The sequence below is a fragment of the Oryctolagus cuniculus genome, chromosome 3 (assembly GCF_964237555.1).
Source record: "Oryctolagus cuniculus chromosome 3, mOryCun1.1, whole genome shotgun sequence".
In the NCBI taxonomy this organism is placed as follows: Eukaryota; Metazoa; Chordata; class Mammalia; order Lagomorpha; family Leporidae; genus Oryctolagus; species Oryctolagus cuniculus.
The window spans coordinates 79,297,771-79,424,896 of record NC_091434.1 but is presented as its reverse complement, the minus strand read 5'-3'; the positions used below and the strand labels follow the sequence as shown (position 1 = coordinate 79,424,896).

The window sequence follows — 127,126 nt, the reverse complement described above, 5'->3', positions numbered from 1 at the left end:
GCCAGGCTCTCTAGTATATGATGCGGTATTCCAAGCAGCATCTTAGCTGCTGCACTAAGCATCCACTCCAGCTTCAAAGTATTTTTTCAAATTTCTTTGGCTTCTTCAGTGCCCCGCCCCCTTCATTCAGGAGCATCTTGGCCAGTCTCCATGTATTTGTATAATATCTAAAGTTTCTTTTGTTGTTACTTTCTACTTTTATTCTGTTGTGGTCATAAAAGATGTATGATATTGTTTCCTCTATTTTTTTGGCTTTCTTGAGACACATTTTGTGGCCTAGTATATTGTCTATCCTTGAGAATGCTCCATGTACTGATGAAAAATGTATTTATTCTCAAGTTGTTGGATGGTGCCTTCTATAACTATTAGGTCTATTTATTCTTATAATGGAGCTTAATTCTAATGTTTCTTAGTTGATTATTTTTTATCTGAATGATCTGTTCATTCATGAAATTGGGCTATAAAATTCCACCTATGTTATCCTCCTGGAACTCACCTCTCTTTTAAGTGTAAATATTTAATAACGTTTGTTTTATAAAACCACTTGCTCTGACACTAAGAGTACATACATTTCTAATTACATCATGTTGAATTGATCCCTTGATCACTGTGCGGTCACTTTTGCACCTTCTTTGTCACCTTTTGCAGTTTTTTTTTGTCTCAAAGTTTATTTAGTTTGATATAAAAGTAGCTACGTCTGCTTGCTTTTGGTTTCTATTTGTATAGAATACCTTTTCCCATTCTTTGACTCTCAGTCTTTGTGTGTCTTTACTGGTTAAGTGACTTTCTTGCAGGCAGCATATGATTGGGTCTTCTTTTTGTAAATCCATTCAACCAGTATGTGTCTCCCACATGACTGCAGGGGCCCAAGGACTTAGGTCGTTTTCTGCTGCTTTCCCAGGCCATAGCAGAGAGCTGGATTGGAAGAGGAGCAGCCGAGACTGGAACTGGTGCCCATATAGGAAGTCGACACTTCATGTCAGGGCTTTAACCTGCTGTGCCACAGTGCTGGCCCTAGTATGTGTCTTTTAATTGGGCAATTTAGTTCATTTACATTCAAAATCATTACAAATAAGTAATGGCTTAATGCTGTCTTTTTTTCCTTAATATTTTTTCTGTTCATTTTTAATATCATTTGCTCATTTTCTGTTGGGTTTTATATATTCAAATATTTTCATGATGGAATTTAAGCATGTTTTGTAAGGCTGCTCTGGTGGTAAAGAATTTTCAGTTTTTAATTGTCTTGGAAATTCTTTATTTCACCTTTATTTATGACTAACAGTTCTTAGAGAATTTGTAATACATTATTCCATTGTCTCCTGGCCTATAATGCTTCTGGTAGAATATCTGTTGTCAACCTAATAAGGCTACCCTTAAAAGCAACTTGATGTTTTTCTCTTAAAAATTCAAGAATTCTTTCTGTATTGTACTTTTGAGAATTTGATTATAATGTGCTGTGGTGAGGATTATTTCTGGTCATGTCTATTTGTGGTCCTATGGGACTCCTATACTTAGATATCCATCTTTATTCACTTTGGGAACGTTTTTGATGATTATTTCATGTTTCTTGCATCCTTACATTGATACTTGCGCATCTAGCAGAGCAATTCATCATCTTTTAATTTTTATTTTTAAAAATTTATTTATTTATTTGAAAGGCAGAGTTACAGAAAAAGAGAGAGGGAGAGACAGAGAAAGAGATATTCCATCAGCTGGCTCACTCCCCAAGATGGCCACAATGTCCAGAACCGGGCAATTCTGAAGCCAGGAGCCAGGAACTTCTTCTGGGTCTTCCACATGAGTGCAGGGTCCCATGTATTTGGGCCATCCTCCACTACTTTCCCAGGCACATTAGTGGGGAGCTGGATCAGAAATGGAGCAGCAGGGACTCAAAATGGAGCCCATAAGGGATGCCAGTGCTGCAGACAGCAGCTTTATCTGCTACACAACCACACCAACCCCATGTTTATATCACTTTTTAAAGGGTGACTTTCGTGGATTGAAGACCTTTGCCTAAAGATGTGTCTTTGGGGATAGATATTTGGTCTAGCAGTTAAGATACTAGTTAAGAGGCCCACATCCCACAAATGAGTGCCTGTACTCAATTCTGATTTTTGAGTCCCAATTCCAGTTTCCTACCAATGCAGACCTTGGAGCAATTCTACTCAAGTGGCTGAGTGCCTGCTAACCATCTGGGCACTTGGATTGATTTCTCAGCTTCTGGCTTTGGCCTGGCCCAGTCCTAGCTATTGTGACCATTTGAGGTATGAACCAGTGGAAGGAAGTTCCATCTGTCTAAATCTTTGTGTCTCTCTCCTTTTCTCCCCACCCCCTTCTTCCTTCTTAATAATAATTAAAAAAAAAAAAGATGTGTCTTCTAGTGTTGGTTTTACATATCACTTTTACCTTAATTTCTGTTAGATGCTGGAGTGTAGTCTCCCTATATTTTGCTGCAATGGAAAGTGGCAGCAGCAGGGATCCAGGATTTTTCCAGAGCCCAGTGGAGTTGCTCAAACCCTTGGCATGTACTTCCTCAGAAGCTGTCTAGGTAAGGAGCAGAATACACAGGACTGGCACTGGTGTTGCTACAGACAAGCATGCAGACTCCTTGGCCACTGTGTCTGCAAGGCCTGCAACCTTGGGACTAGCTGAGGTAAGTGGAGCACACTGTCTGTGTGAGGTCTTGAAGCAGCACTGCTGGTGCCAGGATGAGTGTAGAGCATGCAAAGTCTGGACTGCTGCCCAAATGAGACCCCAAGCTGCAAGAATAGCACTGGCTCATGTACAGTACCAAATATAGTACCAAGAGCCTGCACAGTCCAGAGCGGCTGTCGGCAGAGCAGGTAGCAGTCACATGTGTTTGATTACTACCAGTAGTGAGCGATGCTGTGGGTGGCAGGAGGAGGGCAGAGAGTTGGAGGAGGTGGGCTTGAGTCTGAAAAGACAGGTGCCCATAAATCTAGAGTCCTTGCTGTTCTGCACACCTCATCTTTTGTAGTACTGAGCACTGTGTAGACTAGGGTGCTAGGGTTGCCACTGTTCGGACAGGTCCAGATGGAACTGTAAGGCTTCAGGAATTTTTTGCTAGTACTGTGGAATGTCCGTGGAGCCCCAGGGATGGTATATGCAGAGGTCTTTGTCCTTTAGGGCAGTGTGAATTCTGATAGTTACTCCTTTCTTAACAGGGTGCCATGCTGCCACAGCTTGTGCTCTTGGGGTTATGTATGATATATTGCTGAGTTCCTTCTCTGAGCTAAAGCAACTGACCATGAGATCTCCAGGCAGATCTCCTTTCTGTGCTGTTGGTTTGTTCTGTTGTGCCTGTGGACTCCTGCTGTAGCTATGATTGCCTGCTAAAATGATCATGCATATTGGTTTTGTTGAGGCTATCCTACCTCCTTGCATTAGGGACTACCCTGGCCTAAGGCCAGGGTCTTAGTTATTGCTTGGCTCTGCTCCCTTCTCTGTGCTGCCATCTTGGGTCTCTGCATCCTACCAGATTGCTGTTATTCCTCACTGAATCCCTGTGTTTTTCCCTGGGCATGCACCTCGAGATGCAGTTGTTTATTTGTGTTTTGGTCTTTCCTTATGGAGGAAGAGGTGAACACTGGGCATCTCTATTCAGGCAGCTTGAACATCTTTATAGTTATTCTCTGAATGAAATACACTTACTATAGTTCAAGTTTTTAAGTACCATCATGTACTAAATTTTCTTTTATTTGAAACACATATTTTAAAACTTTAAAGTAGAAATGACACTTTTTATTGAAAAACGTTAATGGAAAACATAGTAGAAAAAACCTGATATTTGTTGATACCTCAAAATTAGTCTACATATGTTACAGTAGTACATTTAGCTATTTTATGCATTTGGTTTCTTGCATACTTTCCAAAACATTCTAGAAGGCAGTAATACTTTAAATGAAGTCATCTGGAGTTTTTAAAAGATTTTTTTTAAAAGAAACAATCTTCTGTTGTTCCCTTCCATTCCCTAGAGTTCTGATTGGTTAACATTCCTTAGGTCTCATCAAAAGAAAATTCAGCACTACTGTAATACTGAATGTAATTAATAGATGGATGCTACAGAAGAGTTTTCTTGGGGCTGGATTTGTGGCACAATGGGTTAAGCCACAGCCTGCTAGAACAGCATTCCATATCGGAGTGCCAGTTCGAGTTTTAGCTGCTCTGTTTCCAAACCAGTTCCCTGATAACGTGCCTGGGGAAGCAGCATAAGATGATTCACATGCTTATGTCCCTGCCATCCACGTAGGAGATCCGAATGGAGTTCCTGGCACCTGGCTTCAGCCTGGCCCAGTCCCTTCTGTGGTGGTCACTTGGGGAGTGAAACAGCAGATGAGAGACCACTTTCTATACCCCCCCCCCAATTCAGCCTTTCAAATAAATAAATGTATTTTTTTTTTACTTAAAGGAAAATTTTCTTTTCACTTTCTCCAGCACTTTGTTGCTCCTTAGTCACAGGAAGTAAATGTTTCCATTCAGGAAGCCATCTGTGAGACTTGGTAAGTGTTGGTAGGAATGGTCAGTTATGGTTTCTGTCTCAATCTTGTGGCTCCTTCATGCCAAAAGAGGCTGCTTATCTATGGAGGAGAATGGTCTGTAGTACAGACTTCTGGCCCTGTGTCCACGTCCAGATGATAGTACTTCATTCAGAAACACCGAAAATGCAGCATCCACAGAGAGGTCACTCTTCCACCTGAAGTGAGGAGGGGCAGAGGCAGCATATTCCCTTTACTTTCTAACAACACCCAGCATCTGCTGCCTGCTGCACAGATACATAGATGCTGCTGACCCGTGGACTGGAAGGTGAGCCATTTCCTCCATGGGCATAGGCAATCTCCTCAACATGAACAGTCTGAATTTAGCCCCCCTCGACCCCCACCCCGCCACTGCTGTATCTAGTTTTCCATCACAGAAGGCTGAGCAAGTAAGCCTTACCTGACTCAGTGCTGCTTATTAACATTACATCTTTCAAAGTGCTTCACATTTTTCTAAGTGCATCACTTATTCACAAATGTGGGTGAAGTGATGTGCGAGGTAGTATTGCAAGATGGTCACCAAGCTTTCTGCCCTCTGGTGTGATGTCCTGAGCAGTCTCCTTGCCTCAAGTGTGGGCAAGGACTATGGCTATATTGGTCTACAGGCACCTATGCTTGTAGAGTGACATGGAGATTCTTCTGCTGGCCTTGAAGAAGCTCATGTCTGTTGGAGGAAAGGGCCTTGAGAAGACTGTGTGCAAAGGACTGAGAGTGAGTCCCCATGGAAAGCCAGCAAGAAAATAGGAATCCCAGTCACAGCTGCAAAGAAATGAATTTTGGCTGCAATCAAAATGAACTTGGAAACGTATTCATTCCCATGTGCCTCCAGATGAGAACATAATTTGGCTGACACCATGATTTCGGCCCTGTTGCCACTCTGAGCAGAGCTCCCTGCCTAGACTTTTGATCTACACATGTTATAACAGGGTTTAGTTTAAAAACCATTAAATTTGTGGCAACATGTGCAGAAATGAACAATTAACAAAAGATAAAGTAGATAACATGACTTTTTCACCACAAGAAGGCTGGTTCATTTTTTTTTTCCCCTGAAAATTAGTGACAGAAGTGAGACTGGCACCTTGGATTCTTATTTATACTCCAACACTCTTTCCACCATACTAAGTGCTCCCTACTAATGAGTGCTATCGGTAGATTTTCTTTATCCTTGCTAACAAATAAGATGGAACATGGTACATTATGTTCTTTTAAAAAGCTCAATATAGAGTAAAGCAATAATTTTATTAATACTCACATCAGTTCTATAGTATAATGAAAACATTGATCCAAATCATATTGCATGTTAACGTGATAATAATTTAAGAGAATCTTCAATCAAATGCTAATCTTCATCACTTAAGAGACAGTATTCTGAGTAGTCAAGATCAGGAAATGTGATAGGTAATTCAACCCACTTTTTGTATTGTTTCTTTGCTGAATTAGTTTTGAAAACTACTACAAAATTCCTTATTTTGAGACAAGGCAAATCTAAGCCTTTGTGTACCATCATCGTGCCCCAGTCCTGAAAAACAAGAGTGGGAAGTGGAGGAAGGGGAGAGAGAGAAAGAGAATTAAAAACACATCCAGTTAACATTCCGTTTGGCCAAAGTAAAACTGAGCCCATAGCAGTTTACTCACTTGGCCACATTTGCAGATAATCTCTCCATTTGTTTTATAGTCAGCAAAGTTCTTCTTTTGTGCTTTGCTTTCTCTCACAATGTAGAGTTTCCTAAAATTATCAAGGAGAAGGAATCATCACCGAGAGCTGGCAAACCATTAAATATGTAGCTCAGGGGTCCCTTCACAGGACCTAGAAACTACCCAGATGTCTGCATTATCACATGCCTCATTCCTACTCCTCCCCACTGAGGCAAGTGTTGCCTTCTGCAAGTTCTTTCAAGTTTGTTGGTTATTTGACTTCAGTTGTTCACAAATTTGAGAACAAATAAATATAAGTATGCACGAATTTTGTACCCTGGATTAAAGTGGTTTAGATTTTTAACACTTCTCCCTTCCTGTTGCAGTGCGGAGCAGATTATTTTAAAATGGACATTTGAAATGGGGAATATAAATGAGGGAGAAAAGGAGTGGAAGTATTGGAGGGAGAAAATCTGGTTTTCACTATTTTGGAAGAACACTTATAAAACATTGTGCTTCACTCTTAGCGAAGACACTTAAACACGGTCTTGAAGACTCACTTGAATTCTTGTGTCATGTTGACATGATGCATCTTCTCAATCACATGGATATCTGCCCCAGAGCAGGCTGGCACACTGCAGTTTTTGCAGAGGAAAGTTATTAACGATGGATTTTCCTTGTAATGCTTTGCGATACTTCTCTTTATTTTCATTTTCATTTCCATTATACTTTGCATCTGTAATTCCAAAATCTGCAAAGGAAAGATTGCTTTTCTAGGAATGTTTTTTAATAAATAATTTTATTCCAAGAATCTAGAGATCTTAGTTATGAAAAAGCATAACTAAATAAACGTAATAATGTGGCAAAAGTTGCTGGGTCAATGCCAGGGAAAATGTTTACCATCCTCAACTTGCCTCTTGAAGCCTGAGTGGAATTTAAGAAGACTATTGTTATGTATAAATTCTGCATATGACATAGAAAACATATTTTACCTTATGTGTCAACTCTTGCCACTTATTAGTGATAGCCTGAATGATGTTTTGAGAAAGATTCTGAAATCAGAAGCAAGGAGATGTTCTCTGAGTAGCTGTGAACTGGTGACAGTGTTTACTAGGGACTTTGGACAGACTAGTGGTGGCATGCACCTCCCCTCATTGCCATTCCTGTGCTAATTCCATCTACTTGAAGTAGAGTGTTGGGAGGACAGGTCTCGTCTCCAAAGAAGACCCCAAAACACAATCTGCTCAGAAGTCCTCAAAGGAACTGTGTCTTATTCTAAAGTAACTGAAAAGTTTGACCCATTAACTCCAGAGATTGTCTTAGGTTGTATCTCAAGAATAGTTTTAAAACATCACCCTTCGTAAATAGCTGCCTGGTTCATTTTCTTAGGAAAGTAAACGTGAGGCAGTAACTTTCTAGTGGCATCATTTGGTGACAAAAGTTTGATTTGATACTCCAAAATGTTTGGTTTGCCTTCTATTTAAAAGGGTTTTAAAATACAAGTTTGTGTAGAAACCTGGCCAGGAAACCTTGGAGTTGGTTACAGCTTTGCACACCAATTTGAAAGCATCCCTTTTGTGAAACTCTATTTAGGGTAGAGCCAATTCCAATGTTAAGAAACTAACATTCACACCCATATGCAAGGGTGTGAATTTTCTTCTAAATGGATTGTTTGCTATTATAGTAGTTACAGTTTTTTAATTCAGTGGTATGGGGGATTTCCTGAAATATTGTAGAGATACATTCTTCCTTCACCACATTCCTTCACACGACTCCAATAACTCTGTGTTAGTAAACTGAGATGCAGCTAGAAGACATGTTACATATTTTCTTATTATTTAGATTCAGCTTCAGTGTCACTCCCACAATGTTACCTTCTTCAACCACTCGATCCGAAATACTCAGGTAGTGACTGATTTCATATTCTCTTAATATAATTCCTTAGCATTTTTCTCTACATGATGTATATCTAGTGTTTAAATTTTTGTCCATTGTTTTTCCTTGTCAAATCTCGCCAAGCTCATACTAGAATGCAAGCTTCATGCAGCAGCGTTCTTCTCTGTGTGGTTTGCCACCATGTTTGTTGTTCCTAAAACATTGCCTGACACATAGTAGGCACTGTATAAATATTGCTGGGATAAAAATGTGTGCTTATACAAAAGGTTTGGATCAAACTCAAATGACCAGATTGGGTTGAATGGGTGAGTTGTGCTAGTTTTCTGGATTAAAGGCAGCCTAAATTTATATCATCAAAGTTCATTGTTGGTTTGACTGGAATGAGCTCCCTGACAGCTTCCTGCCCACCATGGATCTTGGTAACTTTTGTTTGTGAATCTGAGCTACGGACAACGCATCAAACAGGAACTTATAATTCAGCACAATTTCTGTCTGGAGACTAAGCCACAGGGATATCAATGGCAACCACATACATCCATTTTTTTTTAAATGAAAACTAAATCCAGAGGTATCCAAAAACAATACCTTATGCTCATACTCCTCTGGTTTCATATTTTGAACACGATGTATAGCTGTATACATCATCTTCTCTCGAAAATCATTCACTGTCTCACGTTCAACAACTCCTGAGCCACTGCAGCCAACCAGGATGTAGGTGCTCTCATCAGCTCTGGCTCGACCACGGGCCTGAGAAAATAAACAAATCAAGTAAATGAAAGGTTATGTGTTGTACAAACTCTACTGGTTTTATGCTGAGAATGATATTCATTGCTCAGCATTCCAGCCTTCAAGTGATCTCACTAGTCTTAGTATAGTTATTATCCCTTCCTGGTAGGTCAAGCCTTTGAATCTTAAAATGTGCTTTAACCCAGAAGCAGTGTTCTGGAGTGATGATGGTTGGGCCCCTATACCAGCCTTCAGATGCCCTCCTGTCCAGCTTTTCTGTTCTCATAGCTCCTCTCTCAAAACATGGGAACTGTGATCAGTGACTTGAACTGGGATTCCCCTGTCTGGCAAGAAGGATCCATGGTGAAAAGGGAGCATTTCTAACATGACATCAGGACGCTGAGAGAGGTCTGTTCCTGGCATTCCACATTGGAATTTGAACATATTTTCTCATGAAAATAAGCTCCACTTCATGACAAATTCCTATAGACATCTCCACAAAGATGTAAAGGTACATTACAAATAAAAGAAGTCTTTGTGCTCTGGCCCAGGAGCCTAGCTATTAACTATAATATTATCATCAAGGAAAACTACATTCTGAGGGAAAAAAAAAAAAAAACTACTCACAAATCAACTCTGGAAATAAAATTACTTCCATATCTGTTAGTCTTCTATGATTTACCTTACATTCAAGGATGCAACTTGGTATTAAAAAATAACACTTGGTATGGGTTGGAATGCTAGCATCACGTACAGGTGTGCCTGGGTTCAAGTCCTGGCTCTGCTCTGGATTCAAGTTTCCTGCTAATGTGCACCCTGAGAAGCTGCAGGCGATGGCTCACATAGTTGTGCCCCTGCTTTCTACAAGGGAGACCTGGATGGAGTTCTCAGCTCCTGGCTTTTCTTGGCCCAGCTCTAGCATTTGTGGGATTAAATTTGGGAAGTAAATCAGTTAGACAGGTGTTCTCTGTCTCTATCGTTCTACCTCTCTGCCTCTCAAATGAGTAACTTTTAAACAATCCCTTAGTTCAATCTATGGGAAGAATATTATATCAATTAGCATGACTTCTGTTATCCTCAACAAAAGGTAATGGAAATATTGTTAATACATAAATAAATTGAACATTCAAAGGAAACTGTATCATCTTACTCTTATTGATTTATTTACATTTGCATTTATAAGTCCATCCTCACCAACAGATTATCATGAAAATTTTTAAAGTTGTAGAAAAATTGAAAGAATAAGGAATTAGAACACAGGAAGGGCACGCTCCCTAGAGCTTGGACACATTATTTTGTAAGACATTCATCTCACAAATGTGTGCTTCCTATTTTTGGTCCAGTGGGGGACTTGCTGACATCTTAGGAATAAGGAGGTCTCTTTGGACTCCTAGATGTGGGGCTAGTGTAATGGTCTTGGAAAGTCTTGAGACAGAAATATCAACCAAGCAAGAGTTGTTTAAAAGGGCAACAGATATCTGGTCACCATATGAGTCAAACAGCAATAGCAAAAAAGGCAGTACTGCACAGTTCTTTAAGATTGCTCTTTTAGAATGGGACTGGGGATGGGAGAGGGAGGAGGAGAAGAAGTGGGAGAGTAGATAGGAAGGTGGTATGGTAGGAAGAATCACTATATTCCTAAAGTTGTACTTATAAAATGCATCAAGTTTGTATTCCTTAAATAAAATGTTTCTTTGGGAGGGGGAAATGAAGTGCATCTTGGGAGACAGCAGGTGATGGTTCAAGTAGTTAGGTCCCTGCTACCTGCACAGGGAACCTGAACTGAGTTCCTGGCTCCGGGATCCTGGCTTCACACCTCTCCCCCACCTCCTTGTGGACAATTTGATTATCTATCTTTATCTCTGCCTCTCAAATAAAAATATTAAATATAAAAAATGCTCTTTTAGCAGGAAAAAAAGGATATATTTTTAAAACACAAGAGAGGTTTTGTGCTGTTTTCCTAGAAGAAAGCAATTAAAATAGGAACACAGAAATAAAAATTAACATATCAGAAACAGGTATTTGAATGTACCTGGACCATGGCAATTTCATTAGTGACGAGACCGTAACGAATAATGACATTACATTCTTTGATATCCAGACCTTCTTCTGCCACTGTGGTAGCTATAAGCAGATTTATTTTTCCAGTGCGAAATTTACTAATGACTTCTTTTTGTTCATTCTGTAGAAACATTTTAATAAATTAAATTTTGTGATGCTAAACACATTAAAATCTTCTAATTAGGAGATGGAATAATAAATTGCAACTCGTCAGTGTAAATCAAAGGATTAGATCATACATGAATTTGCTGCCATCTGTTTTTGGCATTGAACAAAGACATGATGGGGAGACAACATTTGATTTCCAATCTGGGATTATCACACAATAACAAAAATATTTCCATTCTCCAGTCTGGAGGTGGGAAGTCCGTAATTTATGCCAAGGAAATAAATGATGGGCTCCTTGGTATGAAGAAAGGAGGAGATGCTGTTGATTGAGAAGGGGACATGGCCATAAGAGAAGCTAAAATGGGCTTTTCTTCTCACTACATTAACTCCAGAATCTTTAATATTCAGAGAATAAGTTGCAGTGACACTTTTATAGCTTGTTGACTTTTAAGATACAGAGCAAACGCACACACCGTGTAATTCACTTGGTCATTTTAAGAATCATTCAAGCAGGAAACATATGGAATATTCCGGAAAGGACACATGAGAAACTGAAAACATTGGCTGCCTCCAGGGAGGGGAGCTGGAAGGCTGGAGACCAGTGGTATGCCTTTCATCTTATTAATTCTGAATGAGATAAATTTAATATCTATTCAAAGGAATGATATGAATAGAAAAGAAAAGTAAGATACTAAAATATATTTAAACCAACCATTTTAAATGACAAATATATTAATTTTGAAAGGTCATATAAACAATTAAAATACGCCATTGGGCTTTGGCATGGGAAGAATGGGTGAACAGAAACCTAACCTGACATGCTCAGTGTACTTTTATTTTCCACAACAACTCAAATCAAAGCTGTTGGTTCAGCTGACATTTGGTACACATCCATGCTATCATCTTTTTTTCCTCCATGTATTAAATAAAAATAAACCTATCAGACCAACAGCATGTGGTCTCATCTCCTTCTCTCTCTTCTCAGAGGCAGCATGAATCCTTATTTGACTTTTAATTGCTGGAGAACACAGTGTGAAAAGACCCACCAAGATTGTCCTCTCATCATTTCTCCCTCCTACCCTCATATCCACTGACAAAAACTTATATGCACTTGGATTTTAGCAGGTGTCCGTATCTTAATTCAAATGAGTATTTATACTAATGAAATTTCATACACAGTGTCAAGTACTCATATCATATCGTGTCTAACTCCTCTTCTAATGAGTGTGTCCACCCGAATTTACAAGATGAGGATGCAGGGAGTGAGGATGGAGCAAGCACAGAGATAAGAAACAAAAAGTAGCTTGGAAGCAGACTTTTAATTTCCAGCCTACCACTTTTCAAAGAGTTGCTGAGGTCACTTTTAGAAAAAGTCACAGCACTAAAGCTAACATAATAGAAGCTGAATAACGGTACTAAAAGTGAAAGAATGTGGATGTATTACATATAAAGATCCACACAGAAGCTTGAGACTGAGTTTTGTCTGGGAGCTTCCTGGAAGGTAGGGTAAAAAGGAAAATACATCAAGTAATCTAGCTATTGTCCAAAACGATGCAACAAATTCAGTACACGAGGAAATCATTGCTTTCTCTAGCACTAAATTTTATAAACAACTTTTTGAGGAGTGCCATTAGAGAGCATATCAAGAGTTACAGGGGACAATTTCAAGTTTCTGTTGCAATACACACCAAAACAGGGTTATTTTGATCTATTGGCCTGAATTTGATGATCATGATAGAACTGATGAAGTCCCTTGTCCTGCAAGATTCAGGGTCATTACGACTTTAAGCTTTAGGAAAAACAGTTATTCTAACAAGACATCACTGTTTTACCTATGCTTGTAATGTCTGTAAATCCATTTTTATCTTCTGACTGTTGATGTTGGTTTTTTTTGTTTTGTTCTTGCTTGTTTGTTTTTTACTGTGCACACAATAAGTGGTATAATGAAATGAAATGTAAACAAAATAAAAAACCTTAAAAATGGACAGAAACCTCTCATAATTTCTAACACATCAGATATTTTAATTTTGCCAAATTCTCTTATAGGCTTCATTCTATGTAAACATTTTTGCACAGCTCCAATCATTAATGCACAGTTTTTTTGTGAAGATTTTATTTTTCCACTTAATTGTATGGTGTAACCATTTCTTCACTTTAATATTAAATTTACTTATTTTTGAAAAAAAAACTAAATTTAGAAAGTTCTTCCAATTATGTGGAAAAAAAATGACTCCTAAGACAACATGTAGCTTATCAAACACCACAGATTGGATTGCTATTAAAATCAAGTATGAGAAGAGGAATAACCGCATTGGAAAACAAGGCTAAAAGAGTGTTTATACCTGTGTCATGGGCTTGAACTCACTGCTGTGACCAGCTCCAATAAGATGGTGGGCTTTAACGCCTACTTCTGCAAATTTTTCATTTTCAGTAATCCACTGGGAAAGGGCATAAGCACTCTGCCGTGTTTTTGTGAAAATTATTCCTCGTGCTGATTCCTCAGTTCTCGTGTATTGTTCCATTATGGTGTTTCTTAATTTGATCAGCTTTTCATTTTCATGTTCTGGGTTGTCAGCTAGTTTTTTCAACATGTTTTTGTTTTCTGAAAGAAGTAATCATAATGAATATGTTAACTAGCTTGATTTAGCCAATGCACAACACACACATATATTAAAACAGCATGTTGTCCATCATAATTATATACATATAAACATATAAATTGTATAATTAATTAATTAAAACTATTCAATCGGAATGATTAGTATGAATTAATAAAAGGCACAAAGAGCTGCACTGGAAGACTTTAGGTAATTGAGCCACGGATGTGGCTCATTGATGGTTAACATTGTGCTATATAAAGATATTTCAAAAAGTTTATGGAAAATAGAATTGAGATAAATTTTTAGTGTACAAATTTTTGAAATTCATGCTTTTTGATGAACTTCTTGAAGACCCACTGTATGGGTGACTATCTAAAGTTTTGGTATCAAAATAAGCTTAACTTTTGTTTTCACTTTCCACAAATGTTTTGACATACTCTCAGGTTAATAGTCAGGTGAATTATTTAATAAATAACTTGCAATCATCTTAACAATAAAACTAGATGATTGAATGATTGATTATAATCCTACAACCCATGAGTAATCTGGTCACATCCATAGAGTCACAATCTGAAGTGGCTTTCTTCCCTGAAAATAATATTTTAAAGGGATATTTTGGAGAGATTTTGAGAAACAACAGATTCTTATGTAAAAGTTGTAAATTCTCCAAAACATTCAATACATGCTACTTTGATTCTTACCAAAAAATAATGCCATAAGAAATCTATCTGTCCCATCCTGTTCCAATGGTTTGTTAAAATTATCTTCATTGCCACCACAATCATCATTATCACTCTCATCACTAGCATCTTCTTGGACTGCGAGTTTCTTTTCTCTCTCATTATTATAGAAAGTTTCAAGGTGATTATATGCATCAATCATCCGAATTGTGTCATTAATTTGCAGGGCCTCATTGTACTTCCTCAAGTGTTCCGCACACACACGGTCTTTGCGATTTCCTTCTTTTGCAGCTAGGAAAGAATGTATTATGTAAGTGAAATCATGAGCACATAAATCACCTGCAAGCATGCTGTGAACTTGAATACATTTATGCCTGTAACTTTGATTTTGAAACAGGCGCATTAAGGCTCGAAATGCGCCATGAGTGGGAAATTTTCCAGGTTCTAGACCTTCTGCTTTAGCTCTGCATCAACAGGAATACGCTAAGAATAGTTGAAAAGGTTCATGGAAAAGGGAATTAAGAGACTAGTTTATCTTGGTGTCAAAAAATGTTTGAAATTCTTGCATAGTTTTTCATGATATGGATTTTCCGTTGGCTATCTGAAGACTACTGCTCAGAGATATGACATGAGAAATATATTAGTGCAATTCATGTTTAGTGACACTGTCAATATTATCAATATTTTAAATATACAATAAATGAAAGAGAAATCCAGATGAATTAGAAACTCTTTTGTTAGACAAGTAGAAAGAACATGTTTATTCCTGTCTTACCCAGAACACAGAAATTGGCTTTGATAATGTATTTGCTTCAGTTTGCTTGTGACTATGTGAAATAATCATGTGTATCTGTGTTGTAAACATTCAATAAACTTAAATCGAAATTCAAGTTACCTTTTTTTTCCATTTGAATGGCCCATTGTTCATAATGTTGAGTTCCAAAATCTGACATTGGACTCATCTGGCAATAAGTTTGAATCCTTGTCATTATTTCTAGAAGCTTCTCTTTAAATGGATCCTAAAAGTAATTGACACACACTTATTCTTACTTATTTATATTGTTAAAGTAATAATGACAACATGGTTAGGACAGATTATCTTTGTCATAATAAGTTGGATTCAAAAATCTTTGTCTAAATAAAGTAACAGGTGAATCGTGAATGACCTCTATGTATCATATTTGTTTCTCTTTCTCTTTCACACCTGCCACAGAGCCACATCCACACTCACATCAGCCACCACTGCTGGATTTCCCAATTTCAAAGATTTACAAAAGTGAAATTCAATAGTTTTTTAAAAAATTTGAATGATAAAGGTAATTTAAAATCAAATTGTATTAATGTCATGATTAGTTAGATGTCCTATAATCTAAGAAAGCTTCCTCTTTGAAGAATTGGTTTCAGTATGCTTTTCTTTCTTTTTTTTTAAAGATTTATTTATTTATTTGAAAGGCAGAGTTACAGAGAGGCAAAGACAGAGAGAGAGAGAGAGAGAGAGAGAGAGAGAGAGAGAGGAGAGAGGTCTTCCATCCACTGGTTCACTTCCCAGATGTCTGCAATGGCCAGTGCTACATCGATCTGAAGCCAGGAGCTAGGAGATTCCTCTGGGTCTCCCACAGAGGGGCAGGGGCTTAAGGACGTGGGCCATCCTCTAACTGCTTTTCCAGGCCAGAGCAGAGAGCTGGATTGGAAGTGGAGCAGCCAGGACCCAAATCGGTGCCCACATGGGATGCCAGCACTGCAGGCATCAGCTTTATCCACTAAGCCGTAATGCTATCCCCCAATCCCCCCTTTTTAAATCAGACACAAAAGAGTGCATGTTTTATGATTCTTTTTATACGAAGTTCAAAATTAGTCCAAATGCATCTTTGGTTTTAGAGATTAGTATTTTAGTCCTCCTTGGAGCATGGTGACCTCAGGAAGGAATGAAGGGCTTTAGGGGTAGGCAACGTTCTGTTTCCGATCCAGATTTTGGTTACCCAGATGTGTTCAGTTTATGGAAAATCATCAGTCACTGCAGTTATGGATTTGTCCCTTTCTGTATGTTTGTTGCACTTCAATAAATACTATACTAAGGTGTTAAGTAACTTAAAAGGATTGTAAAGTATTTTAAAGAAATATCCTGAGAAATTCTTTTTGATGATTATGGGAGAACCACCCATTTAAATTGATCAAGTAAAACTGAGAAAATAACCAAAAAGTGAAAAATGAATAAAATATATTCAAATATGGGGGTGCAACTTGAATAGATAGAACTCTTTTTCAGAATTAAAAAAAAAGTAATCTATGGGTGGGTTGGGCATTATGGTACAATAGGATAAGTTGCCCCTTGGGATACCCACATCCCACACTGGAGTGCTAGCTAGTTCAAGTCCTGGCTGTTCCACATCTGACCCAACTTCCTGAAAATGTGATCCTGGGTGGGCCAGTCACACTGGTGAGAGACCTTGATGGGGTTCTGGGCTCCTGGTTTCAGCCTGGCCTAGCCCTGGCTGTTGTAGGCATTTGGGGTTGTGAATCAGCAGATAGAAGATTCTTTCTCTCTCTGTCTCTGTCTCTCTGCTATTGGTTGCTAGAGGTTGGTTACTAGCACTGGTTTAATGCCTATTACATTTCAAGCACAGTATTATCTACCATGCATATCTCATATTACTTAATCTCAATATCCTTATGAGGTAGATTTTCAATGGAATTATACTTTTGACCAAGTATATTTAGCCAAAATTTATTATGCTTTTTAAATTTTACCCAAAAAAGTGACATAATCTTCTGGTTATAATGTACTAACTGACTCTGAGTTGATTTTATTAGTTTTTATTTGATTATTTTCATTTTATTTGAAAGGCACAGGAAGAGAGAAAGAGAGAAAGAGAAAGAAAGGCAGATAGGACTACCCTCTGTTTGTTCAGTCCACAAATTCTAGTAACAACCAGGGCTGGGCCAGGTTGAAGTCAGGAACCTGGAATTCAACCCATGTCTTCCATGCGGATGGCAGAGACTCAAGCACTTGAGTCATCCTCTGCTCCCTCCTATGGTATATATTCACTAGAAACTGGAATCTGAAGCAGGAACTGTGGGTTGTGCCCAGATATTTTGATATGAGATGTAGGTGTCCCAAGGTGGGACTTAACCACTGTACCAAATCCCAATTCCATCAATGAAAATATTCATCAGAAAAACATTATTAAATATTTCACTTCTCCATTAATGCAGAATTTTCCTAAGAATTAAATATGCAAAATAGAAAGGATATTCATTATTATTGCAGACTGTAATATGGTAAAAAACAAAATGGCTCTGGAGTATGCAAGAAACTCAGTCCTGGAGTTCACAAAGAAAGTACAAAAGGATAAAATGAGCTGCTGCATCTCCGCCAGCTCAGTTATACAAACCTTCCCACCCACACCACTTTACCCCTCTGTGGCTCATACACAGCCTAACAATTACTGAGCTACTATTCATAGACATTGGAAAACCAAAAGAAAGGTTGAGGAGAAATTCACAACAGGGCTTTTGTACTAATATTACAACTCAAAAAACTGCAAGACTGTAACTTGTTTGTGTAAATTTTCAAGTAACATTATTCAGATTGTTAGTGTAAAATAGCATTTGCCTTCTTGTAACTGCACATCACATTGTCAATCAAATAAACATAAACACATACCTCTCGGGTGTCATCTGCAATTGCAAACTTCTTGCATGGCTCCTTCATTTGGTCTTTGAGCTGATCAAGATTTTCTTTCACGGTTTTAATGGTAAATGCATCAAGATTGGCACATATCTGGAAGAGACATTTTTTCAATAGTCAGATAGTTATTTTTCCCTTACAATTGACTTAATGTAAAATACTTTTTGGTTTAAGAAATAGTGGATAACTCATAATTTATAGCATAAATATATAGGATAAAATCCCATGTAATTTGTTACATTACTTGCTTGATACAATATTTTAGTACTGTTTAACTGTGGATCTGGATAACCAATAATCAACAACATTTGTCCTGACAGAGTGAACAGGAGCATCTAAATAAGCCAAGTTGGAGGATAATTCCAGAAATTGTTTATTAAATTCTTAATAAATTTGTAATATTTTCATTTTATTTTTCTTCCTTGAATTCCATTTTTCAGAAAGAAGAACTGACATAGTATTGAGAGAAACCTATTGTAGGAAGCATGTCTAAAGTCATCTTGACATACTGTATCTTGTTACTAACCTCTACTACACAGAAAATGAGTAGTGCAACACTAGGAACAGCATTAGCCCATGTACCAAGATTATAAATTGGCATCAATCCCTAATCTCAGTAGTAAATTTTATCTTGGAGCCAACAATTATGCCTCTGAACTCTGTGTCAACTCCACATGTTTGTTACTGAATTCAACTAAAATGGACTTAAAATTCCAATGCAATTTCCTTGGTGCCAATATACTGCCTGGGCTACTCAGATTCATTTAACACTTGAGATTAAGAAATACCACTTAATGTGATTTTACTATTGTGGGGCTGCTGATTAGTTCTTTTTAAATTCATAATCCTAATACCAATATTTTCTACTTACTTTGATTACCCAGATTCCTAGGATCATATATAATAGAAAATAACTGTAAAGTCTATAGTTCTGCATACATTCCTATGGATTTACTTCTAAGAGTACAGTTTAAAATCTTGCCATAGGGCCCCCCAAATCCCCTTAAGTTGGGTGGTACAAATGCCATTGTAAGTGTTAAAGTAATTATATTAAGTGTTAAAGTGGTCATATAGATAGGATTCAGTGTTAAAGAGATCATATAAATAAGATCAAGTGTCTAGCAATAATAATAGAATTAAAAAGGAGAGAATGTTTCAACACAGGAAGCACTCCACACAGCAGACTCATAGAATGACAGTTTTTTTTAATAGCACTCTGACCTCAGAATTAGCCCTTAAGGCTTCCTGCTTTGGCTGAAAAACCCATAAGAGCATTTCAGGCATGGAAAGTTAAGACACTGTGGCAAAAATTGTCCTACATGAAGGATCTCTGTGAGTGAGACCCCAGTGGAGAGAAGTGGCCATCAAAGAGGGATGTACTTTTCTCTGAAGGAAGGAGAGAACTTTCATTTTGCTTTTGGCCTTGTCTAAATACTGACAGAAACTATGAATTCCAAAGGCTTCCATAGCCTTGGTAGCTTATGTTAAGAGCCTCAGGTGATCACTGATCACATATATAAGAGTGTTAATTGGTAAGTTAACAACAGGAGTCACTGTGCACTTACTCCCCATGCAGGACCTCTGTCTTCAAAGAGTTGTATTATGAGAATTAACTGTAAAATTGGTTCTCAAATAGGATGTGTGTGTATGTGTATGTGCAAATTGTTGAAATATTTACTTAGTATAGAGTTGGTTTTCTGTATATAAAGTTAATTGAAAATGATAGAGGGAGGAGAAGGTGGGATGGTAGTGGGGGTGGGAAGGTGGCTATGATGGAAGAATCACTACATTCCTAAACTTGTACTTATGAAATTTGTACTCCTTAAATAAAAGGTTTCTTTAGGGAAAAATACAGTTTTGAAACTCATGGAATAATACCTTATCATGTGTGAATTCTAGAAATTCACATATTTTTATATCTGATGGATTATTAACTATAGTAGAGATGTTGAAAGAAGGCATTCTATTTGTCTCAAGGTCCTATTAATTATATCTGCTTTCCCTGATTTTATAGCATTGTTCTGTAACATAGCAATTTATTAAGACTTGTCATGGTTTTGTGGGAGACTGAGTGTTTTTTCCGTAGCTAAAGCAAATAGATGTCATGGAAGTTGAGCTCAATCTTAAAATCCCCAAGGAACACAGGCATCTGTCTCTGTGTTGGTTTTGTTGGTAAACTAATTACTTACTTTAAGAATGTGTTCTTCGGCTTTGGCTTGCTTGTTGGCTCCTCCAACACCAGGTGAAGCTGTTAGTCCCAGAATCTGAGGTAGGGCAATCACTGGCTTGTTTTCTTTCTTGAGTCTATTATTTTTCAACTTCTGTTTCAAATAACGCCTCATAATGTTATTGTAGACTGCTTCTTTGTTGGTATGATGACATTCATCAATGATAAGGAGGGAAAAGTCTTAAAAGAAAATTCAAATGATTCATTTGTTCATGCCAGCAAACAACAATGAGGTAAGTACCTTGGAGCTAATGAACTGAGCTGCCATGTGGGTGTCTTGTGTAGTATTGCAACACTCTTACACTTGGTAGGAGGGAAATATAACTGTACATGGTACTTGTACACATGTGAGCTCATGTATACATATGAAACTATACCTGTTAGATAGTATCCCGATTTAATAAAATGAGACTCAGAAAGTTTATAAAGCTCAAAAGTTTTGGGGGTAAAATTCACACCCTTGCTTCTTCCAAGAAAACTCCTAGGATTGCAGTTTTGTTCTTCAATAAAATATTTAATTTTAAGTTGGTTAACTTTGCTTTTATTCTAAATCAAATCCACATCATTTAAGGAGGAATAATTTTGCTTACTTTAAAATTCAGATATCATACTTTTTTTCCTTCTTTGTTTCCTACCTTCTCAACCCACCTCCCCCAAAACAGAAAGAACAGTATTTGTATTCCATGGTGAAGAAGGAGGTTCTAAGGAGATCCACTAGCAAATAAAAACAACTTGCTAGAAGTAAAGGAAACTCCACTGAGTGTTTGACTTAATACTGAAATTCTTATGCAGAGCAAAGTGGCCTAGTTAAAACCATTATTTTTTTTTTGTTTCCCCTGGGAAATGAAAGGTTTTAATGAAATTTAGGAAGTGAAAGATAATCTAAACCAGGCTAATTTTTATTGATATTTTGATTATATAACCAATACACTCTCTCCTGCTATTATTAATATTACTAAATGTTCTTGATTTAAAAATAAATACTTTAACCAACCTGACAATTGGACACCAGCATCTTCTCCATTTTCAAAATTCAAAAGGGAGTTTTCAAGAATTTGGGCTGTACTGATAATAACATCATGAGATTTGACAACTTCTGGAAATGATATTTTCAGTTGGGTATCACCACTTAATCCAATAACACGATACCATTTCTTCAAAAACGGTTTGAATTCTTTGCGAAAGAGCTGTTCAACTAATGGTACCTTAAAACATGACAATTTAAAAAAAGAGAGAGGGAGAAAGCCTAGTCAAAGCAAAGGAAATTGACCAACAGTTGTGTCAGGCATTACCAGAAATATTTATATTATCAAGTAATTAGACATAGCAAACTATTCATCTTTCCTCTCACTATTCTGTTGACTTGCATAGACATTTTGCCTAGTACACAATGTTTAAGATATATGCTTGATGACTTTGAGGATCTCAGTCTAGCTAAGCATACAGAGCAAGCCTAACCAAAACAAATGATTACAACACTATGTAATAATTCTCCCACAGAACCACATGCAAAGTGACAGCAAAGAGGAAGAAGCAACCGACCAGACCAAAGAAAGGTTTAGAAGGAATTTGAATCTAATCTCACAAGCCCTGGGTCAGTAAAGAGATAGTTGATATTAAGATTGGATAAAAATTATATTTTCATTTGTAGAACAGAACCAGACTGTGAAAATCAATTGGAATATTTTTAATTCAATGTAAGAGTTCAAAGGATGCTAATGAGTTGTACTGTTGCTTATTTTGGGATCAAACCAGAGGCAATGCACACAAAGGATGGGGTGGAATAGGGAACCAAGAAAGAGGAATTCTGGCATTGACTAGGAGAATGGATGGGGACTGAGGGAATGAACTGCTGGAACGGTTTTGGTGCCTGAGCAAGAACAAAACAGTAAATAGGTTTGGTGACAGAAGTGAAACTTTCTGTCCCTTTCAGCTGACTGCTCGTATGTTGTAATGTCTGTTAAGGGTGACTTGGTTGACACCTCAGGGCTGCACATTACTTGTATCCAGAACACTGCCTGAATGAGGGGGTGGAAGAACCTGTTCATCTCCTAAAGGAGTTAATCAATGGAAGTCTAGGGGTGAATAGTGGGGCCACAGGGAATTGGTGGGTGGAGTTTCAAGGGCAAACCTCAAGGAGCCTGCAATGTATCCCTTATAATGTGATCATCTGATAATGAATCTATGGTTACTTTCCTAGTCTGTAGGATACTTGTTCATTTCTTTACTCAATGTGAGTTCTACTTAGGTACTCAGTAAGGGTTGGCTGATCTCTTGGGCTGAGATCAGTGTATAAAGAACATTTTTTTCATTATTATTTAGTAGAAATGATGGAGTAGTTTCTAAGAATGAATGTCTTGTTGGAGGGGGAGGGAAAGGGAACCCATGAATTTCAGGAAGCAAAGGGGAATTCAAATTGATAGTCAAGGTGGATGAGTAAAAGAAGGTACCACAGATGGAAAGGGTAGGAAGTGAAAGTGTCAGTTCTTTTTTTTTTTTTAAACAAAGTATCTCTGATGTACCTGCACAAAATCACCTCAGAGATTTAGCAATTGTGGATTCTCGAGTCCCACTCCAGAACTACCAAATCCAGGGAGCAACTTTGGGGGCAGAGCCTTTACCTTCACTTTAAGGAAGCCTCCCTCCACATGACATCAGAGACTAAAACGTGAGTGCCACAGCTCTTCCCTCTCTACCACAAGACCCGTCCTTGATGCAATTTTCCAGAAATGTTCTTTCCAGTTCCTCATATGCAATACAGACAGAATAATCTGAGTAAGAAATCAGAAAGATTGTAAAGAAGAGAACAGAAACTACATGTTGTGGGAAGACATAGAATGAACTAGAAAGAAGGAAGTAAGCCCTGAAAACATCTACCCTAGCAACTGGTGTTATGTGGCCTTGTTTGTGAGGCAAAGATGAATGATCTCAATTGTCTTAATTTCCACATTAATAAAATGAGGCTGTTAACCTGTTGTAATGTTGTGAAAATTAAATGAAATGGAGTGTGAACATATTTCTAGTACTCAGACAATTTTTTTGATATATACCCTATCATTTTCTTCTATAAGTGTGGAGAATACAGAAGCTCCAATTGACTTCATGGTATAAGGGTTCAAGTCTTCTGTCTGCTGATATTGGCTGGATGACCCTTCACAGGCCAATAAGTGTCTTGGAGCTTTCATTTTCTGATGTATAAAATGTGGATAATAATGACTGCCTCATAAAATAGCTGCATGGATTCAATACAATAGTACATCTGAGAGTGCTTTAGGAAATGCAATAAAATATTGATTATTATATAATCAACAGACATTTTATCTATTTGCTAGACTGTGGATTCCCTGAGAGCAAGATCTATGTTTGATTCACTTTTAAATAAAGACATGAATAATGACTGATAACTAAGAATTTCTGTATCACAGAGTGATACAGCAGCAAGAGGATCCATCCACAAAAGGTGAGTCAAAACTTTCCAAGAAGCAGCATCCTCTGATCTACAGAACAAAAAGAAGTTGTCACAGGAGATAGCAAGTGTTGAAAATCCCCTTGCTCGAGGCTCGCTCTGGGTGGCATTGACTTCCTACTGAAGGACACAGAGGAAGGCAGGTGCGAGTCTGACATAGTTAATTGGGAGATGTGTGGTCCTCTTGGAGCCTTTTCCTGAGAAGTGACAGAGTGCCTGCCAAGACTAATCAAATCCAACTGCTACCCACTTCTGCTGAATCATATGGGCTGTATTATAGCATCTGAAGGAACCTGGGATTTATCTCTCACGATGTTGAAGTCCTAGATAGGAAGTAGAAAGTCTGGGAGCACAGGTGGTGTTTTCATTTCTTCCTGCATCTGAAGGCTATAACTTTGGAAAGGACAGAGGATAGGAAAAGAAAGTAAATGATGTTAGGGAACAGGATTTCTTTTTTCCTGATCAAGGGTTAGAAGACCTTGCTATTGGGCCAAATTGGGAATGCACAGGTTATGTTGACTTACTGGGCCCGATATGTCCTGATTCAATTAAAAGGTAAAGTAAAAATTTCTTTCAAATTAAAAGAAATGGCATAGTGAAGTATGACATTGATGGAATAATTAGTACAGGAATGTCTAGTAATTCTGAGGAGAAAAACAACAAGGGAATAAAATTATGTTCTCAAATGTCTGTACATCAGTAACGTGACTATGAAGAGTTAGTAAGGATTGAAACATGGCCATAAATGTGCATTCATAAGAATAACCTAGATCTGATTGGATAACATTTTTGATTAGAATATAACATTGGCAGCATAAAACATTACAGAAAGGAAGATGCAGAAATACATGAGGCCTGAAATGGTCAAGAAATATAAAAGACATCAAGAAATAAATGTAAATATTTCCAAACAAATATAAATACTTTATATTCAAAATTAACTTCATAGCAATAAGTTAAGAGATGGCTGGTTTAACAGATTTTTAAATGAAAAGGAACTAAGGATTTGAGTTTATGGTAAGGTTCAGATGAATGTGTGAATGTTGAAGACAAACAGTCGCTAGTAGAATGAGTGTCACATGGCATTTCTCCTGCACTCCACACCAGTAAGACCAGATTGATAGTATCTTACTTAGGTCTGGATGCTGTGTTTTAAGAGAGTCCTAGATAAAAGACAGGAAGAATATGAACACTCTGAATAATGAAAGGGCTGGAGACCATGTTAAATGAAGAATGATTAAAGCAACTGTGGACAAAAAGGAAAATAAGATAGGAACCACATGATGCTGCCTTCTATCTGTCATATGGCAGGAAAATCAAGACTTACTGTGTATAATCAAAGAATAAAGAGATCTAGCCATTGAGTGTGGATTCCAAGAAAACAGATTTGAATGAATACAAGTAGGACTTCCCAACAGTGTCTGTGGTTCAAAGAACGCTTAGGGCTATTGAGTGAGCAGAGGAACCTCCTGGATGTTACAAGTTACCCAGCACAAGTGAGAGAACCACTCTGTAAAAGTAAGGAGAGGAAGAAGGAATGAGAAAAAAGATATAATATTTACTGAGTCTTTCCTAGGATCTCTCTTTCTCCCTTTCAATATATATGTAATACAATTTAAATTTGAAAGCAGTGTTCCTATCATTTTGCTCATTTTACAAATGCAAAAGCTAAAATTAGAGAAGTCATTTACTGGTCTAAGGTCAAACTATTGGTAGGTAGAAATAGGATTTAAGCTGTTTTTACCCTAAAATATAATATGCTTTATAAAAAAATAAATGGAAGGCTATGGACAAATACATTTTAACATATCACCATTACCAGAAAAAGATATTAAAGTATTCTCATTGTGGGTGTACATCTATGAAGGGGAGATTTTTAGATACAAAACAAAACACATTTGTAACAACATGATGAAAATTATGCAAATCATGAATTTTGGGTGTTTTCCTTCAGTACTGAAAAATAAATAACAAAGTTTTGCATAATAAACATCCAAAAACTATAGCAAGTTTTAGAATCTGTTGCTGAGGTTTTTGTAAAGGAGTAGATGAGAATGTAAATGATCAAAGAAAAGCTTCAGTTGCATTTAATGGAATAAATATTTAATATAAATAATCACAGAATACTGTTAATTTAATATGGATAAACCAGTTACTTGATTATCTCTTTGTATTCAAACCACATTATACATATATTTATTTTGAATCAAAAAAAATTTCCACCTTTAACTAAGGGTCAATGATTAAGAAACTCTAACGAATCATTTGTGATTATAGATGTTTTAGGCTCATTCATGCTCACAGTAATAAATTAGCAATCATTAACATCAAAATATGTCTAGGTAAATATAACCTTTATGCATATATACATAGGGTTAATGTTTTGGTTCTATGGAAAATTTCATTTTAAGGCTAATTACTTAGATTTAGATATAACTCAAAAAGTAAAGATCAAAAATAAAAGAATGTCTTATTTTGACATTATTTTTAATTAAGCTAAATGTGAAGCATTGCTACAAATGTCATTATGTAAAAGCTTTGGAATGATAGCATGAAAATGAGCAAATAATGTTGCATTACATTTTCTTTGAATACCTTATTGACAAGAACTATAACTTTTCCTGGATTAGATTCCTTTTTCTTCTTGTCCAAGTGATCCTTGGCAATGAAAACAGCCACTCGTGTTTTCCCACTCCCTGTAGGAAGGCAGATGATGATGTTCTTCCCTTCCAAGGCTGGCTGGGCAACTTCCATTTGGTAAGACCTAAGCTGCAGCTCTGGCTCAGGGGATCTTCTTACTGCTGCACTGTCTTCATCTGAAAGAAATAAAGAAGAAAAACAAGAGGAACGATAATCAAAAAAGTCTGCCCTTGTTCAGTACAAGCAAAATTTCTTATTGAGTATTTTTAATCCACAGTTGATTGAATCTGCAGATGTGGAACCCATGGATTTGGAAGGTTAACTGTACACATAGATGTATATCTGTATGTACCCAAGGGGTTTTCAACAGTTCATGAAAAAGCACATTGTGTATGCACAGATTTTAAAACTTTGTTTGCACATGAATATGCTTATCTTTCATTTCCCTTTCCCACAGGCTTTTTGAGGTAACTTGTACAACTTTATCAGGATCTTTTCCCAATTTAAGACAACCAGGTTGTTACAGATTGATATTTAGGGAGTAGGAAGAAACTCTTCACATGCTAGCATTTGGTTGGCTGGTTTTCATTGAAAGGTAAAAAAAAATTGCTGGTTTAACTAAATTGTGTCTAATTTTGCCATTTTGTTTTGAATATTGATTTTTATTCTTTCATTCTATGTATATCTCCACTTATTCATACTTTTCCTGAAACCCAAAGCACAATATATTAGAAGTATTTTCAATTAACATGGATTTTTAAATTTAAAATACTGGTACAACAGGTACTAGCCTACATTCATTTTGCGAATGCTAGAATAACATTATTGTGACATATTTTGGTTTAGACACAATGTCTTTTATTTAGAAGTGACCTTATTTATTTGAGCCAGGAGAAAGATGTAAACATGAATAGTGTATAATGTGGAATGCAGCAAAATAAATATTATGCACTTTTAAAAGCCCTTTGTATGCTTTATATAATCACAAGAAGAAAAGAAAATGACAGTTCTTATCAGTATTTCATCACACATGAAATAAGTGCTCATTTTCTTATCAGTGATTGCAATAAAACTAAACTAATATGATCCCATTAACTTCAAAAAAGTTGCTGATGGTTCCATTTCACCAACTGAATGACTCTATTTAAGTGGGTTTTAACTTGTTTTGTTAGTACTTTCTAAATAGGTAGGAACATTCACACCAAATACCACTTAGGAAGAATCAGCTGCTAACCTGGCAGGAAATTTGCCTTCTATGTGGATGAGTAAAGACAGATGCATTAGGTCTAAGCTATCATTGGATCATTTGCTGATTCACTTAATATGATTTTCATAAGAAACTCATGCAGATTGCCAGCATTTAAAATACACATTGACAATTTTTGTTTCTCTGCTCCTTTTGAACTTTATTATATTTATGTAAGGCTCATATTATTTATGACCAAAATTGCTTCTACATAGCCTTTAAATGGGTAATAAAAATCTTAATATTTTACCTCTATTGAGAATATTTATCATCTAACCTTTCCAAAAAGAACTAAAATATTTACAAGGAAGATGTATGCTAAGAGGCATCCAAATCAGGACCCAGAAACTTAATTTTGCTAACTTACTACATGATCTATTAAACTTTTAAAAGATATCAACAAATTCTGTTTAATTTCACAAATACATTACACTGGGGCATTTTTTGCACAGATTTTAAAAATAGTAAAATGCTGTTTCCACAATAATGATTGTGCATGTTTTTTAAATGATGTTTTCTTTTTGTTTCCTGTGCTTAGTACTACATCTTTGAGTAAAAAAATAAAATAAAATAAATCAAAGGAGAAAATACAGACCAGTATTCTAAGTATCTTTCCCAAGAATCTAGAAGCAAGATGAAGGTATCTTTTCCCTAACTTTCTCATCAGCATTTGTCACTTATTGATTTTTGAATAGTAACCATTCTAACTGGGGTGAGGTGATACCTCATTGTGGGTTTTATTTGCATTTCCCTCATGGCTAGTGATCCTGAGCATCTTTTCATTGTGTTTCTGGCCATTTGTGTTTAATCCTCTAAAGAATACCTGTTCATAGCCTTAGCCTATTTCTGAACTGGATTTCTAGTTTTGTTGTTGTTGAGTTTCTTGTGCTCCTTATATATTCTGGATCTTACTCCTTCATGGATGTATAGTTTGCAAATGTTTTCTACCATTCTGTCAGTTGCCCCTTTACTTTTTTGAGTGTTTCCTTTACTGTGCAGAAGCTTCTTAGCTTAATGTACTCTCATTTGGCTATTTTTGCTTTTATTGTTTGCATTTCTGAGGTGTTATCTAAGAAGTCGTTGTCTATGCCAATATCTTAGAACGCTTCCCCTGTGTTTTCTTCTAGCAATTTGATGGTTTCAGGTCAAAGATTTAGATCTCTAATTCACTGTAAGGTGATTTTTGTATAGGGTGTAAGGTAAGAGGTTTGTTTCATATTTTCACATGCAGAGATCAAATTTTTCCAATAGCATTTGTTGAAGAGATTGTCCTTTCTCCAGGAATTGAATTTAGCTCATTGGTTGAAGGTTAGTTGTGGATGTATGGATTAATTTCTAGGGTCTCTGGTCTGGTCCATTGGTCCACATGTCTGTTCTTCTGCCAGTACTCAGCTATTTTGATTACAGCTGCCCTGTAATATGTTCTGAAATCAGGTATTGTGATGCCTTCAGCTTTATATTTATTCTTTAGAATTGTTTTAGCTATTCACAGTCTCTTTTGATTCTACATGAATTTAAGAGTCATTTTTTCCATATCTGAGAAGAACATCTTCAGTATTTTTATTAGGATTTCATTAAATCTATAAATTGCTTTGGATAGTATGGACATTTTTATGCATTGGTGGAAATGTAAATTCATACAATCATTATGGAAGACAGTATGGAGATTCCTCAGAAAACCGAAAAATAGATCTACCATATGATCCAACCATTCTACCCCTGGGAATTTACCCAAAGGAAACGAAATCATCATATGAAAGAGTTAGCTGCACCTCCATGTTTATAGCAGCTCAGCTCACAATAGTTGATATGGAATTAACCCAGAAGTTCACCAGCTAATTTCTGGGGTCTCTGATAAAGACATTACAGTATATATAGAAGAAGGAATACTACTCAGTTGTAAATAATAATGGAATCCTGTCTTTCACAACAAAATGAATGCAACTGGAGACAATAATGTTTAGTGAAATCCATCAGTCCATCCCAAAAATATCATATTTCTCTAATTTGTGGTAACTAATATATAGACTACAATAAAAGGTATATCAGTGAAATTGACATTTTGAGATTTGAGATTGCTTATGGCCCTTGTCTATACTCTTGAGGAACAGTGGTTTTTCTACCTACTGCTTGTTGAATTCTTCATTTAGCAGAGAATTAAGCTGGTGATTATAAAGAAAAGTGAAAGTATGTCTTTGTAAAAATTACAAGAAAATAAGGAAGTAAGGATAAGGGAGGTAGGGAATGAGGAAGAGATGGAGAGGTGGGAAGTTCCAATAAGTTAATATAGCTGTGAATATGAAGTACACAAAAGTTGTTCCCTTTGTGTAAATAAAATATTTTAAAACAAAATGAGTAATATATCAGTATCACTCGTGCATGTTAAATGTTTATTGCACTAATAATTTAAGATGAGTTTGACTATTAAAAGGGCTATTGTTTTCAAAATTTAACTTTAGAACCAAAGTATTGAGATCAATTATCTATGTTTTTGAGTTAATACTAGGAGATCTAATGGGTAGCCCCACATATAAATGAGAAGCACAGAATGGATATGGAAAAAATTAGAGTTGGATTCAATGTGAGAATAGCATCCAAAGATAAAGAGCTGGATGACTGCTAAATACGCAGCCAGATTCTTGCCTTATCGCATCCTCTAACATAGGGATGGAAGAATTTATCCACATAAGAAATGAAAACAGAGTTTTCTCTTCTCTTTCACTGGAAGGAGATAACAGGGGTGATATCAATAAACCTGGTGCCAATTGCCTTCATAAAAGAAATGTTTGAGTTCTTGTTTACTTATTTTTTGGCTCTTTCTAAATAGTGTAATAAATTAAATACAACAATTAAAATGGTATTAAAATATATACAGATTTTAAATAATATCATGCCATACTTCTATAACAAATATTGGTCAAACCTTGAAATGATATTGTCCCATGAAAATGGCCAAAAATGAAATCAAATAGGTTTGAATAGTAATATTCTGTTGGAACCACACCATGTGGCAAATTTCATTTTCACATTGATTTTGACAGCTGAGTTATTCTTGGAGAGAAAAGGTCTGTCACTGCATGTGTTTGAAATTGACAAAGTATTCCTCTACCTATAGTATGTAGCCACCAAAAACATGCCATTCCAGCTGGACAAATATTAATAGGCATTCCCTAGAAATAGTAAGGAGACACTTTCTATCTATGAGTCCAACGAGTATTGACAAAAACATTGTCACTTTGAGAAGCAGGATATCTCTCTGAAAGTGGAAAACAGACAAAAAAAAAAAACACCCTATCGTAATATAATTAGAAATGTAAGTATCAGCACTTATGTTTTACACTGGAGTAATATTTCTGCAAAGGATCATGATGCAATCAGTTTGGGTGCAGTCATAATCGTTACAGCACAATTTTTGACTTTCAAAGAGGACAAAGAAATATACAATGAGGGCCCTTTAGATGTCAACATCAAGGGTTAAACTATAATGACAAACACTGCAATACTCTTCAGTAACTCTATCCAGTATGTGTTTAGCAATTCTTCAATCTATCTAGAGACCTTTTAGAATTGGATTCATTTCTAGCTCAGCTTAGAGCATGCATCTGACAGTAAGGCGTTTCATAATTTTATCATTTCAGAATTTTTCTGCCCACTGCACAAAATAATCCCTTGTAAGAAAGCACTGACCTGTCAGGAGGTTCAAGGAGTGTCCCTTGAAAATGTTTTCAAAAATGTATTTTCCTTTGAAATGTATTTGATTTTCAAAAGTGATTTGCGTTCAGATTTATCGTGTTTTTCATGCCACATTGAGAACTAAAAATCAGCAAATACATTTGCTAACAGCTCTAAATAGGCAAAATGCCCTGCACACAGAGGATACACATTAAATATTTATTGAATGAATGAATATTGTTGAAAAGCCCTTACCTAGACAAATAAAAATTAGGATGAGGTCCAGAAGCTTAAAACAACACATAAAGATGTTAAATATTAGCTAGAGTGTATTTTGAGTTCTAGCATCAATAGCATATAACACAAATGTTAATCATTAAATTTAACAATTTCATGACAAATATAGGAAAAAACACAATCCACAGAAAAAAGCAAATGGCAAGGACTTCATAAACAGTGAGTTGAACAGAAAATGGATTAACACTTTAATTACACTAAAATAATGACTGGCATTTGGTGAATTGGGTCTCTTCAATTTAAGCTGTTCTAATCAAAGGGACTCAAAAGTGTGATCATAAAAAAAGATATATGAGTGTACTTCAAAAAATAAGTGGAAAGGAATTTAGATAAATTTATTTCTATGCATGTTTTTTTTTTTAAATCCACGATTTTTTTTTCATAATTACATTTTCTGTGAACTTTTGGAAGACTTCTTGTATGTATGGATTTCAAAATTTTCCTGCACCAAAATAACTTATCTACAAACAAACTTGTTCATGTTCCTTCACACAAATAAAAAACTGGTAAAATCCAATTTTAAAAGCATTTAGGGAAGGTGACCATTGTTATATAAACTATTTGCCCTTTTATGCTTATCATGTATGTACATGTCTGTGATTTTTCTGACAATGAAGAATAATCTGAATTACATGGTATTTTTATGTGGAAACAACTCAATCACAAGTAAAGAATAAAGTATTTTATTCCTTAATTTTTCAGTTTTCTACTGCTTCTTAGCCACATCGCAAAGTATTTCTTTGTAATTTGTTAAATCTAATTTTGAAATATATCAAGCATATAGACAAATGTTGAAAGATGTGTAAAGATATACCATCACCCATCACCCATACTTAGAAGATGTTAATATTTTAGCTCAATAACAATCATGGAAACACATATTGGAATAGAAAAAGAAACTATTTGAAATCTACCAGACTGGCAATTTTAGAAAATATGATCAGAAGACATATTGATTAATGTGTGAATGTTTAGGAACAGGCATTCTGTTATTATTAGGGAGATACATAACCAATATAAAGAGCAATTAGTAAATTTTACATATAGTGACCGAACTATTTTATAACTCTACTGCAATTCAAAAGCTTTGTATTGGAAATTAAACTTTATGTCTAGTTTCTAGTTTTTGATTTTAAGAGGAATTCTGTTATTTGAGGTATCCACAGAGTCATACCTCTCTTATTGATAGTATTAATGTTTTTATTCAAAATCTATGTTTTTTATTTTTTATTTTAATTTTAATCAATTTTTAACAGATTCAACATGATTTGTAGGTACAAGTCTAAGAACATAAAAAAGGCAGTTTGGAGGAATAAATAAATAGACACAATTAAATGCAAAATTAAATTCAGTCAAATGAATTGAAACAGATATGATAAAAAAAAGATGTCATGATTCTATGGAATATGACATATGCCAGACCAAAAGATAGGAACTGGATCAGAGTTAGATAGTTTGGTCCTAAGACATTGTAAGTTGTACTTTTAAAGAAAATGAATGGCAAGGTTCCAAAATAACTTCACTGTGGAAAAGAATTGCTTTAATTGCATAAATACATTAGGGAGGGTATGAACAGCCCCCATGAATTCCACTATATGGTGTCTTATTTCACACTTTTTAAGGTTTACACAACAGTTAGGCAGTACCTGAATCACTTCCCATGGCGCCTGAATCACTGCCCATGTTGCTGTTATGTCCAAGACTTTCATCTAAGCAGCTGACACTTCCTTCTGCCAAACTTGTGTCTGATTCTGCAAAGGAAAACATTTTAAAATATTTTAAAAATATTTCTGAGAATAAACGTATTTTAGCTGCACACCTCTACAGCACACAGTACATACAGTTCAGTGCAAGTGGAGAAAGCACACCCAGACAACTATGAATAAAAGGTAAGAGTTTCTGGCAGGCTACGTTAAAAAAAGAGTCCACTGTGAATGAGCAGCTGCCGGGTGGTGAATCAAATACATATCACCTACTTAAGGTTCTATGTTTCCTATATGAGAGCTAATGCAGATTTCTAGGAATTTATGACTTCTGTTGTCTTTCTCTATGCACCTTTTGCTCCCCAAAAAGAATATCTAAATTTGATATTGGCTTTTAAACCAAAAGGTTTATTTGGAATCCATTGAGCTATTTTCACTTAAAATATTAGAGAACTAATAAAGCATATGACTCTATTGATCAGTTATGAAGATAATATTTTAGTGATAAACATAAATTTAAAACATCAAGAAGACTGTACTCAAAAACAATATATTAAGGTCTGGCATCCTAATTGTACTAGAAGCTTATTACGCAATACATGTTTTTGCTTGATTAAACGGAGTCTCTACAATCGAGTTAGGAGTGTGTATGAATGTTAGTACACACCCTTTGGTTATTAATCCCATTTTCTGACTTTCGCACTCAATATCAATTCTTTGAAAACCTTCTTTCCTTTGGGGCAGAATTCCTTCCTTTCATTTTATTTCCAAAGACTTGGGCGATCTCTTCCATATGGATCAGAATTATCTTTAAACTGGCAAAATTCAGTGCAAGGTGATTGATTACAATTGTGGTCTTTTGAATCTGAAAGAACTTGTGAAATTTGCTGTTGACTTTGTTTTGTGCTTAAGTTCCCCTTATTTTTAAATGCGGCTAATATCAATTACCTTATGGAATTTAATAACCATTAGGTAATATTGAGTCCAATATGCTCTTGCTGGAATTAGAAAATGAAGTAAGAATCAAATAGTTGATATTTTGCTAGGGTAAGAGTACCATTTAATAATTTACAGTTCAGAATATTTCATAACACTTGTTAATTACTACTTCACCCTAAAGTTCCCCAATGCACTAATAAATTATATTTAAGTAGCCTCAAGCTGCTTAAAACTAGAGTGAGTTCTATATATTTAGGACTATATAAAGAAACGGATGAAAAACAGACACATCCTAGGATGCTGGTGAAACGCTGGAAGAGATGGAATACAACCAAACCACAAGTATGTTGCAGAGCATTTTCCTTAGCTAGTTAATTTTTTGATTCAGATGCAGTATAGTTTTTACAGTGTAAAAATCACTTTTTAATGTATACTTCAATGAGTCTGGTAAGTGCATACAGCTCTGTAACCTGTCACAAGTAAGATATTTCCATCACTGCTAAGAGTCCCTGCCTGCCCCCTCTGAAGTCAATTCCCTAATATTATCCTCTGGCAAGCGCTGACCTGGTTTCTGTCCCTATCATTGTGCTTTTTCCAGACTGTCAGGCAGAGGGATGCATGACATACGTAGGCTTTGTGTAGGGCTGCTTTAACTTAGCATGAGACATTTGAGATTCATCCACGGTGTTGATGTATCAGTAATTTCTTCCTTTTTATTGCAGACTAGTATTCCCTAGGGTGTCTGTGACATCTCAGATGTCTTCCTTATGATTTGGGCAGGTCTTTAACTAATAAGATAGAATAGAGTTTCAGTCAATGCTAATTGAATGTGTAAAACATCTTTCTTAAAATTTATAACACAGCTGATACAAAAGTTGTAGAGAAAGTCTCAATGGACATACATATTGTTTAAGTTTATTAGCATAACATAAATAGACTAATGTGAAAATACTGTGCTTATCAGTTGTTGTAGATTAGCTCTAAAATTCAGATTTGAGGAATCCCTTATGATCACACAGGAAAACCTGCACCTCTCACTGAGAGGTTTTAAATATGGCACTTTGCAATTCCCAGAGGAATGTCTTGTTAGAAGCTCAGAGGCGAGTGTGGGATAGAACTGTCAAGTAGAAGAGAGCTCTGGGCAGATGTACTGATGAAAAGAGAGTATGATTTGTAAGGAAAAGGCAAGGTGTAAAATGAGATGGGAAAATGTCACTGCCAGGATAATTCTATATCTAGCAATATAGGCCAGGATTTTGAGGCCAAAAAAGTGAATGTTGACATGCTTTTCATTTTGTTGTTTTAAATGTAGTATTGAGAATTGAAGTAAATATCAAAATTACTGAAAAATGCTGACAAATATTATCTAAAATCCAACACTCATCAAGTTTTCCACTAAATGTAACAGAAATGGAGATGATTTGTACTTCAGTTTCTGGTCACTAGCAGTTACATCAGAAACTTAAGCCCTCTTCTTATAAATGTAAAACCAAGATTCCCCCCTTGCTTTGTTTTGACTTAGACAAGTTTCATGGAGAGGGGAGCTATTTATGCAATGTGCACAAACAGCTTATTAATTCTATAGAAAATTACAATAAAAATAGGTATTATATAAACTCATTACCTGGATTATTTTAACTTCCCAGATCTGCAGTGTGTCAGAAGGACACTGAGTTCAGAGCTATCCCAGAGAGAATGAAAATTGCACTTTAAGCTGTCTGCATCCTCTATGGTGGACACCCATTATCACTTCGATTTTATAGGTGGGAAATCAAGGCTCAGAGAGGTTAAATGACTTCTCCAGATCACACAGCTAGAATGGGTCAGAGTTCTCATTTTCTGAATCTTAAGTCTAGGGTTAGAGTGCTTTTTTTCCAACCTCAAGTGCATCTCATGATTTCTGGGAAGCTTTGTGAACAAGGAAACAATACCGTACCGACAGTGTTAATTGAGAACAAAGGATTTCTTTTGTTGTTAACAGCAATAGACATTTTTATTGCAATATCAAATTTTCTACCAATGTGAAAACAGAGCTTGTCTTTCCAAAAAAAATTTAGTGAGATGATTTGTACTTTGTTAATATTGCTGATTTCATTGACAGACGTTCATTTTTACCTTTAAGCATTCACACTCATTTTTAAACCTGCTTTGCATCCAAGTTAAAACAAACTACTCTGTCCGTATTGCACAAAGTTAGTGTGAATAATTCTGATGGGGAGTATTATGAAAATGAAAGTGGTTATCAAGAGCTGATTTATCTGTCATTTTAAGAGACTATAAGTCTCCAGTTTCTTCACATAAAAATAATTTTGTTTCCAAGGCAGCAAATTCTTACGAATTTATATAAATATAAATATATATATATATATTTGCTTTCATGGGAATGGAAGTACTGAAGGAAATAAATTTAATAATAAAATAAAATATAGTGTATTTCCCATAACACCAAGAATGCCTTCCCTAAAGGTTTTCTTTCTATATGCACTTTAAAAAAAAATCATATTATAGTCATACACCCTAAAAAGCAAGTTCAAGAAAGTGCTTATGTGACACCAGAAAATAAACCAACCTATATAGTTTACATGTGAAAAAATTTCTACAATTGATTTATTTAGGATTATCTTATTTTGTTCTTTGTACTTCTCAAAGTACGTCACTCTGGACTTGTCATATAAATCAGATTATGCATGTGTGATATTAGAGTAGAAAATATAAAACAAAATCAATGGAGCAGGGTGCTGCCATAAAAAACAGTGTGGACTCTAAAGGATTGGTCTCTGGATTGGAACTCAGCCACTGTGAACAAATGACCAAACCTTTAAAAATAAAATGTAAACTGTAGTTCTAGTTTCTAATTTACTTAAGGATGATTTTGTTAGAGAAAAGAAAAGAATCTTGAAAAGAAACAAACATTAAATTCCATATAGCTGCTGCATAAAGGGCTTTGCATATCAGAATTACGTTGTGTAATAGGTTAGTTAACTTTTATATAAGGTGCCATTTCCCCTAGGGAAAATATTAAAGCTAGCTATAAAACAAATTAGAAAATGATGCTAATCCTTGTTAAAGAAAAGTGGTTATTCATATCAAACACTATTGGCGTGAAAGAAAATTATACCCATCCAGTTAAAAGATGGAATTTTCTGTGATAGCTTTGTAAACAACACAAAAAAGAACAGCTTTGCTTACAACAACTCTGAGTGTCTACGACCAGTCCATAAGCCATGGGAAAAAAACGGCCTCATTCTGTAATCACAGATTGAATATTTTGCTAATATGGCAGAAATATGAACTAGGATCCAAGAAATTTCATATTTAACATACCCTAGACCTTAAATACTTTGAATTTATTTTTATATCATTTAGAAACCAAAAATACTGAAATTTAAACAATTTTTCAAATTAAAAAAAAAACCTTAGTTGCAGGCCTTTCAGATCTATTTTAATGTAAAGTCTGCCCTCTACTGGAAAATGTTATTTTCACAAGTAGTGGACAACTACATTGTTTACTCAGAGCTAAGCTTTATTAGGTAAAATACAAACTGTGCTTCTATTCCTACCAGGTGAGGGTGACGTCTCTCCTACTTTGAGCCCCAAAACCACTCCACTTCCTTTCCCCTTGCCTCAGTCTGTCACAGGTTCTCTTTGCTGACAAGTGTTTTGTGTTCCAGCAGGAAATAAGGAAAAGGAAAGGGCCTTTGTGTGTGCTGAACAAGAAGAGCACCAACAGCTTGGCTCTCTCAGGAAGACTTGAGATGGTCGAATTCCACTGCCCATGCTAACGTTACGTTTATGCGACTTCGGATCTTGCTCGGCATTTAGCCTCACCTCCTTAGCCCTCCCCCACTTCCCTCCAGTTTCAACCCGAAACATCAAACAAAGATCTCCCCGAAAGCTCATATCACGTGTGCACAACGACTGTGTGGACTTCTTCTGTGTGCTCGCGTTCATACTACTAATAAGTGTTTCCTTTTCTTTTGAAATAACTTATTCTCAATCCTTCTTGAGAGGAAATAGATCACTTTTATCTTCAGCTCTATGTATATCACTCTACACATACACTCGCTCACATTTTGGTCTGTCAGATTCTGTTCTCTGTGCCAAGGAACATGTGTTCCTGCAGAATGGAGAGAAGCCACCTCCACCCACCTTGCATATTCTCTCCTGGATCCAAGCTTCTAGGAAATGAGTTCCCCAAAGAGAAAAATCAGACTCCTAGAGCCACAGGCCCACATGGCTATCCAAGGCGCTCCTCTGCTCCTGTTTATAGCATTTCTACTGCTGAAATGCTTCAATCAGAATTAAATTTGAATTGCATTTAAAGATAGCATCAGCTGTGTCATCCATCCCCTTTAGCCTTCGGACTTGAGTCCTAATGCAGCAGGATTGTTAATAAGCAGCGCCCCTCCGTATGACCTATCCATTTACTGCCAGTCAGTCATGGAGCAGCATGCCCTAGAGTCCAATCAATCATGAACGATGAGCTGGATACCCACGCGAGAAGTCAGTCTTGGGAATAACAAAGTGTAGGGATGGCAAGGTGGAAGGCAATTTGGAAATCTTATAGACACCTGCTGAGAAAGGCAACAGGAATAAGCAGACAAGAAGAAAGGACAGGAAGAGGGATGTTCATGGGGGTTCATCTACGTGAAGGAGAAAAGCCATGACTGAAGAGTGTCTATTTCTGTGGTGTAGATATTCCCACCACGGCCAGTTTCACGCGATCAGTGTCCTGTCAGAATTCTCCTCTAATTAAGAACTTTGCTAGAAACATCGTCTGAGATGATCACGCATGCTCTGTGCTGGTATTTCATGATCACCAGTGAGTGGTGAACTTGTATTTGTGTGTGTGTGTGCCATGGGAAAAGCAGTGGAAAAACGACAGAGAAACCCATGGACTCCCATTGAGTTTAGAGAGCTTCTCTCTCATCACCCTTCGCAAGTGCTCCCCTCTCAAACTGCTCCCCTATCTTTTCAATGCATTTACTCATGACGGTTCTGCAACTGAAAATGTTTCCTGCCACATGGACTTAGAAAATCCCACAAAAGACCTTCAAGGCTCAGAGAAAATACATTGTATTTCTCCCCTAAGAAGTTTTCTAAGATTAATCTCCTTTTTTTTTTTTTTTTTTTTTTGACAGGCAGAGTGGACAGTGAGAAAGAGAGAGACAGAGAGAAAGGTCTTCCTTTGCCATTGGTTCACCCTCCACTGGCTGCCAAGGCTGGCACGCTGCGGCCGGCGCACCGCGCTGATCTGAAGCCAGGAGCCAGGTACTTCTCCTGGCACTCCCATGGGGTGCAGGGCCCAAGCACTTGGGCCATCCTCCACTGCACTCCCTGGCCACAGCATGAGCTGGCCTGGAAGAGGGGCAACCGGGACAGAATCCGGCGCCCCAACCAGGACTAGAACCCCGTGTGCCGGCGCCGCTAGGTAGAGGATTAGCCTATTGAGCCATGGCGCCGGCCCTCCCTTCTTTCACAAACCTTCTCACCCCTTACCATGTAGGGCTCATGATTCTTTTGCTATGGGTAGGTTACTGTTTCTCCTTATGAGTATGTCACTGGCTTTTGTGAGCTGGGTATAAATGTCCTTAGGGTAAACCCAATGCCTCAGTGTTTAGTTCCCTCAATAACATAATCTGACCATCCTCTTCCTGCCTGTTATTCTGGCTTACAGTCCAAATTAAAAAGGAAATCATTGCTTTTGTGAAAACTTTGTTTAAAAAGCTTTAAGTGTGTAGCCATAATTGGACATCATGAGAATAAATACAGCATGTATTAACTGCAATCTAGGAAGATTTCTTTCTGCCAATATATGTATATCCTCATTCCTAAGATAAGAACCACAGCCTTTCTGAAAATATTTCTCAATTGTAAGTCCTATAATTGACACAGATAGTTCACGGTAAGTTGAAATAAAACACAAACTTATAAAATCTTTGAGCAAGCACCAGTATCATCAGCATCAATCTCTCTCTGTGTCCCTCCCTCTCTCTGCCTCTCTCTTTCCCCCGTCAACTCAGGTTAATATCTGCCTTTTATATTGCCTCAGTAATACTGCTAGTTCTCAATAATTAATGATACCCAGATTCAGAAATATACAGAAATAAAGAACTCTCTTAAATCCTGAAGCAGGATAGGGATTCTGATACTATATTATTGTACATTAATGTGGCAATTATCCTTTCTATTTAAGTCTGAAATGCCATGGTATTTATTTCTAAAGATTCTAAAAATCTCTTATTTCTACAGGTTAATGCTATAAATAATTATTCTTGTCCTCAAGTGGAAATATAAATTTTGTGACATTTTTACAGAAATTAGTATAGGCCAAATCTATGATTGGACTTTGATCTATAAAAAAAGCAAAACAAAACAACAACAACAAAAAAGTGCTATAACAGATTGGGCCAGGGAGAAAGAGGCTGTTTTATAAAGGTCAATTTTTAAACCCCTCCTACAGAACATGATCTATGCAAAATATATCCACAATATATTCCAAAGCATAATGTCACCGGATAAACCTAAGGAGTTGAACATATGGGGGAATATGAGAAAGAAGGTATTAAAGTCTGAAAACAAGCAGGTTGGTAAGCTCATTAGCTGGGGTGGAATTTTAAAATCTTCACGTGAATGAATATATAAATCAAAATATACACATGCATTCATAGTCATGCGCACTGAATATTCACACACACCACATTTCTACAGTTACATTATAATCTTCCACATTGGAACAGTGAAATTCCAGTCTCTTTATAAATGTACAAGCGCCCTCTGCTGGCCAATTTGGGGTATCTGCGTTTTCTAGTTTCACAACAGGGCACTCTAACAGTGTTTGGAGGATTTTCTATTCAATCCTGTATGAAAGTAAGTTTATTCCAAATAAAATGAATTGTACTTATTTAAATACAATCTACATTATGTTACTATAGAGACTTACTTTTAAAATCGTAAAATAAAAATGCTAGTGTAAACTGACTACTCATTTGTTTTGACAAGCAACAATAGCAGACAATTAAACATGATAGTATAACCAATTTTGCTGTAAGATTATAGAATTAAGGTGTCTACATAACTGTTCACTTGATGTAAATAAAATATTTTAATATAAGAAAATGATTGTGAGTTTTATGTTACTCTGGCATTTTTTAGGGAAGTGTTAGTCCAAAAAACACCACTGATTTGTGTGTCGTCTTGTGATCAGATGAGAAGTGAGTTACAAGGCAACAGCATATAACATCCAGCATTAAAGAAAGTGTAGTAGCCTGAGAACTCTTCAAATGTTTAGAAATGGTTTTGTTGATTTTAGAGAAGGGTGCAATTTTAGGGGGAAAAACACTTTTTGGTTTATCTTAACTAGTAAACATTTTGTTAATAGGAAGTAGTTGATCACCCATGGAGGTGGGGAAGAAAGAACAAATGCCGGCTCCCACGTGTGGAGACATGGTGACACAGTCCCCTCTAGAATTATTCACTGCAGAATTCTGAAATATCACTGGTAGAATGAAAGAGAGAGATGTTTAAAATCATTTTCTGGAGGTTTGAGGTGATGATATGGTAATTTCCTTGTTTGGGTCATTATTTGTTGTATGCACACATCATGAGATCACAATGTTTGCTCCTACAAAAATATCTAACTAAATGAAACTGACTTCAGGGTGGACTACTGTTGATAATGGTAGTGTGTCTTACCCATCTGGCGGGTTAAGGGGTAAAAGTTGTTAAAAACAATATATGATTTTGAAATCCATCAACAGGATATGATATGCATTTTTCATGAACCTTCTTGAATGTACCAGCTATGCATAGATTTCAAAATTTTTGTACCAAACTTTTTAAAATTCCAATTTCATTAACTTTTTGAAATGCTATTGGATATAAAGTATCTCTGCAAGAAAGCTATAAATAAATAACAGCATTTGGGTAATCCAAGATTACTATGCAATGAAAAAGTTCTTAGAAACTGGTTCAAAAATAATAATTAGAAAAATTTTAATATAAAATTAGAAATAATTTGTCAGTTGTTTCTCATCACACATAAAATTCAAATGCAAGTACAGACATTTACAGCTTAAGTAACAAGTTTTTTTCAATGCAACATTGATAACTCTGAAATATAAATCCAATATATTGGAAATCAAAATAACTATACACTATCAATTTCAAGAAGATACACAAAAATTACACAAATGAATATTAGGGACTAATGAATACTCTCACATTTGTTTTGATTGTTAATTATAAGAATTCCCATGTAGGCAAAGATCCTTCTATAGTAAATTTTTGCAATAAAACTTCAATCTTTAAAAACAAATACTTGGCTCAAAGAAGTTTGAATAACTTCTCTGGGCTAGTGGTATTTTATAGTTATTTATATCAGTAGTTTTTAGTTCTTAAGAACAAAAAAATGAAAAGACACTGGGAACGACCCCAAACATGTAGCATCAGAACTGTCTGAAGCTATTGCTCTCATATATTTTTATACAGTTACCCTTTGTTATTGCTCAGGAAAGGACCAGAATGGATCACACTAATCTGCTCACAAATGCACAGGAGAAATGCAGACATACTAAGGATCTTACAGACTAGAAGACAGTTACAGTGCTTATCAGATTAGAGCCAGCTTATTGAACTTTTACGAGTTCTGAGACTGTTATATATTTTAGTACTTTGCACTGCTCTTTCATGGCATCTACTGCAGGCATAGCTGTAGAGTTACCATGGTTTGATGGATGCCCCCTCAGTGGAAAGCTCCATGGGGGCCTAAGCCATTATTTCTGTATGCACAGTACTGAGCAAGGTGCCTGGCACAGGAGAGGAGTCTGATAACCATTTGTTAAATACCAAATGTGAAAGGAAGAGAGGAGGGAAAACAAACAAATAACTTGCCCCCTAAAGTCATTATCATGATGCAGACTTTTTTTCCCCACAAAACTCATTCTCATGTTTTATATTAAATATAAAAAAAGAAAAATAAATACAGCATTTGCCTTGAATTTTTTTTTTCTTTTTTTGATAGGCAGAGTGGACAGTGAGAGAGAGACAGAGAGAAAGGTCTTCCTTTGCCGTTGGTTCACCCTCCAATGGCCGCCGCGGCCAGCGCGCTGCGGCCAGCGCACCGCGATGATCCAATGGCAGGAGCCAGGAGCCAGGCGCTTTTCCTGGTCTCCCATGGGGTGCAGGGCCCAAGCACTCCCTGGCCACAGCAGAGGGCTGGCCTGGAAGAGGGGCAACCGGGACAGAATCCGGCGCCCCGACCGGGACTAGAACCCGGTGTGCCGGCGCCACAAGGCGGAGGATTAGCCTAGTGAGCCATGGCGCCAGCTGAGCATTTCCCTTGAATTTTGTCTGCTTTGAAAGCCAGACTTGACAAACTCTAAGCTGATGAGCTATGTCTGGCAATTTTTGGTGAATACCTTCGTCTCAGACACAAGATCATCTCCCAGCCTCGGCTCTGTCTTCAAGTCTTTCTCTGTGATTTAGGAAACAGTCGCCAATCTACAGAGGTGTCAGGTGGCCTACCAAGGAAGTTTATCAAAACATGGAAGTCTCACATTCAGAGAGCAGCCCATGATTTCTGAGGGGCAGTGCAGCTCCTCAACAGAAAAGCAAAAAGTGTCCTCCAGAATTCAAGTTGAGCAGCTTGACTATTCCAGTACATGCACCCTCATGACCTAAAGGGTGATCCAGGACCAATAGCAGCAACTCGTAGGAAAAGTAGGATCTCAGGCCCCACTCGGGAGCTATTGGATCCGAATTTGCAGTGCAGTAAGATCCCATTCTCCAGGTGGTTTATTAAATAGCAAATCCTCAGAAACACTGTATCAAAAAAGCAAACACCTGGGCCAGCATTGTGGCATAGCAGGTAAAGCTGCCCCGCCTGTGACGCTGGCAGTGGTTCCACTCCGCTTCCATTCTAGCTCCCTGCTAATGGCCAGCAGAGGATGGCCCAAGTACTTTGGCCCCTGGTACCCATGTGGTACAAGTGGATGTAACTCCTGGCTCCTGGCTTTAGCCTGGCTCAGCCCTGGCCGTTGTGGCTATCTGATGAGTGAACCAGCAGACAGATCTCTCTATCTCTGCCTCTCCCTCTCTGTCTGTAGCTCTGACTTTCAAATTAAAAAAAAAAAAAAGCAAACACCTACACAAGCTAAAATGTAAGCAAACCATAAAAAATATTGGTACTATGTGTGACAAATGATTGCTGTATGTTTAGAGAGTTCATAGAAGCCAACAAGAATATAAATAGCCTGATGGGAAAATGAGTAAGTAATCAACCGCACAGTCACAAAGTTAATGAATGTGGAAAAACATTTCAATAGAAACAAAAAAAATTCAAATAACAAAATAGCATTTTATAACCATCTAATTAGCAAATATTGAAAATGATGTTAGGACTTAAACAAGAAAATTCAGGGAAAAACCATTCTCCCTTACTGTTGGAGAACACATTAATTCACTCTAGTTACAAGTTCCTGGAGTGAAATTTGACATTAAGTATCAAATGTGCTAAAATTGTATAAATCAGACATTCTAATCATGTAGTATTTTTAAGAAGTAACTGTGACATACATATGAGAGCTAGCAATGCATTATTTATGATGTAGTGATTGAGAAAATCCTAAATGTTCAATAATTGGTTAATTAATTATACTGAATTCAAATGCTATTATTTACTATTATTTACTTAATTATTTACTATTATTATAGGACTATTATTTAATCATTAAAAACCATGCTGTAGGAGGTGGGCATTGTGGCCCAGTTGGTTATACTGCCACTTGGAATGCAGGCATCTCACATCTGAGTTCCACTTGGAGTCCCAGCTACCCCACTACCAATCTAGCTCTCTGCTGTTGTGCCTGGGAAGCAGTGGATAATGGCTCAAGTGCTTAGGCTCCTGCCACTTGAACAGAGTTCCTGGCTCCTGGCTTTGGTACATCCCTGGCTGTTGTGGGCATCTGGGGAGTGAACCAGTAAATGGGAGATCTCTCTCTCTCTCTGTCTCTGTCTCTTTTTCCCTCTATCTTTCTCTTTCTGTCATGCTGTCTTTCAAGAAGATCAAAATAAACAAAAAAGAGATTGTTTTAAATCCTGTGAAATGATAGCTAATGACTATCCATTGTAAATATACATCTTAGCATGTAAAAAGACATAGGCTGGCGCCGAGGCTCAATAGGCTAATCCTCCGCCTTGTGGCACCAGAACACCGGGTCCTAGTCCCGGTCAGGGTTCCCGGATTCTGTCCCGGTTGCCCCTCTTGCAGGCCAGCTCTCTGCTGTGGCCAGGGAGTACAGTGGAGGATGGCCCAAGTACTTGGGCCCTGTACCCCATGGGAGACCAGGATAAGTACCTGGCTCCTGCCATCGGATCAGCGCGGTGCGCCGGCCGGAGCGCACCGGCCGTGGAGGCCATTGGAGGGTGAACCAATGGCAAAGGAACCTTTCTCTCTGTCTCTCTCTCTTACTGTCCACTCTGCCTGTCAAAAAAAAAAAAAAGACAGATACCCCAATATCATGTGCACTATGTATAAGCTCTGTAGGAATATGGGTGACTTCTTTGCGTGTATACATGCATCTGAAATCTCCTTCAATGGAGATTTAATACTTTTCTGAGTAGAAAGTAATAAACTTTGCAGTGATGTCCTGGAATTAGTTTATACTGGCTCACAGGAGCCAATTGTTGAATTTTCAGAGCCAGTTGTTAAATAGCTATTTCTTAAAAATCTAAATTAGGAGTCTGCATTGTGGCACAGCAAGTTAAGCTGCTATCCAGGATACCAGCATCCCACAGTGAAGCAAAAGTTCATGTTCAGGCTGCTCCACTTCTGATCCAGCTCCCTGCTAATGTGCCTGTGGAAGTAGTGGAAGATGGCTCAAGTGCTTGGGCCCCTGCCACCCAAATAGGAGACTCTGATGGAGCTCCAGACTCCTGGCTTTGGTCTGACCCAGCCTTAACCTTTGCTGCCATTTAAGGGTGAACCTAGCAGATGGAAGATCTCTCTGTCTCTGTCTCTCTCTGCAGTTGCCTTTCAGATACAGAAATCTTTTGAACAACTAAATTACATAAGCTTATAACAAAGTAAATCATATCAAAATGATGGTAATAAACATAGAACTTGTGACTTCCTGGTCATTTTATTCATCCACTCTTATCTGCCATCTTGAGGCTATACAGACCTCTGGTATCTGAATGGGGGAATTACTATACAACGGTGTGCTACTGCACCTCCCTTCCCAGCCTTGTCTCCTGTGACCTTATTTTGGAAGCTTGAAATAAGCCTTTGTGGGAGTACTTACACCACAGAGACTGGCACATGCTATCACTCGAGACTTTTTTCCTTTTCCCTAATGTCAGTCCATTTGTGTTGCTGTAATGAAATATTTGAGACTGGGTAACTTTATAAAGAAAAGAGGTTCATTTAGCTCACAGCTGTAGAGTTTCAAGGCTCTGCATCTGGTGACAGCTTTCTTGCTGGAAGAGTCTAAGACAGGCCAGAGTATCTCATGGTAAGAGACCCTGTGTGTGTGTGTGTGTGTTTGTGTGTACACATGTGTGCCTCCCCTGGTCTCTCTTCTTAAGGAACCACAGTGTTCAAAACCCATCCTGATGAACCTCATCACCACCGCCACCCAAAATGCCCTGTCTCCAAACACCACAGTCAGATCAGGTTTCCACCCTCTTAAGATTTCACTGTGAGTGTGAAATGTCATCGTGTCAACCCTTGGGAAGCCCACCCAGAAAGCATGGCAGCCAGACAGCACAGCACAGACTTCAAGCAACTATTTCTCGTGGAAATGTGGTCCTTGGGGAGGCAAATGGAAAGGAAGATTCTCCAGCCATAAACAAATTAGAGAGAGGGATATAATTAAATTAGTTGCGTTCTTCCAGGGCAATTTCAGTATCTGAAAGGTAAACATTATGGCCTGTTGTTCTCACACCAATTCAAGCCAGCCTTAATTCAGCATTTGTTTTGTCTTCCATTTTGTAGCCTCGGTTTTTCTCTCTGTAACTCCACTAAACCACTCGGAACATTCTAGTTTGTCAAACAGTTGAAAAAATAATGACCCCATTTAACTTTTAGGGTTTGGGGTGAATTAAACTGAATAATTTATTTGAAAGCACTTTGGAAACCATGGAAACAGGGTATACCTTTTGACACTTATCACATTGGAATGACCATGGATTTTTTTTTGTAACGTAAAATTGGAAGAAAAGTGTTCATATTTATAATACATTGATATTGTATTTACTTAAAAAATTTGGTCAAGGGGGAATCATTTCAATTTAATCACTTATAAACATATTATTTTTAATAAAAGTGCTCACAAACCCCAATGCCCAAATTTTCTCTTTGTTTATTAGGTTGTGAAACCCTCAGTACACTAATGGAATTTTTTAGAAGTAGCAATTGTATATATAAAGTTTGTACATGATCCAAATACCTGAAACTACAGAAGAATCTGCAAAAGATGACTCTGATGAATTGTTCTCCATGTCCCATCCCTCTTTCTCTGGACTTGGCTGATCTGCGGTTGAATAAAGCAGCTCTTGAACTTCAGGACCATCTTCTTGTGATACATTTTCAGCCTCTGTGAGTAAAAGTTTAGAATGTACATGATAGTGTTAGGCAAGTTTTTTATACAGTGAGCATAACTGTTACTGTAATTTTTAGAACAAAATGAGAGTAGTAAACAGAGGTTACCTGAATATGCTTAAACAATTTGAAATATGAACAGAGTATAAATTTTTTTGCAATGACTGGTTTTGTACAATATGAAAGCTTTTGTTGTTTTTTTTTTAAAAAAAACAAGGATCCTCATTAGAAATTTGTTTTAATAAATATTAATACTTTGAAGTTTTGAAAGATTTAGAATGTTTTTTGTTATGACATGGTATATTTATATTAAATATGGACATAGTGAATAATTCCTTGTAATCATTTAATTTAATCTAAAAAGAAAATAATTAAGTATAATGTTAAACACAAAGACAGGGAGATGATTTCCTGTCTGACCATGACCTTTAAGGAGTAAGTCACTTACTCAGTTACACAAAGCCACATCTGAGCCTGAACTAATGAAAATGCAGAGTTGGAAGTTTCCCTTTAGTCTGTGCTCATGCCATTTTGTTCACTCACTGTATGTTCTACACGAGAGGTACATCTGCTTTAATGTCAGCCTAAATTCACGTATTTTGCATTCTTGGAATTATTTTAATTGAATGAAATATTTGTATCCTTCTTTTCTCCTTTTTTTCCATTCCTCTTTTCTGGCTTCATTCCTTTAGCCGATGTGTAGTGACTGTTTTCTTAAGGGCTCATGTGTGACACAAAGGAAAACACAAGTTCCTGGTCCTTCTCCTAAGGCTGCAATCTGTCAGAGAAGACTGCTGCCATAGAGACACACAGCATCATTTCAGAGGAGCTCACCTTCATGCATCAGGGGAAAAGATGTCCAACTGCGTGTGGAGAATTTCCTGAAGAAAACTCTTGTGACTTTAGACAACAATCCAAGTTGGCTGTGTTTTCGGCCAGATATTATGCATGTTTGGGGTTTATGATTATAACAGCCCATTTAATTTTGTGCTCACCTTAGAACACTTTACATACATTAAATAATCCAATCTTGAAAATAATTCTAAAGGATAAGTGATATTATTACTTGTATTTCACAGAAAGGGAAACAGGCACAGAGGGAAAGCATCTGGCCAACAGTCTCAATCTTGGGAAGAACCGGGATTAAGTAAGTCCAAGAAGTCAGAGTCCTGGCTTCTACATTAGTTCCCTGATGCTGCCATAGTGACATGCAGTAGAATGGGCAGCTTGCACCTGAGAAATTTATTTTTTCACAGTTCTGAACCCAGAAAGTCCCAGCTCAATGTGCCAGCGGGTTGAAGCCTGGTGAGGTCTCTCTTCTTGGTTGCAAACACCTGTCATCTCACTGTGGACCCTCACGTGATGAAAACAAAGAGATGTTTCTATCTCTTCCTCTTCTCATAAAACCTCAATCCTATGACTTCATTTAACTTTACTTATTTCCTCAAGACACTATCTCCAGACACAACATCCTTGAGGGCTAGGGCTCCAACATATGATGTTTAGGAGACACAATTCTATCTATTATATTTTACTCCTGCACTCTCCAAATGAATATCTCATAGCAAAATATATTAATTACATTTTCACAGTCCCAAATATGCTAATTTATTTCATCATCAACTGTGGAGTCTGGAGTCCAAAGTCTCATCTAAACATTATCCAGGTCAGGTATGGGTTAGGCTGGAGGTATGAATCATGCTGAGGCCAATTCTCCAGCTGTGCACTTGTGAAACCAGACAAGCTATGGATTCCTGAATATATCCCAAGAGGGAGAATTAAGAGGGAAGGAACAAGTGGTGGGTTCTCAAGCAAGTTCCAAACCTAGCAGGGAAAATCCCAACAGGTTTGAGACTGCAGACTCTTTGTGTTGGGTTTGTTACTCTGCTCTGTAGCTTCACTGGGATGGCAGATTCACCCTAGGGCCCTGTAGGGCAGCACCCTAGCATGCAGTTCTCGGTGAGGGTGTCTCTGCTTCTAAGGTACTAGGCAGGGTCATTCCAGCCCATAGTACCCAGAAAGGCAGCTCAAACCTTGAAACTGATATGGAAATAGCCTTGTCCCTGAGCCTGAGGTAGGAGTGGCAGCCCTACAATTGCTGAATTGTCGTTGAGGTCACTCTTTCCTTGTTCACAGCCAGATATCTTTACGTTTTCATTCAGCAGAATTCAAGAAGTCCAACAGTTTTTCTTCATTCCATCCTGCATTCCCTGTTACCTTTATTTAAAAATGGCAGTGCCTTTGCTGGATATTCCTATCTATTCCTGACTGTTGCTGAACTGGCTGATTAAGTTCATGATCTCTTTTTCAAATGGTTGTGCAGCCACTCACAGCACTATCTGCAGAACACATTTTCTCCATTTCTTCCTTTTTTAAAAAATATGGGATAGGCTGGGAATTTTCCAAGTCCTCAAATTCTGAATTCTTTTGCTTAACAATTCTTTCTTTAATTCATTTTCTTTCTTTTGCATTTTGCCATAAGGAGCCAGGGGAAACAGCCTCTCTTTCAACAGTTTGCTCAGAAATCACTTAAGCTAAATATCCACATTCATCACTCGTAAGGTCTGTGTTCTACAAAATACTAGAACACCATCCACCATGTTCTTTGCCAGCATGTCAGTTTCTACTCACTGCCCAGTTCTAAAGCCACTTTTACATGTTTGGGTTTTGTTCCAGCAGAACCCTACTTTTTGGTACCAAATTTCATACTGGTCAGCTCAGGCCACTACTGGGTGACTTAAGCAACAAAAATTTCCTCACAGCTTTGGAGACTGGAAGTCCAAGGTCAAGATGCCAGCTAAGACAAAGTCTAGAGATGGTTTTCTCTCCTGGAATTGAGTAAATTGGTCGCCTTCTCACAGTGTGCTCACATGATGGAGTCAGAGTGAACTCTCTCTCTCTCTCTCTCTCTCTCTGTCTGTCTTTTCTTTCCTCCTCCCTCCCTCTCTCCCTCTTCTTGTAAAGTAGCAGTCCTATTGGATATAATTCCCTCCAAAGACCTTATTTCCAGATATAGTCATATTGAGGGTTAATGGTTCAAGCTATGAGTTTTGAGGAGATACAGTTCAGGCCACAGCAATTCCTAATCACTGAACAAAGATAATTATATTATCACCAAGGCCTGCTGGAAAAGTGCTCAGACTGCTATTACTCAGATGTATACTTCAACAAACAGTACTCATACTTAAATCATTGACTCCCTGCTTGACTGTCCTGAAGATATGAAAATTATGTCCCGTTGATTTGGAATGAGTTGGTCAGGAGTGAGCTGGAATGCAGGAAGGACGGGTAGGAGAGTCCCAGAACACTGAAGGGAAGAAGAGAGGCAAGCCCAGTTATCTTCTTAGAGTTCTGTCTATGAAATACATGAAGTCTGCTTTCTTTATGTTAATAAACATCAGAGAAAAAAGAACACTGAGTTCCAGACATGGTTGGCATTTTCCATCCAACCTTTAAAGAAAACCTAGAGGCTCATTTCTACTCTGCTCACTGCTCTCACAAAAGCCCACAGGGCTGAGTCAGCATTCATGACCACTCACTTTGGTTAAGAAGGGGAGAAGCCCCAAATGAGGCAGCTCTGCCCCATGGGACCAGGGAGACAGAGAAAGATAATGCTACTGCTTTTATTTCCACAGGCTTTACCCACTTTTAGAGTGCTTCTCTCTAGCCAGCCAGTACATGAGGAGTCTTCACGAAGTTCATTGCAAGTGCACATTATGGAAAAAACTATGTGGGGATTTCAAAATATTTTTGCAAAAAGATAAATTTATTTTTCTGTCTTGAAAACCATTTATTTATTTATTTATTTACAGAGATACAGAGGGAGAGTGATAACTCCCATCTGCATCTGCTAGTACATTCCTCAAATACACACAGTGGTCAGGTGAAAACAAGGAACCAAGAACTTAATACCGGTCTCTCACATGGGTGGCATGGACCCAACTACTTGAGCCATCACAGACAACTCCCAGCTTTGCAGTAGTAGGAAGCTGGAATCAGGAACAGAGATAGGACCTCAATCCAGATATCATAAGGATGCAGCCATATTAACACGTCTTAATTTCTAGGTCAAACACTGCCCCTCCGCTAGCCTAATTTATCTTTCTTTGTTCTTTTCCATAAACTTTCAAAAGTACCTTCAGATGTAGTTGTGCTGGGAAAATTTGGATAAACTAGTTCCCAAGTAATTTTTAAATAGATACACAGTGACCTAACCATAATGCAAAATTATAGAAATTATAAGTAAAGTAAAAAGGAAGGCGTGTAAATACTTTGCACATGTTCTAAGAAATGTCATAATACAGGCATTACATGAGATTTGCTCTTTCCTGAACAATCATGCCAATAGACACTTTCCTAAACAACTTACCCAAAGGTAAAATGGCAGGTACTCTCTAACTTTGGGGGTGGGCATAACAAAGTTTTGTGTTACGTGAAAAGTTGCCTTCTAACGTCTATTGATACAGTGAGGCCAAAATGATCTGGAAAACAAAACACCTAAAATGCAGTCATTTCCCTTTGAAATGTAAGTCTTAGAGTGTTTGTGAAGGACAGTAATAGTCCCAGGAAGTCTCTAAAAAGAACTTACCATAAAAGGGGGCGGTTTGGGGTGGGGCCCAGACTCATCCTTGACTTGTGCAGGAGAGATGTGACTGGAAGTGCCCTTAGACTCAGCAAACCAACATTAAAATTAAGCTGTGGGGAAATGCCTCGGCAATAATACCTGACTGCAAAATATCTTCTCTTGATGTTGCAAGCACATGGTACTACTTGTGATGGGGAAGAGCTTTTTTTCTGCAATAGTGATAAGCCCTGGGACTTGTAGGGGACAGACCATGGAAGATCATGGAATCATCCCCTGACTTTTGAAAGCTGGATTGTCACCTTTGGTTTGATAGGCTCCCTGACTTCTTGAATAACTCCAGAGAGAAGGGAGAGCCGTAACGTCTCCTTGAGCTTTCTACTTCATCGCAATCTTGAGCATCTGGCACTGCACAGCATTTGTTCTGAGTGAAGAAGCAGGGCCTTGCCCCGCCATCTTGTTTGAAGTATACTCCTCAGAGTTGATTTAATATCATTTTACAATTATCTAGGGTTTTCAAATAATTAATAATGTAATATTTGACTGACTGTGTCTATTTCTCTAGTGTAAAACATTTTTTAACAATGTGTGTGTGTCTGTCTATGTATACACAAACACATATACGGAGTACCTCAAAAATTACTAAAATGGAATTAAAAGAAATTTAATTTATTGCAAAAATTTTCCACTTTTTCAGAATATGCATTTTCCATGAACTATTTGAAGATTGTGTGTAGTGTGTACCCACAGAGAAAATGGTGGCAGAAGCAGTGGAAGTTGCTGGTGGAAAGTTCATGGAATTCGTCTGACTTTTAAAAGCTCCATTGACCAGCTTTAAATGGGTAACCCCACAAATATCTATTTTTAAGCATACTTCAAATAATTTGTAGAAAACAGGAATTAAAAGATGTTTATTTTCATACAAAACAATTGTGAAATCCATGCACTGTTTTCTCATACTGTGCATTTGCATGAACTTTTTGAAGTATCTTATTATTTAAATACTTCTGTATTTAAAACTGCTGGACAAAAATAAAAGTATTTCATAAAATAATATATCAAAAACAACATGGTATTTCTCTAACAGTTCAGTAATTTTGCTTCATGGCTCAGATTTATTTTTATGTCACCTATGACTATCAATTTTTACATTGCATATATAATTTAGAAAATTTTGTTCTGGACCTCATTCTATTGGAAAGTATGATTTATGGGAAGAGGGACTTTGTATATCTCATTTAATTCCATATTCCCAGCACCTAGAACAATACCTGGAAATCTGGAATTCACTATTTGTTTATTGAATAACTGATTAAATGAAAAGAGAAATAAATCACTTGGCAGTGATTACAATGAGTATGATTGACTTATTAACCTTTGTAATTATCTTAATACGACAATTTTGAAAATATAGGAAACATACTAAACATACTATAAAAAGTGGTTAGATTAGATTTACAAATAATATATGTGAAAGTGTTATAAGATGTTATTTCTACTACTGTTATTGAATAATTTTTAAAATTAAGTATTGTTGATATATGTTATTAAATACAAGCCTTTCATCAAATCCTTAATACATTTCTTAAAAACTTATAGAAAGGTTCAGAAAGATATGTCGAGTTGTAATGACCAAATAATTATTTTCTTATTTCTTATTATTTCCTGTTATTTATATATATTGAACGTTAAGAATGCCTTGATAAAAACCCAGCAATCATCATGTTTTCAAGACAAGACAGATAGTGGAAAGGGTTTTGGTTGGACTCACAGTCAACTGTCAATATCCTAGCCCAGTTTGCTGAGTGTTGTGATCTTCAAAATGTTAATCTTTTCTAAGGCATCGATTTCCTCATTTGTCTAGGGACAAAACAGATGATCCATCAAATCCCTTACAATTTTACATTTTACTTCTAAAAACCTTGATGTCTGACATTGTGTCTTTTTTAAACTCTCAATCATTAAGTATATCATGCAAAATCTTCTACAGCAAAATTAGAAATACCTGCATTGCTCTCCAAGAACTCGGTGCCTGTTAACTCTTGCGCAAGTTTATCATTTCCTGTTTGACGGAGAACATCCAGAAACGTGGAAAACCAGTTTTCTTTCTGCACAATCCTTTTTAGTAGTTCTCGTACCCCTGACTCATTCCCATTGTTTTCTGCAGCAGAGATCTGTTTTAAGAGAAAAGTATAATTAAAAAAGATGAATATCTTCTGAAAAATTTCAACAAACTATCCTTTAGGGAAATTGAACAATTAAGCGTAAGTATAAAAAAGTGCTTTATATTCAAATTCTAAAGAAAACCACAACATTACTTAAGCAACTTTGAATTCTACCAGGAAAGAAGCATCTCTGAGCCAAGCATCCTTTTAAACATGCACTGTTGTTTGTAAGCCATTGAGATAGCCAAGCCTGACACTGAGGAAATAAAGGTTTTATCTCAGCCAATAAAGGTTTTATCTCAGTCTCAACAAGCGTAGAAGAGAAGGCATCTTTACTCTCTAGACATGTTATGTCTCTTTTCATCCACTTATTTCAGTACACCTAAGGCTCATTGTTTCTATATATGAAAAATCAAATCTTTCTCAGACAACTTCTGTTTCTTCCCTATTACTAATATGAAGTAATTACTACACATTCATATTTTTGCTTAGTTAATATTTTTCTTATTTTATTGATATAAATTGTTGTCAAATGTGTTTTTATTTGATATTACAAGAATTTTTTATACATTGATTCCTTTTTTAAAATATGAAGAAGGGACCCTCGCTGTGGCATAGCAGGTAAAGCCACTGCCTGCCCAAATGGGCACCGCTTTGAGACCAAGGTGTTCCACTTCCGGTCCAGCTCTCTGCCGTGGCCCGGGAGTGCAGTGGAGGATGGCCCAGGTGCTTGGACCCTGCACCCACATGGGAGATCGGGAAGAAGCTCCTGGATCTCGCTTTCAGATTGGCGCAATGCGGCCATCTGGGGAGTGAACCAGTGGATGGAAGACCTCTCTCTCTCTCTCTCTCTCTCTGCCTCTCCTCTCTCTGTTTAACTGTGACTTTCAAGTAAAATATATAAATCTTTTAAAAAATTAAGAAAAACTATTTCTACAGCATTTATTATGATCTTTATCATTCATTTACCTTCCCTTTCAGATTAATCTAGTAAATTCCTTTTTCAATGTGTATAATTTGTTATTACCACAGTGAATTTCCCTGGGTCCTAATAAAGTAGTAAACATTTGAAGAAAAGACACCATGCCATGTTTAGAGCAGAAAGAAATTAGCACATCATTTGCATTCCATAGCATCAGGCAAGCCACTTCATCTCTATGGAACTCAGTCTCCACACGAGGGAAATGAAGCAACTGAAAAGAATTTTCAGGGTTCCTTCATCCTAGATGTACGTGAGAATCACCTCTGGAAACTTAAAAAATACTGATGTCTAGGATCCACCCTAAAATATTCTGATTGATTTTGTCTATGTTAGCCCATTTTTTTAAAAAAGGAATGCTAACAGCACCTCATGTGATTCTAATCAACAACCTAGATGAGAAACAGTGACTTAGATAGTCTCAAAAGTTCTTATCAACAATTGACAATCTTCTACAGGTATGATCGGATTGTTTAATGTATTTTTTCCTACAAAATTCTAAAGCTATAAATATATCCCACATGGCTTTCTTTTTTTTTTTTTTTTTTTACAGGCAGAGTGGACAGTGAGAGAGAGAGACAGAGAGAAAGGTCTTCCTTTTGCCGTTGGTTCACCCCCCCCCCCCCCAAATGGCCACTACGGCTGGCGCGCTGCAGCCAGCACACCGCTCTGATCCGATGACAGGAGCCAGGTGCTTCTCCTGGTCTCCCATGGGGTGCAGGGCCCAAGTACTTGGGCCATCCTCCACTGCACTCCTGGGCCGCAGCAGAGGGCTGGACTGGAAGAAGAGCAACCGGGACAGATTCCGGTGCCCCGACCGGGACTAGAACCTGGTGTGCCGGCGCCGCAAGGCGGAGGATTAGCCTAGTGAGCTGCGGCGCCGGCCTTCCCACATGCCTTTTTAAAAAAGGTTAATTTATTTATTTGAGAGGCAGAGTTACAGAGAGAGGGAGAGACAGAGAGAAACGTCTTCCATCTGCTGAATCACACCCTAAAAAGGCCACAACAGCTGATGCTGTGCCAAAGCTGGGAACCAGGACTTCTTCCAGGTCTCCCACTCGGGTGCAGGGCCCAAGCACTTGGGCCATCTTCCACTGCTTTCCCAGGCACATTAGCAGAGAGTTGGATTGGAAGAGGAGCAGCTAGGACTGGAACCAGCATTCACATGGGATGCCAGCACCCCAGGTAGAAGATAAACCCATTATGCCACAGCCCAGCCCTTTTACATGCTTTTAATGTCAGGAATTTGTTAGCTGCCACAAATTTAGTGTTAGCTATTATTATGGACAACTGAGAAAGTATCTACTTTTACAAACATTTCACTAACATTTTACACAGTACAGAAGAGCATGTCTACCCAAAGGATATTTTATTTTTATTGATGAATAGTTCATAATGCTGTTCTAAGGGCTTTGTGTGTATTAGTCCAGCAGCTAGAGTATTAGCACATTGTACTTATTAGAAATGCCAGGCACAGAGATACTTACATGTCTAGGGTCACACAGCAAGTAAGTGGCAAAAGTAGAGTTTGATCCTGGGCATTTGGCTTTTGAGGCCAAATCCTGAATTCTCGATTACAATTAGAGCTAATAATTTTCTGCATGTTTAAGTACGTACACTATCTGTGCAATTTTTAAGAAATTTCAATTTTGTTGCTGGAAAGGTCATTAACGATGTTTCCTACCTTTTTTGCCTAACAGATTGATGAGCTGGAGGGAGGCTGACTTGAGTACTCAACCTTGTGTTGGAAGAAATAAACTTGGTTTCTAGCTGAACCAATCCTAGTACATCTGGTTGTTCTAGGAAGTGAAAGGTGTGGGGATCTCCAGGGCTGAATCACCCACCTGTCTTCAGTTGTTGGGATGATATCAAAGCAGCATAGAAATGTTTATGCGATCACTTGTGCTCCAGATGGCTGTCTAATTCAACGGGTGTGCCAAACTGACATGAAGCAGCATGTCAAGAGGAGGGCAGTACAGAGGCACTCGCTTACTGAAAAGGATCACTCTACTATTGTGATTTATAAGATGACCCTTGTAAATTGTGCTGAGGCTCTCATTTTCCAGTAGTTCCTCACATACAGTAGACATTTTGCAACCACTGTTGGAAGCATGAACACTGATTAAGACTACAGCAGAAACTCCAGGAAAGCAGGACTGTTTGTGTTTCTCTTGTCTTCTCACCACTAGCATGGTTTTTGGGGACAGAAACTGGGAGATGGGAGTGGGAACCCTCAGAGAACAGATCAAGTGAATAATGTCTACTGCAAAACAGGAAAAGAATGGCAATAAAAAGAATTTTTAGAAGTTGTGTTTACTTAGTTAAGCTAAGCTTAAATATTGACAGCTTTTAAAGCTGTCGGAAAAAAAACAAACTTGGAGGGCCTATGCCCTCCAATCATTTCCCAATTCTCAGCAAAGCAACTCAACATACCATGTGTTTTCGAGTCTTGTTGAAGACATTTTTTTAAATATATACAATCAATCAATCTTGTATCTAACACACTTATTAAGCACCAACTTAATCCTGGTTAGACTCTGGGAGGCTAAACATGAAAACAATAATTTCTCCTTCAAATCAGTTTAGTACAGGAACTTTAAGAAGCAAATCTGAATTTCAACATAGGAGATTTACCTAAATCCTTGAAACTTCAAATTTACAATAAAGTTAAAAAGGTGCATGAACAAAATTCAACTTATTCATATCAAAACAGTTCATTATTATTTATAAAGCTTCTTCATAATGTATCATTTGAAACTGTGAGAATAAAATTTGCTATGGTGTTCATTTTCATGGGTAAAGTCAAAGTAACACACATAGTAAAAAGCAAATCCATATGTTCCCATTCTAAAACTTCGTGGTTTCCCATCACATTTTGCCACTATAATATAATCATTCATTTTTGACTTCACATCAATACAAATTCTTCAAACTAGGTTGCTTCCTTCCATTGTCCACCATAGCTTATTTTTGGAGCTGATAATACTTGTTAAATGATACATGTAAAATTATTCCAGACTCTCACATGGACAGTATTGCTCCTCAGAGAGCCCCAAATACACAGCTCTTCAGGCTCCTGTGAAATGTGAATCCAGAGAGGGTCTGGGGTGCTTTGGTCTTAACTATTACACCAAAGTTTCTTTGTATCTCCTTTATGTCAAATCCTTTTGCATCACTGCTAGCTGCCTCCAAGCATGCCAGAATCAAGAACTTGGATAAAATCTAGCTGGCAGAAATTCAATCCAGGCAAGACAAAAGTGATGCTGATAGGCAGAAGTATTTAGAGTAAATAAGGAGAAGTGCTGTTTCACTGGCAGTCGGGACATCATCCCCACCAAACACAAACAGCTTTGTGGTGTTACTGGACTCTGTTGCTTCTGGACTTCCTAACAGCTACTGTGGCTGGAAATACCATCTTCCATCTCCAGCTGGCTTGAAGGCTGCACACTTTCTTCCAAATTAAGATTTTGCCACAGTGATGTACACATTTGTCATATCCAGCTGGACTACTATAATGCGTTCTAGTTGGTTCTCAATACACAAAATGACATAAACGCCACAGACAACAGTGTAATTTACTTGTTGGAAAACTAGCCATCAAAATCAGATGTATGTTTTGGTCTCTGGATAGGTTCTGTGTCTGTCAAGTCTGCGAGGGGCCATTAACTTTAGTCATGAAAGACCAACTCATGTCATAGAGTATAGCCAATCTATCTGATGCCCAGACTTTATACTAAAGATATAAACAATTGTTGCATCAAAAGACCAAAGGGAAAGATGTCAAACTCATAACATGGTACACAGCTTTTGGCTTTTAGATTCAAGTTCATTTGCCTACATGCTTTCAAACCAATTTTTTTTTTACTTACAAACCTGAATAAGTCAGATTAAAATAGGAAGGCATTTATATATTTCACAACATTTTCACTCTTTGAGAAACAGTGAACATTTTTCTGTGCAAAGTACTTAGTTACAATGCTACCTTTAAAAGATATACTATTCTTTCACTAATATGAAAAAGTCAACTAGCAATATGTTTTCCCAATGAATTATGTGTAAATTTTTAGTCCCAAAGAATGCTGAAACTTTGATTGGAGAAAAAAAGGGGGGCAGGTGTTAGGATGAGTGGTTAAGACACCATTTGATATGCTCACATCCTGTATTGGAATGCCTGGGTTTGAGCCTGCACTCTGCTTCCCATCCAGCTTCCTGTCAATGTACAGTCAATGAGGCAGCAAGGGAGGGTTCAAGTATTTGGGTCTCTGCCACCCATGTGGGAGACTTAGCCTGAATTCCAGGATTCTGACTTAAGCTTGGCCTTGTTCCAACTGTTGCCAGCATTTGGCAAATGAATCAGTGGATGAGGGCTCTCTCTTTCTGCATCATTTTCTGATGCTCTTTCAAATAAAAATAAGTACATAAGTAAATAAATAAAATTTTAAAAATGAGGAAAAATACATGTATGTGTATGTAATTTCCTCACTTGGTCCAAGACTAAATGTAAACTAGTACAACCATTACTGAAGACAGTATGAAGATTCATCAGAAATCTGAAAATAGATCTACCATATGACCCAGCCATTCGACTCCTAGGAATTTACCCAGTGGAGATTAAATCAACATATGAAAGAGTTATCTGTACTTAGTTCAGATATGGAATCAACCCAGATGTCCATCAGTTGAAGACTAGATAAAGAAACTGTGATATATATATGGAGTACTACTATGAAGTACTATTCAGACATAAAAAGAATGAAATTTTGTGTTTTCAAACAGAATGGATACAACTGGAGACCATTAGGCTTAGTGAAATAAACTAGTTCCCAAAAGACAAATATGTTTTCCCCCTGAATTATGGTAACTAATATGATATAAAAATGTAATATAAAATCAGTTGACATTTTGAGATTTGGTTATTTATAGCCTGTGTCTATACTCCTGAGGAACAGTGTTTTTTTTTTTTTTTTTTTTTTTTTTTTTTTTTTCTGAATTCTTTACTTAGTTGAGGGTTAAGCTTGTGATTATAAAGTCATTACAAAGTTTAAAAGAAAAACAAGGAAGAGAAAGAAGGGTGGAAATAAGAGAAGGAGAGTGGGGAGGGAAGTATCATTATGTTCTTAAAACTGTATGTGAAAAACATGACATTTTCCCCTTTACATAAATAAAAAATAAAATATTAAAAAAACACTAAATAGCATAGTGTAAAACATACAGCTGATACTGTTTCCAGTATCTGACCTCTTTTTCTTTTTTAAAAAAGATTTATTTATTCATTTCAAAGGCAGAGTGAAAGAGAGATTTTTCAGCTGCTGGTTTACCCCCTAAATGACTGCAACCGCCAATTCTGGGCCAGGCCAAAGCCAGCAGCCAAGAACTCCATCCTGGTCTCCTCCTTGGGTGGCAGAAGCCCAGGTACTAATGCCATCATCTTTTGCTTTCCCAGGTAAGTTGGCAGGGAGCTGGATTAAAAGTGGAGCAGCTGGAACTTGAACCGGCGCTCTAATACAGGATGTTGACATCTTAAGTAGAGGCTTAAGTCCCTGTGACCTTTTAATAAAAAAGTCAGTCCCTCTCACCTTTTTATTCCTAAAGGGCCAAATAATAACTACTTTAGATTTGGAAGCCTAACAGGTTCTTTCCAAACCCACAGGAGTAAAGAGTCATGGTCAGTATGTATACATGAGTATGACTGTGCTCAATAAAACTTCACTAACACCAAATGCTGAAAATTCAAAAATCTAAAGATCATCTCTAGCTTGTAGGCCTGCAAACAGCTAGTAACAGCCTGAGTTCAGCCCATGAGCCATAATTTGCTGACCTTTGTTCTGTGGAACTACATTAGATAAGACACAACATTCAACACTTTAGGACCTGATGGTCTTAGCTCTACATTGTTCTTCCTGGAAGACCTTGAGCGATTTTTTTATTACCTGCCTCAGTTTTCTCATCTGTAAAACAGAGTTAGCAACATTAGGATCTACATGAACTGTGATAATATAGGTCAAAAACTGTAGTCATTGCACATAGTTAAGTGTTCAATAAACATCACCTATTAGTATACATCATCACTAAAGCTATTTATTTAATTTCAGTGAAAGGATAGAGTATTAACACATCTGTGTTTAATTTTTCAAAATCATACATTGACTAGAAATTCTCTCTTCCAAGAAGAGAATCAAATTGGCCGAAAGATGTCAAAAGCCAATTGCAATGGGGCAGATGTACAAGCAATGCCTGCTCTGCCAATCACCTAAAATCCCAGGTCCATCTGGAATACCACCTACCCGATTTCTGTCTTCAGTGGTCAACAGGTCCTCCTCCACGCATTTATCTAAGACATCTCGAACTAGAAGGCTGTCTACCAGCGTGGGCTGCAGGAGGTTCAGCAGTTGGAAGCATTCATCATGAGTGTTCTCGAATGATGGCGAGGGCAGGTCGGCGAGCTCAGGATTCAGGTAGCGGGCTGCTAAACGGCTGCCAGCGCTCTTCAGGGCCTCCACAAACTCGCGAGCCCAGCCCTGGGGCCAGATCTGCTTCTCCAAGGTGCTCAGGAGCAGTTCAACTGCTTGCACATTCCCAGAAGTGTCGGCTGTCCTGTGGATCTGTTCCCTCACATCTGCAGGCAGAAAGGTCAGGTGGTCCAGGACAGGCTCCACCTGGATGTACATTTTCACTCTGGCCCGGAAGCATGAGAGGAGATAGAGGAACTTCTTGTCTGCGGAATAACCATTCGACATCTTCAGTCCTTGGAAAAGGGAGAGGATTCCCTCCACGGAAAGGTGAACAGGTGAGGTAACTGCGCCTCTGTCAGCTGCCCTGCGGAAGCAGGCTCAGTCTGCAGCGTTGTTCCAAACGACGGCGAAGAAGTCGCGGGCAAGGCCCCTAGGCCAGCGCCCAGAACCCAGTCGCACCTGGACAGCCTGGCAGGTGGGCAGGTGGGCAGGTGGGCGGAGCCTGGGCTGCTGCTGCGGAGAGTTCGGGGCCGAGGGCGAGGACGAGGCTCCCTTGGACTCTGCGCGGCGCGCGGGGTCCCGGGCGAGGCCTCTACACCCTGGGAGAGAGCTGTCTTGAGTCCTGCCTTCCGCAGGCGGCTTTTCTAATCGGTGAGATACTGGTTTCTGTTTCGATTCTCTTCCCGGGACGTCGCCTAAGCCGTCCCCCCAGAGAAGTTGGTGTGATCGGGGAGGAGCCACCTTTAAGTCGGCCGGGTGAAGACATTCCTTTGATGAGAGGAAACAAGAAAAGGAATTCTCCCCGGAACCAAGTGAGACAAGCGGCACTCCCGCCGTGCTCCCCGGGCCGGTGTTTTGTCTTCCAGGCAGCGTTCCGCTTCAGCCGTCACACCCCTTTGTCAGCTAAAATTTGAGGGCAGAGCAACTTGTGATTTCGGACTTTCCGAAAGAGAAGTGAAGAGAAAATGCTCCTTAACATGAGCGGGAAGCAATGTCCCTGCCGGCGCGCTGACAGGGAGAGATGAAGCCAAGAACACACCAGTCCATAGTCCTGGGACCCTAGTACCCCAGGAAGAAGTCACCCCTGTGGCCTTCCTAATATAAACCTGACCTCCTGTGGCGTCCCAAGAACTAGCTTATTCCCCAGGGACTTTGGGGGTTGGCTATGAGAAAGTAAGTGCTGATAGGCAGTTAACTTTTCTGCCTCGTGCTTAAATGGCTGGTGTTTAAAGAGCTCTATCCTGGGACTGGCTTTAACCAATTCAGTCCAGGAGGAAGTCCAGAGAGAAAAGGTTGGTGTTTCCCAGCTGTAACTTCCTCATATTCTTTAATAGGCAACTTTCTTTTAATAAAACAAACAAACAAAAATCTCCACAATTTTATTTTTGATTTAGCTGCCATTCTTTTCTTGGATTCAAGACAGCAAGTTTTGGCTGAAGCAGCTAGCAACTTAATTAGCAACTAATGTACCAACTTGTGGTAAACATCAACATTTGTTTATGTCAGGAGAGAGTGAGAGAGAGAAAAAAAAGGAACCCACACTGTAAAATACCAGCTTGGTTTCAGTGCAGCAGCCCCGTAATTGTGTCTTTCTAAACTAAGGAGGTATCCTGTGGCTATTGATGGTGGTGTGCACACAGTAATTAGAACCTCACCGCCAGAATTGTATGGGTGGGGAGCATCATTTTGGGTCTCAAGAACGTATTGAGGAAAAGGAATCTGTTAGCAAAGTGCATTCAGTGAGCCTGGCTGTGTGGGGGAAGGTTGGTGACTCTGGACTAGGTTAGAGAAATACAGAGTCCCAGTGTTGACATGGGGGCGGACAAAATATCCACACTAACGCTTTGTAGCATGTTGTCTTACTTTATTCTCTCTCTTGCAAGGAACATATTTACAGCAACCAGTAAAATAATGTGCAGCTAGGAGGCTATTGACGATTTCTTCCTGGAATAGGAGTTTTATTTTGGTTGACTGTAGCAGATGATCTGTCAGAATTCCCTGTGAAAGTTTCTGAACTGAGTGGAACCTGGATCCTACAGGTAGACCAGATTTGTAATGTTCTTTTGTGCTTCTTCTTTTTTTAAACATTTGTTTTATTTATTTGAAAAGCTGAGTGACAGGGACAGAAGGAGAAAGACATCTTCCATCTGCTGGGTCACTCCCCAAATGGTTGCAAAGGCTGGGGCTGGGCCAGACTGAAGCCAGGAATCTGGCACTCCATCCAAGTCACCCATGTAGGTAGCAGAGGCCCATCTTCTGCTGTTTTCCCAGGCCCATTAACGGGGAGCTGGATCAGAAGCAGAGAAGTGTGGAGTTGACCTGGTACTCCAGTATGGGACTGCAGGCAGCGGCTTGATCTGCTTTGACAATACACAGTCCACTACTGTTCCTTTTCTGTTTCTTCATAGAACTCTAGTAATTTGAATAATTGATCTTATACTCAAGCAGCAAAGAATCAAATTAAATGTTTCTACAGAAGTATTCAAATTATTAATTTTTATTATTGGGGCTACAGAAATAATTTTCATGTTATTGTGAAAATGTATCCTTCACTACCCCAGGTGTCTGTGAGTTTCATTCAGCTTGTTAAAGTACGAACTCAACAACCAAAACAACCAACCAACACAAAACCACTTCCCTGGCATCTAACCTCTGTTTTTTGGTTTCAGATACTGGTGAATGAGAAAAAATTGCTGATTAAGTATGGGGAAACAGTTTCACTTACTTGGTATGCAGAATTGCTGTGTTGGGGGAAAAAAGCTGAAAAGTAGATATTTAATAAGTGTTTTATATTCAGAGTTTATCATTCATTTAATCATTTAAAAAATATAAGTACGAACTACTTTCCATATGATCAACCCTGTTCTAGATGCAGTTAATGAAATGAACAAAGACCCTACTTTTATGTAGTTAACATTCCAATGAGAGTGGGAAGACATAAATAATAACCTGAAAGAATATCAGATAAACTTAAGTGGATGAGGTCAGGAAGAATGCTATGAAGATATGGTAAGCCAGATACAAGTGCACACTACAGTTTCACTGTGTGATTTTCCATGTAAACATCTGAGCCTAACCCTCACTGCTAGCGTTGCATGCTGTCTATCAGTAACAATTTATATTTACTCTCAACTAAGCGTCATCCTGCACCCGTAAGAGGCTGTGAGGAGAAATGGAAAAGCATCCGCCACAATCTTGTTAGACCCCTTTCAAAGAAGGGAGGTGAAGCAAGCAGAAGCCAAGCCTCAATTGCTCAAAACATACCCTTTGCTTCATCTATATTTCTGCATGCTAATTTATTTCCTGCTTTTCCTTTGAATGGATGTTTTCAAGTCAAGTTTCTTCTAATAACTTTCACTTTCATCTTCTTCATGGCTTTCTCAGGGTAAGTATCAGTTTTCTTTCTCCTTTGAGGTGAGGAATCCTGCTGATCAACATCTTTGCCATTTTTCTAGCCCTGACAGTTTTTTTTTTTTTTTAACCCAGAGTAACATTTCAGTCTCCATTATCTTTAAGAATCACCCTTTTGTTGCCTATATACTAATTCAGAAATGATGCATAACAAGTTCTCATTGTTTTCTAGCTTTTCATTTGAATTTCCTACATTGAATAAGTAACTCATAGCTGCCACTACAATTTAATGGCCAATAATACATATAGCAGATTTATTTATTTTTTGAAAATCAGACAGAGAGAGGAGAGGCAGAGAGAGAGAGAGAGAAAGAGAGGTCTTCCATCCTCTGGCTCTCCCCAATCCTCAGGCTTACTCCACAATGGCTGGAGCTGCGCCGCTTCTGAAGCCAGAAGCTAGGAGCTTCCTCTGGGTCTCCCACACAGGTGCAGGGGCCCAAAGACTTGGGCCACCTTCTACTGCTTTCCCAGGCCATAGCATAGAGATGGATCTGGAGTGGAGCAGCCAGATCTTGAACTCGGCTAGAACTGGCACCCATATGGGATGCTGGTGCTTCAGGCCAGGGCGTTAACCCACTGCGCCACAGAGCCGGCCCCAGTAATGTCTTTTAAAAAGAAAATGGGGCCAGCGCCGCGGCTCACTGGACTGATCCTCTGCCTTGCGGCGCTGGCACACCAGGTTATAGTCCTGGTCGGGGCGCCAGATTCTGTCCCGGTTGCCCCTCTTCCAGGACAGCTCTCTGCTGTGGCCAGGGAGTGCAGTGGAGGATGGCCCAAGTGCTTGGGCCCTGCACCCCATGGGAGACCAGGAGAAGCACCTGGCTCCTGGCTTCGGATCAGCCCGGTGCGCCGGCCGTGGCGGCCATTGGAGGGTGAACCAACTGCAAAGGAAGACCTTTCTCTCTGTCTCTTTCTCTCTGTCCACTCTGCCTGTCAAAAATTAAAAAAGAAAGAAAGAAAGAAAGAAAGAAAGAAAGAAAGAAAGAAAGAAAGAAAGAAAGAAAGAAAGAAAGAAAATGGTAATAAATTTAGTTTAATGAGAGCCCTAGAATTATAATTCTGTTCTTTGTTTACTAAATTGTATCAACAAAGACCTTATTTTGTGTAATATAAAGTGTTAGATGCTCAAAACCCAGCAGTCTAGAGTTGAGGGAAAGCATAGCCTCTGAGTTCCCATCTCAGCCCTGTCCCTTAGCTACTGTATTGTGATTAGGAAAGTTACCTCAAATGCATCAGTGTAAAATGAGATGATGTCAGTATAATATCCTAAGATTGTAAGATGGAATGTAAGCTTCTTACCACCAGGCCTGCAATGCTTATGTCCTACAAAGTGACTGCAACCCAGAGTCATAAAAACAATGACTGAGAGATGGTATCAGTCCTCAAGCAATGCACAATTTATAAAGGAAATACTTTAGTATGTACTTACTCTCTATAATAACTAGTATTTAGTCAAGTTCCCTTTCTGCAAGAAATCAATAGACTAATTTAGCAGGAAAAGTATTAGGATATTATCACAGCTTGACATTTGAAAAACATTATTAGGCCCAAAATAGAAAAATAAATTAAAATTAAATCTACTTGATTTTGGTACTCATTTCCCAAATATTTACAACAATTCCATTAAAATTTTGGTTCTGGATTCAAGAAGGTCTTATAGAGAAGCCCAATATTTGCCTCATCTTTCTCTAAGAAAACCCAAACAAGGTAGGTGAGTAGCCAAGGAAGAGACCTGAGGCAGTAGAACAGTGAGAACACAGCAGGATGCTGATAACAGGTGTGGCATCATAGAGAAAGAGAAAAAGGAGCAAAGCCAGCCAGGCCCACAGCCCAGGGCATTCCTTGTTGCAGGGGAAAAGGGGAGCAGGAGAGCATATGGAAGTGTACTAACAAAAGATCACTGTAGAAATTAAGAGTGGGAATATGAGAGGGAGTGGGGGGGTAGGGTAGGGGGGAAGTACCCCTATGTTCCTATAATGGTATAAAGGAAATATGTGAAACTTGTATAACTTAAATAAAATATATTAAAAAAAGAAAAATAAACAAATATATTAACGATCACATATAACAACATAAAAAGCAAAAGATCATATAGATCATAGATTTGGCAATAAAACAAGTTTCAACAGATGTAAAAAAAAAAAAAGTGAAATCATGTCATCTATCTTTTTTGTCCACAATGGAAGAAAGGTGGAAATTAACAGCAAAGAAACTTTAGAATTATATGATTAAATGAAGACTTGACAACATGCTTCTGAATAAACAGTGGGTCATAGAGAAGATCAAAAAGGAAATAGAAAAGTTTACTTGAAAACAATGAAAATGGAAACGCAGCATGTCAAAATTTATGGGAGGGGCGTGCACAGTGGCGGTGGTGTAGCAGGTGAGGCCACTGCCTGCAGTGCCAGCATTCCATATGGCACTGGTTCTGCCCCAGCTGCTCCACTTCTGATCGAGCTCTCTGCTGTGGCCTGGGAAAGCTTTGGAAGATGGCCCAAGCCCTTGTGCCCTTGCACCCCTGTGGGAGACCCAGAAGATGCTCCTGGCTCCTGGCTTTGGATCGGCACAGCTCCAGCTGTTGCAGCCAAGTGGGGAGTGAACCAGTGGATGGAAGACTCCTCTCTCCGCCTCTTCTTTTATCCCTGTGTAACTCTGACTTTCAAGTAAATAAGTAAATCTTAAAAAAAAAAAAAAACTTATAGGATACAGAAAAAGCAGTGTTACAAGGAAAATTATATCAGTGTCTTCATAAAAAATGGAAAAGTATCAATTAAATAATGATGCAGCTCAAGGATCCAGAAAAACAAGAACAAACTAAGCCCCAAATCAGTAGAATGAAAGAAATAACAAAAGCTAGAGAAGAAATAAACAAAATGACAAATTTAAAAACAATACAAAAGATTGATGAAATGAAGAGCTCTTTTGTTCAAAAAATAAACAGAATTCATAAACCATTAGCCAGACTAACCTAGAAATAAAAACTCAAATCAATAAAATCAGAGTTGAAAAGGGAGATATTACAACTGATATCAGAAAAACACAAAGGCTCATTAGAACTATTATGAACAACTATATGCTGAGAAATTAAAAAATGTAGAAGAAATGAATACATTTCTGGAGATATATAATTTACCAAAATTGAGGCATGAAGACATAGAAAACCTCAATAAACTAATAACCAAGGTTAAGGTAGAATCACTACTAAAGAGTCTCCCAGCAAAAAAAAGCCTGGGACTGGATGGCTTCACTGCTGGATTCTACCAAGTTTTTTTAAAATTTTGATTTTAATTAGTTATGTAACAGATTCAATGTGATTTGCAGATATAAGTCTTTTTTAAAAGATTTATTTATTTTATTTGAAAGTCAGAGTTACACAGAGGAGAGACAGAGAGAGAGAGAGAGAGAGCTTCCATCTGATGGTTCACTCCCCAATTGGCTGCTACGGCCAGAGCTGTGTAGATCCTAAGCCAGGAGCCAGGAGCTTCCTCTGGGTCCCCCACACAGAAGCAGGGACCCAAGGACTTGGGCCATCCTCCACTACTTTCCCAGGCCACAGCAGAGAGCTGGATCGGAAGTGGAGCAGTCGGGCCTCGAACTGGCGCCCATATGGGAATCTGGTGCATCAGGCCAGGGTGTTAACCCACTTCGCCACAGCACCGGTCCCTGCAGATATAATTTTAAGAACATAGTCATATTCCCTTCCTTCCTATCTACCCCTCACACCTTCTCACCCTCATTCCTTTAAGGAATAACTAACACCAATTCTTCTCAAACTATTCCAAATAATTGAAAGGAAAGGGACCCTTCCAAACTTGTTCTGTGAATCCAATATTACCTTAATTCTAAAACCAGTTAAAGATACAACAAAAAAGAAGATATGCAAATCAATATCCCTGATGAATGCAGATGCAAAAATTCTCAATAAAATACTAGCAACTTGAATCAAACAGCACACCAAAGAGATCAAACCCTAACCAAGTAGGATTTGTTCCAGGGCTGCAGGGGTGGTTCAACATACATGAATCAATAAATGTGGTACATCAGATCAACAAAATGAAGGATACAAATTGTATTATTATCTTGAAGAACTAAAAATGGATCCACCACATGACTCAGCTATCCTACTTATGGAAATGTACCCAAAGGAAGTGAGGTCAGCATATGACAGAGATATCTGCACTCCCACATTTATAGGAATTCAAAATAGCAAAGATGTGTAATCAACCTAGGTGTCTATCAACTGATGAGTGCATAAAGAAAATGTGGTATATAACTGTATACAATGTAATATTAGTCAGCCATAAAAAGAATGAAATCCTGACATTTGCAACAAACTGGATGGAACTGGGACTCATTATGCTAATTGAAATAAGCTGAGCACAGAAAGACAAATATCACATGTTTTCTCTTCCATGTGGAAGCTGTAAAAATTGTGAAACTGTAATATTACTTGGTATATAAATAGTTACAAATATTTTCACTGAATTATACCATCTACATGACAATGTTCCCTTCATTCCTCACTTTATTATCATTGTGATCACATACCACATTATGTGATATTAATATCTGTGTTTTCAAGAAAAAGCAGCATATATGTACACGCAAAAATAAAATTCTGATTTCTAAACATCCCCTTTTCAAATGATTACTCCATGATATAAGTTCTTTGAAAAGTAATTCCATGCACATGACTTTTTAAAAACATTACAATTTACCTCAAAGGCATAAATTGTACTTCTTTTACTTTATTTTAAAGTAAATGCTTAAGAGCAACTACAGACATATGTAATAAGATTACCACTGTCTTTACCCTGAAAACATGGCTACATTTTGGTGGTAGACACTTTGGGTTAGATGTCCAAGCCCATGGCCATCATGATTGAAAGGTGTCTGTTCTAATCACTTGCTAGTCACCCCATACAAATTGTTAGACATTTTTATTCTATACCTGCTCATGTTATAACTGACAATGTCTTGGAGCACAGGTAGGAGGGCTATAGAATAAGTTATTGAAATCAAATGTTGAGATAAGTTGAAGAAAAATTTCCAATGTCTAAATCACAAAATGGTTAAATTAAGATTTAAAAAAATAAAAAAAAATCACAATCACAAAAATCTTTTTCGTTGTTATTGCATTAGGTTTTATAAATTACTTTTAAAATCTTCTATATAATTCTTTACTTTTAGTTTTTGCTTGCATTTTATGATATTAAAATTTTATATGTGAAGATTTTCTAAATAAATGCATATACGTTTATTGGGGTTTACATTCATTTTTTTTTAAGATTTATTTATTTTACTTGAAAGTTAGAGTTACACAGAGAGAGGAGAGGCAGAGAGAGAGAGAAGTCTTCCATCTGATGGTTCACTCCCCAGTTGGCTACAACGGCCAGAGCTGCGCTGATCCAAAGCCAGGAGCAGGAGCTTCCTCTGAGTCTTCCCACGTGGATGCAGGGGCCCAAGGATTTAGGCCATCTTCCACTGCCTTCCCAGGCCGTAGCAGAGAGCTGGATCAGAAATGGAGCAGCTGGGACTCTAACCTGTACCCTTATGGCTTTACCCTCTATGTTTATATTTTTAAAAGATCTATTTACTTATCTGAAAGGCAGAGTTACAAAGAGGCAGAGGCAGACAGAGAGAAGTCTTTTATCTGCTGGTTCACTCCCCAAATGGCTACAATGGCCAGAGCTAGGCCAGTCCAAAGCCAGGAGATAGGAGCTTCCTTGGGGTCTCCCATGCGGGTGCAGGAGCCCGCTATCTTCTACTATTTTTCCAGGCCATAGCCGAGAGCTGGATCGGAAATGGAGCAGCCAGGACTTTAACTGGTGCCTGTTTTGGCTGCCAGCACTGCAGGTGTTGTCTTTAGTGGTACCCCACAGTGCCAGCTCCCATGTTCATATATTTTAATGTTAGGGGCCAAACAACATCCTGATTGGTAATAGTAAAGCAATGGTATAGGTAATGAAGCCATTTTATTTGAATATTAAAATAAAAAGATAACTCAGAGAATGTTAGAAAATTTATTTTCCAATTGCTGTAACTTCATGAATATACATACTAACATGGAAGAGTATACTTAATGGAAACTACCAAAGCATGGCGCTAACCATTGCATTAGAATCTCCAAAAGTTGTACTCATGAAATTTATATTTATTAAATAAAGGCTTTCTATAAAAATAATTCCATGAGATAAGCCCTAGTATTATGACATTGTATAGATGAAGAAGCTGAAAAAGAGACTGGTAATCTTCCCAGAGTCACATAATAAACCAAGAACCTAGACCTTCCCCCCCAAAAAAGAGAATCTCCATGACTGGAATTTTAGTTTCAATTGTTTTTCCTTTCAATTCCAACTTACAATTCCACTCTCCAACCAGAGATAAGAAGTAGGGATAGGAGTCTCTGGCAGTCTAGGGCTGACTGAGGATACAGTTGGTGTTCATTTTTGGTTGCAGCTCTGTTTTGTAAAGTTGTCATGTACACTGAACTAGTGACTGCTGAAACTCTATTCCTAGGGGAAATATGGGTGGGATCATGTTCTTCTGAGGCTCTGGTCAAATTTTTGCCAGTGGAAATGTATAATCTTATTTTGGGTGCAATTCTGTTTAAAGATATTTTATTTAAGATATCTTCCTTGTATTGCTGACTCATTAACATTGAATTTGCCACCAGCAGCACTATAACTTATTCTTGAGTAAAGCTTATTTACCACACTTATTGTGTCTGTAAGCCACATCATAGCTTTCGTGTGCTTAGGAACATTAGATAGCACTTTAGCTAGCATTAAGCTTAGGGCCCATTGAAAACAATGAAATCACCAATCGAAGCACAAAAATGTGAAATTCTGGGACTAGACATATTACCAAAAGGACATTTGTTTATTCTGTGAGACCTGAAATAGGAAGGTGAAGCACTGCGTTCCTGGACTGCCATTGGAAACGTGCTTCCGGTGATTCAAACGTTTAGTTGCTGTGTATATGTCGGCACATGACTATAAAAGTGATGCAAGTATTGATGTGAGGATTACAAGTACATTTTTAGCAAGTAACTAAATCCATAAATACAAAATCCAGGTATAGATGAGTATCAATTATGTTATGGTTTGAATGTTTGTGGCCCCTCTAAAATTCATGTTGAAATTTAATCCCAAATGAAACCAGAATTGTGAGACAATGAATTTTTCATTTTTTAAACTACCCAGTCCCAGATATTTTGTTATAACAGCAGGAGCAGACTGAGGCCAACAGTATACATAGTTTCTTGGTCTATCTAAGAGAATTTGGAAAACTGGATTGTGTTTTGTAAACATATTACTGAATTAATCGTAGTTCAGTTGGCTAAAACTGTGACTTAAATGAACACACAGGGACAGGTCTGGTGGCACAGCAGGTTAAGTTGCCACTTGGGACACTTGCATCCCATTTTGGAGTTCCTGGTTCAAGTCCTGGTTACTCTGCTTCCAATCCAGTTTCCTGCTAATGTACATCCTTGGAAACAATGGATGATGCCCAAGTACTTGCACCTTCCACCCATGTGGGAAACCTGGATAGAGTTTCAGGCTCCTGGCTTATCCTGTCCCAGCCCAAGCTATTGTAGGCCTTTGGGAGAATGAATGAGTCCATAGAAGATCTCTCCCCGCCCCCAACCCCCAGTCAATAGGTCTGTCAAAAAATAACAAAAAGCATTTAAAAGCCAAATGGATGCACATTTTTAGCAATTTATTAAGAGCTGTGCTGTAGTTTGCAACATTTATTTGCCTAATCCACTGTGCTGTGCATTGTCACATGTGGGGAGCAATCCGGACTAGACTAAGTTACTCGAATTAGGACTTATTCTATGCATCTGCTCTCCCACAATATGGCGCTGGGAGAGAAGTAAACAGCTTCCGCACAGCTGCCTCCAGTTCAACTAATAAACTGTAGGACTTGCTCCTGATTGGAGAGCAGCGTACTCGGCGTGTGGGCAGCCGAGTTGGGATTGGCAGAGGAGGACTATAAAGGAGGAGAGAGACGGCATGCACCAGGAACATCTATGGGGAACATCTAAGGGAACCCGTGCCGCCCCCGAGAAAGCCGGCCGGCGGTGTGCCGCTCCCCTGCGGAAGTGGGGAATGCGGCCAGGGGGAACTGCCCTTCCACGGAGGTGGAAGGGATAGTAGCCAACCCGGGAAGAACCAGCAGCAAACCCGGGGAGGGCCGAGCAGACGAAAGAACAGCGCAGGGTCCTGTGTTGCTCCTCCACGAAGAGGGGGAGCGACAGTCACATATCTGCGTATGTATTAATCAGCTTTCAGCTTTTCATCACTATAACCAAAGACATGAAATAGGTTACTTATAAGGAGATATATTTACCCCATAGTTTTGGAGGCTGAAATTCCAAATGGCATGGTACAGGCTCTGACATGGCCCCTCTGGAAGAAATCACATCTCGGAACCAGGAAGCCATTATGGAATTGAGGGGAAGGAGGGAGACGGAGAAAGGAAGTTGGAGGCGGATGTGGACAGAGAGGGGTGGGGGAAGGCTCATGATTTTATAGCCACCCTTTTGACGCCTCCTAAGGTGTCGCATGAGACCTAACCTATCCCTTTTGAGGGCAAGGCCCCCAATAACCCAAGAATTCCCACTATGCTCCGTCTCTTAAAGGTTTGGCCAACTTCAAAAACAGCCACATTCCTGTGCTGTGGTGCAGGAGCTTAATTCTCTGCCTGTGGTGTCGGCATCCCATATGGGCATGGGTTCGAGTCCTGGCTGCTCCTCTTCCAATCTAGCTCTCTGCTAAGCCCTGGGAAAGCAGTAGAAGATGGCCCAAGTCCTTGGACCCCTGCACCTGCATGGGAGACATGAAGGAAGCTCCTGACTTAGGACTGGCACAGCTCTGGCCGCTATGGAACTGTATATATATATATATATATATATATACACATATATACATGTATATATATAGAATATACATAATAATACATATATAATATATGTATACATATATATATGGGAATCTAAGAGGGCTTTAATGGGGCAATATGAGTTGCTTTTGCCCATCATTTTCTAGTAGAATCAAATATTAGAAAAACCGGACAGTCTTTGGAATCTGTACACCATTTTGTTGAAGAAGAAAAAGGGACTTCAGTTATATATTTTTTCCAAGATTATTTGAAAGACAGAGTTACAGAGAGAGGTAGAGACAGAGAGAGAGAGGTCTTCCATCCTCTGGTTCACTCCCCAGATGGCTGCAATGGCTGGAGCTGCGTCCATCTGAAGCCAGGAGCCAGGAGTTTTTTCCGGGTATCCCACGTGGGTGCAGGGGCCCAAGGACTTGGGCCATCTTCTATTGCTTTCCCAGGGCATAGCAGAGAGCTGGATCAGAAGAGGAGAACCAGGAATAGAATTAGCACCCATATGGGATGCCGGTGCTTCAGGCCAGAGCTTGAACCAGCTGTGCCATAGTGCCAGCCCCAAGGGACTTCAGGTGTATTAAAATGATACTGCTAGGAATAAAAGAATAAATGAGTAAAGTCATTAAATGAATTAAAAGCTTATTTATTTATTGAGGTCACAGATTATACATTTTATAATGTAAAATTATATTGAAGATTTTTTTTTTTTTGACAGGCAGAGTTAGACAGTGAGAGAGAGAGAGAGACAGAGAGAAAGGTCTACCTTCCATTGATTCACCCTACAAACGGCCATGACGGCACCGATCCGAAGCCAGGAGCCAGGTGGGCCATCCTCCACTGCCTTCCCGGGCCACAGCAGAGAGCTGGACTGGAAGAGGAGCAACTGGGACAGAACCGGTGCCCCATCCGGGACTAGAACCCAGGGTACCGGCACCGCAGGCAGAGGATTAGCCTAGTGAGGTGCGGTGCCGGCCATGTTGCAGCTTTAAAAAAATATTTCCTGAGTACTGCTAAATGAATTCAATTTTCCCTCCTCTGAATTCCTTATTAATGGTTTGTGAGTTGTGTTTCTTTGTGTATTTATGTTGTTATAGATTCAACAGCTGAATCAGAGTTTATATAGCCCTTTTTAATGCTCAAAATTCATTAAAATTTTTGAAACTTATCCAGCACAGATGAATTTTACTTCATTCATCCTTTCTCAAATGCAGTAAAAACCTCAAAGGGACACGTTTATTCCAGGTGGGATATTGTTCTCTTTTTATGTATACAGTGCTGCAAATTATTTTATCGCTCCAAAAGATTATTTAAAAATACTTCACAATAAGGGCCTGTGCTGTGGTATAGCAGGTAAAGCTGCCATCTGCAGTTCTGGCAACCCTTATGGGCATTGGTTCAAGTCCTAGCTGCTCTCCTTCGGATCCAGCTCTCTACTATGGTCTGGGAAAGCAGTGGAAGATGACCCAAGTGCTTGGGCCCCTGCACCTGCATGGGATACCCAGAAAAAGTTCCTGGCTCCTGGCTTCAGATACTCCCAACTCCATCCACTGGGGCCATTTGGGGAATAAACCAGTAGATGGAAGATATATATATATACATATATATGTGTATATATATATATATACATATCTGCCTCTGTAACTCTGCCTTGCAAATAAATAAATGTATCTTTAAAAAATGCTTCACAATAAAGAATTTATGATTTTAATAGACAGACAAAAGTAAATAAAGCAGCATGCATAAATTGTGAATACTCTGTAATATTTATTTCAAAAATTCTTTATTCATGTCAGGATCTGACTGAGTATGTACTCTTCAGTGTGCTCCATTCACTTCTTTGGGAATTAAGAACATTAACGTTTGCCAGTTGTTAAACCTCCACACTGAACTATAGAGATAACCTGAAACTTATCTGGTCAAAGGAATTCTCTAGCCTGACCAAAGTTCTTGCATAAGGCCAAGTACTGACTAAGGCTCAGTAGGTTCCCAGGAACCTCAATAACAAGCTGTCTTTGGAGGAACTGTAACCCATACTGCAGTGTAACCCAGACCAAATCCTAGACAATCCCATATCCATGCCATTCTCAGAAAGGTAGTAAGAGAGAAAGCTTTCCCTGGCTTCCCCCCCAAGGCTTCTCTTTACTTCTACCCTCAGATAATATTTCCTCTGCTGCCACCTTGTGGGATTTTAAGGATATCACTTAAGCAAAGTTATAGCTATGTACAATTATACATCTTGACAGGATGGCCTTCTGTATTTGCCAAAGATAAGATAAAACAATGGACATAATTTAGTTTAAATTTAAAGTATTATGTTTTACAGAAGCAGGGATAGTACCTGCACTGCTAATACTCTACCCAATCTTGGACAAAAGGCAATTTTATTTATTTTTTAAAGATTTATTTTATTTATTTGAAAGACAGAGTTACACAGAGAGTGATAGAGACAGAGAGAGAGAGAGAGGTCTTCATCCACTGGTTCACTCCCCAGATGGCCGCAACGGCCGGAGCTGCGCCGATCTGAAGCCAGGAGCCAGGAGCTTCCTCCGGGTCTCCCAGGTGGGTGCAGGGGCCCAAAGACTTGTGCCATCCTCTACTGCTTTCCCAGGCCATAACAGAGAACCGGATCGAAGTGGAGCTGCCAAGACATGTACCAGCGCCAATTTGGGATGCCAGCACATCAGGCAAGGGCGTTAACCCTCTGTGCCACAGTGCCAGCTCCAAAAGGCAATTTTAAATTAAACTGCTAACTGCTCAGGGCATACACAACTTCTACAGAGTCAGAAGGTCGGACTATAAACACCTGTACGTCAGGTACAAGATGAGGTTATAGAATCCAATTATAGAAATAGTTTTTATGACTGTGCACTTTTATATTTCCCTTATGTGATCGCACAACATTCTGGACTTACCTTTAGCCATAACACATACCTGGTGTGTTGCAATTGTATGTTTACTTATCTGCTGTTCCTGGTAAGCTGTGAGCTCCACAAAGACAGGCAACAATTTGCCGTTCTTTTTGACTCCTCTGTGGGATGTCTGCAGTGGGAGCATAGAGCATGGCACATAGGAGGTACTCAACAAACCTTTGGTGAATGAATGGGTATTGAATGCCTTCCATACACACGGTGGTCTATGGAAAATAATGTCTATATCTACTCTTTCCTGTGGCTTTCTTTAGTTTACCATATTTAATCTTCACAACTCTGTGTGAGTCTATGATTGGGCCTGTGGTTTTCTCTTACTCAGCATTCATTCTGTCCTTGGTAAAACCACTTCCAAATTTTCTTCTGGGGGAATAATCCCTTTCCACATTCTCAAAATGTCTGGCTGGGATTGACCTCTTTCTTGCTATAGGATTGGGGCCTGATTATTTCATACTAATCAGCATACCTGGATTTGGACAATAATCCAGAAAGACAGAATCCCAAATGCCATAATCCCAAATGTTGAAATCCTAAAAGAACAAAATATCTAAAGTTTAAAATCTCCAAAAAATAATTCTGGAAAAAAAGACTTCAATTTTTTAAAAAAATATATTTACACAAAAAGGGATTTATTTGAAAAACATACATAAGCACTTAATAGGGCAGTGTTGAAAATAAAATAAGTAATAATAACACACATTTTTGCTAGCATAAACACTCAGGTGTAGTCATGGCAATCACACATATATTCATAAATAAATAGCTCAACGGTGAAATGTATGAAGATATATCCTGTGTGTGTAAATGTGTGCTCCTAGCCTTTATAACTGCAGTCATCTGTCATAGCTTGACAGCCAAGTTAAGTCTTGATTGGAAACACAGTCACTGCTGCCTATGCAGTCAGGCAAAGACCTTGAAACATTTTATCTTTCACAAATGTAGATACATGAGAAGAGTATCTCTCCATTTGTTAAAGGAGTTTCAGTGTGTTTTTTTTTTTTTTTTTTTTTTTGACAGGCAGAGTGGACAGTGAGAGAGAGAGACAGAGAGAGAAAGGTCTTCCTTTGCTGTTGGTTCACCCTCCAATGGCCACTGTGGCCAGTGCCCTGGGGCCAGCGCATCGCGCTCATCTGAAACCAGGAGCCAGGTGTTTCTCCTGGTCTCCCATGCGGGTGCAGGGCCCAAGGACTTGGGCCATCCTCCACTGCACTCCCAGGCCATAGCAGAGAGCTGGCCTGGAAGAGGGGCAACCGGGACAGAATCTGGTGCCCCGACTGAGACTAGAACCTGGGGTGCGGGGTGCTGGCGCCGCAGGCGGAGGATTAGCCTATTGAGCCTCGGCGCCGGCCAAGTGTTTTCATATATATGCACAATGCTTACACAAAAAGGCAATGTGTTTATAATGAACTTCGTAGAATCAAATTTCCAAAATAATGTATGAAGTGAATAAGACCTCTCTGAAGACATTAAATAATGTATGTCCCCAATATTATTGAAATGTTGCGGAGATGAAATAAATAGCACAGCGAATTGTAAAAAATAATGTTGGCGATTTAAAAAAAAATTAAAAAATGACATATGAAAAAGTATTTTATAGGGATAGATTATGGGCATTGGATAGAGATAGTCCATAAGAATTGGCTGGTTTTTATCCTAATATTTAATTGTATTTTGGAGTCTTACAAATAGATGAATAACTGCTGCTTTTCCTTCAGGGCATAGTTTTCCTTGGAGAATACATTCACGGTCATCTACCTGATGCTATTCTGTTTTAAAATTTTCTATGATTCAATGTACATTGATATGAGAATTTCCTATTGAATTTTACCATCTTTTGTGTTCTGCTTCTATGCTGTCCAGTGTATGGAGAAATCCATTTTGCATGCACTCATATGAAGACCATAAATTTGGTGGAAATAACACTGATGATCCCACGGCAATATTGGTGCATATATCTTCTTACCCTCTCATGAACAAGATTATTTTTGAACCGGTCAGTATCTTCTCTGGCTTCTTTAGCCAAATATTCCTTAACGTTCCTGGAATTTCTCCAGCTGGAAGGAATGTCCATAAATCTAAATGCGTTGTTACTGTAAGGCGTGGCCAAATCCTTTCCTAGAATTCATCCTTCAACCCTCTTACATAGTGTTACTCCAACCCCACCCCTTCACTCCAACCCCCAACCATACCATGGGAGTTTCTGTCTTCAGTGTTCCAGATTTCAATGTTTGGGATTATATCATTGGGGATTAAATATTTTGGGATTATGATAAGTGTGAAGCATACCCTAGCTACAGTGATTACATGAGGGATAAGCATTTAACCCAATTAGAACCAGAGAGGTGAAAGTAGAAATTTCCTGTAGCTAGTTGTGATTTTGTACTATTGTTGATCCAAGAATTGGGAGATGGTCGTCTATGCTCTAATGATAGAGGTGGAAAGAAACGGAGAGATTTATGTCCTTGGAGAAAGCACTGATACACCAGATGAAGTATATCTGAAGCCAGTTCTGGATTTTGAATAAAATGAGCCAACAAATCTCCTTGCTTTAGATAAATGAAGTTGGATTTCCTGCCACAACAAGAAGAAGAGTAATATCTTCTTTTGCAGAGGAGGCACTCAGATTCAGAGAAGTTGCACTATCTTGCCAATGTCACACAGCCTAAAGATGAACATGGAACAAATTGTTGTCTATAATCCTTGTCTATACCCCTGTGGCACAGTGATATATCTATTTTTACTTGTAGAGTTCTGTGTTTAGAGGAGTATTAAGCCTATGATCATAAGTTAAATTGAAAATATGTTATTGCAATATATTAAAAGAAAGGAAAGAAATGCAGGAGGAGGGATGGATGGAAGGAGGGAGAGAGGAAAGTATCGTTGTATTATTGGAATTGTATCTGTGAAATTAATGAGATCTGTTGTCCATATTTAATAAATAAAAAGTAACAAAATTAAAAATAAATAAATAAATAAAAATATTGCACAGTTCCTTCAAGATTTAGCATGGGATTGGGAGCCATGATGGTGGATGATTAAGACACTGATGACCAACTCCCCACAGAAACACCAATGTGAAAAGATATACACATACCAAGTAATCTTTTCAAGAGCTATGGAAACCAGGGGAGAGACCGAAGTACCTCTTCTTGTTATGATCATAAGAAAAATTACATTTAAGAAAGCAAGAAGAAAAGAGTTGACTGCATTACCCTTTCCCAGTTTCAAGGAGCACAGCATGGAGAGTTGCCTCCCTCTTAGGAGAGGGAGAGTGAGCTGAATCCTGGTGCCAGACCCACCACAAAAATAAATAAATGAATAAATAAATAAGTAAATAACATAACATAAAAAAAAAATTTAAACTGAGTTCCCCTGCTGCAGCAGGTGGATACCTGATGAGTGGATTTTTGGAATTTCCTCAGCCAGGTAGTTCCTACGACCCATCTCCCAGCTGCCTGAAGGAAGTAAAACTCCAGCTGCATGGTGAGGCCAGGAGAGGAAGTTAAGGACTAAACCTTGGAGTTCAGAGATGGATCTACCATGCTGAGACCAGTAATCTGGGCAAGCACAAACCTCTAGCCCTCTTCACCCCGACTCCATTGGTATTCACAGTCTGGGCCTTTAGACTCGCCCAGCATCAGGCAAGAGACTTGTACCCTGGGAGGCCAGACTCATTTTGGCATGTGTCAAGCCAGCTGGTGGACTTGGTGAATACCGTGGAGAATCTGTAGGAACCTGTGACTATGGGACCAATTATGTGATCAGTCTGGGGCCAGTCTTAGTGGCCAGGGAGCTATCACTTTCCTCCAGCCGTGGGCAGATGGCAAGTGGCCATGAGACTGTGTCTTGGTATTCGTTGCTGGTCTGGTGAAAGCCAATGCTGAGTAGATCCTAATGGTTTCCATCTCAAGGCAAGCGTTTATGAATAGGATCTCTGGATTTGGCCAAGTAACAACTGATGTCTGCACCCCCAGTGAGACAGATTCATTTTGGTTTATATCACCACCTGTGTGTATCCCCAAGATTGCACAGGATCTGATGACTGTTGGATCCAGGTGTGATCCATGTAGGGTCTGCCTGATAAGCTGAGGGGCTGCCTCTATCATCCCTTCTACAACCTTGGGTAGACAGCAAGGAATCACAGAACAGTTCTGGGACTCAATGCAAGACTGATAAACCCAGATTTTAATGGTCCCTGTCCCTAGACCCATGCTTGCAAACAGAGCCTCTGGGACTGCTGCAGCATCCAAGAGAGTTTTGTGGTTGTGTTTATCTGTCTTATATCTCAGGTAATATCATCAGTGGCTGAAAGGTATGGTATCAGAGCATGAGCCCACTGCAGCCGTGGACAGATCATAGCAGAGTGTGCTTTGGTTCTACCCCCAGGCTGCATTGGTCATGGTCACCTGAGAGCTCTAGATGTGATGTAGCATCATGACATTTGAAGACACAGGCCAAGGGATTTGAGCCTAACACAGGCCCAAGAAGAAGTCCATAGCCTTCAACTATCCCTATGTAGGCAATTCTTTAGTTCATCCTTAACAACACAATAACTACAGATTTGGTAAAAATTTGAGTTGGGGGACTACTATAAGACTGAATTGGTAAAAACATATCAATATCATACCTGGGGAAAATCATGACTTAAGGTATTATCTAGTACTGAAATAGACTCAAAGAAAATAAACACACTTTTTAGAATTTCTAGAACATCCACAGATGAAGTCAGATTGCTCAAAGTAATCCTTCAATGTATGGACAGTATTATATACAACCATCAAGGATTTCCAGGAAACTATAACTTCTGAAGAATGAAATAAGGTGTCAGAAAATCACCATGAATGAATTAAAATTTCAAAATGCTCAGATGAATATTTCAATATATTTGTTTTTAAAGACACAATGAAATTCAAGAGAATACAGAAAAATGATTTGCTATTCTAACAGAAAAAAATTGATAAAGATATAATTAAAATCAAGCAGAAATCCTTCAACTGAAAACTACACTAACTGAAATTCAAAACATGATAGATGGGCTGGCGCCACGGCTCACTAGGCAAATCTTCTGCCAGCGGCGCCGGCACCCTGGGTTCTAGTCCCGGTTGGAGCGCTGGTTCTGTCCCGGTTGTTTCTCTTCCAGTCCAGCTCTCTGCTGTGGCCCGGGAAGGCAGTGGAGGATGGCCCAAGTCCTTGGGCCCTGCGCCCACATGGGAGACCAGGAGGAAGCACCTGGCTCCTGGCTTCGGATCGGCGCAACACGCTGGTGGTAGTGGTCATTTGGGGGGTGAACCAATGGAAAAAGGAAGACCTTTCTCTCTGTCTCTCTCTCTCTCTCTCACTGTCTAACTCTGCCTGTCAAAAAAAATACGATAGAAGGTATTAGTAGAAGAATAGATCAAAGTGTAGAAAGACTCATTGAGTTCAAAGACAGACTATTTGAAAATACACATTTGGAGGAAAAGAAAGAAAAAAAAAGAATTAAGAGGAATGAGAAAAGCTTGCAGGAAATAAGGGATAGCATAAAAAGAATAAACAGTCAAGTTATTGGAATTCAAGATGGACTTGAGAATTACAAAGAGGTAGAAAACATGTTCCAAAAGAGAATAACAGTAAACTTCCCACACCTGGGGAAAGATACAAGTATTCAGATGTAAGAAGCTCAAAGGTCACGAAATTCAACTGAACTGAGTCTACAACATACTACATCATAGCAAAAGTCACCAAAGTTAATGATAAAGATACAATTCCCAAAGCTGCAAGAGAAAAGACATCCCAATTGCCTGAATGCAGACTTATATACAAGAACATTATAGGCCAGGAGGGAGGAGAATGATACGTTTACAGTACTGAAGTGGAAAAAAATCGCCAGTCAAGAATAGTATAACCAGTGAAGTTGTCCTTGAGATAAAAAGAAGAGATAAAGACAATCCAGGAAAAACAAAAGCTGAAAGAATTTATCACCACCAGACCAGTGTGGCAAGGAAGCTCAAGGGAATTCTTCAAACTTGAAGAAGGAAATGCTAACAAATAGAGAAATTATCAGAAGGCAGAAAACTCACTGGTTAGGATAACTATACAATTCAGATTATGCAAACTTTTTAAATATGCTTTGTAAATCATTTAAGTATTTACTGAGAAGACAAAAACAGTGTAATTGCTAAATTAAAATGCAGAGACAAGTGGTACAGAAAGGGTCAAATGTGACATCAAAAATATAAAATGTTGGGAGGAATAGAGCACATGTGTTGACTTTGTTATTGGAATTTCTTACTTCTTTGCTTTTTGTTTGTCTCTTTCTCTGTATTTATAGTCAATGCTATGTTGTTATCATTTCCAGAAAGCTTGCCATAGCTAACAGAAGTGCTTTTTGTGAAGCCTCGTAGTAACCACAATGCAGGAACTTGTAATAGACTTCCCAAAAGCAATAAAAAAGGAATCAAAGCACACAACTAGAGCAAATCATTTCAACAAAAATGAAGATTGTAAGAGAAGGGGGAAAGAGAGAAGGGAATTATGATAAAAATGCAAAACAATTATCAAGCAGCAGTAAAAGACTTTACCTATAAATAATCACTTTAAGTGTCAGTGGAACTATTTCTCCAATTAAAAGATATAAACTGGCTAAATAGATTAAAAATCTCAACAATATGCTGCTTACAAAAAACTCATTTCGCTTCTCAGGACACATATAGACTGAAAGTGAAAGGATGAAACAAGATATTTAGTGCAAATGGTACCCAAAAGAAAGCAGAGGTAGTCATACTTCTATCAGATCAAATATATTTTAAATCCAAAGCAATGTGAACGATACTAGGAAGGTCATTATATAGTGATAAAGGGCTCAATCCAATAATAAGAAATAATACACATCTCTGCATCCAATATTGGAACATTCAAACACATAAAGCAAATACTAATATACCTAGAGGGTAAAACTCCAATACAATCATGGTAGTCGACTTTGGCACCTCACTTTCAGAAGTGGACAGGTCGTGTAGAAGAAAATCAAGAAAGAAACAGCACAGTTAAATTGCACCATAATGCAACTGGACATGACATTCACAAAATTTTCCATCCAACAGCTACAGAGTATAAAATATTCTCAATAGTACATGGGACATTTTCCAGGATAGATCATATAGTAGGTCATAAAAATGTCTAATAAACTTTAAAATAATAGAAATTATATCAAGCATATTTTCTGACGACAATGCAATGAAACTTGATTTCAGTAACAATATAAACATTGGAAAATACACAGGAACATAGAAACTAAACAAGTTCTTTCTTTATTCTTTAAATATACCACTTGCAGTAACTTTTTTTTAAAGATTTATTATATTTATTTGAAAGACAGAGTTACAGAGAGAGGTAGAGACAGAGAGAGAGGTCCTCCATTCACTGGTTCACTCCCCAGACGGCTGCAATGGCTGGAGCTGTGCCGATCTGAAGTCAGGAGCCAGGAGCTTCTTCTGGGTCTCTCATATGGGTGCAGGGGCCCAAGGACTTGGGCCATCTTCCACAGCTTTCCTGGGTCATAGCAGAGAGCAGGATCAGAAGTGGAGCAGTCGGGACTAGAACTGGCGCCCATATGGGATGCCAGCACTTCTGGCTTTAACCCGCTGCACCACAGCGTCTGCCCCTGAACAAGTTATTTCTGAACAATAAGTGGATAAAGGCAGAAATCAAGGAGGAAATTAAAAAGTTTCTTGAAACAATTGAGAATGGAAACATAATACACCAATATCCAGGGTAAACAGCAAAAGCATCCCTAAGAGGTAAGTTCATAACAACGAATGCTTTTTTTTTTTTTAAAAAAAAGACCTCAAAGAAACAATTTATCACTATGCCACAGAGGACTAGAAACATGAGAATAAACGAAGTCTAAAATAGGTAGAAAAAATGAAATAATAAAACTCAGAGCACAAATAAATGACATAAAGACCAAAAAATACAAAAAAATTTAATGAAATGAAGAGCTGTTTCCTTAAAACAATAAGGAATATTGAAAATCCCTTAGCTAGACTAACAAAGAAAAAAAGAAAACATTCATATATGTAGAATCATAGAGAAAAATGGAGACACTGACACCACTGAAATACAAAGGATTGTTTGAGATTACTATGAACAAGTATATGGTGATAAATTTGATAACTTAGAAGAAATGGACAAATTTACAGACACATACACTTTACCATGGTTGAATCACAAAGAAATAAATAGAATACTTAAAACCAATAATAAGTAGCAAGATTGAATTAATATCAAAAAATCTTTATCAAAGAAAAGCCCAAGACCAGACAGCTTCAATGCTGAATTCTCCTTATTTTTAAAACTATTTATTTATTTATTTTAGAGTCAGAGTTACACAGAGAGAATTAGAGTCAGAGAGAGAGAGAGAGAGAGAGAGAGGTCTTCCATCTGCTGGTTCACTCCCCAATTGGCCACATTGGCTGGAGCTGTACCGATTTGAAGCTAGGAGTCAGGAACTTCTTCAGGGTCTCCTACCCATGCGCAGGGGCCCAAGGACTTGGGCCATCTTCCACTGCTTTCCCAGGCTATAGCAGAGAGCTGTATTGGAGGTAGAGCAGTTGGGACTCGAACCGGCACCCACATGGGATGCCAGGACTGCAGTTGGCGGCTTTACCTGCTTTGCCACAGCACCAGTCTTACTGCTGAATTCTATAAAACTTTTAAAGAACTGACACTAATCCTTCTTAAACTATTTCAAGCTATCAAAGAGATGATTCTTCCAAATTCGTTCTACAAAGCCACCATTAGTTTGATATTAAAGTCAGACAAAGAAACAAACACCAAAACAAACAAAAAACAAGGTGAGAGAGGGAGAGAGAGACAGAGAGAGCGAGTGAGCACTACAGGCCCATATCTTTGATGAAGATGAAAAAATATCAAGAAAAAATACTAGCAAAACAAATCCAAAAACACGGGGATGCAAGGACATTTCAACATTACATAAATCAATAAATGTGATATACATCAAGAGAATGAAGGGTAAAAATCATATGATCATCTCAATAGATGAAGAAAAGGCTTTTCATAAAATTCAACATCTCTTCATGATTAAAACTCTGACCAAATTAGGTACAAAAGGAACATGCCTCAACAGAAAAAAGAACATATGTAACAAGCCAGTACATAACATCATAGTGAATGAGGAAAAGCCTGAGGCTTTCTCTCTAAGAGCTGAAACAAAACAAGGATGCCCACTTTCACCACTTTTATTCAACATTGTGCCAAAAGTCCTAGTCCTAGTTAGAGCAATTAGGCAAAAGAAACAAAATGCATCCAAATTATAAAGGAGTGAGCCAAATTGTCATTGTTTGCAGATAACATGGTCTTATATATAGACAATTCTAAAGACCTACCAAAAAGCTGTTAGAAGTAATGAAAAAAACACAGCAAAGTTGGAAGATACAAAATAAAAAATAAGAAGCACTGTTATATACCAATAGTAAATTATCTGTAAAAGAAATCAGTAAGGAAATTATATTTTCAAAAGCCACAAAAATGCCTGGGATTAAATTTAACCTAAAAGGTGAAATGTCCCTATAATGGAAACTATAACTAACTGATGAAAGAAATTGAAGAGAGTACAAAGAAATTAAAAGACATATCATGTTCCTTGATTGAAGGAATCAATATCATTAAAATGTGGATTCTACACAAAGCAATATATAGATTTAATACAGACCCTATCAATATACCAATGACATTTTTCAAAGAACTAGCAAAAACACTACTAAAATTTGCTTGTAACCACAAAACAATTTTGAGCAAATAGAAAAAATCAAGGGGCATGATACCACATGAGTTTAGAATGTTACAAAGCTACAGTAATTTAAAGAGCATGCTGTTGTCATAAAAACATATCCATAGATTAGTGGAACAAAATAGAGCCCCTAGTGGTAAGCTCAGACATCTATGGCCATCTGATATTTGACAAATGTGCTAAGGGCATGTATTGGAGAGAGGATAGTCATTTTAGTAAATGATATTGGGAAAACTGGATATCCACATGCAAAAGGATGAAACAAGAGTCCTGTTTCTCAGCATGTAAAAAACAAATTGTTTTTGACAGCTAGAGTTAGTGAGAGAGAGAAAGAGACAGAGAGAAAGGTCTTCCTTCCGTTGGTTCACCCCCCAAAATGGCCGCTACGGCTGGAGCTACTCCTATCCAAAGCCAGGAGCCAGATGCTTCTTCCCGGTCTCCCATATGGGTGCAGGCACCCAAGCACTTGGGCCATCCTCCACTGCCTTCCCGGGCTACAGCAGAGAGCTGGACTGGAAGAGAAGCAACCAGGACTAGAACCGGCACCCATATGGGATGCCGGTGCTGCAGACAGAGGATTAACCAAGTGAGACATGGCACCAGCCCCATCATGCAAAAAAAATTAACATGGTTTAAAGAGCTAAATGTGAGACCTGAAACTTTAAAAACATTAGAAGAAAACATAGGAAAAACACTTCAGGATGTTAGCATGGGCAAGAATTTTCTGGGTCAGATGTTAAGAGCAAAAATGGGATTCCTAGTATTAAAGAGCTTTTGCACAGCAAAGGAAACAATCAACAGAGTAAACAGACAACCTACAGAATGGCAGAAAATATTTGTAATACATCAAACAAAGGGTTAGTATCTAGAATGTATAAGGAATGGAAACAACTCAACTCAACAAATACTCCAGTTAAAACAAAATGGACAGTAGATCTAAGCAGATATTTGTCAAAGAAAGACATAAAAATGGCCAACAGGTACATGAAAAAATGCTCAACATTATTGATTTTCATGGAAATTAAAATGAAACCCACAGTGAGATACCAATCATTCCGGTAAGATTGGTTATTATCAAAAAGAAAAATGGTAGCAAGTGTTAGAGTCAATGTGGAGAAAGTGAGACCTTTGTACACTATTGGTTGGAATGTATACTAGTACAGCCATTGTGGAAAACAGTATATAGGTTTCCCAAAACAGTGATTGTCCAAACTCTGGCACTGGTATAACTTTTTCATCTGTATAATGTGGTTAGCTTATAGTCAGTTTTCTATATTGGTGTTTTATGTATATCTATAAAGGGGAAATGTAAAAGTTAAAGATCTAAATGTTAGCTCATATTTTTACATAATTGAAATACCATAATAGTGTCATAAGCCTGGCACTTCATTCCTTGCTTAATTAATAATTCAAGGTTGAGCTCAGAATCATTTATTTTTTCAAATTTACATTGAAAAAAACTGTATTTTAGGCACAGGCCTTTCCAATGGATGTTGTGTTTACTTCTAAACCTTTCTTAATTTATGTGCAGGTTCCTTTAAAATAACATACAAAAAGATATTTTACAGAGAAATTTAATATAAATAATGATTTGACCTTTCTCCACTTAGAAAGATTTATTTCTTTATTGGAAAGGCAGAGATACAGAGACAGATTGATCTTCCATTTGCTGGTTCATTACTCAGATGGCCGCAATGCAGGCTGAAGCTAGAAGCTTCATCCAGGTCTCCCATGTGGGTGGCAGGGTCCAAGTACTTTGGTCCATCTTTTGTTGCTTTCCCAGGCACATTAGTGTGGAAGCTTGAAAAAAAGTAGTGCAGCCGGGACTTGAACCAGTGCCCACATGGGAGGCTGGCTTCCTAGGTGGTGGCTATCCGCTGCACCACAGCGCCAGCCCCAGTGATTTGATCTTTCTTACTTATATGTTTAAATTTTCCCTGTATTTCTGCACCTGGTCCTTTTTTGTCTTTTTTTCATTTAAATATGTTTTCTGATATCACTAACTACCATTTTCTTACACAATCTATGAGTAAACTCTTGCCTAAAAATTCTGTTGCTAGGTAACATCCTTCTTTCCCTTCCCTGCTTTCTCCTTCTTTTCTCATGGGCTGGTTGCCATAGTGCCTCTCATAATGGGTGGCTCAAGTTCTTACTATAATTATGATGGTTGAATAAAAACCCAGGTCTTCTCTGTCTCCTGTTTAGCCTAGTTGCTCAAATATTTGTATTTAATTAAATATAAACTTATTCAGTAGAATTATTCTGTAATTATATTCTTTATGCTATTTATCTGGAGTTTGCCTTGCCTTACAGAACAATTATGTGGATTTAGGCTCTAACTAAAGATAGATTGTTAAATACGGGCAGCGTTCTATGTGTACGTTTCAGAATTTCTTTTTCTTCAATGTTCTTGATATTTTCCACTTTCTCTTGAAGATCCTCTCTCCATCTTTCTCTACATTGCTCTGTGACCTGGGAGGCTAAACTTTATGGAATGCATGAATGCATTGCTTTTCATGTGACTTCTGATCAGCTTCAACCAATGTAAGCCCTGGCAGGAAAGCGAAGGTGGGAGGAGAGAGAGGCTGTGGTATGTGTGCCTTCATCTCTCTTCATCTGGTTCCTCATGCATGCGTCTACTACAGATAGCATGTCAGGATCCCTTTGCACAGGGCAGCTCTCTCTAGGTTTCAGTAACTGCTTCCTTGCCTTGCATCTCCCGCCTAAGGATGGTCATGGAAGCTCAATATTACTGAGTGTGGGATGATACATTACTAGTGTCTCTTACCCTATCTATACACCTTGTAAACAGTGCCTTTACTCCAATCCCTCAATTATTGTGTTGGGTGTGCCATCCATCAGCTTGTTTTTTTTTTTCCTGGTGAAGTGGCAGCAACTGAGATTAATGACTAAAGGCTAAAAAAGTCAGATGAGTCCACAAGAAGCCAAGCTGAGCAGAACTGAGGAGGCACATGAACTGGGCTCGTCCACACCCACACAGGTTGCTCCCGGCATCACCACCACTTAGGAGTCCTCATTTGTAGTGGTGCACAGTTTTTCTTTTTTTTTATTTCAATTTTTTTCTTTTATTTCAATTTCTACTTTTGGGTAACTCAAGCTGTTAAGTGTTTATAGCCTCATTTTCAGATTTTAAAGTAACTTTAAAAGCTCTAAGAATAGGATTTCATTCATTCAAAACTACATGAATTCTATGAGTTGTCATTTTCCAAACATGAAAACATGTTTTGTTTTAAAAATAGCTGGCAGCTATTTTAACTATTATCTAATTGACAATTCAATTTATTACTATCTTAGCTTCTTTCTAAAATGTAATTGGTGCTAGTTATTTCATAAGTTTGTGATAAAGATCAAATGTGATAATGTATGAAGAAGCTCTGAAAAGCATTGTTCATTATACAAATAAACACATTGTAATGTTTTCATTCTTTTATTTATTTATTTTTAAATCTGTGCATTTAAGTTTTTTTTTTTATTTTACAGGTAGTTACAGACAGTGAGAAAGAGAGAGAGAGAGACAGAAAGATCTTACTTCCATTGGTTCACTCCCCAAATGGCCTCTCCAGCTGGAACTGTGTCGATCCGAAGCCAGGAGCCAGGTGCTTCTTCCTGGTCCTCCATGCAGGTGCAGGGGCCCAAGCACTTGGGCCATCCTCCATTGCCCTCCCAGGCCACTGCAGAGAGCTAGGCAGGAAGAGGAGCAGCCGGGACTAGAACCTGGCGCCATATGGGATGCCGGTGCCACAGGCGGAGGATTAACCAAGTGAACCACAGCGCCGGCCCCAATTTTTTCATTCTTATAACTAGATATTACTCCCTCATATAGTTCACATAGCTAAAAGGTAGTTTTATTTCACTCATAAACAAAACACTTCAGGATTTGTATGGAAATGGACTAATATCAGCTTTTAGCCAGTCCATAATCTATTTAAGAACTGAACCACATTTATATTTTTGATGAAAGTATTTTTCATTATTTTTAATAAGCCAGTCCCCAAAAGACAAATACCATGTTTTCTCTGATCTGTGGTAAGTAATAGGATACCAAAGATGCAATGTATAGGCATTTGAGATGCGATGACTGTTTATAGCCCTTGTCTCTTTTGTTGAGGAATAGTGTTTTTTTCTTACTATTTCTTGAACCGTTTACTTAGTGTAGGGTTAATCTTATGAGTATAATGTAAACTGAAAGTGGATTATTGTAAAAACTAAGAGAAGGAATTGGAGAGGAAGGAGGAAAAATGGTGGGAGTGTGAGAGGGAAGGATAATAGAGTAGGAAATATCACTGTTTCTAACTCTGTATATATGAAATACATGAAATTTGATACCTTAAATAAAATTTAAAAAATCAAAAAGGACTTCTCCAGTTTACCTAATCTCATACATGAGCAAGTTACTAGCTGAAGTGATAAGTGCCAGAAAAAAGTATCCAATCAGCATATTTATATCTTTCTAGGAGGTCTGTTTTCTGTGTGAATCATCCTTGTTACCCATATAGAGTCTAAACGTATCTGTAAGCATACTACCTGGATGCAAAATTTGTAATGGAAATTTCTGAATCCTGCCTGAGTAGCAAAAGAAAAAAAAAAAAAAAGAAGTAGTACTTTACTGAGGTTACAAATCAGTGCTGTTTGGGCCTCTGAACCCACATTGGCCGCTGTGGCTGCTGCTGCGCTGATCTGAAGCCAGGAGACAGTCCTCCTGGTCTCCCATGCAGGTGCAGGGCCCAAGCACTTGGGCCATCCTCCACTGCCTTCCCAGGCCACAGCAGAAAGCTGGACTGGAAGAGGAGCAATCAGGTCTAGAACCGGTGCAGGTGCCGCAGGCAGAGGATTAACCAAGTGAGCCACAGCGCTGGCCCCTAATTTATCATTTCTTACCTCAATCAATTATTCTTCACCAAAGTTATCAACGACGTTTTTTTTTTTCTTTCTGATTGTCAGAAACAAACTTAGTAATAGAAGATAAACTGTATTAATGTTTATTTTCCTTCTCTAGTACCTTTCCCAGGCTATAGCAGAGAGCTGGATGGGAAAGAGGGGCAGCCAGGACACAAATGGGGGTCCATATGAGATGCTGGTGCCACAGGCAGAAGCTTAGCTTACCATGCCACATTGCTGGCCCCTATCATATATATTTTTAAATTTATTCAAGTGGCAGAAAGACAAAGGGAGTTCTTATCTACTGATTCACTCTCAAATTCCTGCAATGGCCTGGGCTGAGCCAGGGCAAAACTAGGAGCTCAGAAATCAATCCAGGTTGCCATATAGGTGGCAGGAACCCATGTAATTGAGCCATAATTTTCTACTTCCCAGGATCTTCAATTCTAGGAAGCTGGAATCAGAAGCTAGAGCTGAAAAATGAACCCAAGCACTCCAGTATGGGATGTTGTGTCTTAACCCACCTCTTAACTGCTGGGCAAATGCCCATCTCTATACTAGCGTACTTTTATAGCTTCTGCAAATACACAAATCTAATCAGCCCTCATCATTCCATATTAAAAACAATATGAACAGGCCGGCGCCACGGCTCAATAGGCTAATCCTCCACCTGTGGTGCCAGCACCCTGGGTTCTAGTCCCGGTCGGGGCACCGGATTCTGTCCTGGTTGCCCCTCTTCCAGGCCAGCTCTCTGCTCTGGCCCGGGAGTGCGGTGGAGGATGGCCCAAGTCCTTGGGCCCTGCACCCGCATGGGAGACCAGGAGAAGCACCTGGCTCCTGCCTTCAGATCAGCGTGGTGCGCTGGCCGCAGCATGCCAGCTGCAGCGGCCATTGGAGGGTGAACCAACGGTAAAGGAAGACCTTTCTCTGTCTCTCTCTCACACTGTCCACTCTGCCTGTCAAAAATTAAAAAAAAATAAATAAAAACAATATGAACAATTTATGGAGAAAACATAGCAATTTTTGTATGAATAACAACTAAATAAATCCATGCAAATTCATTCTGCATGAATCAGATAAATAAATCCTATGTTGTCCAGGTGACATCATAGCAATGGGCATTGATTAAGTGTCACTGCTTTCTCATTTTTCAGATTCTGTGTACTATAGACTCAATTGTTTCCCTCCTCAAACTCACATGGTTGAATGATAACTTCCAATGTCCCAGTATTTAGAGATAGGACCATTAGAAGGTAATTCAGTTTAGGTGAGGTCATTCGGGCAGGACGCTCTTGGTGGGCATTTTGCTTTTATAAGAAGAGACACCAAGAAGCTTTCTTTCACTTTCTCCATCCTCACGCATTAGGCAAAGGCTACATGATGACACAAGGAGGAGCTAGCTGCAAATGTTATTTAAGTCACTAACACTATGGTATTTTTTTTTTCCAATGGCAGCTTAGGCTGAGACCCTGTATATATACTTTCTTGAGTGCTACATGGATGTAGACCTTGCCAGAATAATTTTGCATATGTTAATCTACTAGTAGTGGTGCTGTTATTGAGCATTAATTGTGCTACAATGTATTTGTTATTCATTAATTTTTATCAGCCATGATACTAAGGAAACATTTTTAATTTCTCAGGTGCCTTTCATTTTCCATACCTATATTCGCAGTTTTCATTTTAAGGGCAATTTCGGAGTACGTCCCATCTCCCTCAAAATATTATGTCACCTGTACCATTTCTTCAGCCGAGGAAAACAAAGTCCATTCAGACATAGGTGCTGAGGAATTTAGTGAGGCATCCTCACTGATTGTGTTGCTCGCTCCGGGAGGATTCTGAGGTCAACAATTCTAATCGCTTAATCTCACAGGTCTCTCAAATTTAAGATGTCCAATACCGATTCTTGATTTGATCCCATGCCAAAGAGCTCTTCCGGCAGTCTCTATCATGCCATCAAAGGTCAAATTCAAAACACTGGGGCTGGCGCTGTGGCGCAGTGGGTTAACAGCCTGGCCTGAAGCAGGCCCAGGATTCTAGTCCCAACTGCTCCACTTCTGATCCAGCTCTCTGCTAAGGCCTGGGAAAGCAGTAGAAGATGGCCCAAGTGCTTGGGCCCCTGCACCCATGTGGGAGACCTGGAAGAAGCTCCTGGCTCCTGGCTTCGGATCGGCGCAGCTCCGGTCATTGTGGCCCTCTGGGGAGTGAACCATCAGAGGGAAGATTCTCTCTGCCTCTACTCTAAGTGTAACTCTGACTTTCAAATAAATAAATAAATCTTTAAAAAAATTCAGAACACTAATCCCTATTTCACCCACAGTGTTGGGCTCTGGCCACCCATGTGGGAAACCTGGATTGTTTCTAGCTCCTGGCTGGAATGTCAAGGGCCATTTGGTGATTGAACCAGTGGACGGGAGTTCTTAATTATAAGTTTCTCTTGCTCTATCTGCCTCTCAAGTAAATGAATACATTAGTTAATTAGAAAATGAAAGTCCTCACAATGGTTTGTAAGGCCCCCATGATCTGCTTGGTTGTTCCTGTTCCATAACTTTGCTAACTGCTTTGTCTCTGGCACAATCTACTGCAGAATAATTGACCTCACTGTTCTTCAAACAGGTCAGGCATGCTTCTGTTTTAGGACCTTATTTGTAGCTCCACAAAGAAAACTCTTTGGAAAGATAATCTGCATGTCTGACTCTTTCATGACCTTCAAGTCTGCTCAAATCTCACTTTCTTAATGAGGCTACCCCAAGTGTCTTCTTTAGTATTGCAACTTAATCTGTCATCTCCCTTCAGTCTTGCTTTAGTGTTCATTTTTTCAATAACACATTTTCTCACACATATTATATATACTTTACCCTTTCATTGTCTTTATTATGTTTTGAATATTTAAGGCACTGTAACAGACAGAGATAGAGAGAGAGATCAGAGAGATATATCTTCCATTTGCTGGTTCCCTCCCCAAATGGCTGCAACAGCTGGGGCTGGGCCAAGACAAAGCCAGGAACCAGGAACTCCATCTGGGTCTCTCACATGGATGGTAAGGGCCCAAGTACGTGGACCACCTTATACAGCTTTCCCAGGTACATTAGCAGGACACTGGATTGGAAGCAGAGTAATAGGGACTCAAAGCAGAGCTGTGAAATAGTTGGATGCTGGCATTGCGACAGGCAGTTTATGCTGCTGCTCCACAACACTGGCTCATGCCCCATTATCATTATTTGCCATTGTCTTTTCTCTGTGCTAGAATGTAAGGTACACAAAGACAAAGATATCTTCCTTCCCCCCACACCCTGATGTATTTTCTCCCATTGAAAGCAAAGTTATGTTATATGTGCTTAATAAATTATTATTGAATAAATGAGTGACTCCATATCAATTAACTTAATGATAAACAATAAACTGTATTAATGCTCATTTTCCTTCTATAGCATCTATTATTCATAGTATTTAGCATATAATTATTTTATATAAAGGAGGTAGATTCAGGTTGTACAACAGAAATTTGCTTAGGAATGATGAGATTCTTCTTGATTTTCATATCTTTGTTTCCACCCCAACTTCTTCCACTCATATACAGAAGAGAAAATGAGATGACAATAGACAAGAAAGGCAGCCAGAATTAATTTAGTGTTTTATTGTAAGGGTAAATGTCCTTGTTAATTGAACCTATTTTAAACCTATGTTAATACAGGTTAATCAAACTTATGTTAAAACCAGTTAATCTTATATATATATATATATAAAGTTAATTGAAAAGAGATCTTAGTAAAAAATAAGAATGGGAATAGGAGAGGGAAGAGGAAGAAGTGTGGGATTGTGAGTGGGAGGGCAGGTAGGGTGAGAAGAATCATTATGTTCGTAAAGTTGTCTTTATGAAATGCATGAATGACAGATTGACTAATCTTGGTCAAACCAATATACTCTCTTGGTCATTTCTCTACTTACTTTTTCTGCTATGATTTCTCATCTCTCTGAACTTTTCCCTTTTTAACATTGTTGAATGATTTTTATAATATTTAAGATATTGTGATTGGTGGTTGTGGGAAGCAAAAATGAATTTTTAGAGACTACATTCTGCAGCAATACTTCTTGGGTTCCAATCTCAGTTTTGCTACTGGGTATGCAATTGTGGGTGAGACATAATTCCCAACCTCTGTGGGACTAAATATCCGTTAGTTAACAATAAAAGTATATATACCTGATAGGATTTTTAAAAAGATTTATTCATTTATTTCAAATGCAGAGTTATAGAGAGGGAGATGCAAAGGCAGAGAGAGAGAGAGAAATCTTCCATCCACTGGTTCACTCCCCAAATGGCTGCAATGGCCAGGTTTGGGCCAGACTGAAGCAAGAGCCAGGAGCTGCTTCTGGATTTCCCATGTGGGTGGAGGGGCTCAAGCATTTGGGCCACCTTCCACTAGTTTCCCAGGCACATTAACAGGGAGTTAGATTGGAAGTGGAGTGGCCAGGACTCAAACCGGCACCCATGTGGGATGCTGGCATTGCAGGAGGTGACTGTACCCTCTATGCCACAGTGCTGGCCCTGAAAGGACTGTTTTGAGGACAAAGAACTCACAACATCTAGTGTCTGTTATACATTATTCACTCTACAAACAGGTATTTTTATAGAAGAAGAATTTTCTAAAAAGAAAAATGTGTAATTTAATATTTTTATATTACATTTACATAAAATGGTATTTTTCATAGAATGATAACTGAATCATGAGGTAGATTATCATTATGATTATTTTGAAAACTCTATGGGATCATTTGACTTTTTATGTGAGAAAATTTCTAATTTGGAATATAAGCTTATGGAGAGAGATGCTAAAGATTGTTTTTCAAAAGTTTCTCCATGGTAGGGACTTTCCTGGGTTGTTCTTTTCTAATAAAAGAATGCACTGTCCAGAACTGTGAAGGATCTGTTTTAACCTACTTGCAAGCTAACACAGTTTCACAGAATTTGGCAGAAGGCGTGAGATTTCTGGATTAGAGACAAAGGACTTTATTATTCAAAGTACAACAGGCAGCATGAGCTTCATGCTCCTATGGATTCCTCTTGCTCCAAAATCCCACAGGATAAAGTGGAGCTACCAGGAAGGTGCTGTATACGAACTGGGTTTGTTATCAGGCTGAAGAAACTCCATGTATAGAAAGATTTTGTGTTTTAAAAGGGCTCCTGGTAAACTTACCCAAACTTTACCCTGGAGGAAAATGCCATCTTTGAATTGGATGTGCAGAGATTCTTTGACTTGATATACACAACGCAATGCACAAGGTAAGGCTATTGCCCACATGCCAGCCCACTCCCCATATGTTCACAATAGTGTGAGTCGGGGGGCAGGGCCTGGGAACTCAATCCAGAATTAGCAGGTGGGTGGTAGGAATCCAACCACTTGAACCACTGTTACCCATTGTATGCACCAATCTGGAGTCAGGGGCCAGAGTTGGGAGTAGAAACTTGGCACGGTGATATGTGACAAGGATATTCCAATTGGTATTGTAACTGCTAGGTCCAAGGCCCACTCCAGGCTACTCTGATGAAAAGAAGATGGATGATGAAAAGAAGATTTATGGATTACATCATAAATGTAAGCAGTCAATTCTAAGATTTTCTTTGAATATGTAGTTGGTTAGTTGGAATACAGCTTTGCAACAATTTGTTTGCTTTCCAATACCTTATTATTTGCTGCCTCAGTTAGTCACTCATATTCAAGGAGATCCTCCTACCAAGTTTAGTTTTGCTACCCTCTCTCCATTTAGTTATTAAAGTCAATCACTTAACTCTTTTGGGCTAACATATTTCTAACTGTGTTAGAGGAACTAACACTTTCTCAAGAGTGGCTTGTACATTAGCAACCCTCCTTTCCTCTGCCTCTTCCTGAGTCTTTCACAAGGCCCAACATATTCCTCTTCTGTTTTGTAGTGGGGAAATAGTTACATAGCTCTGTAAGCTTGATTTCCTCTTCCAGTAGTTAACACTTCCTTGCAGTATATTTTAGTGAAACATGTTAACCCTTGTGTTATTCTTCAGAGATTATTTTAAGCGGTGTCCTGATCTTTTTATTGTTTTTAAGCTGAAGCTACATTGTCCTGTCCTTTTAAAACCAGAGCTACAAAATTTGAGTTCTAGAGAAAAAGAAGACTTGCCCATTTCCATTACTTGGTAAAACAAAGTAATTGTGCATTTTACTTTTCCCCAGATGATAGACATAAAGCTGTCCGTCTCTTAGATATAATTAGGACATGTGTCTTAAGAGTTCTATCAAAGGTTGTTACCAGTAGTCACCAACTAATACACAAGATACCCTGTATATTAGCAGCACAAAAATAGGAAATAATTTTTCATTGTAAGTTTAGGTGCTGTAAAATATCAGAGATGTATTTATTCTAAAAAATCATTTGAAAACCAAATTGACCTCAGACTACAGATAATCTTTTCTTAAACCTAGGCATTAAGTGGGTTTTAGTGAAGAAGCAACTGTCCTTGGTGTACAAGTATGATCATGGTTTCAAAGTGTTGATATCACATTAACACTACCCAAAAGTAATCGCAAGTTACTTGACACGTTTTGAGATTCACAGATGTATATTTAAAGTTTAGCTCAAAAAAGCCGGGAAAAAAAACGCTCGGAAATAGATTAAAAGATTTCATCCACGAACTGATTCTGGGTTTGTAAAGAGAAAAGACACTTCAGGAGCCTATGGCTTGGACAACATTCCCAGAGGGCTTGCAGGGTTACAGGGTGGAAAAGGCTGTTTGGGGATTAAGAGGAGAGGGCAAGAACTCGAGCGAATCAATAGGAGCAGAGCAAAGGTGGGCTGTGCTGGACGGGCGGGATGTAGCCAATCAGGGATTAGGAGGGTGGGATTAGCCTCCGGGAAGGGGCGGGCTCCATCAAGTGTGAGTTCCGAAAGGCGGGACGTGGCCAATCGGAACCGGGCAGGACGGGGCTGAACGCCGGGAGGGGCGGGCCTGGAAGGAGTGAACCGCGCGGCCGGTGCTGCTCTGAGTCACCTGCGCCTGCACCTGTATCTGCACCTGTACCTTTCTTTCAGGAGGGCGGACGCTGACAGGAGGGCTGAAGGTTGCTCGGCTCGTCATGGCCTACCCAGGATACGGAGGAGGGGTGAGTCCTGGCCACTAAGCCTCCGTCTCCGCCCTCGCGGGACGGGGTGCCCCTGCGGGCGGTGCCCACCTGCCAAGTCCGCCCTCGGCCCCTGCTCCCTTCTACCGCGTCTGGTACTCGGCGGTGCCGGGACTCTGCGCGGTGATGGAACTCGCCCTCCGGGCCGAGCCCGCGGACAGACATCGAGCCCTTGGTGCTCCGAGAGGCGTCCTTGTGGAATCGAGCGTGTGATTTGTTTTTAGAAATTTCTTCCCTGAAACTGAAGAGCTACGCACCCTTTTCTTCTTCCAGTAATCTTTTGTGGTCCCACCCCCACCTCAGCGTTTTGCAAGAGATCCTGTTTGTGAATGTTTCCGGGACTTCTTGTTCCTTAAGTTGCCTGTGAATACAGTTAAGATGCACTCTAAATGTCTCCTTTACTCCTACACCAAGGGAAATCTGTTTTTCTAGAGAAAAACATCACCTTTGAGACTTAGAAGTTGGAATCGTATCCTGGAATCCAAACTTTCAGTATTTGATCTTAAAAGTGAGGTGTGGGTTAAAGATAATGTATTTTCTATTTTTTTCTGTTTCTTCTAAAAAGAAAAGAATTGTGCTTTACTGATTTTAATATAGGAGTTGACATTAACAGTGCTTGGGTCCCTTCCGCCCACTGGGGGACCTGGGTTGAGTTCTAGACTTCAGGCTTCCGCTGACCCAGTTCTAGATGTTGCAGGCATTTGGGAAGTGAATCAGTAGATGGGAACGCTTTCTCCCGCTCGCTCGCTCGCTCTCCCTCCATCTCCTCTCGCTCTCACTCTTCCACAATTTCTCCCGCAAATAAATCACACAGATTGAACTGTTCATGGAAGAAATAGAATTAAAAAATAAATTTAAAAAGTGAAAAGAAAATTCAAGTTTGTAAATGTTGTGAAAGAATCTTTTCATGTCTTTCTAAAATTCATAGTAGCAGATATCAGATCATTATAGTGTGTAGATAAAAAAAATACTTTCCAAGGAGTAATGTAAAGCTTTATTTGTGTATTTCAATAATCATAATATGTTAGGCATTGCATCCTTTGCATCTAAACTTACAATGAAGACCTTATATTTCAACATAAAATATGGGGGTATACTACTATGGAAGGGGAAGCCAAAACATTTAAAGAGTATTGGTGATGGTAAGGAACACTAAGAGAATTATATAATATTTTCCTTTGTACTCATTACTTAGAATGAAAGTGTTACTCAGATATGCAAAGCATTGGCGGGCGCCATGGCTCACTTCACTAATCCTCCGCCTGCGGCGCCGGCACCCGGGGATTCTAGAGCTGGTTGGCGCGTCGGGTACTAGTCCCAGTTGCTCCTCTTCCAGTTCAGCTCTCTGCTGTGGCCCGGAAAGGGAAGGCAGTGGAGGATGGCCCAAGTGCTTGGGCCCTGCACCCTCATGGGAAACCAGGAGGAAGCACCCGGCTCCTGGCTTTGGATCGGTGCAGTGCCGGCCCTAACGGCCATTAGGGGAGTGAACCAATGGAAGGAAGACCTTTCTCTCTGTTTCTCTCTCACTGTCTATAACTTTGTCTCTCTCTCTCACTGTCCAAAAATGCAAAAAATTAGAAAAATAGGTAAAAAAGAACGCTGATGGTGTCCTGATGGCTGTTTAACTTCTCACCTGTTTCAGTCTATTATGACTTATTACAGCTTATATGTGCAGAATTCTCCAAGATTATTTGATTTTAACTGAAGTAATCCTCACAAATGGACAAGCAGTTTGAAAAGTTCTGAGAAGAAAACTAAGGACTGAAAATGACAATTCAAAAGCTGGCATTGTGGCACATTGGGTGATGCCTCAGCCTGTGACTCCAGCATCCCGTATCACACTTGTTCCAGTTCTGGCTGCCCCACTTCCCATGCACCTCCCTGCTGACGTTCCTGGGAAAGCAGCAGAATATGGTCCAAATTCTTGGGTCCCTGCTACTTTCATACAAAATTCAGTCGGAGTTCTAGGCTCCTGGCTTCTGTCTGGCACAGCCCCAGCCATTGAGACCATTTGGGAAGGTAACCAGTGGATGGAAGATCTCTTTCCTTCTCTATCTTTCTCTCTCTCTCTCTGTGTCACTTTGTCTTTAAAGTAAATAAATAAATATTTAAAAAAATGCAAAACAACGTGAAAATGTCATAGTTGCCACTTTATCCCAACTTTTTCTTCAGTCACATGACTAAGTAATAATAATGATGATCTAATGATCAGTTTTAACTCATTAAAAATTATCAGGAAGACAACTTGAAGCATGCAATTATATAAACTAATTTTAAGGATTACCTTATTAGCCACAAATCCTAGTTTTTCTCCACATGGGCCCTTCCGTGTGGCTCTTCATGGGATGGTAGGTGTGTCCTAAAGAGAAATAGGAGATGCCCGTCTTCTTAAAATCTTCAGACTGGAATCAACATGATGCTCTTTCTACTATATTCTATCTGAAACAAGCAGCTTTGCTTCCAGGAAGTGGAGAAATTGTTTCTGCTTACCACCGTCTTAAGCTGACCCGCAAGCCCTAAAATTACTGGTTTCAGGAAAATTAATGCTGCAAATCAGTAAGAGAACAGAAAGTTATTCCAAAGGACAGATTCTTCATGAATTGCCTGACTTTGGCTACAAAGCAAGTTTTGTTTTTCAAGGTACAGATAGAAATGCTATAGTAGAGGGCCTGTACTTAGTCTTGTGTATCACCTGTGTATTAGAGGTTTCCAATTTTTTTATTTTGTTTGGCCTCTTTATTTGTAAAAAAAAAAAAAAAAAAAAAAAAAAAAAAAAGTTTTCCAGTTTTTCATCTTTGTGTGAAGCTTCAGGTCTCCAATAAGCCTTAAATTTAAATTTCTGGATGTGTCTTAGGGCTTGATTGTCTTCCATGTCCTTGCCACTCTTGGAGCTAAAGCCTAATTGTATGTTATTGCTGCATGATGTCAGAACAAATACCACTTTGGGACTATTGCTAATCCTTTTACCGCTGGGTTTATATGTTCCCAAATATTGACCTGAAAGTTTCTCGCTAGTAGTACCCTTATGGTGATATAAAAATAATATTTTCTGAGACAAATTATGCTATTAAAATAGGTTTTTTGGGGCTGGCACTCTGGTGTATCACGTAAAGCCACTGCCTGCAATGCCATAATCCCATATGGGATCTGATTCGAGTCCCAGCTGCTCCACTTCCAATCCAGCTTCCTGCTAATGTGCCTGGAAAAGCAGTGGAAGATGGTCCAAATCCTTGGGCCCCTGCACCCCCCTGGGAGACCAGATAGAAGCACCTGGCTCCTGGCTTCGGATCGGCCTAGATCCAGCTGTTTTGTCCATTTGGGGAGTGAACCAATAGATGAAGATTTTCTCTCTCTGTCCCTCTCTCGCTAAATATCTATTTCTCCTTCTCTCTGTAATTCTGCTTTTCAAATGCATAAATAAATCTAAAAGAAAAAATGAAGGTTTTTTCTCAAGTCAGTTTTCATGATTTACAAAATTTTATTAGTTACATTTTATCTGTAATCTCAATATGTTGATATATAATATTCAAAGCATTTATTTATATAGATATATACATTCATATTTAAGAAATACTCCATTCAAATTCCATTTGTGTTCTAGTACCTTCTTCTGTCTTGATTCTTGATGTTGACCTGTTGATTAGTCTTTTTTCTGACAATTATGTTAGGGTTTTACTTCAAAGTATTCTGTTTTAATGTTTACTGTTTACTTTCTTGTACACAATGCCTTCATAAGTGAGTTTTTAGACACCCCCTTGAGCATATTTCCTAGCGTTCCAATGTTTCCTTCATTCCTTTGCCTTTAACAGAACTCATGCTGGAGCTGTTCAAACCACTCGTTCATTCCATAATAGGCATTTTTAAATTTTTCAGTCTCTGTTACTTGTACCTTCTGGCAATCTCTGCTCATTCTTCAAGGATGCAGGTCAAAACGGTTTTTGTTCAAAATGGAATAATAAACAATTTTGACACCTCTTCCTCCTCTGTACTCCTAGAAATTCAGAGTAAAATTTCTTGCTAAGGTATTAAAAGTATATAATCTCGGCCGGCGCCGCGGCTCACTAGGCTAATCCTCCGCCTTGTGGCGCCGGCACACCGGGTTCTAGTCCCGGTCGGGGTGCCGGATTCTGTCCCAGTTGCCCCTCTTCCAGGCCAGCTCTCTGCTGTGGCCCAGGAGTGCAGTGGAGGATGGCCCAAGTGCTTGGACCCTGCACCCCATGGGAGACAAGGAGAAGCACCTGGCTCCTGACTTCGGATCAGCGCGATGCGCCGGCCACAGCGCGCCGGCCGCGGTGGCCATTGGAGGGTGAACCAACGGCAAAGGAAGACCTTTCTCTCTTTCTCTCTCTCTCACTGTCCACTCTGCCTGTCAAAAAAAAAATAATATATATATATATATATAATCTCTCCTTGTCTTTCTGTCTGTCCTTCATTAAATAAAAATAAGAAAAAATGGATACTATATCCCAAAGTGAAAAGAAAAAGAAAAAAAAGAAACTATAGCCACAAGAGGAAATAAGTATTGTGTAACTTCTGGGGTCACACTATCTATTTATGAACATATGGTCTACTTGTTACTGTCTGGTTGACCTGAGCGTCTTGGAAACTTCTTGAAGTTTCAGAAAAGGGCGTAACACCATACTCTCATATCTCACTGAGTTGTGAAAATCAAATACCATGATTCATGAATTGTACTTAGAATAGTACTTGTGATATAAAAAAACTTTCAATAAATGTTAGGTAATTCTTATCATTAGTATTGGTATTCTTAATAGTTTTGAAAAGACTTGTTAAATTATCAAAATTATCACTTTATTTATCCTCTCATCATCTTGCTTTAAAAAATATGTTCTGGTGGATACAGTATTTTGATTCCATGCAAGTTCCCATAATTAGGTCATATATTCACTTTAGTTAATATGTATTCTGAGAATGTCTTGAAGTAAATTTGTTAGTTTTATATTTTCTACTTTATATTTCAGTGATGTTGATAATAAATGCACTATAAAATTATTTGTTAGATTAAGTTTTTAGACACTAGGATATTTCTTTTTGACACCTCTTTTAATGCTATATGACATATGTTAATGAATTATTCCTAATGTGGGACATCTAGCATTTTATAGTAAAGCTTTATGGAAGTTAAGTTTGGAAGATTTCTGTAACTTTCTATTTTAACTTTTCATTGGATTTACAGTGAATATTTTCTTTTAATCCAACTTTATTGGATAGTAGGTAATATTTGTAATATTAACCTTCTCCTTTTTCACTCCTACAGTTTGGGAATTTTAGTGGTCAGATGCCCGGGATGCAGCCAATGCCAGGGGCAGGTCCAAACGTGTTCCTTGGTGGGTACCCCGGACCCCTGCCTTATTCAGACAGTTATTCTTCAGCTGGGGACCCCATGTGGAGTTACTTCACAGCTGTTGCTGGACAGGTGAGGGGCTAAATTTGTTGCACACATACTAGTTTTTAAAAATGATTGCTACTTAAAAGATATCTCTACTGTTTTACTTGTTGAATGTATGAATTTATATTTTAATCTTAGGCTAATTTCCTCTCTGGGACCAGAGGGGAGTCATAGTTATTTTGTTTTAAAAACTATAGTATGATGCCTGCCACATTGTCCATTTGACAAAAAAGAGATTTTTTTTTTCTCATAGTAGGAAAATCTGCTTTTCCTTTCCTAGTATACTTCCCTGCTGAAATTCTTCTGCAAAGACTTTCTCTCACTAGTAATTAAATTTGCTGCCCAAAATTACATATTATAATGTTTTCTTCTTGATTATTTTCTTTTAGCTCTTTGCTTTCTTTCACTCTGTTTGACATTTAGAGGCATCATACTCTTGAGTGATTGATAATTCCAAGCTAAATATGAAAGCCTTAAATACCCTTTTATAACAGGAAGAGGTATGTATTAGAAATCTGAGGAAAGCTAACAGCTATTAAGAAAAACTAGTGCATATTCAAGGAACAATATTTTTAACTTCACATCAATCCCATTAAAAGTCAGTTAAAACAATTATGTCACACAGTATGATACAAAAATCACTTTAAAATGTTAGATTTATTCAAGTTGCGAAATTACATTTTCCCAAGTGTAATTACATGATCTATAGTAATTTTGATGTAATACAGCTTGTAAATTTTACAGATTATCAAAATAATCATGTTGGGAATTTTTATTTTTAATTTAAAATAAAAGGAAATGTATTAATAGCATGGCATGGTGTTAGACTAATAATAAGTCTCTAATAAGTTTAAACAAAAATTTAAAAGACTGACTTTATTATGACCAATAGAGACAATGAGATGCCCTTTCAGTCTCATTGTATGTAACTGCTTAGTATCTTATTAGTAGGTACTAATCGTTAGTTACAGTTATGATTACTGTGATCAGCTGAAGTTTTTTTTCTTTTACTCTGCATAATTATAATTTTATAATTTAATTGTTGTTGAAGATCAAGTGAAATTAAATAATTAGAGTATATATTATACCTGTTTGTATTAGCTACTAATTTTATTTGGCATGAAAGAAGTGTGAAGTGAGTAGTCAAGCCTGGAAATAATATTGTAAAATATCAGTTTCTTCTAAGTTATTAAATAGTGAGATATTATTTGAACCAAATTCTAAATTTTCCCCTTTTTAGCACTTGCTAAAGTAATGCTAAAGTTTATCTGGTAGACTCTGTCATTGAGAATAACTATTGAATCACAGTAAAATATATACTAATATAAAGAAATCATAGTAAAATAATACAATTATAGCTGTGCATTATTGAGCCACAGGGACGTGCTTTAAAAAATGTGTCATTATGTGATTTTACCATCGTGTGAATATCATAAAACGTACTTGCCCAAACCCAGCTGGTTTAGGTCAATCACTTGATGTAACCTCTTTGTGCAGTCAAGGCACTGGTGAACACCAAAGGTATGAAGCTGCTGCCAATGTAACACAGCATACTGTTTTATACTAAACTCTCTTTTTAAGTAGGAATGCACTCTAATGATTGAAAGTATAGTATAATAAATACATTAAACAGTACTTTATCACTTATTGTCATTATCAAGTATTATGTACAATATGTAACTAGATGTACTACACACTTATATGACTGGCAACACTTAGTTTGTACCAGAATCAGCACAAACATCTGAGTAATACGTGGCACATCAATGTTAACAATGTTTATGACATCAACAGGTGATAGGAATTTTTCAGCCCCATTACAATTTAATGGAACCACCATGGGCCCTTGTTGACCAAAATGTCATTATACCGTGCATGACTGTGTGATAATGGTGATAGTGTTGTTCTAATGTAAAAATAAACATGTATTATTAAAGAACAGAGAGTCCAGAAACTTACCCCTTAATTCAGTATTCCAAGGTAGTATTCATATCAGTGAAAGTAGCATTTCATAGCAATGGAGAAAGATTGGATTTCTATCTTGAAATAATAAATATATTTTCTAAAAAGTTAGGTTCTTATCCATTACCATATCTCAGCATCAATTCCATATACATTAAATAAAGAAAAAGAAGGTAAAATGGTGTTTCTCTCCTGTGGTTGAAGTAAATAAACTTATCTTCTATTGCTTATTTAGTGTGTATTGCAGTACCCATTATGTTTGTGTTTTTGTGCATAAAACTTCTTACAGGATTGATGAACTAAGATAGTTATATGTATCAATGAAACATTTGGGAGCACTGTCTTCTAAAGATGTATATTCTGTCTTGATATATTTCATTTACATTTTTAACAGTTTATTGTGGGAGAGGTGAAAGGTTTTCTATGTCTATGGAATACAAGGGGTTGGAGCATGGAGACTGTGGGCCAGAGCTGATTTGGAAAAAGAGATCTACATGCATGCAAATGGCCTCAAGGAATTGGGAGAGAATATCAAGGATTAAATTTGTAAATTGTGGATGGTTCTGGGAGGGGCTTGATGGTATTACACATTAGGAAAAGGTAAAGAAAAAGTCATAGAGTCTCAAATATTGGACTAATGGATAGATATAAAAATTGATCTTAGTTATGGTCTATGGTCTATATATTTCCCTTTGTGATAGTCAGTACACTGACATAGGTAGAACTTCATAGAACTTTGATCCCATTTTGAATTCATTCATTTACTCGACTTTTTATTAGGTATTGGTGCTTTTTTAGGAATAAAGGATATATACATAATTACTATATTTTGGAGATACTCTGTTTTGGTGACTCCAATTCCGTCTACAACTTCCCTTCTTTTCTGCTGTGGTAGAAGTTGGAAAATCATATTACTCACCACCCCAGATATCTCGGTAGTTATAGCAGTAGCCCTGTACAAAAGGGCTTACTGTTGAGATACAGATGGAATTTCTTTGGAATGTGTTCCTTTTCCAAATGAGAAAAACCTTGCTGAGACCAAGCGTGGCTTCTTTGTTCCTTCATTCTTTCTACCTGGAAAGGGGACTCAAACCATCTTATTTTTGAGGCAATGAGTTAGCTATAAATGGAAGTATATACATTACAAATAAGTCTATTATATCTATTTGACTATATAATAAATACATTTTATACAATTAAAGCCTGAAAATGAACTGAACATACATATCTGGAGACTTTTTAAACTTCTGTGCTATTTCAGCATTGTAATTGTGAGCCGGGAATTTGATGTATTTATACTCTTTGATACATTTTTTTTTTTTTTTTGACAGGCAGAGTGGACAGTGAGAGAGATAGACAGAGAGAAAGGTCTTCCTTTGCCGTTGGTTCACCCTCCAATGGCTGCTGCTGCTGGCTCACTGCAGCCAGCGCACCGTGCTGATCCAAAGCCAGGAGCCAGGTGCTTCTCCTGGTCTCCCATGCGGGTGCAGGGTCCAAGCACTTGGGCCATCCTCCACTGCACTCCCTGGCCCCAGCAGAGAGCTGGCCTGGAAGAGGGGCAACTGGGACAGAATCCGGCGCCCCGACCGGGACTAGAACCAGTGTGCCGGTGCCGCAAGGCGGAGGATTAGCCTAGTGAGCCGCGGCGCCAGCCCTTTGATACATTTTTAAAATTTTCCTTTTTTGTGCTTTTACATAGGTAAACTCCATGGTGACAGTGCCCTTGTCATATTCTTACTTACTGTCCAGTAGATATTAGGAATATTTTACATATTAAATAAATATTTTGAATGAATACTTTCATTTTCAAATTTTAGTATAAATATTTAGACTCCATTCTTTTATATGTTGACTTCTACCTAGCTTTCAGAGATTAGGTGAAATATCAGCCTTAGGCGTTTGGAACCCAGTTACTGAACTCACATCTACATTGTTTTGAGGCACTTCATCATTAATGATGTTGTATGAGAAATTTGCAATTAAAAATTTTTGCAGTGTTCATATTTACAGGCTGAAGTATTTTGAGCAGTATCAAATCAATTGTTAGTTGATTTGGTGAAATTCTGGTCTCTGACTGCAAACACACAGATGCACACCTTAAAAAAAAACTGTCACTTTATTGTGTATAGTGTTTCCACATTTCTACTTTCCCAAACAGCAACTCCGTATGGTAGACATGATGCACATACCATTCTTTTATAGACAGATAAGTGGATATTTAGTTTCAAATACTAAAGAAATAGGAATTAGACTTGGATATCAACTCAAAGTCTTTCTGCTATCTTTAATCAATGACAGATGATCCTTTTATTAATTATCTTACTAAAGTTCTTATTGTGTAACTAAAACATGCAGATTTATGCCACTTATGCTACCTAATTTAGTTATGTAGTTTATCATGCTCAACAGCCCCAGTTGTAAATAAAGAAACCCAAATGGATTTCTCCATATAGTTTAAGATGACATTGCATGTTTTTCAGTTTGTCAGCTAACATGTTTTCACAAAATGCATGAAGTCGTGGACTAGGAGAATGCTTTCTGATAGTGATGAAGCAAAGCCATTTGGTTTGTTTTCCTAAACTGCATAAAGTCTATAAAGAAAACATACATAACAGAGTTTCATTCATTATATTTGATTTTAGTGTTTTCAATTTAATCCACACGTCAAAGAGAAATTGAAACTTTTTTTTTTTTTTTTTGACAGGCAGAGTTAGTGAGAGAGACAGAGAGAAAGGTCCTCCTTCCGTTGGTTCAACCCCCAAATGGCCGCCACGGCCAGCGCTGCGCCGATTCGAAGCCAGGAGCCAGGTACTTATCCTGGTCTCCCATGCGGGTGCAGGGTCCAAGCACTTGGGCCATCCTCCACTGCCTTCCCAGGCCACAGCAGAGAGCTGGACTGGAAGAGGAGCAACCGGGACAGAATCTGGCGCCCCAACTGGGACTAGAACCCAGGGTGCCGACGCCGCAGGCAGAGGATTAGCCTAGTGAGCCGCGGCGCCGGCCGAGAAATTCGAACATTTTCAACCTTTTGGAGCAATAAATGAATATTACCATAAATTGACATAAATTGCTACAGTTTAGCTAAGAACTGGTCTTCACTAATTGTCTTCACTCTGCAACTTAACCAAACTTTAACTTGCTAGTATGATGGGGCTTGGGCATACACAGGTAAATGAGACTCAGTCAGTGGCTCAGAAGACCTAAGGAAAAAATAATGAAATAAGGAAAGAAGTGCTAGAACGTAGATTCACCAGGAACATCTTCTGGCTTTTGTATTGATTTTTTTGGCCTAGCACAGCAGGGTCCAAAATAAATATAATATGAGCGATAAATGCAAAACACAATGTAACCTTAAAGTCTTCAGTAGAATGTATTTAAAAAGTCAAATGAAATTGGTGAAACTGAACAATTTATTTAACTAAATATAAAATGATAATGTTGCAGCATCTCACCAACATTAAAATTTTTAATAAATTTTATATATTTTAGTTAACATCAAATTTGATGGATAGTTTGCATTTACAGAACATCATAATTTGGAATAGCTACACTTCAGGTGCACAATGGGGCATGGCTGATGGCTACTGTATGGGATGAGTGAGACCTAGCACATTCTTCCTTAGATATCTGCATAGATTATTCTTTCATGTTTTTAAGTCTTTCTCAGATTTACCTTATCAGTGAAGTTTTCCTTACCCATCTATGTAAAGCAGTATTTGCCTCTTGCCCTCCTCCCCAGTACCCATGCACACTCCTATTACATTTTTATGACTCATTTTCACCCTTGACACTTATGACCATAGGATATAATGTTTGCTTTATTGCTTCTTTTATACCACTAAAACAGCTTTTTAAAGGCAAACAACTTGTTTTCCATGCTACAGAATACCTAGTACCCAGTGCACATTGCAGTTTGCTTAGTTAATATTTATTAAATGAAAGAGTGTTGTGTTCTTTGTAGGGGAAAGTTATATTTTCACTTACCTTGATATACTTTCACTTGCTTGATATACTTGTTTTAAATATTCATGTATAAATCAATTTTACTTTGTGTGAATTTGCTCTATTTTTAAAAAATTTTTAGCTGCCTCTTTGAACATACTATTTTTCCTGTGTATTGTGGAATTTTGGTTTATAAAAATTATTTCAAGTGGTTTTTGTGTGTCTTTTCTTCTCTGTTCTCTTCCATGTCATTCCTCCCTCTCTCCATATCACCCTTTTCTACCAAGTGATTTTGTGATTTGGTCCAGAGTTAGATTTCCTATTTTGGGTTTTTGTCCAGTGATGACTTCGCATATCTCATCAGAAAGTGATGTGCAACTTATTTTAGCATTTTAGTCCAGCTTTCTAAGCCTTCAGCTATGCAGAGGAGAAATCCTCAGAGGGCAGTCGGCAGTGTGTTGAATTATATTCATTTATTGTTTTGCCTCCTTTCATGAATAGGGAACTCTATTCCAGTTGCTTCCCAGTGTCATGTGAAGTCCTTTAAAGCAAATTCTTCCCACAACTGCCTATTTTCTCTCCTTCTTATTTCTTTGTGCTCCTGCATAATCCCAAATACAGGTTAGGGTTGAAATTTCATATATGTATTTAGCCCTATATAAATATATATATATATATATATATATATATATTTGACAGATAGAGTTAGACGGTGAGAGAGAGAGACAGAGAGAAAGGTCTTCCTTCCGTTGGTTCACCCCTTAAATGGCTGCTCAGCGCTGCGCCAATCCGAAGCCAGGAGCCAGGTGCTTCTTCCTGGTCTCCCATGCTGGTGCAGGCGCCCAAGCACTTGGGCCATCCTCCACTGCCTTCCTGGGCCACAGCAGAGAGCTGGACTGGAAGAGGAGCAGCCGGGACTAGAACCCGGTGCCCATATGGGATGGCAACGCTGCAGGCGGGGGATTAGCCAAGTGAGCCATGGTGCCGACTTCAGCCCAATATATTTTTAAAAGTAGAAACTGATGGCCGACTCTGCGGCTCACTAGGCTAATCCTCCACCTTGCGGCGCCGGCACACTAGGTTCTAGTCCCGGTTGGGGCGCCGGATTCTGTCCCGGTTGCCCCTCTTCCAGGCCAGCTCTCTGCTGTGGCCAGGGAGTGCAGTGGAGGATGGCCCAAGTGCTTGGGCCCTGCACCCCGTGGGAGACCAGGAGAAGCACCTGGCTCCTGCCATCGGATCAGCGCGGTGCGCTCGCCACAGCACGCCAGCCGCGGCAGCCATTGGAGGGTGAACCAACGGCAAAGGAAGACCTTTCTCTCTGTCTCTCTCTCACACTGTCCACTCTGCCTGTCAAAAACAAACAAACAAACAAACAAAAAAAACTGTTCCAGAAGCAATAGAAGCAACAGGGCTTAGACATATTTAGAGAAGTAAATATATCTATTCTCTCACAATTAGTTTGCTTCTTCATTGCTACAGAAGACTCCCTAACCCAATCCACTTGTTATGACCTTTAAATGTTGTATTACTGAATGACTCAAATTCAGGGTAAGGAAAATGAGATACTTGCCTTGGATGCAAACTTAAGTGAGTTTTAAGCAACTCAGAAATCCCATTTTAGGGGCAGGCATTTCAATAGTGGGTTAAGCTGCTCTTTGGAACATGCATATCTCATAATAGAGTGCCAATTGGAGTCCCAGCCACTCTGTTTCCTATCCAGCTTCCTACTAATGCATCCAAGCGGCAGAACTTGATGGCTCAAGTGCCTGAATCTCTACTACCCATGTGGGAGGCCTGGATGGAGTTATGGGCTCCTAGCTTTGGCCTGACCTAGCCTGGGATGTTGTAGGCATTTGGAGAGTAAACCAGCAAGTAAAAGATTAAGATCTATCTCTCTTTCTCTTCTCTCTTCCTTTTGTCCTCCCCCTCTCTCTTGTCCCACCTTCTCCCTCTCTTGCTGTCACTCTGCCTTTCAAATACATAAAAATCAACATTTTCAAGGTTAGTTTTAAAAATTAAAATTACTACAAAGATCGTTGATAAAAATATGTCAACATTTTAAATAAAGACAGGATCTGACCGTGTGCTGGCAGCATTCACCTCATCAACCTCATCTTGATATCAACCTTGCATGTTTGTAAAGTCTGTTTGCATTTTGTTGATTTTATACTTGCAAGACATTTAAAATATGGACCATTTCATATGTTTTTGCCTGCTTGTTTTTAGAAGGTAAACTCAAGTATTTAGTAGAACAACTAAACATGTGGGACATGATTTTATATTTCAGTGACTTTTGCTGAAGATAATGGAGTGAACAATAAAAGTATTTTCCTTTCTACTTTAAGCTTCATTATAAAGCTTTCTTTCAGAATTAGTCTCCCCTCAAATGGGCATTAATAAAAATGCTTTTGAGGCTTTTCTGGAAATATTTTAAATATTTTAGTAACTTCTACATAGAAGTACAATATGAAATATTTTTTGAAGTAACAATATATAGCTGTGTGTTTATGCTGTTTTTTGGAAGCAGTGAAAAATTTTCATTATATTATGTTCTATACTGTGCCTTAGCTGCCAATAATTATCTCTGAACTTTTGTAGCTGATAATAATGGTTTGAAGTATGTACCTTTCTTGATTGACCTGTAATAGTAAGCATTGCAATACATTTTTATACAACTGCACGTTAAATGTATGTTTGCTTTTTAACAGGATGGTGAAGTGGATGCGGAAGAACTTCAGAGATGTTTGACAGAGTCTGGAATTAGTGGAACTTATTCTCGTGAGATCTTTTTTCCTTCTTGTTGAAATTGGAATAGGAAACTCATTTTTAAGCTTTTTGTCCCCATCCTTAAAATATTTTTAAAAAATTTTATTACAGTTATACACACACCTAGTTAAATAGTTTTGCTAAGCTTGTTATAAATGCTGTCCATTATACATTCCTATCTTCCCAATATTAGCTATTCTCAAGGGATACCTTTTCAACTTTTTTTTTTTTCTGATTCTGTTGAAATTTGCTTCCATTCTTTTTCCTTTAGAGATGTTTGATTTAATGGTTGTCAATTGATGTCATGCTATGGAAGAAGATTAGCTCTCTTTCAACCTTAGTTCACCCTTTTCCCTGTACTTCACACAGGCACGCTTCCCATCCTTCCAGTGTCCTTACATGGCAATTTGGGTTAGATAAGCAGTCGGTATTTGTCATATTTTAACTGTGTGACTGCTGTTCATAGTGTGTCATGATAACCTGTGATAACTTTTCCTTTTTATGCGACTTTCATTTTTCCAAAAATGAATAACTGTCAGGTAGTCCACTTTTTTCCTAATCAGGAATATTTCTAACATGTTCTGTTTTTACGCATGGCTCTCATACTAGCTTTCTTCACCATCATCCTGGTGCTGCCTTTTCTCTCTCTCTTGAGTTGCTTCTTCTCTTACTCTGTCCTTTGTACTCCCTTGATTTTATTCAATCTCTTATCTCAGTTAAACATGTCATTAAGTACCTCCTTAATAAGAGCATTTTGGAAATGCATCTTTGAGTCCTTATGCATCTGAAAATACTTTCATTGTCCCTTCAGAATTGTTTGTCCAGGTTAGAATTCTGGGTAATAGATTATTTTCACAGGAAATTTTAAAGGTGTTGCTCCCTTATTTTTACCTTCTATTGTTGCTTTATCTTTGTTTCCTGCATGCATGTGATTAGTTTTCACTCTCTAGGAATTTGTGAGATCTCCTCTTTGTCCCTGCTGTTCTGACATTTCACAGTATTGTACCTAGTTGTGTTGTGCTGAGGTACTTAGTGAATATTCTAGATTTGGAAACTAGCCCTGAGAAATATTTTTCAATAATGTTTTTCTCTTTTGGGAATGTCCATTATTTGGACTGGCCTCTTACTTTCCTGTTCTTTATTCTTCCATCTGTTTAGTTCTCTACTTTTTGGGGAATTTCTTCAACTTTATTTACTAAACCTTCTAATTGAGATATTTCTGCTATCATATTTTTAAAATCTAAGAGCTTCTCTTTTTTCATGAATGTGATTTTTTCATTTATCTGAGACTATTAGTATGTTTTTTAAAGTTGTTTTCATTGTATATAGCATTTTTTCCTCTACATTATTATTTTTTGTCCTTTTTTCCCTGTCTTTCATGTTTGGATGCTTTCTTCAAATGTGTGTTGATACCCAAATCCTCATATTTAGCTAAAATGCTGATTAGAAAATCCGAAATCATTTCTGGGTATTGATAGTGCACTTTAGTGTTTGGCTGGGGAGTATTGTTGTGCCAGTATCTTTAGGGATTTCCTTGTGATTGTTTCTCCAACTGATCCTCTACTTGGAAAGGAGGAGAGGTAGACTCAACAAGGTTCTCATGTAAGTTGCAAATTGTCATTTAATTACCTTGCTTTTAGTAGTTACCATATCTTAACTGTATCTATAGTCCAGAGAGCTCTCTACAGAATAGAACCCCAGATTTTTGCTCGGGTAGGCGTACATGTGGGTAACCAACTACCGGGTTTGAGGTAAGGGAGAGTTATGGGATTTTAAATACTTCTTATATAGATATTCACCTACTGTAATTGAATGAATGTAATTGTGATAAGGATTATAAATGTTAAATTTTATCAGGTAAGTCCTCAGTTGAAGTACTATAATATGAAGGTGTCAATATTTCTATTCACCCCTGACTTTAAAATAGTTTGTGTTTATTTCTTTTTCTTTTTTCCAACCTAACCCCTCCACCCCCAAAAAAAGACAACAGTTGCTTCAGGTTAGATGTTCATCTTTTCTTACATGATCGATTGCAGTAAGTTACTGAAATGATTTGCTTACCTCTAGTATTATCTTACTTCATCCTATAATTTATTCATTGTAAACTAAAGTTTCAAAAATAAAAATAAATATTAAAGTTTATTCAAAAGGTCTTCCAAAGTTTTCTTATCAGGCCCTCATTGCCTTTCTGATGTAAACAAATGCTGCTCCCTCACTCATAACTAACTCCTTCAAATTTTGTGGTCTTGGAGTACAAGTCAGACTTCTACCTAAACCCTGCTTGCCATTTGTGATGTGAAGCCCAAAGCCTTCCTTCTCTCCAGATTCCTGGCAAAGCCAAGTGATTTAAGTAGCTGTAACATCTCTATCACAGTAATTTTTATTTATTTTATAATAGCATTTCTAATTATCTTAGTCCTTGCTGTAGACTTTAAAGTTTGAAAGCAATCTTGATTTTTTTTTTTTTTACTATAGACGTTTGAATAAAAGTTCATTAGATGTGATGATGATGTATTTTGGCAATTTTCTCATATTCTATTTTGAAAGTAGAAATCCTCGTAATTTTACATAGATGAAAACTGAGCAGACCCCAATTGAAATATTGAATGTATTTTGCAGCCTTCAGTTTGGAAACATGCAGAATTATGATTGCCATGTTGGATGTATCCTTGAATAAAATAGGAGGTACTAGACTATTGACTTACACCTTTTGAATATTAAGTCAACTGAGTGCTGTAAATGGCCATAGTAAGCTGTAGAGTTTATAAATATTTTCTAAGATCTTGTCTGAATTCCAAACTTTCATTTTTACACAGTTTATTTATATGGTGAATTTAGCCAACTCTGCAGAAGCATACTTTATTTTTAGTCCATGATTAGGACTTTGAAATCAAATAAATTTTCATAGCTGTTGAAAGTTTATTTTTGTTAATAAAACAATCAGAGAGATTATACAGGAAAAATGGGATTTAATGAATTCAAGGAGCTTTGGGCAGCTCTTACTGCATGGAAGGAAAACTTCATGACTATTGATCGAGACCGAAGTGGCACAGTAGAGCATCACGAGTTGAGTCAATCCATTGCTATTATGGGTAAGAATGCTAACATTCTTTAGAATCTACACAGGGTTTCTCTGTTCTTTGATCAGATGCTTCTGAATTGCTTCCACTTGCCAAGTAATAAAGGGATTTTTTAAAAAGATTTATTTTATTTATTTGAAAGAGTTACAGAGAGAGGGAGAGAAAGAGGAAGAGAGGGAGAGAGAGAGAGAGAGAGAGAGAGAGGTCTTCCATCTGCTGGTTCACTCCCCAGATGGCTGCAATGGCTGCAGCTGTGCCAATCCGAAGTCAGGAGCCAGGAGCTTCTTCTGCAACCCACGTGGTTGCAGCAGCCCAAGGACTTGGGCCATCTTCTACTGCCTTCTCAGGCCATAGCAGAGAGCTGGATCAGAAGAGGAGCAGCCGGGATTAGAACTGGCGCCCATATGGGATGCCGGCGCTTCAGGCCAGGGCTTTAACAGGCTGCGCCACAGTGCTGGCCCTGGGATATCATTTTTCACCAGCACTTCCCTGATTCAATTTCAAGGTTGTAGAGACTTTCTGACTGCAGACCATACCCAAACCATTTTAATTGCAATCATCTTTCAAAAGCCAATATGCAATACATGCATGTATTCCTAAATTGCTTTGAGTAAATTTAAATTTCCTTCAATAATTGTTAGTACTTACCAATTGTAATTTTTGCTAATGTTGTAAGATCTCTAATTTGCGAACAAAGGCTTATTTCAATCAATCAGAAGTATAGCTTTGCAGTCAACTTTTTATTATTTTTCTTATGTAGTGCAGAATACATAATGTGTATTAAGATACCTCAAAGTGGGAAGTCTGTATTTTAGACTATTGTGAAAGAATGCAACTTTATCTTCATTATGACTCTTATAAGCTTATGTTTTTGGTCTGCTGTCTTACAAAAAGTGATAATATACAACGGTGATTATTTGCTTACTGATAATGTAGTTATAAGTAGTTTATTAGTTTTATTTTTCTGAGTTTTCACTTAAAAAAAGATTTATGTATCTATTTGAAAGGGTTACAGACAGGGAGGGACAGTCTAAAAGAGAGATCTTTCATTTGCTGGTTCATTCCGCATATGGCTGCAATGGCTAAGGCTGAGCCAGGCTGAAGCAAGGGACCAGGAGCTTCATCCAGTCTTCCATGTGGTTGGCAGGGGACCAAACACTTGGACCATCTTCTGCTGCTTTTCCTAGGCCATTAGCAGGGAGCTGGAACATAAGTGGAGAAGCCAGGACACAAACAAGCATCTATGAGGGATACTAACATCATAGATGGTGGCTTTACTCCCTACATCATGCCACTAGCCCTTGCATAGATACTCTAAGACTAGATGGAGGGGCTGGTGTTTTGGCCCAGTGGGTTTAGCTCCACTTGCATATTGCAGTGTCTGTTCGGGTCACAGCTCTTCCACTTCTAATCTAGCTCGCTATTGCTGCACTTGTGAAGGCAGCAGAGACTGGCCCAAGTACTTGCACCCCTGCTACCCACATGAGACATCCAAGTTCCTGACTTCTGCCTTGGCCTGGCCTAGTCCTGGCTGGTGTGGCCATTGGGGATAGAAAAGCTCTCTCTCTCTCTCTCTCTCTCTTCCTTTCTGTCTGTCACTCTGTCTCTCAAAAGAAATAGATTTTTTAAAAAGTGGATGGAAACACTTGGACCCTTATGCTTGCTTTCTCTCTGTTCTCTGCCTGTCAAGTATATAAATAAAAAAGAACTGAAAAAATTTAAGAATTGAAATACTGATACATCAAAAACCTGTGAAATACCTTAGACATTGTTTCAGTGTTGAATTTGTTTTAAATACATAAGAAAATAATTCTCTTCATTACCTTAGCTTTGACTTTTATTCACAGCTTTATGTATCACTCAGCAGTGTTAATAATAATAAATCCTTGATCTGATTCAGTTTTAATATTGAAGACCCTTCATAATGTCACAGAAAATGTGTATTGTGAGATTATGCTTCAATTTTAAAGTTTTTTTGCACTAAAGTAAACTCAGCTTTTACTTCAATTTTTCTATGAATTTTTTGAGTACTCTCATATTAATGTACTTTATTTCTAATATATATTTCATTTGAATGAATCTTGAAAATTAATTCATTTTCTAACTTTATTAATAAATGCAGTGTTGCAGTCTTCTTATGGTATTTGGCTATAAAAGTTTTAATACATCAACCTCTTTGTTTAGGTTATAGGTTGAGTCCTCAGACGTTAAATACTATTGTTAGACGCTACAGTAAGAATGGCAGAATTTTCTTTGATGATTATGTCGCTTGTTGTGTGAAGCTTCGTGCCTTGACAGGTATTCACCACTTAAATATGGTCACAGTATTATATGGCTATTTTAAAATAATTTTTCCATATTTTTGTAATAATGTGCTTCTTCTCCTTTCTGCTATTTAATTTAATCAGAATTTTAAGGCTTTAAAAATTCAGGCATATGAAGAGTAAAAATTATTACAGCTCAGTTTTGGAAAATTTCCTTTATGACTCAGTTGCCTGGGATAGTAAATCACTTAAAATTAAATTGGACAGAAATTTGTTAGTTTTTTTTTTTTAACTTGGGGACATCAAGTATCTCAAGTTAAGATTTAAAATGGTATTAAATGTAATTTCTTTGCTTAAAGATTTCTTTAGGAGAAGAGACCACTTGCAACAAGGATTTGTGAATTTCGTGTATGATGATGTGAGTATCCTGCTTAAGACTTGCTATTTCTACTGTGACCTAGATGTGTTCTTAGTTATCAAAAATTAAAATGAAGTAATCCAAGATACCAATACTGGAAATAATGTATTTTATATGCATATGATTTTTTTTTGTATTTTTCAGTTGAATGCAAATAGAAGATTCAGTATTGATACAAATAACAATTTGACTTAATATTAAATGTAAATGTGCCTTTAAGTTTTATGATAGGCCATTATAAGTTCATTTTCCAAATAACTTTTAAGAGCAAGAAATATCATTGTTTTTATAAAAAATAGTTTACTTATGGTGATCTTTTTTTCTAAGAGAGATAAGACATTTTAATATGTGACAATGTTAATTTCTCATCTATGTTATTTATTTATTGATGGGTGATATAGATTCAATAGTATATTACTATTACATAGTGGTTTAAATTATAACTTGGATACACTCTGAGTTTTATTTGTTATGAAAAAAACTTTTATGGGGTACACCTAACCAAAACTAAATAAAAGTCATTTACTTGTTGCCAGATGATAATTTTGCTATGTTTCAGTTTTTGCAGGGCACTATGGCAATCTGAATATCTAGAATTTGAAAGTCAAAGAAATGCTGACTTCTTTTGCTTTGAAGAAAAGAACTAGACTACTTTAAATGAAACTTTTAGGGTTTTTGGGGTTCCTATTGTTAAATGTCTTCCTTTACTATCTATTTTTACTTTAGCATATGGTTCAAAGTAATAAAGAATTGGGCGGGAGGGTTGACTTGGCTCACTTGGTTAATCTAACTCTGCCTACGGTGCCGGCATCCCTTATGGGCGCTGGTTCTAGTCCCGGCTGCTCCTCTTCCAGTCCAGCTCTCTGCAGTGGTCCTGGAAGGCAGTGGAGGATGGCCCAAGTGCTTGGGCCCTGCCCCGGCATGGGAGACCAGGAGGAAGCACCTGGCTCCTGGCTTCCCATCTGCGCAGATCCGGCCTTAGCGGCCATTTGGGGGATGAACCAATGGAAGAAAGACCTTTCTCTTTGTCTCTCTCTCTCTCTCACTGTCTATAACTCTACCTGTCAAAAAAATAAAGAACAGGCCAGCACTGCGGCTCAATAGGCTAATCCTTCACCTGCGGCGCCGGCACACTGGGTTCTAGTCCCAGTTGGGGCGCCAGATTCTGTCCTGGTTGCTCCTCTTCCAATCCAGCTCTCTCCTGTGGCCCGGGAGTGCAGTGGAGGATGGCCCAACTGCTTGGGTCCTGCACCCACATTGGCGACCAGGAGAAGCACCTGGCTCCTGGCTCCGGATCCGTGCGGTGTACAGGCTGCAGCGTGCTGGCTGCGGCGGCCATTGGAGGGTGAACCAACGGCAAAGGAAGACCTTTCTCTCTGTCTCTCTCTCACTGTCCACTCTGCCTGTAAAAAATAAATTAAAAAAAAAAAAGAATTGTTTTAAATTTGGGATATTATTACTTTTGGAAATGTAACACTTTGATAATCTGCATAGTGTTATAAAATATTGGTATTTGCTAATAAAATATTTCTTAGTCTTAATTTTAAACAAAAGACCTAGAAAAATATACTTAAAAGATATATTATAAACACTGCCAAATAATGAAAGCTTAGATAAGACTAATTTATACTTATATGAAGGTAACAGATTATACTTTTAAATTTTGTTTGTAGTCCTTGGTGTTTGAGGGTCAGCTAGAAAGTAATGCCTGGATTTTATGCCATCTTTATAATAGGCTTTGTTCCTTGGTGACTTAATAAGACAACAGAACCTTACGTGTATTTGCCTTGAAGAAGAAAATTATAGTTTCTGAAAGTTTATCTTACTGTATAGCGAATTGTAACAACAAAGACATTGTTTTTCCTTTTTATTTTTTGCAATATATATTTTAATATGTTTTATTTCTGTGAAAACAAACTGAAACATTGCTTTTCTCTTTGCAGTCTATTTCATTAGTGAAGACATAGATAACAAAATGGCATCTTCTCTAGATTTGTTTTCTTTTTGGAAATGACATATTTTAATGAAATGTCAATATTTAAATTTGTTATCTTAAACCAGATTACTGTTTCAATGTAATGTTAACTGTTTTATAAAGTTAAAAAATTAAATAATTGACCTTAAATGATCAGTTTGACTTATTTAGCAATATTAGCTAATGGCTTTGTCACTAGTAAACGAAGTAGTATTTTGAGCACATCTGTGTAATGTGGGTTACTGATGATGGTGGGCACTGCTACTACATTTCTGAGGGGTATCACCATAGAAATTACAAAGTTCAGTTACCAGGTCCTTAGCATTTAAGAGCCCTGATACTAGCTGTGGTAATGAACTTCGTTTCTTTCCTTAGCACAAACACTCAGAATTTTCCAAACTTTTTGACAAAAAAACTTCCATTCCATCCTCCCCGAGTTGAGCTTGTCAGGCATTTCTTAAACACTTTCATTGAATAGACATTCTTCTAAAAACATTAGGTATAGACAGTATTTCACCAGAATTTTAAAACAAAATGCAATTTACTTTTTTGATACTTTAAAAATAATTGATGTAATTGAACATCCATTATTACAGATTAAATAGTTTTATGAGTAACACTTCAGTGTGACTGTAGTGTGGTGGTTTGTACTGCTCGCCCAATGCTCCAGATCTCTTAGGATGATGTAAATTAATGAATAATGTACACTCATAATGTATAAGTGCTTTTATTTATACAGTAAACATGTTTCCATGTATTTTTGAGAATTTTTTAATAAACATTCAAATAGCTTGCTGTAAAGTTTTGTATCAAACAAAATCTGTTACATATGATGAGATGCTTCAGTTCAAATAACAGTGCAGTAATTCACCTATATCTAAAAGACTGCCAAATGATTAAATGTCAGGTATTGCACTTCTATTTTGAGTGGTAATTTACACATTTGAAATTACATCAAGGGGAAATCAATACTACAAGAATCATTATTTGGTCCACTTTAAATTAAATTTGAAAAACTGTGCTCATTTTCTATTTAAGCATGCATCCAGGAAAAATAATAACAGAAAATGTGGTCAGGTTAGATGTTTATTCCCAGAAAAGGCATGTATCCTAGGAGAAAGTAGAACTTACTAATGTAAAGTCTATGCAGTTGAAAAATAACAAAAATCAATTATAATTATTTCTTTAAAATATACAAATTAAGTTTAGTTGTAATCTTATGGCATTATTAAGCTACACAAGTAAAATAAATACTATTTATCATAAATGTGCTTCTCTTTGTCCTTTCATGTTTGACAAACTCATAAATGTTCTGTTGTCTCCTATATCTTTATAACAATTTTCTGGAATATTAATAGGAATAAATTGTTGAAATCTGTTAAATTGAATCTATTGGAGGAAATCCAAGCTTATGTCTTTCCTTAAAATTTAAAGTGCAACCACAGGTGTTTTATTATTTTGATATTTGGATTAAAATATCCAAACTTTTGGATTTAATTCAGTTACATAGTGAATTAATCACTTTCCAATAAATGTACAATGAGTTTATGCATAATATGAGATGATTTAAATTAAAAATATTTGGAACTTCTGTTTATGGCGATGAGTGAAGACAAAATTTTAAATGAATGTTGTCCAAATGACTCATCTTCTTTAATAAATTCATAATGTTACAGAAGTCATATATTAAATTAAATCTTATGTGTAATTGAAATATTGAGCACAAAAGTAGTTTCCAACAAATCAGTGGAAAACTTATGAAATGTTTCTCTTTGACTATCAGCTTATTGTTTGAATGCTGCGAAATATGTGCTTTTAATTGTTTCCTGCTGTCTTTTCTACTTGCTTTTAAAAATACATTTTTCTTTTGTACACAGAAAAGAACCTTATATAATTAACATTCCTTTTATCCAAGTAGCTTGGTAATAGGCAGCTTTGTGTATTATTTTGCAAGCATTCAAAACTCAGGTGTGCTTCTATACATCTGAATATGTAGTAAGTAGACATTAGCAACACTTCTACATCACTGTCACTATGATGTGTTATACAGTTAGAGAATGAATAGGGTTTTCGCTTGTGTACTAGTTATATTTTCAGATGTGCTGCTTCTGAAACATAAGAGATGGTGACAATTTGGAGAGCTTACAGGGTATAGGAAGAATTGGCCTAGATAATTATTTAATAGCCACATTTAGAGATACATATGCCGGTAATGTTCGTTTCCAATTCTGATACATTGTGTGTGGGGGGGGGATTCCAGCCTTTCCTTTAAGCATAAAAATATAAATATGTACAGAATCATGCATATAGTTGTTTTCAGTTTGACTGTATTATTTAATCACACTTTATTTTGCTATAATTACTAAAATTTCAAAGGATAACCTGAACAGTGCTGGTCTGAATATTCTAAAGACATACTAATTAAAGATCCAATTTTTTTGAAAATTATAGGTCATTGGAAAATGATATTAGGATTTACCGAACTTAGAGGCATGTTTAATTTCCCACAGCTATCTAAACGTAATACCTTCAAATTTATCTTATTGCAAGGGATAATTACTTTGTATGGCAACTTTAAAAATATTTGATCTTTTCATACTTCGAGTCTCATATTCTGATCAGTCACAATTACAGATACCCTGAAATGTTTTCGCCTATGTTTATATTTTTTTTGCATTTCATTTGCCATGTGAAATATCCTCTTGCTTCATTAAATCTTAAAAATTAAGGATAAGGAATACAAGTCACTAAATAGAATAAACTTCCCTTAGCTTAGTACATACCACTTTATGACCAACAACTTTTATTTAAAACTTTTCTTTGGAGGTTGGTTTTTTAACCTTAACTAATAGAGAAGCAACTAGGGGAGGAAATAATAAAATGTGAAACAGGCAAAATAACATTATCTGGATATTTTCATTTCTTTTTAGGAAAACTGAATCAAGTTTACATAAAAATTCCTTGAAATATAAGTCAAAGCCTGTTCATTTTTAGACATTTTAGGTAATGAATAAATGTTTCAGCTAATTACTATTGTGGTCTTGACAGGCAATGATAAGTGAAATATTTTTGTTCCTTTAATTTTAGATTTAATGCTTTTTACCACTCAGTCCATCTTACTAGTGTTCTTATGGAACTCAAAAAAGAGTAGCACTGTTACAGTTATGTGATTTCATGAAATACATCAGCACCACCATGCCTTTATCTAGTACTAGACCTAGTAAAATGTTGGAAATAATTGGCTTCTCTAGTAAAAGTAGCCTATCTAACTAATGAGATTTACTTTCTTTTTCCCCAAAATAATTTCTTTTACAAATTGTTGAGTTTTTCATGTATAAATAGATCAGAAATTATATGCTTCACTCTTAAATTATGTATATATACTATATTTTCAATACAACTTGTACACTTCATTTAGCTACCAAAAATTTGCAACCATTTTTACATGAAATTTACATTTTTGTTATTTACAGTTATTTGTAGGTTATTGCAAAACTAGTTGTGCATGTAGATTACACTGTCAATGCAACATACCAATCTTTGAAGAAAATATTTGCTAAAAATAAATATTTCTGCACAGAATATTTCAAAAGCATCATGATTTCATGCTACATTATGTGCATAAAGACTAGGAAGTAGTATGTTTTGGTAGATTGTTTCACTTAGTTTAAAGCATTCCAAGATACTACTCAACAAGATGCGGGTGAGCTTTTTTATACCAAGTAACTGAAATTTTCAAGTGATTACACACATTCTTTTTTGGAATATATTATTCTTTAACTGATAGACATTCTAATACAATGCATTTTTCCATTAAAATAAAATGCAAATTTCTGCTAAAAATAGGTAATGTACCTTTAATTGAGATCAGCAGATTCCTAGGAGATAACTATGAACTTCTCAGTCTTTTATTTCTTTAACATTTGGAAGAAGGATGCTACATCATGTCTGTTCTATTGTAATTTTAGGGGCATTCAGGATGTATGTGGAAGAGGTTATTAGATTGCTGATCTTTGAATTTTATTCCTAAATAAGGGTAAAAATAGTGTGAAATTTTGCTGTGTACTCAAACATTTGTATGTGAGTAATGCAAAAAAAAATATTGTTTAGATGATAATGTTGTCATTCTTTCACATTTAAAAACAACACTAATAACTGTTTGAGGAGACAGATATGTTTACCCTGATTGACATTATGCATCTTATACATGTGTAGAAACATCGTTTGGTGCCTCATAAATAAGTTCAACTTTTATGTGCCAGTTAAAAATGAAAAAATAAAAAGAACTAAAATGCACACAGAGGAAGTACAAAGGGTATTATAGATTAAACCCAGAGTGCTTGAAAACCACAGATGTACCAAATCGCTTCATGTTTTTTTAAATGTAAATTAACTTATGGAAGTCATAGATGTCATACTATAATTTAGGAGCTCATCAAATTTTTGACATTAACTTTTTAAGAACAGGCATGTTAATATCGCCTTCTCATAATAATATTGGGAGTGCTTTTGTAATAAATTTTGATATTATCATTTAAAGTTGGATTATGATTGGCAGAACAATAAAATTGGTCAGTTGATTAAGTGGTTCTTTGTTCTTAACATATTTCTATAGATGTTTTATTCTTCTATTTGTAATAATAATATGTTAATTTCAAATAACTTCTTGTTAGTCATCTCTCAAAACCTCCATTTAAAAAGTGTCTACATATAAGCCAATGATAATTTCTTGCAGTTAATTATTAATAATTGATGCCTTTCTGTGAATTTTCTATATTGGACATTAAAGTAAGGTGTACATGTGACACAAGGATATGAGATGAATTATTTTAAACTTGGGCACTGATAGATCACAGTATCTAATACTTTATAAAGCATTTAAAGCACTTGTAGTTTTCAAAACATTAATATCACTTCATTATAAGATAGGTAGAACCACAAAAACGTATCTTTAAATGAGAGCACTTGAGAAGTGAGAGGAGAGGGAAACTACTGCATACCTAGAAAACAATTGCAATACAAATATATAATTTTCTGGATAAAGGTAGTATTTGACAGATAAAGAAATGATGTAGCAGAGAAAGCACGCCCAACACTGATGGCCTACAGGTCTGAGCAACTAGCTCTTTGGGAACTGTGTGAAAATCACTTTAAAGACTTGTTGAAGTGTAAACGTGGTGAGTTTGGTTTAGAGGAAAGTGCAATGGGAATTTTTTATAAGATGTTTAGTGGTGCTACTATATTACCACCATATGTCCACTGTCATACTGATGCTAAAGTCACATGATGATCTCACAATTTATACTATGGTTTACAAAAACACTTCCATAAATATATCAGGGATTCCTCAACACACCTCTTCACGGTAAAAGAGATGTTTCCTCCATTTTTGCAGTTTTGGGTTCCAGGGCTCACAGAAGGTTTGTGCAAGAGTAAGTGGGGAAGATAGTATTTGAATGCAGGTTTTCCCCATGGAGGCCCTTGCCATTTCCAACATTCCACACGGAGCTTAGGCCATCTAGGACCTGTGTGATTTATCTGTGCAATGAGAGAGTGGGGCTTGGTGCCTGACAAGAACCATTACAACCTTAAAGTTCAATTTGTTGTAAAAATAGTGTACTTATCTTTGAAATTGTACTTTTAAAATGTTTTTCAACTATCCATCTGGGGCTCATGATGTCATGGATATAAGGAGGAACTTCCTCAGTGAACCAGCCTTTATAGAATACATGCTAATAGTACTGAATTTGTCAGATCATCTTTGCATATGTGGCATTAACATTGATTCAGAGTAGAAGTTTGTAAGGATGAGAGTCATATCCTCACTATTATTATTATTGTAAATAGTAAATATCTCTTTAAGGCTGTGTACCTGGAAGTGCATAATACAATTAGTAGAGCTAAAACAATAGTTACAATTAGGTCTTTTGGAATCAAAAATTTCAATTCTGGTAACAATTATTTAGTTGGAGACATAGCACACTGTACAAAAACTAAATTGTGGAAAATTAGTTTCCTGATTGTTTTTAATGTCATCTCCTGAATGGGAAACAATTAGCATTTTTTGAGCACCTATTATGTGCGAGGCACTTTACTATAATTTATTTCTTCCTCAAGCATCTGTGTGGCAGGAACCATTATCTGAGTTTTACAGACTCCAGGAAATGACTCAGGGAGGTTAATTCACCACATGGTTATTAGTGAAAGAATTCATGTTGGGATGAAGTTAGTCTGACTACAGAGTCTATGCTTGTTTTTTCAAACTGATGATTCTCAGGCTTTTAACAAGTATAAAGATCACCTGGAGCAGGGCTT

The 127,126-nt window shown here is 37.9% G+C and overlaps 3 protein-coding genes across 10 annotated transcripts in view; 1 reads left to right on the top strand and 2 right to left on the bottom strand.

Annotated features, from left to right (window-relative positions):
- Positions 1-5,776: 5,776 nt before the first annotated feature.
- Positions 5,777-66,292, bottom strand: IFIH1 (interferon induced with helicase C domain 1). Its single transcript, XM_002712221.5, has 16 exons — positions 61,751-66,292; positions 54,328-54,496; positions 47,589-47,735; positions 33,145-33,249; positions 26,239-26,459; positions 21,172-21,382; positions 20,140-20,357; positions 17,927-18,043; positions 15,158-15,281; positions 14,284-14,553; positions 13,325-13,584; positions 10,846-10,995; positions 8,673-8,834; positions 6,752-6,942; positions 6,192-6,282; positions 5,777-6,075 (listed from the first exon to the last, which is right to left on the bottom strand). The coding sequence occupies exons 1-16, from the start codon at positions 62,201-62,203 to the stop codon at positions 5,896-5,898; spliced, it is 3,069 nt and encodes a 1,022-aa protein (XP_002712267.2). The 5' UTR covers positions 62,204-66,292; the 3' UTR covers positions 5,777-5,895.
- Positions 66,293-98,748: 32,456 nt separating this feature from the next.
- Positions 98,749-127,126, top strand: part of GCA (grancalcin) — a 40,346-nt gene continuing 11,968 nt past the window's right edge. Inside the window, exons 1-8 of one of the 4 annotated variants that reach the window (XM_002712224.5) lie at positions 98,749-98,976; positions 104,273-104,431; positions 113,017-113,086; positions 115,694-115,737; positions 116,019-116,166; positions 118,339-118,452; positions 118,778-118,836; positions 119,396-120,958. In XM_002712224.5, coding sequence (XP_002712270.1) covers positions 98,950-98,976; positions 104,273-104,431; positions 113,017-113,086; positions 115,694-115,737; positions 116,019-116,166; positions 118,339-118,452; positions 118,778-118,836; positions 119,396-119,422 — 648 coding nt within the window. In that variant the 5' untranslated portion in view covers positions 98,749-98,949 and the 3' untranslated portion in view covers positions 119,423-120,958. Of the gene's footprint in view, positions 98,977-104,272; positions 104,432-113,016; positions 113,087-115,693; positions 115,760-116,018; positions 116,167-118,338; positions 118,453-118,777; positions 118,837-119,395; positions 120,959-127,126 lie in introns of those variants that run through there. The other 3 variants (XM_070070759.1, XM_070070760.1, XM_070070761.1) reach the window with 3 other exon arrangements.
- KCNH7 (potassium voltage-gated channel subfamily H member 7) overlaps positions 121,523-127,126 on the bottom strand; it is a 511,727-nt gene continuing 506,123 nt past the window's right edge. For all 5 annotated transcript variants that reach the window (XM_051848592.2, XM_051848593.2, XM_051848594.2 and 2 more), the window contains one exon: positions 121,523-127,126. This exon is cut by the window's right edge and continues 4,419 nt beyond it. The gene's annotated coding sequence lies outside the window, so the exon portion shown is untranslated.

Coding starts and splice junctions, on each gene's coding strand:
- IFIH1 (XM_002712221.5), bottom strand. CDS start 62,203: ATGTCGAATGGTTATTCCGCAGACAAGAAGTTCCTCTATCTCCTCTCA. Junction 26,460..33,144: donor CGCCATGGGAAGTGATTCAG/GTACTGCCTAAC, acceptor TATTTCTTTCAG/ATGAAGACAGTGCAGCAGTA. Junction 6,076..6,191: donor TTATCTGCAAATGTGGCCAA/GTGAGTAAACTG, acceptor CTTGTTTTTCAG/GACTGGGGCACGATGATGGT.